This window comes from Dermacentor variabilis, unplaced genomic scaffold, assembly GCF_050947875.1.
Source record: "Dermacentor variabilis isolate Ectoservices unplaced genomic scaffold, ASM5094787v1 scaffold_17, whole genome shotgun sequence".
NCBI classification, from domain to species: domain Eukaryota; kingdom Metazoa; phylum Arthropoda; class Arachnida; order Ixodida; family Ixodidae; genus Dermacentor; species Dermacentor variabilis.
In genome coordinates this window covers 8,928,498-9,072,676 of record NW_027460335.1, presented here as the reverse complement: position 1 = coordinate 9,072,676, position 144,179 = coordinate 8,928,498, and the positions used below count along the sequence as shown (strand labels likewise).

The 144,179-nt window shown below is 45.9% G+C and overlaps 1 protein-coding gene and 2 pseudogenes across 2 annotated transcripts; 2 read left to right on the top strand and 1 right to left on the bottom strand.

Moving 5' to 3' along the window:
- Positions 1-27,210: 27,210 nt before the first annotated feature.
- LOC142568150 (RNA polymerase II subunit A C-terminal domain phosphatase-like) lies at positions 27,211-118,509 on the bottom strand. Of its 2 annotated transcripts, XM_075678227.1 has the most exons (11): positions 118,236-118,509; positions 117,626-117,709; positions 117,293-117,377; positions 111,474-111,599; positions 98,198-98,442; positions 93,806-93,977; positions 89,030-90,046; positions 70,873-70,986; positions 66,082-66,255; positions 53,543-53,727; positions 27,211-27,825 (listed from the first exon to the last, which is right to left on the bottom strand). In XM_075678227.1, exons 1-11 carry the CDS (start codon positions 118,469-118,471, stop codon positions 27,330-27,332), a joined length of 2,934 nt encoding a protein of 977 aa, XP_075534342.1. In that variant the 5' UTR covers positions 118,472-118,509; the 3' UTR covers positions 27,211-27,329. The 2 variants fall into 2 exon arrangements, with proteins under 2 accessions (XP_075534342.1, XP_075534343.1); XM_075678228.1 differs by lacking the exon at positions 111,474-111,599.
- On the top strand, positions 46,295-52,571 carry LOC142568163 (uncharacterized; annotated as a pseudogene).
- Positions 52,654-53,164, top strand: LOC142568152 (uncharacterized; annotated as a pseudogene).
- Positions 118,510-144,179: the final 25,670 nt, after the last annotated feature.

The following is a 144,179-nucleotide window of genomic DNA, read 5'->3' as shown; positions in this document are numbered from 1 at the left end:
GGATAACGGCTCTGGCTTTTGGCTCAAGGTCTCTTGAAGGTCGCCGACAACGGGAGCTAAAAGCATTTCATTCTTTATAAAAAAAGAGGCTGCGCGGAGGTTGCAGCATACCCGCATGATCTGCAACCAAATTAATTCGGCTAAGAGGTTGACCTCACGCGACATGTACTGCAAGGAGCAACGACGGGGATAAGACTCCTGCAGGCATGTGCGCACTAGGCCGGTAAACATACAGAGGACGAACACAACGACAAACACTAATGTAGAACCACCCTATATAGCGGGCTGCAGCGTTCGAAAACGGGTAACCCAGTAAGGGGCGGCGGGACACCGCGCAGCAACTCCCAGGCGTTTATTCACCCCGCACACTACCGGGAGTCGGGTCGGGGAACACCTGTACCCACCAATTATGTTCCAGCGGGTGTCGGACGGTGGGCTTCGAACCAGCCACCTCCCGTAGCCGTGGTGAACGACCGAACCATTCGGCCACGGCTGCGGTGGCATAGCTTGCTTTGGACGCATTAATCAGCAACGCTAGACCACACTCGCCCTCTCGGCGGCGCTTTTCGCTTATGGGAAACTGTTTACGTTCATTCTATCTCAGCTGTGCGCAGGCTAAGCCAATTTTATCTCTTCTATGCCGCGCAGATGAAATTGGGAGATGACAATATCAGGTAAATTCACAAATACATCAGATCGATGTTTGCGACCGACGCGAAATGGAGACGGGTGTGGCAAAGAAAGCCATGTTTTAATATTTTACTGAACATGTTTGTGCGTTGCCTTTTATTTTAGGGCTATTTGAATTCATGGTCAAGTGCCATCCCTCGACGTTGCAGTAAAGCAAAGCATATGGTGATAAGGTGGATGCTTGGGCGAGTTGGTGATCCAATATCGGCAAGTTTGCACAGCGCAAAAGACGAGGACTGAAGGAAGAACACAACACAGGCGCTGACTTCAACTGATCATTATTTGCGAAATCGCCTAGATTTTTACCTGAACTGCAGCATCACTGACAAAATGTTTCCCTGCTAGAAGCTATTTCAATTTGGGGGAGGCCCAGCAGGGCGAAGTTTTGTCAGTAATGTCGTGTTTCATGCAGAGGTGTTCTTGTATAGGTCAATGGGCATGATATCAATGGGCAGAACATTGGCATGATATAAGCATACAATACTGATCTTGTTTTATATGCCAAATAATTCTGACAGGCGGCATTCAATTGACTGGTGTAAGTAAAAAGCACTAATTGACCAATGCGGTTGTACTACACTATTCCCATGGTTCACATCTGGAAAAACTACCTGTGCATCACTCTATCCGACAATATAAACTTTTTTTTTCTGATGTCCGTGCTTCATTTAAAATACATTGTAACTGTGGGCAAACCTCGTGTTACTGTAGCAGCTGCCGCAAAAATTTGAGAGTATGCCTAAACGAAGTCTTCAGCTGTTCTTGTCAAGCTGTCCATTAGCCAACATTTAGCGTAAAGTTAGCAGGGCTTACTGAAGTATTTCTAGACGTCCATGGCTACAAAATATCTAGATCAAGACAGCTAATAGCCTTTTGAATTAGCCGTTCAAGACATATTTTAGACATCAAATAGCTGCTTGCGTGTTTCGTGGGTGGGTGAGCTTGGCAAGCGAGTGTCATAGCATAGCGTGACCATATCAGAGCATGTGGCATATAGCCGAAGTATCAGAAGCCTAATAATTACCACTAGATGTTTCACATAAACGAGACTCCAGTAATATTGTCTGTCGCAGCGTAGCTCGATGCTATTCACATTATCATCGACAGTTATAGTGAGATGAATTCTCAGGTATTTTATTCTTTCTTCCATCGCATTAGTCCTATACTTTTTATGCCCCCCTTCCCCTCATGGTATAGATCAGTGATGCGCACTCCCCTAAGACGCAGCGTCACGCACCAGATCACCTATTCCAGAGACCGACAGGTAAACAACTGCGTTGTCACTTTGTGCGATCGCAAAGTCAACCTTCGAGGTTGATCAGCCTTTGAGGATAAAGCGCTCGTCCTGTTGTGTTTGTTTTCGATTACTGTCCTCGTCTTCTTCGCGTTGCTTCTTGTTTTAATCAAGTTAAAACCAAGTTCAAGAGCGTCGCTGTCACGCAGACAACACGCGCTGGCGCGCGTTCACTTCAAATCCTTGATCGAGTATTGCGGAGCGAGTTTTAACGCTGAAGGGGACAGCTAAAAAATTACGGGAGAACTCATCTCGTAATGACTGTCGACGCTTATGCGAATAGCATTCGAGCAATATGTAGCGACGCACCGTATTCATGAAATGACGTTTCTTTAAAACATGTAGTGGTCATTGTGCGACTTTAATTGCTTCGTCTCTATGCGCCATACTCCGATATCATCCCACTTTGAAGTGACACTCGCTTTTCTAGGTCACCCATGAGCATGGCGGCATGGCGACGGCTGTATGACGCCAACGCAGTGGCCATGGAATGATGAACAAATGATATTACGGGTCGACAAATGCGTTATAACGACAACGGTGTGACGACAATAAGACAGCGATTCCTAAATTATGACAACGGTGTAAAGACAACAGCGTGATGACGGCGACATGAGGACAATGAGATGACGACGACTGTATGACGACGACTTCGAGACAACACAGGTAGGACGACAAACGGATGGCAAAATTGGAATGACGATTGTGCCGCTATCGCGATGGCATGACGACGACAGTATGACAAAGGATGCATAATAGTGACGGTCTGAAGACGATGCATTGACCACGACGGCATGGCAACGGCGGCATAATCACGACTGAATGACGACGGCGTGATCGCAATAGAATGACGAACAAGGAATGACGCCGATGGATCGACGAATGTTGTATGACGAAGACGGGATGAGGACAATGGAATAGCGTCACTCGCGACGATGGCATGATGACAGCGGTATGACGACGACTGTGTGAGGAAGATGGCTCGTGATGACGGCATGACGAGAGTCGGGAGTGGAAATAACAATAACGACGATGTGATGACTGCGACGGCACCACGACGAAGGCATGACAACGAATGTATGACGACGACTGTATGATGGCGTTGACGCGAAAGCGGCGTGAGGACAATGTTATGACGACGTATGTATGATGGCAGTTGTGCAATGATGACTGTGTCATGAAAGCTGCACGACGACGTTGGTATGAATACGACGGCATGACGAGAGCCGAATGACGACGCTGGTGGGGCGACAATGGCACGACCATGACCACATGACGATGGCAGTCCAACAACGGATGCAGGATAGCAACTGTCTGACGATAACGGCATGACAACGGTGGCATAATCACGGTTTAACGACCATAGTATGATTAAACAGAATGAAGAAAGATTGACGTCGATGGAACGATGGTATGACAACGACGGCATGACGACAATGGGGTCAATTTACTGAAGTGATGACAAGGATAAAACGAAGGCTTGACGACGACAGCATAAATAAGACTGTGTGACGACGATGGCGTGATCATGACATGACGAAAACCCGATGACAAAGCTGGAATGACGACGACAGCATCGCGACCATGAACACATGAACACATATCTGGTGGTTGAAGCAATTAGACATTTTAGACCACTAGCTTGGAGTAGAAGATACGACGAGAGTCAGATCACGAAGACTGAAAGACCACGATGACATCACCATGGAGGTGTGACAAGGAATGCGTGACGAAACTGTACGGCGACGACGGCGTGACGAGAATCGGATGACAAAGCTAGAAGGACCACGACGCAACGACCGCGACGGCATCAGGACCCCAAGGTCATAATGGTGGCCCGAGCTATTAGGCAACTAATCGGGCCACAGTGTGGGGGTAGAAGGCGTGATGGCGACGTCATGCCGAAAGTGAGGTAACCAAGCTGAAATGACGTTGGAATGACCTCGACGGCATCACAGCTAGGCACGTTAGATAGATAGATAGATAGATAGATAGATAGATAGATAGATAGATAGATAGATAGATAGATAGATAGATAGATAGATAGATAGATAGATAGATAGATAGATAGATAGATAGATAGATAGATAGATAGATAGATAGATAGATAGATAGATAGATAGATAGATAGATAGATAGATAGATAGATAGATAGATAGAAAACAGCTGCGAGTGTCAGAGGTAATCAAGCAATATCAACGCTATATTGATCAAAAATGCAAAAGAAAACGACTTCTCAAATTTTATGTAAGAAACCAAAAGATAAACTCAGCTAGAAATGGCGCCGTTTGGGTAGGCTGCGAAATGGCTTCGCCAAGACGGCTTGTAGAACTTGCAAGCATTCACAGCTTTTACGCCAGCATCAGTATATACAAGCTGCCTCATATAGCTAGCGGCCAGCTATATAATCCAGCTATATAAAAACAGGAGTCGAACCAGCGACTAGAGGCACGACCGCCGATTGCTCCTCTTCTAAAAATAAATATACGCCTAATGTTATCAATGTAGTTATCATTACCTACCTTAATGCAAGAAACATTCGAGCCTCTCTCAGTCAACGAACCATCATTTAGTTACGGTTTAGCAGGAGAGAAAAAGATATCCTGATTATGAAAATTTATCCTACATTATCATCGAACCTACGAGACGTTTTGTGACCCTTCCGTGCATCTGGAAAACAAAAATAAAAGAGGCTACGCTGAGGTTGCAGCGTACCCGCATGATCTGCAACCAAATTAATTTGGAGAAGAGGTTGACCGCACGCGGCATGTTCTGCAAGGAGCAACGACGGGGATAAGACCATCATGGTCCTCAGGCATTTCAGGCATAGTGCACATGGAATTGTGGTGAACACAAATTACAATAAAAACACTCATTCCAACGGGAGGTGTCATGACGTATGGGAACCGCAGGTGCAGGCCGGTACAGAAATGGGTGTCAATCGGTTGTGGCTGGGATGCATGCGCCATCAAATCTGCCTGATTAATCCGCTGCAATATTTGCAGCAAGGCAGAGCAGTCGTCCGGGTTTGCCATAAGGAGTTGCACCTGCACGAGCCACCCACAGGAAATAACATGACCGTTTTCGAAGGAATTAACTCCTCTTCCCAAAGGAAGAACAACTCCTCTGACAGAAATGACAGTAGCTCAGAGTAGAACATACCGAGAAGTGGAAACGTAGCGGAGCGACCATATCCCGCGGCAGCTGCCTCGCACCAGTTACGTCTTAAACAGAAGGCCCCCGCAGCATCTAAAAGTAGCGCGAAGCGGCCATGCGAGTAGGGCCCAGATGCAGTAAAGCGGTTAGCTCCAAGGCAGTTGAAACCAGCATGCACGGCCACCCAAAATACATTAGCAGTGACGCATATTGCAGCAGCACATGCTTGTTTGATTCTTGAAGGTGGCAAATGGGACACAGCGAAGATAGGACTTTGCCCCACCGCTCTAGCCTCTCAGGCATTGGGAGCGCTTGCCACCCTGAACACCACATGAAGTCGCGTAGACGGCCAGGCAGAAACGACGCCGTTATCGCACTCGACGACACACTATTGGAACCTACGCGGCGCGCTGAGGGAACTATAGGAAACAGTAATGCTGCCATTGGTATCCACAACACGGTTTTTGAGAAAGTATAGATCAAGACATACCAATTGTACGTAGCGATAAACTGCCACGGCCGTAGCGTCAAATACAGGTGTGTTTAACTGGTTATGTGGTTCGACTTCGAAAAAAAAAAGAGCGCCAGAAACGCGCCAGGAACCGTGTAGCCAGTATAGACGCCGATTGGATTAAACTGCAATGAATGCTTCCAAGAGTGACCTCTTTTACTGCCCATATAACTATCAAGGCTTCAAACGTTGTTTTCTACAGAAATGCACTATGATAAATCATATCATACCTAAATGTCCTCATTGCTGCAAATACATGTCTTGAAGCACTCAATTCGTTAATGAAGCAAAACTTCCTCACTTTCTATTCCTACTTTCTAACTATTTGGTAGTCAAATACAGCAAGGTATTGCCATCGGGAATGACAGAAAATTCGCGTGATGATCTATCTATCTATCTATCTATCTATCTATCTATCTATCTATCTATCTATCTATCTATCTATCTATCTATCTATCTATCTATCTATCTATCTATCTATCTATCAATCTATCTATCTATCTATCTATCTATCTATCTACCTATCTATCTATCAGGTCAACGCAGTGCCCAAGATGTCTAATATTTTGAGCCACTAGGTATGGGCTCCTATTCGTGATGCCATTATGGTCATTGCTTCATCGTCATTAAAGCCTTGCCATCCAACTCTTGTCATGCCATCGTCGTCACTCCTTGATCCATGAGTCCAAATTGTCTAATAGCTATGGTCACTGGATGTGTATGTGGTCGTGATACCGTTCTAATCTTTGCACTGTCATCATTTCATGCAGCTTTGTGATCCGGTTCTCATCATGCCGTCGTCATCACGCCATCATCGCCGCGATGTCACTTTGTCAGTGTCATCACTTACGAAACGTCATCCCATTGTCGTCATTCCATCGTCGTCATACCGCCTTAGTCTTTCTGTCAACACCAATCCTTCTTAGTAATTTATTGCAATCATATTTTGGTCATTCAGTATTGATTATGCATCCCTTGTCATGCCATCCATGTCACACAGTCGCTGTTATGCAGTAGTGGCAGTGTCTTCGCCGTCACACCAGCTTTGTGAGACTGTCATCATGCCGTTGTCGCACGCCATCGCCGACATACAGGTTTCGTGACACAATCACCGTTACGCGATTGTCATCATGCATTTGTCACCCGTTTGTCCTTGTGCCGTTGTCACGCCATTGTCGTCATTGCGTGGTCATCATACAGTCGTCGTCACGCACTCGTTTTCATGACGTCGTCGAGATGCTGTCGAGGTCGTTGCATCCTCTTCATTGTGACTTCGACATCTAATTTCCATCATGCCGTCGTCGTGAGCCATCATCACACAGTCGTCGACATAACGTTGTTATCATGCCATCGTCATCACGGCGTTGCTTCACCATGTGCATAACTGTAGTAACTTCATCCTATTGTCGGCCTCCCATTGTCGTTATACCGCGGTCGTCGACTCATCGAAGTAATTCCTTGTCATTCTATCGTAATCATGCTTTCCTCATTCAATCGTCATCATGCCACCATAGTCATGCCATCATCATCATTACGTCGTCCGACAGACGCTGTCATGTAGCCGTTGTCACATCGTAATCATCGCGCCATCTTGGTCGCGTAATCGTCGTAATTCCAGCATCTTCACGCTGTTTTCTTGCCTTCGTCCTTACCCCTTTGCCGTTTACAGTCATCGTCATCTGATTGTGCTCACGTCGCCGTCGTCATGCTGTTGTCGTTACGCCATCATCATAATTTAAGAATCAACCTCTCACCGTTATGTATTGGTCTTTGTACCACTTTTGTAGTTCTATAGATATAATTCCTTCTTCATTCCATATTCACTGCGTCAGCGTAACGCAGTAGTCGCTATGATGCCATATGTTCATGGGTTAGCTTGGCAAGCAACTTTCATAGCATAGCGTGACCATATCAGAGCATGTGGCATATAGCCGAAGTAACAGAAGCCTAAGAATTACCACTAGATGTTCTAGAAACACGAGATTCCAGTAATATTGCCAGTCGCTATGTTGCTCGAATGCTATTCACATTATATCGTCGACAGTCATAGTGAGATGAATTCTCACATATTTTATTCTTTAATTTTGCATAGCATTAGTCGTATACTTTTTATGGCCCCCACCCTCATGGTATAGATCAGTGATGCGCACTCCCATAACAACTAGCATCACGCGCGTGACCCCCTATTCCGGAGGCCGACAGGTAAACAAATGCCTTGTCACTTTTTGCGATCGCCAAGTCAGCCTTTGAGGATACACTGCTCGTCCTGTTGTGTTTGTTTTCGATTACTGTCTTCGTCTGCTTCGTGCTGCTCCAAGTTTTCCTGCAGTTGAAACCAAGTTCGAGAGCGTCGCTGTCGCGCAGACAAGGCGCATGGAAGCGCGTTCACTACAAATCTTTCGAGTATTGCAGAACAAGTTTTTAACGCTGAAGAGATAGCTAAAGAATAACAGAACTCACCTCGTAATGACTGTCGACTTTAATGCGAATAGCATTGAAGCAATATGTAACGACACCCTATTCTTGAAGTCACGTTTATTTAAAACATGTAGTGGTCATTCTGAAACTTTCGTTACTTCGACTATATGCGCCATACTCCGATATCATCCCACTTTGAAGTGACACTCGCTTTTCGAGGTCACCGATGAGCACGACGGCTTGGCGATGGCTGCATGATGCCGACGCAGTGGCGATGGAATGACGAACAAATGATATGATGGGTCGAAAAATGCGCTATAACGACGACCGCGTGACGACAATAAGACAGCGATTCCTAAATTATTACAAAGGCATAACGACAACAGCGTGGCGACAGCGACATGAGAACAATGAGATGACGACTGTACGACGAATGACATGACAGCATGGGTATGACGACAAACGCATGGCGAAATAGTATTGATGATTGTGCCGCTATCACGATGGTATGACGACGACGGTATGATAAAGAATGCATCGTAGCGACGGTCTGAAGACGGCGCATTCACCACGGTGGCATGGCAATGGCGGCATAATCACGATTCAATGACGACGGCGTGATCGCAGTAGAATGACGAACAATGAATGACGTCGGTGGATCGACGAATGTTGTGTGACGACGACGGGATGAGGACAATGGAATGACCTCACTGAAGTGATGACGATGGTATGATCATGTATGATGACAGAGGTATGACGACGACTGTGTGAGGAAGATGGCTCATGACGACAGCATATGACATCACTGAGGGTGAAATGTTAATGTTTATTTACCTGTACGTGCTCACACTTGTTAATTTAATGACTAAGCGAATGCTTCCAAATTTATAGGGCCGACAAAACTACCGTCCTTACTTCGTATAGTTGTGTAAGTACTAATTTGATATCGCAATCGATATGCTTCGCCTTTCGGGTGAAACTGCTACTTTTTGCTTGCGAAGACTGTTTTATTTGTGGGAGGAAACCTCGTGCAGTAAACTATGTATCCGCATATTGTATTAACAGATAACAATTTTAACGCCTGTCAAAGTGAACAGCGCTCTTTACTCCGTAGCAGAACAGCACCCACACTGCTGGCATCGTCATAGGTTTCGGGACAACTAATTGGTGCCAGATCACAGCTTAGAACTTGAGTGAGAATGCTGCAGTAATGTCATAGTAGTGAAACAAATTTTCAGGAGCACAAAACTGATCTCCGAAACTAATTGTAGGCAAACAAACAAACACGCGCACATCGCGCTGGGTGATCCGTACACCTCATCACCGCAGAAACTACGGCCATGTTGACGTGAATGGATGCAGTACGTTGCACAGAACTGTTTCCCACGGAGAATATGCCTATTCATACTAATAGACCGTGCGACCCGAAAATAACCACCAGAAACTGCCGCTGAGCGTACGCCTGACATACAATAAGGAGTGCTCGCCCAAGCCAGCATGCAGACTGCCCATAGACGGTGCCACTGCATACGCAATACGGTACCCAATCGCGTCTTTGGGGCTACAACAAATATATGGTGGTGCGTGTAATCTGCAAAGGAGTAATGGCGCCAGCACTGACGTTCGCAAATGCCGTTGTGTGCTTAAAATCGGATATCTTGTTGGGGCTCGAAGCTAACCAAAGATCGGCAGGCCGGTTGGCTTTGGGCGCCCATGGCCAAGCCACAAATGAGGCAGTGCAGGATGACATGGGTTGGGCCTCGTTTGAAGTCGCAGAAACGCTGAGCAAAATTAGTATTCAAGAAAGACTCGAGAACATTGATCAAGCTAAACGGGCGCCTAAAGTGCACCAGCATCTGTACCTGAAAAGCGTGGATGCAAAATGGAGGAAGAGGTCAAGAAAGTTGGCAAACAAATACATGGTTATTGAAAGTGTAAACAGACAACCAGTAGTCATCAGGAAGAAAGTGAGTGAAATAGAGACAGTGAATTGGATGCAAAAAAATGGAAACAAAAAAGACAAGAAAGATTTACAAGAGTATGAAGAAAGAAATTAGACGGGAAAATTTACGATAAAACGAAGCAAAGGGCGTTAATATTTTAGGCTCAAGCTAGTTGCATAAGGGCAAACACATACCGGAGCAAATATTCGCAAAAAGATCGGGCATGCGTATGTTGCAATGAAAATCCAGAGAACACTTAGCACATTCTAATGGAATGTGAAGGGTTTCACCGAGCGAGACCCGTAGATAACACTACCCAGAAGTGCTTGGATTTAAAGTGGACGGTAGCATCGACTGGCCTACAGATAAGATAAACAAGATACGTTATGAATATTGGTGGGAAAAAAGGCAGGGAAAAGATTGATTTAACCGGGTCCATTACAGGCATATAGGTAGTGGTTCAAGGTAGACAGAGAAGTTTCATTCGAGGAAGGGGAGGAGGAATAAGCTTTATTTGAAAGAATGAGCTGATGGTGGAGTCGTCCAAGGTGGGCGGCATCACTAGTCCAGGATGCCGTGGGCCTGAGCCAACAGCTTGGCCCTAATCACCGGACAAATGCTGGTCTTCAGGGCTCGGGCTTGTCAGCTGGGCCTCCCACTGCTCGACGGTTGGTCGTTATGCGTGGTGTCGACGGGTTGTGTCCACACTCCCATACCATGTGGTAGAGGGTATTGGACGCAGGGCAGAATAGAAAGAAAGATTAAAGAGATGTATACATAAATGCTAGAATGAAAAGCATGTATAGCATACCTCAGTAACTCAAGCAGACTAGGTGACTATTTGACACCGCACCACTTCAAAGGGGCTGCCAATAATTGATCATCATCATCATCACATGGCGGCACCCATGACAAAAACGGTCTAAATGCCGAAGTATTTGTACAAGCGAAATTGTGGCGGGGCTAGCAAACTTCGTTTTAATGCTTTACTGAACATGATTGTGCATTGGTTTTGATTTATCAATACAGGAATTCATTCTCAGGTGCCATCTTTGGATGTTGTTTCGAAGCACCGTCAGTCATTTTAGACACGGCACGTCGAAACAAGTTGCCAGATAGCCAGCACAGGCAGAGCGGCTACTTTCGCCTCTATTCAGATGTCTCCTCATACATCTGTTTGCAGCCACTCGAGAATCAGAAGACACGTGTAATCGCATGACAAAAGCTAAAACTTCATTAAGCATCTGCGCAAATTTAATGAAAGGCCCTGACTGGAGCAATTTCACAAACACAGGACATCAAGCGCAACTCACCCCAACTCGCGCACAGTCACCTCTGCCTATTAGCAAGCCCGTCCGGTCTTCTAGGTATCTTTTTTCCGCATAAACTGTAGTATGTTTCCCCAGCTCGTCCACTGTCGAATTTTTCTTTGCTAAGACTGTTCAGCAATGAGGCACAACAAAATGAGGCAATAAATTTAAATGCACAGGCTAAAATCTTGGCATTGGTACTTCCTGTACCCTGTAAAAAAGCACGCAAGAATTTAGCCTTGCGTATCGTTCATCCGAAGCGCAGAAGTTTTGGATGGGAATGTCGGCGTAGGTTTCCGTTCTAAATCAGAGGACATTTGTGACTGCCGTCAGGACCGTACGGACCAATATGCCGATATCTAGCTGCGGCCACAAAATGTGTGATGTCGCTGATTAGTGAAGTACGCGTTGGAGTAATCGCTGGACGATGAAGGCCGTAGCCCCATTTTATAAATCTAAGACTTTCAACCTACAAAAGCTTCTCAATTTCGCCATTAGTAAGACGGCCGTTACCAACATTGTCCGAGCTCTATGCATGCCCAACATGTCCTATTGCAGTTACATTGTCTGTACACGTACGCTTCTATTTCTTGGAAGCTTTATTTTTTTAGGTTTCTAAGGTCCATGGTTGGTGTCTACGTGTCTTTATTTTTTCTATAGTTTCAACTTCAGTGGACAAAATTGCGTCATAATTAATATTCTTAGCATGGCCACGCTGTCTGCTTGAAATGTTGCCAGAAGTAAGCATCCTCGTCGGGATTTGTACCTGCACCTCTTAGTGCACTCTCCTATTGTGTTGAAAAAAAAACTAAGTTATTCACTTCATGAAATCAATCGATCAGTCAGTGGGGGTCGATCAATCTATGAATCAACTGATCAATAATTCAATGCATCAGAACGTTTTTGGTAAACAGTTAATTTGACCATCGTTATCCTTATAGGACACTAAATCAAGAAAAAATTCAACATTTGTTATACAAGACAGTCGTTCCCAAAACCCGTGCTATTAACTGCACATAATGCAATATTCAACTGTGAATATATATTTCCGAATTCATAAGTTATTTTTATTTGATGTAACAATTTGCGCGTAGTGGAGCAAAGGTGTGTGGTGATGCCCCACGCCTAAAAAGCCTCCCTTGTAGACTGGAATAACATTTCTTGCTTTCCATTTGGATTATAAACAACCGTTGGCGAGGAATTGTTTTTTAATATGTAAAGCTAAATCGACAGTGGCGTTCGTGCTTTCGTGAATGGTATTTTCCCCGATTCTATGAAAATTGCCAAAGTGATTGTATTGCATAAGGGAGGCTCTGTCGCTGATTTAAATAATTATAGACCGATATCCATACTACCTCTTTTCTCAAAAGTGTTGGAACGACTCGTAAAGTGCAGACTAACTAAATTTCTAGATAAAAACCACGCCCTTGTGGACCAACAGTTTGGCTTCCGTGAACACAGATCTACTGAAATGACACTTGTTAAGATCAAAGAAAAACTCCTTAGTAACATCGAGAACAAACTATATACGGTTGGTCTTTTCCTGGATATTAGAAAAGCTTTCGACTCCATTGAACACACTATCCTATTTAATAAACTGTCATACTACGGAGTTCGCGGAGTGGCCCTGAAACTGATTCAAGATTACTTCACTACCAGACAACAATACACGTGTTATAATGGGTTTTGTTCACACAAGAAAGAAATTGCACTCGGTGTCCCTCAAGGGTCAATTTTGGGTCCCCTGTTCTTTATTCTATACGTAAATGATATTGTAAACATACTGCTTACTCCAGACATAGTCTTGTATGCTGACGACACAAGTTTGTTTTTCTCAGGTGACAGTCTACGAGTGCTAGAAATTACAGCTAATAATTGGTTAGATCAACTTTTAGTTTGGTTATCAGCAAACCACCTGCAGTTAAACGTCAATAAAACAAAATATGTGGTTTTTAAGCCTAGAAATAGGCCTGATGACTGTGCTTTTTGTGTAAAGTTCAATAGTTGTGTAATCGAGCGGACTTCAGCTTTTAAATTTTTAGGTGTGCTTTTTGATGAGAACCTGAGTTTTACACCTCATGTAACGAAGATTCATTCTAGCATTTGTAGGTCAATAGGCATATTGTGTAAAATTCCTACTTGGTTGAAACGCTGTCTGTATTATGCTTTAATTCAGTCTCATCTTAGTTATTGCCTGTTGGTATGGGGGACTACATTCCAATAAAACTTGGATCGATTGATATGTCTCCAAAAACAAGCAGTTCGCTGTGTTGAGAACCTTGGACCCCGCAATCACACGGCACCTTTTTTCACAAAGCATGCACTTTTAAAAATTAATCAACTGTATGAACTTAAGCTCGCTATATACATACGAGGCGAACTCGTGAAAAATTCACTCATTCTTTATCAAAACCACCTCTCAAGCTACACCCAATACAATTTCAGGCATGACCATATTAGAGTTCCATTTTGCAGGACGAACTACGGTAGAAAACAACTAGCATACTTAGTCCCATCCTTCATAAATGCACATCCTAACACGATCACTATAGTGCAGAACTTCAGATCATTAAACTGCTTTAAAAGTGCCATGAAAAAATATTTGCTTTCCCTTTCTGATTGACATTGTGCTAATTGGTTTTTGTGTGTTTTACGTACAATTATTTTAAGTGCGTTTCATTTTGTGCTTGTAAATATATAAAGTTTTTTTCGTGTTCATATTACTCTGTTGATCCTAAACTATCTCTACTTGGAAAGTTGTATAGTGATTGTTGAATTTAATGCACGTATGTTTGCAATGTATGCTATGTATGTCTAATCCACGCTATTGATATGTGTGTATACTATCTGTATGTTATATGCTACCGCACTGTTGAGCAATGTATGGGTGACAGGGCCTTAGTCAGGCAGACAATGTACTGCCTTTAGCCTTGCCATCCAAGACCTTCACTGTGTCTAAATCAATGCTGAATAAAAATAAAAACAATGCTACACCTGAGAAGGAGATGTGTCTGGACCAACAGTTCCTGAATTTTGTACTTCCCCTGTAAAATTTTCCTCTCATTCCTGCCGTATTAATCTCTGATGGCCGCATGGCGGTACGCTGCTAACAGCACACCAGATTAGCAGCTATGCGTGAGCAGAAATTGTGCCCAGGTTGTGTAAAATTGCTACAGTAATTCCCCAATTTAAGCCAGGACTTTTTGCGCGCCATTAGTCTGACTGGCTGCACATAAAGAACTCATAGGCATGGGTTACATATCGTTGCAATGCCCGCAAGCTCGATCAGACGATCGCTGCGTGATGGTGATGATCATAATTTTCATACTATGGCAGATACTGTGGGGTCTCTCACAGCCGTACTCTTGGGACAAAGGAACGACAACACAGTAGTGCAAACAATCACAAGGGCATTTATTGCACCTTTTATAAATCAATGCCTGCTAGCCGAGTTGCTATCCACAAAACATGCCGATGGGCGCGCGACAAATCTAGAAGTCTGACTCACCGCGACCGGAAGCGAGCGAATATGTTCGCCCCATGCTGGATCCCAAGGCCTGGTCGTTCGCGTGTATGGTCACGCGAATCGTGGCGCGTTCGAGGGCGGCCACGCGAGGCGGTCTCGCAGAAGCATGGGTCGGCGCGCACGCGGGATACGTCCCCGCCGCGCGCCGACCCGCCGGGCAAGAGGGTCGCTGCACGTGCGGCACGGCCGTCCCGCTTCCTGTCTCGAACCCAACAGCCCGAGCGCCTTGTCTCCCGACGCCCGAGTAACCCCGCAACTCCGCAGCGGCGCGACGCTCGCGCCATCTCTCGCACCGCGCTTGTACCACTCCAACCGCCGCGGGCGCCAGGCCACGCGGCGGGCGAAGCCGCCCTGCAGGAGACGAGCAATGCGGGAAAACTAGATCTCAGGGGAGGCGTGAGAGTCACGCATCCCCACAATACCCACGACAGGAGTCCACCAAGAAGCGTGTCCGAGTGCTGATTATAATCATTAGTCTCGCACTATGGCACATGCTTCTAATGGGCGATTGATCAAGTGGCTGGTGCATTTAAAATTAAATAAAAAATATGGAAATACAAGCCTATATAACATTTGTCACATTTTATATCACAGGTACACGAGAATACATGCAAGCTCCAGTTTACTTTATGCTCAGGATGTAGGAATGAAGTGAACTACAACAAATGCGTTGGATTTGAATTTGTTTTCGGACATCAAATCCAACATCTCGATTTTTTCCCTTTATTTAGGACACTCACGTTGTTATTGCTTCATTACTCCTCACACACGAACATCAAAACGTCAAAAAGGCCTTTTGCCTAAGAGCCACCTTCTGCACACCTACCGAAAAATAACGAATACTTGCAAATTTTTTAAGTTCTAATGTCGACTTTCGCATCGCCTTCGAAAACATCATATCCAAATGACTATCTTGATATAGTCTTTATCAGTATCTTTTCGGCGCTACAAAGTTGTGCCGCAATATGCGAACAGGGATGCAAAATCAGCACGTGTCTAGAGTTGTGTGAAACCACATTCGAGAGCGCTGTTGTCGCACATCAAGTGCGCTACAGCAGCGCTCTCGAACAGCATTTCGAATGACTGTATTAAATGGCTGGCTTTCACATCGCAAGAAAGTTACATGGTGGTGGTTCACCTGTTAGCTTCTGCAATAGGCAACGTGGCGTGTGACACTGTGTGTTACAGGAGCGCACGCTACTGATATTAACTATTTGGTGACCATAAGGAATATGACTGAAGTGCTACGAAAAAAAAAGATACAATATTATCGGTTGTAATAGGTGCAGCGCTGCCATGTTACTTTCACGTGGTCATCTAGTAGGGTAGGGTTATTTCGCTGAAACCCACTTGTTGCTTTTGTCCCCTTCAACTTATGGCACGTTCTCACGAGGAGGGCTATTGACCATGGTTCGCAACGGTCAATGGTACTACGACAAAGGTACTAGTGGACAAAACTCGCCACAGCCGTGAAACATCGCATATGGACTTGCCTCGATTGCTAGCGGCGCAAGTTGCCCCGGCAAAACCGGCAGCCCTACTACTCGCCTGACAGACACCATTTGACTAGATCAAAATGGACCTTTTGGGCCCACTTCCTGGATCTAGTGCAGGAAACCGCTGGGTTATTGTCAAGACTGATTATCTGACTCGCTACGCCAAAACAAAGGCTCTCCAACAAGACGCAGCGGCAGAGGTGCCGAGGATTTTCACAGAGAATGTTGGGCTTGAGACATGGTGCACCAACCATCGTAATTAAAGATAGAGGAACCTCATTCACGGCAGTGCGTTTGGATAATGTGATGATGCTCAGTGGAACGACTCACCGCAAGACAATAGCGTATACCATTCAAAATTAACGCACACACAGAGCACCTAAACAAAACACTTGAAGACATGATTTCATGTATGTGGGTGTAGAACGCAATAGTTGGGACGAGATCCTGCCTTATATAACTTTTTGCTTAGAACACCACTAAGCAAGAAACAACACGGATGACTCCGTTCAGCCCTGTTGATGGACTGTTGATGGATGAGAAGCAAGGATGATGTTCAATGCAATGGTCCCACACGAATGCGATGGCGCTGACAAGGATGCAGATGCGTTTACACAACGCGCCGAAGAAGCTAGACAGCTCGCATCCGTGAGGATCTGCCAACAGCAATACTATGACACAGGTTGCCACAATGCTCGCCATAGACTAGTAACCTAAGAAACCGGTGACACAGCGTGGTTTTGGGCACCCCTCCGAAGACCTCTGATTTGAGAAGCTGTTAAGGCAATACTTCGGGCCGGACCAAGTACTATGACGTCACCTACATGGTCGTACCAGATAGCCCCTATTACAAGATGCGCTGCCAGCACCGGCCTGAAGTTGTGCACCTAGCATGCATGAAACTGTATGTCAGCGACTGAGTGTGCGAGAAGCCGTCCACCAGTGATCTCTAGCATCAGGGCGACAAACACAACGATGGGAGCTTTAGTAGGCTTCATCTCCTGCGTCAGCCTAGCGGAGATTGGAAGACGGAGAAAACGTCTTTACGCTAAACTACTAAAACATGTTCAATACCTTATTTTTGTTGATTTCATTTATGTGTACGTCCTCTCAAAATCTGTGTTATCAGTTAGTTGCCAAATGCTTCATTATGAATGTTCGCCTTTACCCCTTTTGCTATGTTGTTGGATGTATGTTTCAATCTATCCAGTGTGGCCAATCCCCATTGTGGGTACAAGCCATGTTTTGAGGCAAGAACTATATGATGTATTTTTCGTTACCGTCCATCAATAAAAAAGGTGAGCGTGGACCTATCCCGGACATGTTGCTATAAAGGGCCGACCCGCAGCAGAGGTGAAGCAAGCTTCAAGCCCTTCGCCCCTAATAATGATACTAATAAATAACAATAAATAAAATAATAAATCTCGAAGCATTGTTTCAAGTCGATGGGTATGCTTGAATAGTTTGTGAACAGCACGTGGACTCACGAGCAGGAAGCATTACCCTATATGCAAAGGGAAAAATGTATGCACAATCATATATTACATCTTTGACTCACAAGAGGACAATGCCACTGATTGTGGCGGTCTGTGCTGTACAAACGAAAGACAGAATTGTGATATCCCCTTTGTATATATCTCCAGGCACAGGCAAATGTGATATAGAGAAGTTCATCATCATGCAGTCTGCATGGGTTAGGCGTGATGACACTACCCCTGTGATAATTGTTGCAGACTTCAATGTGGACATTTCAAAGCCAGACAAGAACTAGCTCACTCAGTTTGTTCTAGAATAGCTTAAAGTGCCCCACCAATCCAAGTCACTCAATTGCTCAGCAACGGTTGTGCACAGAGTTAACTTTGTCCAAGATTTGGTCTAAGGTTGTAACTGAACCAATCAGTGTATATCACAATAACCGCAAAGCTCTCGTCACTACCATTACCAAGTGATGAAAATAGATGTACCCTTGTCAGGCCCTGTGTGATGCGCTACAGCCTCGCCAGTCATCCACCTTCACAGAATGGAAAGGCTACTGAATTTTTTTTATTGCGGGTCCTCGTCTCCCATTTTCATTGCACCGTGACAATATATACATATGAATATATATATCTACCAACTTACCGGCTTCGAACATGGAGTTTTTTTTTCCGTTTTGACATTCCTAATGGTAGTACATTAAAAGTGAGCGCGTGCATATTCTTCGATGATGAAAATAGAAGATACAGGACGCGTTTATCACCTAAATTCGCTCCGCATCTCTGATCCTACTGTGGCCTTGTGGGGCGTTTCTACGAGGTGAAGCACGTCGTGTCTCATGATTAAACACATTTTAATCTTAAAGGTAGTAGCTTCCTCTGCAAGGTCCACCATGGTGGCTAAGGGACACATTCATTACTGAAATATGCAGCGCGTCAGTCAGTATAAGGTATGCGAAGATGTTGAGCGATCTAATTTCTGTGAGTGCTGGCAAGCTTACGACGATCTTTTGCGCTGCTTATGAGCTCATTACCGCCAGGCATGCGCCACATGTTTAAGAGGAGCATTACCAGTCGTATATGATCCTAAACAAAGGGCGCGGGTTGGTTTCAGGAACTGAGGACACGAGTGGCATGTCCGCTTGCGAAGAAAGGTGCCTTGGTGTGCTGCGCTACTGTGAGTCAGCCTTTAACGTATATGCTGACGGCATATGCACCTGGACGTCGGCCCTTACGCAAGTGCACGCACCGTTCCAAAAAGCAGTGATCCTGACATCGACGTACCTCAGTGCTAAGGCCTCAGCATTTTGACCGAGAAGTGCGCATTGGTAGCTTTTACCCCCAAGCCCATGACATGGAACCCCATTTCTATTGACCGCCAAACGATTTCATATACAAAGACTCACCGATTCCTAGGCGTTATTATTGAGAGAGACCTTTCATGGATCTTCCACATCTTACATTTGAAGGCGACGTTAATCTCTATGCTCAATGGCCCACTGCACATACGATGATTTCTCGCTGGTAAAAGGTGGGTCACATTCGTGATATCTATGGTTCAACTTTACAGGACGCCCTTCCTAGGATACTCAATTGGGATACAACAAATCAGAGTTGTCCATTGCTGGCAAAACTAACATCCGTGTCCTACAGTGCATTCAAGGCCCAGTCCTTCAAACATGTCTGGGGGTGCCTTTGCTGTGCTTCAGTCGTAGCAACAATTTTCAGCGCGAGAGACCTCCCTCGAACAGTTCATATACGTATCAATACACGCTGGGCACATATTCGCCATATATCCAGAGTTCCTGACCACCATCCTCCCTTGCTTTCCAGAGAAAAGACCCAATGAGTCATTTCCCAGATGAATTAGGTGTAACTACAGCACTCTGTGTCATTGAAATACTCGCCGATAAAGGGAACCCTACCTCCTATGTAGTGCCTGAGAAAGCCTCCTGTTTACTTTGGTGCTCCAGGAATTGCGAATAAGGCTAGCCTGTCCTCCGTGGCTCTCAAGAAGATCACAAGGAAGCTTTTACATAGTTAATACGCTAACCGAATCCATGTTTACATGGACGGTTCGGTCTCGGAAAGTTCGACAGTTGCCACTGTTATACCATTCCGATCGATCGTCATCAAGTAAGACTTCACGCGTAACGACATCTACAGTTCCCAACTCATGTGGCTAAGTAATACATCAAAAATATCCACCTTGCAAATGGACAATATTTGTGACTCAAAAGCAGCCCTTCAAGGCACGCGAAGTTTACGACGAGGAAATTACAACCAACTGGTGTTCCAAATCAACGGAATTTGTCATTGCGTTTTTACAGTGGCTGCATGAACATAGTGACAACGTTGGTAACCACCTCACCGATGACGCTGCCCAACGTGCCTAAGCTATAGCACCAACACTTCTTATGCCTTAATCAACAGCAGACGCGACAAGAGCGCTTCGCTATTTCACACGTACCATCAAGTCGAGTCACTGAAATAGTCTGCAGAAATCTAACCATGGATTATACAGCCTAGACCGATCACTAAATCTGCAGTAACAAACAAATCTTTCACAAATTGACGCAGCATTGCCGAGTCAGCTGTGGCTAGTAGTAACCTTCACTAACTCATATAATTATGGCATTGGAATGGCTGACTTACCCAAGTACGCTAAGTGCAGGTGTGAAGAGACAGACCATTGATCACCTCCAGTGCCACTGTTCACGCTTCGATAAGCGCCAGACTCTCCAGTGTGCCTTCAACAGACTGGACAATCGACCATTCGCTGAAGCAATAGTCTTACAAGCCTGGCCTCATAGCTCATGAGCCCAGAAAACCACTCAAGCTCTTCTACAATACCTGAAGGCAACAGGCTTGAGCGCTCGACTATAAATACGCTGCACCTGGCTTAGTGCATACGAAGGCGTCACCAAGACTAGTCTCTCTCTTTCTTTCCCTCCCTGATTCCAACCCTACACATAGGGTAGCAAACAAGACGGTCTAGTTAACCTCCAGACCTTTCATCCCTTCTCTCTCTGCGTTTCTAGTGAACTAGAAAACGTTCTAGAGCTCTAGCTGCAAAGTACAAGGGTAGCCGAAAATATGCCTCGCTTGTACCAAATACGTTTCTAGTTCAATGAGAGAGAGTGTGAAAAGGAAGAGGTACTATTCACAATCACTCTCTCACTACCATTTAGCTCGAAACTGGAAACAGGCTTTACTCTTCTCCTTCTACTCATTCTCTCTTTATTAAGGCAAAAGTCTTATGTCTCATGAGTCAGTCGATCTTCAAAGTCCTCGAGCAAAAAGGCTTCGACGACACGATAGGTACAAAAAGACTACGAATCTTCAACCTATGGTGGAAGTCGAACCCATGACCCTTGGCGTTGGCTAAGGCAACGAACCCTCGATATTTGGTCCGCGACCATTTATGGAACCATTTATGGGAGTCGAGCCCACGGCCTTTGGTCTTAATGAAGGCGAAGTTAATTCAGGCACAGTTAATCAAGATAGAATTCAGGAACCCGAACCCACAAACTTTGGTCGGAGTCGATTCCATCCCCTTTGGTGGTAACTAAGGTGAAGTTAATTAAGACACAGGTAATTAAGATGGAATTAAGCAATCGAACCCACCACCTCTGGTGGGAGTCGAACCCACCACCTTTACCTTTGGTGGGAATTAAAGCGAAGTTAATGAAGGCCAAATTATTTAAGATAGAGTTAAGGCACTCGAACCCACAACCTATGGTATTAATGAAGCTGAATTAGACCACAGTTAAAATAGGTAATTGAGGGAGTCGATCCCTCTACCTTAGGAATAAATAGGGATGGCTAAGTGAAGTACACTAAGCAAATTAAGGGGGACGACTAAGCAAATGAAGAAGATGAATAAGGTTAGTGGCAGAGGATGAGTGGCAGGTTAGCGCATATCTCTTCTGCTCCATCTGCGGCAGCTGATCGCGGCTGCATGCGTCCTATCTTTGAGGCAATCTGCGGTGGGTTCGAAGGCTCGCCGGCTAGCCGGCTTCGCGTGCTCTTTGTTCTCGAGCGACTAGTTTGCGTTGAAGTGACAGGCAGAAAGGGGAATTCGCGCGCTGCTGCCACCGTTACTAATCCCGCCAGCATTCTGACAGCGTGTTTGCGGTCACAGAGCGAAATGTCTTCCTGTTTGCCTTCGCGCACAAGATAACATGCTTGTTAATTTACTTCGTGGGCAAATGTTTACAGGAGTTCATGGAACTAATAAAACGACTAGCCTTACTTCGTGTTGCTGCCTAATAATTTGCAATCGCAACCAATGCTTCGCCTTTGCGGCAAAACTGTTACTTTCTCATTCCCTTCCCCAAACACCGCAATTCAGGTGTCCACCATTTTCTAAGACAGTCACCGAAATTTTGCTCTTTTTACAGCCACATCTCTCTCTCTTTTTCCAGGAGGCGGGAGTAAAGAGAAGAGGAGGTAATTGCAGCCACGTACTGCCACGAGGTACGCCTAGGAGTGGCAGATGCCTTGTTGAGTCTCCCGGCTGCTGCTGTCACTTCTTTATGAGCCTTTGACACCTGACGGGAACGCGTGTTCGCGGAATTGGGCAACAGGCTCCACAACCACCAGTGGTTTCAGTGCCATCGTTTGGCGTTGGCGCGCTTTTGAGGAAAGCCTAGGGACAATGCAAACGTTCATAAATGTGAGGGATTTCTCTGATTAGTCAAAGTAAAAGCCAAACGCGAGGCTCACCAAGGTCACGCGGACCCCCATGGACCACTCGCTCGCTACTACAGGCAGCGAGCGAGCGGCGCACACACTGCGTACTTACTTGCGTGCGCACCACAAATAGGCATGGCTCGGTTGCACTAGGTGTGCTATGTTGCACGTAGGCCTCTACTCGTAGATCGATACAACAACGGGCCCACAAGTGTATCAAGTGGAAGAGGAGCGTAAAAGTGCAAAGGCTACGGAGAGACATAATATCGAGAGATGCGTACCGTAGTGGCGAGGCAATAGCAGAAGCGTTGGGACTACGAGCAACGAGAGAGGAAGCGCTTAGCCGAGGAGCAGCGCCTCGCCATGCAGCACAAACAAGAGTAGCAACGTGTAGCCTAAATACAGTCAAGCGGACGACCGTTGAATAGGCCACCAAGACCAAATGGCGCTGAATGAAGGACCTTGCGGAGCGCACATGTGAACGTTCAAAAGCACTTCGCCGAAGAGGAATCTTGTGGGGCGTGTCGAGTCTGCGACCGCTGCCTCTTGTTCGTATCATATGTCGTCAGGGTGTCGCAGCCCGTCTATGTGGACATCCTGTGAGGGACATCCACTGGACGTATTAGACATCCCTACAATATCCATGTTCCGATAGTGGGTATCCATAGAATGTCACTGTTGTCACTGGGTGTGCCTGGGCCCATCTGTGGCAGGTGTTACACATAAGTGTTTCGTGTCGGGGTCGTAGTTTAGCTTACACTATGTGAAACCTGGATTTTTACACGGTCCGAAATTTCACTGCAATCTTTGACTCACCACTGGTTTAATTTTTTTTTATTGAATGAAAAACGAGCCTTCGAAACCTCTCAACGAACATTGGCGGCAGGCATCAGAGTGCCATAAATACTCTAAAATAATACCTTTTGCAAATCTGTTTAGATACCGTGTAGATGAATGCGTCATGACCTCAGGATACGCTGGCTTGCTCTATTGCTGCTACGGCTGCGACTACCCCAAACGAGTGCCACCAAATGAAACAAACTGCAATTTTTTTTTTTTTTTACGAAGAACATTACCAAATCTCTTCTCACTCATTGCACAGCTAGTCTCGATCTTGGCAACTTTTACATCATGAGGTAGGTAGCATAAGAGGGCTTATAGGCCACTTACCTGTAAAGTTCACATACTACGTGGCGCCTGCCGTTAAAGAGATGTTGCACACAAAGGTCGGCAGAATAAGAGGATAGTCACTCACCAATACTTTTGCAGGATATGTAATCATTCACGTGCACACATTGTCCGTACTCTCATGAGTTCATAGTCGCTTCCATTCACACTTACTGGCACCCACTCGAGATCACGCTCAAGACCGCTCTCACTCACACGCATACTCACATACGCTCACACTTGCCGACAGTCATGTCCATACTATCACTACTCAAACTCACCATTACCGACGTTCAATCATACTTACGTAACCGGCAATCACTTCCTTTCATAACACACCCACTCACGCCTTGTCGCTCAATAATGCTCCATCTGGTCAAGCCTGTGAAATGAGCATGGAGCAATTGTACGTGCTAATATGCCAACATATGGTTCCACATCCTCTACCAATGGCCGTGAATGGCATTGGCTAAGACTCCCAGGGCTAATCATGCACAGACGCGGCCACTGCTAGCAGTTACACAGCACCGTATGGCGGTGCTCCGTGGAACGCAAAAGGTAATGAAGTGGTGGCAATTTACCAAGGACTGAAGCAAGGATGTCCTTTGACTCCATTGTTGTTCACGCTTTATGCTAAGGGTGTAGAAAGACTGGAAAACAGCAAATCAAGGTTTCGTTTATGCTACATGCGTAAAGGACAAATGGTGCAACACAAGCTTCCTAGACTGATGTATACGGACGACATAGTGCTAAAAGCGGACAATAAAAGAGATTTACAGACACTTGTGAACATATGTGGCGGTGCAGCAACAAATCTAAACCTCAAGTTTAGTACAGACAAATCGGGAATTATGATCTTTAATGAAGATACGAGCAATTACGTGGTGTCAATTCAACTGCATGTCATACCCATAGTCAAGCAATATAAATAACTCGGCGTATACATAAACGAAGACTTGCTCAAACGCCCACTAAGACCTGAAAATGAAGGGGAAGTGGAATGCTGCAATAATCAAACAAAGAGCATTGTGGGGCCAAATTAAGTATAAGGTGGTGCGTGGAATCTGGAAAAGTGTAATGGTGCCAGCGCTAGCGTTCGCAAATGCCATACTATGGTTAAAATCAGATATCACGTCTGGATCGGAAGTTGATCAACGATCGGTAGGCCGGTTGGCTTTGGGAGCACAAAGTAAAACCCCAAATGGGGCAGGGCAGGGTGACATGGATTGGGCCTTTTTTTTTTTGAAGTCAGAGGGGCACAGAGCAAAATTAGTTTTGAAGATTCAAGAACATATCTGAAAACAAATGGGCAGCTAAAGTGCACAAGTATCTGCACTTAAAAAGCGTGGACAAACAATGGAGAAAGAGGTCAAGAAAGTTGGCAACCAAGTACAAGGTAACTGAAACTCTAAGTAGACAGCCAGGAGTCATCGGAAAGTGAGAGCGACAGAGACAGTTGAATGGATGCAAGGAATGGAAACAAAAAGGACTATGGAGATTTTCAAGAATGAGAAGAAAGAACTGAGAAGGGAAAGTCTGTACGATAACGCAAAGGGTGGTGCCTTGCTATTTGAGGCTCGAGCCGGTTCCCTAAAGACAAAAACATACCGGAGCAAATATTCTTAAATAGATGAGGCATGTGTATGCTGCAGCAAAAATCCAGAGACCACTCAGCCCATCCTAATGGAATGCTACGAGACTCACCCAGTGAGACCTGTAGGTAAGGTACACCTTCCAGAAGCACTTGGGATTAAAAGTGGATGGAAGCGTCAACCGGTCAGCAGTTGAGATAAGCAAGAGACGTTTAGAGCATTGGTGAAAAAAAAGGAGGGAAGGGATTGATACGACCGAATTTCTTACAGTCATGGCTAGCGGTACAAGGTAGATATTTAAGGGGAAAGAAAGATTAAGGAGATCTATACAAAAATGCTAGGTAAAAGACGTGTTGCACACCTGATTAAGTGAAACAGGCTTGGCGACTATTTTTCCCGTCCCGTTTCGAAGGGGATGCAATTATATTATCATCACCACCACCACCATGGCATTTCATGAAGTCCTGCGGTGTAAGCACAATCAAAGCGGTAGGCGGAGCACCGGCACGTCGTCTGCTACGGTTCCTTCCAAATATTGTGTGCCTGCACGCAACAGTGATAACTCAAAGGTGCGAGTATAAGCAATCGAGATACCAATGTGCGAGGCAGAGGGGAGGAACCATAGGAGATGATGCACCAGGCGCTTTCTCCATCGCTTTGCTTACGTCCACTGACCTCCACGAAAATTGTTCTAGTGGGGATCAGTGATTGCGCATGCCCCACAAGGCTTCGAGAGGCGTCAGTGGTGGCGCTTCATGGAGCGATGCCATGGGCTCTTGTGTTCCCTCTAGCAGTGGCACCGAGCCTGTACTCATACACAAATACCCAAGAAAGTCTATGGGAAGGTGGCCACTGCGGTAGCCTAACGTAAAGCACCGCAAACATAGGTACGTAGTATGTAACATGTGGGTTCAGCTTCAACCTGCAGCAACTTGCCTTTTATATTTTGCATTGAGTGATTATTTCTTCAATTTTATGAAAGAAGCGACAGTTTCATTTGAAAGGCGAAGCACCAAATGCGATAGCAAATTAGTAGACAGCTATATGAAGTAAGGATAGTAGTTTTATCAGCCGTATAAACTTGTAAACATTCGCTTACTAACTACATTAATAAGCATGCATACTCGCACAGGCAATTATGAACACATCTCTCTCGATAACCATGGAAACTCGATTTGAAAACATTGGAGTGAGGAAGCGTGGCAGAAGCAGCGAGCGAGAGGCCACCTCTCGCTTCAACGTGAACTAAGCAGCCAGAACATAGCGTCCACAAAGCTATGAGCTCGTGGCGAATCCAGACTCTGTACTCATCGCAAATCACTTTCAAGATAGCGCCTGCGCAGCCACGCCATACACAGCAGCAACCGGAGTAGAAAGCACCTCAACCCGTCCCTCCCACCGGTGCCTTGCTCGCGACGAAAGATGATGTGCTTCTTCCCCACTTTTCTCCCTTGCGCACACGAGGTTGAACCGCCACCGTCGGGCCGCCGTAGCACGCTTTCACTTGCACACACAGCAAACGGCGCGCGGCGACGATGTTATCACCTTTGGACTTCTTATGGAACATCACAGTGACGACAACGGCAAAAATGCACCTGGACTGTCCATGTATTTGCTATCGCAACAACAGTTATTGCCTTTATGCTTTCCTTGGCCGCCTTGTCTGTTTACTTCATATGTGTAATTACCTTAACTCGGTTAACTCGTTACACGTCATCAAATTCTGGCTCTGTGTTACAATGATCTGCCGTCATCTCCATTTTAGTATCAAATTAAAATATCTTATTTACCAACTTAATTCTTTGCTAAGCATAATCCTTTTGCGTGCTAGGAGCAGGTGTACAGTTTCTAAACATTTTAATATATGGGTCACTAATCATTTAAAGCACAAATCGGATGTAATCATGATTTGCGGTTTTGAAATAGGCGAGCATAACTGCACAACATCTTTTTGTTTATCTTAAAATCTTGTGTTTTTCCAAACTTTTACAAGCTACAGCATCATCGCATCACAAGCAGTCAACAAAGATACACGCAGTTGCTTTTTCACCGGGTCTCAGAGACCCAGAAATTCCCTTTCCACAGCTGCAGCCATCTCTTCATCAACAGACCCAATCGACCCATTCGACCAGTCATCTGTGGACTTTTCACTGTTTGAACGTTCACTGTCCTCCGGCAGTTCACTTCTCGGAAACTTTGGTGGCTGTGATGCCTCATCTTCTGTCAAACATTCGCGCCCTCTTTTCCGGCGCCGTCGCTTGCTCCATCCACGTGGACACTCGCCACCCGAGAGCGACTCGGCAGACGATTCGGTGTCCGAATTATTCCTCGTATCCGCTCCGAGCACGGAAGAGTCTTGGCTCGACTCTTCGTCTTGCACCTTTTCCGCATTTTCCTTGCTCCGTTCTGCGTCGTCATCATCATCATCGTCGTTGCTGCATTCGTCCTCAACTTCGCGATCCATTTCCAGCAGCTGCTCCGACGACATGCTTAGGTACGGGTTCGCCTTCTCATCGAGTTGCGGGTGGTCGTCTTTGCTTGACGATGGTGCGCTGCATTAAAGAGAATAAAGAACACAATTCAGTTAGAGTAGTAGTTCATTACCTCCCCCTCCTCCCGTTTTCCGGGGCTTCCCTGTCTGTCTGCCCTTTGTATGGTCATAAAGAAAATCAAACTTGAACATCTTGATTCCCCTTATTTTCTTCTTGATCATTGCATGGCAACGTTTTGAACCATGGCGGCTTCATGTAAAGGCAGCACACCAGTGTTTATTGACCACTTTCATTACCAAGGTTGAAGGACCTTTCCCAAAATAAGTGTTAAATTAATTCGAAGACAGGGTTGCTTTATTTGACAAGTGCAAACAAGAACTTTCCTAGCACAAGGTCAACTTCATTTGATACAGGACCTTGTCAGTGATCCCCCAGCACAATGCACAGACTATGGAAAACACTCAAACACTATAAAATTATAGCTAGATCTTTTTCTATCTGATTTTCCGGACTTTACCATGAACGCAGTTCCCAAACAGCCCTAACTGAAGCCACGATCGCACCAGTTTTGATTATCTCGCACGTCGTCAATCCGCTTGCAGCCACAGCCACCACCACAACAAAGCTAGGCCTAGCTGCTTCGACATGTGCTACCAAGCTTCCTGCTGTTCCATGCAATATTTTTCACTGAAAGAATTGACCACTGCCAGAAATGGCGCATTTGTCATCCTGCCGATGGCTTCGCAGCGGGAAAAGCATAACAAGAGTCAAGCGCTGCATAATGCCAGTTCCCAAAAGTCAGCTGCGCCGCAATACAGAAGTGTTACTAGGTGAAGAATAGGTGATATATTGCAGTGAAGCATACTAAAATTGGAAGGGGGCCACTGTCATGGGACACATTTTGCATTAATTATACACATGTGTACCCACCGTCTGCTGTGACAGTAAGAGCACTGATACGCCGAATAAGTGTACACTGGCAGAGCTTCAGAGCTATGCTATGTACCTGTGGCGACTTGAGCCCTTGGGGGCAGTAGAAAGCATGCATTTTTTTTCAGAATGCCAGATTTTTCAAACGTTTTCATGGCACCCAGGGAGCCCGTAAAATTGGACGCTGACTATATATCGAACTGATTCCCCACTCCTTTTATTGCGATAGCATTACGTGAACACTCCGAGCGCATTTTTGCCATCGTCGTAGGCTTTGCCGTCACGTCTCGTATAAAGTCCAAGGGCGACAACATCATCACCGCGCGTCGTATGTTGTATGTTCGAGTGAAAGCACGCGAGGGAAGCTGATGATCACGACTCGATCTGGCATGCGTGAACAAAGAAAGCGGAGAGCAAATGCGCTCTGTTCCGTCATGTGAAAGGCCGCGGGAGGCATGGAAGGGAGGGAGAGGCGGCGTTGTGCTTTGGCAGCAACTGCACATTTCGCGACCGGGCGCAAGGGGAACTGACGATTGCGGCTCAATTTCGCCCGCCATATTGACCATTTTCACAGCGATCCCATGGGCGCTGCCATATTTGATCACGTGGTGACGCGCCCATTGCTTGCCTCAACTGCCTCCGTTGTCTCTGTGTTTATAATGGGTTTGCATGATGCCGGGGCGGCTTAGAAAACCTCTGTTTCAGGAGATATCGTAGATGGTGACTGGGTGGACGAAACGAAGCTTTGGCCACAGCTTCAGAGAACAAGCGAGAGTGCTTTTAGAGCTGGTTAAGTATGTCCAAGTGGTGCACGCAGCATATATCGTGCTTGTTCTAAAAATGGGGCCAAGTATGTATTCTAGGCTATCCAAACTTTCCGCTTATGAATTGAATTGGGATTAATGTATTTTGCTCTTCGCTCTTTATTTGGCAAATATTTTGAAGCAGTGATTTCTGACTTCCTCAGTGCGGTCACTATCTGATTATTTTCTTCCTAATCACTCCCGGATGTGCCCACTTCCGATATATTTGTTTTTGCTGCGTGCAAGGCTTGAAACGTAGCCGTTTTAATTGTACCTTGTGATACCTTGTAGCAAAAATGTATTATAACTAGTAGGTTGCTTACTCTTGAGTGTAGTCCATCATTTATTGTGCATATATGCTGCGTATATATTCAAGTGTGTGCCCATCCACTCATTGACACATTTCAATAGAGCAGGCGTAAATTTCTGTGCTAGTTGGGGTAGATCCGTGCTCACTGTGCGCGAAACTTACTATGAGAAGAAGCAGCGCTACTGCCTTTGTCACTGTTTGAAGAGCAGTATTCACCCTTACTCACTCAGGGCTGAAGCACTTCTTTTTGAAGGTTAGCGATACAATGTTCGCAGATGAGCAAATTTCTGTATCCTCACGGAAAGCCGTACATCTCAAAGTGCCGGTAACATGTATGGACAGTTGCAGCAGCAGTCTGCGAACTTAGCCATACAGATTCATTACATTCCTTAACATGCCAGTTACTATTTTTGCAGCCAACCATTCTGCACACATCTTCAATTCACATGAATCAATCCAGCATGACTGCAACACAGTGCGTTAGCGAAAACTCAGTTGCATTTCTGACAGATGATTGCAGCGAAGCAAGTTGGAAGTGGTAGTGACTTCGTATTTGTGCGCTGTCGCTGAGGCTACGTGCCGCGCGCTGCTAAAAGCGCCATCTCATGTCTCTAGAACTGCTCCGCAAAAAGGGTCAATAAGGAGAAAAGTGTGTACACAGCACGAGAGAGAGGGAGGGGATGGCTTCGACTCCGCCAAGTGCGTAGTTTGGACGGTTGCGCGCACAGTATCGCCGCTCTTGCGTTGAAGCAATAGATCACAAGAACATCACTTGGCTCGCTGCTGCTGCCACGCTTGCTCACACCAGCGTTTTGACAGGGAGTGTCCGTGCTCATCGATCGTGACGTGTTCATGTTTGCTTGTGCACGCTGACCCCACGCTTGTTAATTCAGTTAGCAAGCGAATGTTTCCAAGTGTATACGGCCAATAAATCTACTATCCTTACTTCGTATAGCTGTCTATTAATTCGCTATTGCAATCGATGCTTCGGCTTTCGGGTGAAACTGCGCCTTTTTTATTTTGTTGCAGACTAGTTATATGTGGTTTTGACTATACTGTCAAATGAAGCAGCTGAGTAGCGTGTTTGTTTTATTTCTGCCTCTTCATCAATTCGACCAACCAGATAATTCTAACAATTTAGTCTGTCCCATCAAGGTAGGTGTAAGGCCTGTGGCATACTGGCTCAGCGTCCAGCTAGCTCAGCCCTGACACGGTGAGCTAGTACGCAAACGGGCACACTATGTTAGAAGCTGGATACATAGCACCCTGACACACCTTTGAATGGATTTTATCCCAAGGATTACTACTCGGCTTACTGGCTCACTGTAGCCACCTACTAATCTGTTTGTAGCACAGAAGGCCAGTGGAGAAAAGCATGCTGCACAAGAGGAGACCGGCATGAAGGGCAGAACCCCCGAGCAAGCTAGATGGCATCCCCGGTTTACCTCTTCATCTTATGCCTTGACAAAAAATTTCCTGTAAATAAAACTCGTCTGACCAATGTGAACTACTACTGCATCTTTGTTGGACCCCAGCGCTTCGATAGCATGTGGCGGACCAGCACTCACTACTTTGGCTCAAGAGGGTGAAGGCAAGCTAAAGGAGCTATATTTACTGTCAAGTTAAAAAAAGTCGCATAAAAATAAACTAACAAGCAAAACAACAGAGGCTTTTCACAACAGAAAGCATGCAGATATGTGCATTAGTGAGCCAGCTGTGGCTTTCAGTGACAAATAATTCGCTTGATGTAATAGTTCTGCGGAAGCCCGCAAGGTGGAGGGAAGTAATTAATACTATTTATTAAATAATTAACTTTTCTAAACATGTGACCTTTTGCTCTTGCTGCTGTTTGTTTTATGTTCTTTGAATCATTTTGCACATGCTCACTACAGTTAGCTGGGTACATATTGTAACGGACAGCTAAGGGAGTCCAGATACAACTATTTATTGTGGGCTAACTTGTGCCCTGGGAGTAAATAAAAAGCACTGCCGCATTCTAAACGGGAGATCAGGAAGGCCTTCTTCTTCTCTCTCGAGCGTCGCGTCACCTCGTATTCTTCTTGTAGACGCCGACAACGGCCACCTGCGATGCGAGTGCGTGTGGCGAAAACACGTGCCATTATTTCGTCTTTTCCTCCAATACGCCGGTCCTCTTGAGGGGGGCGCACAAACCTACACGCATTGTTTAGATATGTTTCTGCCTTGTATCATTATCCCCCCTCCAAAACGCATCGTCCCGATGCGTAAAGCGACGAAATTGTTCACAAGCTGTTGTCTATACCAAAGTGGTATATGGCTCAGAATAGATGTTTGGTCAAATATTCACTGCCTGTCATAATATGGCTTCAGTCTGACCACATGTACAGTTTCTGTGCAATGCCGGTATCGTGATAAGCTCACTTGTCCTTCTGGCATAACTTCGTAGTTCAGGGGACTGACGTGGCGAAGTACTCGATAAGGGCCGAAATAATGGCGCAAAAGCTTTTCGGACGAACGCGCGTCCGCACGGGAGTCCACACCCGTACTTTGTCGCCTGGTGCATACTCGACTTCCCTTCGCCGCAGGTTGTATTGGTCTGCATCAATGCGCTGCCTTTGTTGAATGCGATGTCACGCCAGCTGACGTGCTTCTTCGGCCTTCTGTGTAAAGTCATTGATGTCAGGGTTCTGTTCTGTACTGTCGCTGACAGGCAGCATTGCATCCAAGGGTGTGGTAACTGTTCGTCCAAAAACAAGTTGGAATGGCGTTACTTGAGTGGTTTCTTGCAATGCGGTATTGTAGGCGAATGTCGCATAGGGTAGGATATTGTCCTATGTACGGTGCTCTAAGTCTACGTAAATTGACAACATATCAGTCAGCGTCCTGTTCAATCGCTCGGTTAGCCCATTTGTTTGAGGGTGATAGGCAGTTGTTTTCCTGTGGCTGGTATGAGTCAGTTTCATAATGGATTGCGTCAAATCAGCTGTGAACGAAGTTCCTCAGTCCGTGATAATAATTGCAGGGGCACCGTGTCATATACTATCTTGGTGACAAAGAATTCAGCCACTTCAATGGCCGTTGCACTGATTAGAGAGGATGTCTCGGCATATCGGGTTAGGTAATCCGTCGCTACTACAATCCAACGTTTCCCTGATGACGATGTCGGAAAGGGACCAAGCAAGTCCATTCCTACTTGTTCGAATGGGGCTCCTGGGGGTTCTATTGGTTGAAGGAGGCCTGCAGGTTTTAATGGAGGCGTTTTGCGTCTTTGGCAATCCCGACATGTTCGTATATAATGCTGTACTGAATTCAGTAGCTTTGGCCAGCAGTACTTAGCATGAATTCGGGCGAATGTTCTGCTCCCTCCGAGGTGTCCTGCTGATGGGTCATCGTGACAGGCTTCTAAGATTTCGGATTGCAAAGCTGAAGGAACAACGAGTAGAAATTTCTCTGTGCTGTGTACAAAATTTCTTTTGTACAGGATGCCATTTTTCATCACATACGATGCCAATCGCCGGCAGAAAACTCGCGGAACATGGACGGGGTGTCCCTCGAGGTGCCTGATGAGTAGAAGCAACTCGGCGCCAGACTGCTGGTGTTTGGCCATCTCAGATGTGGTTACGGCTCCAAGAAACGGAAATTCATGTCCATCTTTCACAGGAGCAGATTCAACCGGCGCACGTGATAAACAATCAGCGTCACTGTGCTTGCGACCTGACTTGTACACGACCGTTATGTCGTATTCCTGCAGCCTCAGACTCCACCTAGCAAGTTGTCCAGAAGGATCTTTCAAGTTTGCAGCCAGCACGGTCTACCGTATAAGTATGGTCGGAATTTTCCTATGGCCCATATTATTGCGAGGCATTCTTTTTCTGTGGCTGAATAGTTGGTTTCAGCCCTCGAAAGAGTGCGGCTAGCATTTGCAATCACTCTTTCCCCTCCGTTTTGCCATTGAACGAGGACGGCACCGAGTCCTAAGTTGCTGGCATCTGTGTGGATGTCTGTTTCCGCTTCCTCATCAAAGTGCGCAAGGACCGGGTGGTTTTGATGTCGCCGTCGCAGCTCATTGAATGCATCTTCTTGTTCACTGTGCCATATGAAAGGCGCATCTTCTTTCGTTAATCGCGTTAACGGCTCAGCAATCTTCGAAAAATTTTTGACGAAAGGCCTGTAGTAGGCACAAAGTCCTAGGAATCGCCTAACGGCCTTTTTGTCGGTTGGTCTAGGAAACTTTTCTACTGCTGCAGTCTTCTCAGGGTCAGGACGGATGCCTTCGGAGCTAATCACATGGCCGAGGAAAAGGAGCTCATGGAAGCCGAGGTGACATTTTTGTGGCTTTACGTCAGCCTTGCTGAACTAATAGCTTTGACCACAATCCTTAGTCGTTCCACATGCTGAGCAAAGGTGGTAGAAAAAATCACAATATCGTCAAGATAAACCAGACAGGACTGCCACTTTAACCCGGAGAGCACAGTGTCCATCATCCGCTGAAAGGTGGCACGTGCGGAACAGAGGCCAAACGGAAGTACCTTGAATTCGTATAGTCTGTCTGGTGTGACGAATGCTCTCTTCTCACGATCCCGTTCGTCCACTTCTATTTGCCAGTATCCGCTTTTGAGGTCGAGAAAGGAAAAGAATTTCGCATCCTGTAGTCTATCGAGGGTGTCGTTGATCCTCGGAAGTGGATAGACATCCTGCTTTGTGACGACGTTTAGCTTCCGATAATCAATGCAGAAGCGCAAAGTCTGATTCTTTTTCTTTACCAGCACCACAGGCGAAGCCAACGGGCTGGTCAATGGTTGAATTATATTGTCTCTAAGCATTTCTTTGACTTGTTTGCTGATGATCTCTATCTCCTTCGGTGACACTCGGTAAGGATGCTGGCAAATAGGCCTCACAGCTTCGTCGACAATGATACGGTATTTGGCGGTGGATGTTCTCTGGACTTTCGATGTCGTTAAGAAACACGAGGCGAATTCTCATACAAGGTTCTCTATTTGCTGCTTCTGGCTCGGTGATAGTGCTGCTTCGATGTTGACGGATGAAAGTATGGAGTCTACATTGTCAGACTCCAGTAGTGCAGCATCAGAAGGGCTCAAATCCGTAATCTGTTCATAATCGTTAAGGCGGGCAATGACGGTTCCCTTCGCAACATGCTGGACTTCATTTCCAAAATTAGTCAGGACGACATTTGAACACCCGTCATGCAGCCGAACAAGACCCCTTGCCATACAGATCCCTTTTAGGAGTAAGAGCCCAGTGTTACTGTCTGCTATTCCTTCATAGTCACTGAATACGGTGCTTCTTACGGCGACAGCTATGCTGGATCTTGGGGGTATCGTGACGTCGTCGTCTATAATCTGAAGCGCATCGAATTGTTCTTCACACTCGAATGTCGCGATGGTGTGCTTCGTTGAGAATGACACACAGGATTCTTGCAAGTTGATAACTACACCATTCGCCTGCAAAAAGTCCATTCTAATAATTAAATCCCTTCAGCATTCTGATAGGACAATGAAACTGGCGATGTATGTAAAGCCGCGTATTCAGATTCGAGAAGTGCACCTGCCCACCGGGTTGATAAGGTGTCCACCGGTGGTTCGAATTTGCGGTCCTCTCCAAGGAGTCAGCATTTTTTTCAGTCTTCTGGCAAGTATTTTACTCATAACGGAATGGTCTGCGCCTGTGTCTACTAAAGCAGTAATTTCGCAGCCGTCTATAAGCACACATAAATCGGAAGCTATGTCACTCTTTTTGCAACTGCTCTCGTGTCCGACGTTATATTTCAGAATCAGCGCTGGAGGCTTTGTTCTTGCGTCGACAGCGGCCTCACCTCCACAGGTCGCCAGTATTAGTTTTCCCGACGTGGGCTTTGGGGGCGTCGCTTTGGGGAGCTTGAGGATGGATGCGGGCTCGGTGATCGATACCTCAGCGACACTGTTGACCGAGGTTGGTGTTGCTGTGAAGTCTGCGGGCTTTGGCGCGTTGACAAATATTCCTGGATCTCGAAAGGGCGTTCACCATTTCTTGGGCAAGGAGCGTTTACGGAAAACCCCTGAAGTCCCGCTCTGCGGTATTCGCACATCCTGTAGAGATGACCAGCTTCGCCGCAGTGGTCGCACAGCGGGATTCTATCAGGAGTGCGCCATATGTCAGCCTTCCGGAATCTCGTCTCCGGCGGAGACGGCAAGAACCGAGGTTCGGGTGCATGCGCAGTTGCTGCGATGAAAGTACGTCCTGGAGATCCTCTGAGTACCTCGGCGTACAATATCGTCAGCCATGCCGGTGACGACGCTTGCGGCTGTGCTGGCAGGTGCTGTTGGTGGACTGCTCGTCTCACTTCTTCGCGAACCACTTCTGCTAACGAAGAGACCGCTGTGGGGCTGTTGTTCAGCTGTTGCCTCTGGAGCTCTTCTCGAACCACAGATCTTACGAGTTCTCGTAAGACCTCGATGCTGTTCCTGAACATTGCCGACAGTGCATCCATAGAGGCGACGTTCATATCGCGGTTGTAGAGTCTCGCACGCTGTTGAAGAGTCCTTTCCATAGTTGTCGCCTCGGAGCGGAATTTGGCAACGGTGCGTGAAGGGCTGCGAACCAAATCAGCAAAAAGTTCCTGCTTCACACCGTGCATCAGGTGCAGAAGCTTCTTGTCCTCGCTCATGCTCGGGTCGGCCCGGCGGAATAAGCGGGACATATCTTCAAAATATGTTGCCATGCTTTCGTTGTTTCGCTGGCTTCTTGCTTGCCAGCTCTATCCTGGCGGTCTGTGCTCGGATACGTGGCCAACAGCTCTCGGATATGTGGCCAACAGCTCTCGTCGGAAGTCATCCCACGACCGGAGGACAGCTTCGTGGTTTTCAAACCACGTTTGCGCACAGGCTTGCAACACGAAGTAAACATTGCGGAGCTTCCGGTTTTCATCCCATCCACTGTAGTCAGCGACGTGCTCGAAGCCTTCCAACCAGTCCTCGGCGTCTTCGAAGGTGTCGCCGTGAAAAGGCTCGGACGTTCGCGACTGATCAACAATGATGCAGGTTGAGGCTGTCTGTGATATCATTTCAGTATTGTCTACTGCTGCTATTATAGTCTTCTCCGACAAAAGTGGAAACTCAGGCGGCTCACCACGTAGGCGACGGCTCGTGCGCTGGTGGACAGGCATAAGGTCGTTGGGTCTGAGATGGCGTGGTTCCAGGCTGCTTCCTCCAACTCGAATTGGGCTGGAAATCATTACCCCGCACCTCCACCAGAATTCTAACGGACAGTTAAGGAAGTCCAGATACAACTATTTATTGTGGGCTAACTTGTGCCCTGGGGGTAAATAAAAAGCGCTGCCGCGTTCTAAACGGGAGATCAGGAAGGCCTTCTTATCTCTCGAGCATCGCGTCACCTCTTCTTCTTGTAGACGCCGACAACGGCCACCTATGATGCGAGTGCGTGCGGCGAAAACACGTGCCATTATTTCGTCTTTTCCTCTGATACGCCGTTGTCCTCTTGAGGGGGCGCACGAACCTGCGCACATTGTTTAAGTATGTTTCTGCCTTGTATCAATATTTACCGGTTTTTCTAGAACTGCCATATTTTACAGACTATAGAAGATTAATAGTTGAAATTATGCGGTACTGAAAAATTTGTAGGCACAGTGTGAAATTTTTTTAAGCATGCCCTGAACCTTATAAAATAAAATTGTATGTAATCTGCACCTATAGATAGTCTGCATATGTACATGAAAAGTAGACGAATGCATCGGGCATTTCGTGAGAAAGTGTACAAGTGGACTGTTGATTCTTGGCACGCCATCCCATCTCAAGTTATTGTCAACGGTTTAACAAAAGGTAGACGAAAACTCCTCTAACAGAGATGTCAGGTTCTGAATGCGATGAAGACATGGATGAGGCGTTCGATGAATCCGACACGTTTGACTTGTTTCACTCCGACTGCCTTGACGAGAGTCCTTTACTATACGCGGCCTAATAAGGGGCCCAGACTTTTACAAGTTGAAAAAAAAAAAAAGAATCTTTGTTTCTCTACTGTATACTGATTCATACCTGCGGACTATACAGCAGGTGTGGAATATCCAAAGAGAAGTTTTTATTTTAGACCCAAAGGTCCCTTGGACTGACTATACACTGGAAAAATATGGTACACTGCGTTATGAGTTAATGCTTGTTCGTAAATTTCCTGTGTTCTTTGTCCTTTGTGCGTGCTTCACTTTAAGCAAGAATAACTACCAACTCACCCAACTTTCACTCCTTTGTAACAAAATTCAACTGTATACAGTAAAAGCTTGTTACTAAAACCACAGATTAACACTTTTTTAGAATAGTGAAAGTTTAAAATATCCCCAGCCAAAAGGTTATTGTTTTAATAAAAAAATATTTCAGTACTATACTATTAATTCTAAAACACTGAATATTCCAAATAACCAAAATTTTATGTTGTATCTATTACTCGCATATCAAAATATTGAATTTGTACCACGAAATATCCTGCACATTTGCAACTTAAGAAACTGAAAAATTAGGCGTGCCACCATGTTAGCAGGTATTCCTGGATGGCTCTGGTCACAAATCCCCACCAGCTCTATTGTGATTGCCCGCAGTAATGGTTACCCATCAAAATATAAATACACAAATTGGTGCTGTCGGCACAGCATCAAAGTGAATTGCGATGTTCTCTGAAGCCATGGGATCATCATCTAACCCATTTCATTGTTCCAAATCGGGACAATCAAGAAGGATTCAGAACAATCACCGGCGAAAGGAAGGTTTGCTATGAATGCCACCTGGCCCCGAGATCAATCAGCAAGTTGGCAAATAACACAAAGAAAGCATTAAAATTTGTGGATCTTTCCAAGTTTCGGTAACATTTGGTGATGGTGCACAGTGGCACAGTTTGTACAGTAGGATCTTGTTGATACGATCCTGTTTTGTATGATTTCCCAATGCCAACAGCAGTAGATGCCCACCCATGTCGTGAAAATGCCGGAATGCACTCAGACTCCTCTCCTGTCACCAGCCAATCTCCATGCTAGTTGACACTTGTCACATTCATTGCTATTGCCACCAACCCCACTGCGACAAGCACCTTCATCTATCTGCTTTACAGCGTGTGTAGCATAGTGGCGTTCGAAGCATACTGCGTATCCTAGTAGGTGATCAGTGAAATGCGCAGCTGTTCCCTGTTGTAGGCAACTTGAAGAGAGCGTGACGTTGTGCGCTGGCAGCAACGTATACAGCCGTTGCCCACCAACTCGATTTTGTTTCAGCTTCCCGTCACCACCTTAACACACTACACAACAGCAAAACAACAAAGTGTGACTAAGGCTGCTTGGGCCCCGCCGACTCAATGCACGCAGGTGCAACGATTTTCGTCGAGTGGGCACGTCAAAACTTTCCGCCAAAACGTGCCAATCAATGACGCTGCCGATGTAGGCTCAATTCGAACAGCGAAAGTGTAAGCTTGTAGAAGCCACAAAAACAACATGCGTCTTTTTGGAACAGCCCACGTCAGCGTCTCGTGCTGCAATAATGACTACCTACAATGCTTTGCGTTACGTAGATATCAACTACACTTGAGTCTGACAATTTCTTAGTGACTTCGAATAATGTGTTTTCCCAGTTGCAGTCAATCCCAGATATATCAAACTCAGATACACAGAATTATTGTCTATATCAAACAGTTGTAAAATCCCCTTGAACAACTGATGCAAAAGAACAGTCATGTACCAGGCGTACATTTAATTCCTGTTCCCCACCACACTCAATATATCAAACGCTGCGCCACATCACACCCCTGCAAGTGCACTTCTCCTTAGACGTGTGATCCTTTCTCTTTAGAACTGAGGTTAACAGCGCGAATAAAACAAGGACACAAGGAAACAAATACTACAGACAAGCGCTGACTGCCAACCGGAAGTTTATTTGAAATTCACCAGTCATTTATACTTTAATCAGCATAGGCACGCGCACACCCAATCCTTTCTCGCGTTGTCGGAAATATTTAATGCTGATGAATTCGAAATGGCACTGTTTTGGCAGACACTGTCAAACAAGAGATTCAATCTGAAGGACAGTACATGCTATGAAGGAAAAATGGGCAGAGTGCTCTTAATTTTGCTCACTGTGAATACGGATGGCTTCTGCAAACTGCAGTCATTCGTTTTTGGGAAGAGCAGATAGTCACTCTGCTTCAAGAACACAAAAGGCTTTGTGGTACAATACTCATTCTACATGAAAGCGTGGATGACACTTGATCTTAGTTTCACTGAGTGGCACCTGGCATGGGATGCCGAACTGGAGACGCTGTGTCGCCAGAATTGTCTTGTAGACAAGGGCTTTCCTGGAACGGCATTTTAGGATTCCGCAAGTGGCCAAAATAGATTTCATCCCAACCTACACCTAGATGGATCTTTACATTACACTTTCGATTTAGCAAAATCACCGTACGACACATCTGCACTTTGAGGAAATACCATTGCGGCAGTGGCGCGCAACACCCATTGCTGTGCAATTTGCGGGTCTGTGCTGAATGCATTTCATTTGTGCTCATACGGTTAGTAAATGTTCTGGAAGCTGGAAGCCACTTTAGAAACTAACAGTATGTGTGTAGTGTCGGCAGTCACCGACACAGGGGCCAGAGGGGAAAGGCTGAGAATGAAGGGATGTACCAGCCATCAGAGCACTGAGCGGCATGCAAGAAGAGAGGCATGACCCTTTAGGGTGGCCGAGAACCAAGCACATTTAGCTCTAACATCAAGTCGGTTCGGAAACCGGGCACAACAGTCTGCCTGGCTCATTGCCCATGTATGACGATCAGCTGCTTAAATGGAGTAGTGTTTGTAACGGACATGCAGCCAGACATGTTCATGCATGATTCGTAGTGCAAGTACGCTGATGTTGGCAAGGCACATATCCATGCAAGCTAGCATGCTTCCATGGTGGATCAATTTGTACCTTATCTTGAATCAAAAAACGAGCAACAACTACATCGACATGGGCAATGAGCACTGCAGGCTCATGTCTGGGTCATTTGGGCTTTTAAGGTTAGCATTGCGATCATCCTCTCAAAGGCCATTTTGCACCACAAGAAAACTGCAACACTCGTGAGCAATAAGTAAATCATTTTAAGTCACTTCTGTACGTACAAGGCACTCATTTTTTTTTTTTTTTAATTTTGGATTTTGTGTGCAAGAACCACGATTTCTTTATGAGGCACGCCATAGTGGGAGACTCCAGGTTAATTTTGACTACCTAGGTTTCTTTAATATGTACACAATGCACAGTACATGGGTGTTTTTGCATTTTAAAATATAAGACTAGGCCTTGAAGGAACAAATTGGCAAGTTCTGGCTTTTCACAATCTCAGGAAAGTGTCTAAGACGTGTGAAGATCTCAGATAAGCTTCACACACACACATTTTATATTTAGAATTCTCGATATAGCGAACTATTTCATGCTTTCAATAGCATTCGAATTCATATCCTTCGCATTCAATATATCCGAGTTTGACATTCCTACAGCTTACACCACTTATAATGTGCCCACCTACATAGTGCAGAGTCAGCTCCACACGCGGCTTTTTCTGACTCCCATTTACTTTCCCTGAAATCTATATATACGTATAGCGCTTACAGTGCAAACAAGCGAGACAAACTACTGGCTATCATGTGGATTCAGCAGGAAACTCCCACATATAAGCATGGTCGTGAGCACGCTTCTCAACTACGTGAGCCTGGGAGGGGAGAACGATGAAAGCGACGTGGAGAGGCAAGCATGGAATTAACGGACAAGAAATAAAAATTATGAGGATCCCACGCACTGTGGGAATCGAAGAAAGCTAAGCTTTCGGTGCTGCTTGCTTTGATTGACGACAACCAACGGTGATGCTGACGGCTAATGTCTAATTTCTTCAGTGTTTAGCACATTATGAAAGTGGTGAGCTGATGGTAAATGTTACCTTGCGTGCATCACTGCTTTTTGTCTGAGTAGTACACAGAACACACAGCGAGATATGTTTATTTGAGGCGTTGTGCACCACTGTTCATAACGACCAAGAAGGTTAATACTGTCATTCACTCACACAGCACATCGCATCCTGGCAGAAGGTTCTTTAACGAGCACCTAAATCTAAGCACACAAGCGTTTTTGTATTTCGCCTCTATCGAAATGTGGCTGCCGTGGTCGGGATCGAATCCACGACCTCGTGCAATTCCATTGCCACAAAGTTACCGTGAGGGGCACAGAAGTGTTGACCTGGTGTGCGGTCACTTTCCTAATGTCATCAGGCACTACGGTGCTTTAATGCGGCTTTATGTCTGCATCCAGTGTGTGAGTTCTCCACTTGACAAATTTTCATGGTGTTTTTCAGAAATAGCAGGAACGTACCATACCTTGAATTTATAAAGTTATCCAGTTTGTGCACTACCGCTTTTGTGTCTAGTAGGAGCATTTCCTTACCTTCTCACATTACATTCCCCTCTCCCGCCCTCCCCCCCATATGTATGCGAGTTGTGAACGAAGAGTGCCAAGGGTGTTATTCACTCGTTTCATGGCTGCATCAGTTCTACCCCTCCCCCCATTCTCTGCTTACTCTCTCCTACACCCTCTCAACCATTCTATCCGCTTCCCCTCTGGACAGTTGCATGTTGTAGAAAAGCAACTGCTGCAGTTTCTGCTATGCTTTTTGGGGGGTCATGGATAATTACAGCCATGAAGAGGGTATCGTGGCCTAGGCAGCTCCAGAGGGATTGTGCACATGCAACTAGGTGAAAAAAATGTCCAAATGAGCTTCTCGCATCGCCTTTCCTCTCTGCCACGCTCCTGCCATGCATACACATGCTCTGAACCACCCCCCCAACGCCGTGTGCCAGGCAGCAGCAGCAGCAGCAGCAGTGGGAAAGTCGAAAGAAGAGGCAGAGAAAGCTTCACTTTAGAAAGTGGCGGCATTTGATGCCGGCACACAGGGGTTTCATAGGTGACGGAGAAGCGTGTGCATTGTTGCTCTTTAGCTCTTCAGTTTGTGCGTGCCGTTGCTCGTAAAGAGCAGATATTGCATGTGCAACCTTGACTGCCGTCAGCTTAAGTGATGATCTGCACATTTAGTTCGGTGCTTTTAGGCTTTATGTATACATGCAAGCTTCTGCAGTTACTAACAGCATGCATTACTTTGCCTGCTACGTGCAGAGACCGTCGAACCGAAGCTGAGAGCCCACGTCGGCTTTATGTGGCGAGCCCTGCCTCCTTTCTTTTTCCACTTCTATTTTGCTAAGCAGCCCATTTACGGTGGTGACGTTGTGCTTCCACACTAGACAATCTACAAAAGTGATGTGTCATGGTGAGTGACATTGCCAGCTAGGACTGCAGTGTACGTGGTACTGTTTGTGTGCGTCACCTCAACTCTGGCTGGGAGCACTGCTTCCCGAGAGGGAGGATGCACAGTGTGGTTAAAAATTTCAGCTGTTATTGCAGCATGCAACACTCTCATACTCTGCAGACACAATCATCTGAGCGTGGTATATACATCTGTGATTTACGTCCAAATGTGACACGTACATGTGTCATGTATGTACATACATACTGTAGAACCTTGTTGATATGATCCGTCACGTACAATTTCCTGGTGCCAACGTTCGTAATCGAGAATGTAAACAAGGACCCAATTGAGTTATGCTTAATAAAGAAAAGCTTTCTTTGCCTCTTCTGTTGACTTTCCGGGTGCTGTGGCAGCCTTGCTACGCGTGCCGCTGGACTTTTTACAACACCACCAGATGGCGTACGCTTCTGCGCGCATCCTGGCCAGCGCCGCCACACACCGGGATGCTTAGTTAGTGCGTATGGCACATGCTGCACTTGCTTTCCTATGCAAAAAAATGCTGGGCTGTGGAGGTTGCGTGCAGGTCTGTGATAGCGTAAACATTACAATCATCCATAGCCTGATGAGAGCGCTTGGAGCTGGTGTCTCAACAGGGTGCTGGTCACGTATGCATAAGGAACACGTAACTATGCACCAGAAAAATGGCTCCAAAGCGTGCAGTCAGCGTCGAGGACACCCAGGCCCCAAAGAAACGTCGTCCGGAAAAGGACCGTCTTCCCTATGCAGCGAAACGCGGTGCAGACTGTGAATGTATGTATACAATGTATACATACAATGTATAATAATTAGTTGAATTATGTATCCCCCCAAAATTTAATAAAATTTGACACTTCTGCTACAAAGCAATTGTCATTTGAGGCAATGATAATGCCCAACTCTCAGAGATTATGAAAAATGATGCACAACGCCTCAAGCAAGCATGTCTGCCTGTGTGTTCTATGGACTACACAGACAAACAGCAGTGGTGCATGCAAGGTAACATTTACCATCAACTCACCAGCCTTGTATTGGACAAAATACTGAAGAAATTACACATTAGCCACCAACATCACTGCAAATTATCATCAATCAAAGCAATCAGCATACAAAGCTTCACTTACATCGATTCCTGCAGTGCGTGCGATCCCCAAATTTTTTCGTACCAGTTCGTACGTTCCTAAAACGGAATATTTCGGCACCAATGTTCAGTATATCGCCAAACTGCATATCATACGATACGTTTTCCACCTGCAGGTCATATATAAGGCAGCTGCCCGCCACGACCACTTCAATGCTATGCTCACCTGCCAGTGTCACGTGAAAACGATGGCAAATAGGAAACTCGGTTTGCTATTTTGGTACCAGGAAATCTCCTCCCAAGTCACCACACACCTCCAACCCTATTGCAATAGGCATCTTCACCTATTTGTTTTACAGCGCATGGCATACCTGCCAACCTGGCGAGATCCAAAATTGGGAGACTTTATTTGCGCCGGGGGGGGGGGGGGGGGTTCATTGAAACTTTCAGGCAGTGTTCGGTGAGTCCTTTTGCAGGGACCTTGCAGTAGCAGACTTTGCGCACTTCAAAAATTTGTCGGCGTAGCTTTGCTCAAAACATCGTCCAGACTGACGGCCCTTCACTAGCAGCAGGTGTTGGAGGGTTGTGTTGCACATTGATGAGCAGAACTTAGTCCTATTTTTTCGCGCCGTGCTAAAAATCCTCTCACACTCTGCATTGCTATGCGATATCACAAGTAAGTCCAGCATCACCTCAGCAACTTGGTGAAACATGTTTTCCATCAGTGTTTTTCATTTTTCCAACCATAGACCACTGCACGTCCCACTTTTCTTCATTCAGACTGTCCTCTGGAAGACTGTGTGCCCGTAGTGTGGCAAACTCAGCTTTGAGAGCATCTAAAGCGTCTTCAGCAGATTCATTGGAATGTCGGGGCAGCAGCTGAGGAAAACTCTGATTAAGAAACGAAAACTCGAGAGCAATGCCTGCGATATAATTTTCAGGTTTGCCGCCTCCGCACTCTTCAGAGTTGCATCCACATCTATAGTGCTTCGCCTCGTCGCATTTCGGAAATATTTTCCATAGAAGAGGCTCAACGTAGCGCTGACACTAAGGGGTTAAGGGGTAGGTTGTGTTCGACAAGAAATCCCGTAAACAGGCGCTCCACACGTATAACACTGTAACACAAGGCTCAGTGGTGCGCCGCCGCCACCCGATTCAAAGGGTTGAGCCTCATTCATCCATCCATCCATACTGTCGTCGCACTTGTTCCGAAGAAAGTTCACTATGTTGCCTTGCTGCTCAATGGTGTGAACACGGCTTTGATGCTTCGCCGTGGAAATGTGCCGTTTCAAGTCGCCTTTGACACCGTGAGACACGCTGACGTCGCATCCCCACGTTGTACAAAATGCAAAATGTTCTCCTTTTCTTGATGTCAAGAAGCACCGAAATTCAGAAGTATAAGATCGCAAATACTTCTGCAAATACCTCTTCTTCGGCTTTGATAATGCCATGGCATCAAGCACACGAGGATTCTAACTTTACACAATGCACCGCACACAGACAACCTAGCCAGTACCACTAATCATACACACAAGCAGCAGCAACAAGATGCACCATGGACAAAGGCATGCATGAAATGCAAGAGCTACACTGCCTCTGGCTTTGGTCGGCTTATTAGGCACTGTAGTCGGCTGCTTAGTCGACGATACTGATGGTGCTAGTGCAGCCGTTGTTGGTGATGCTGACAATTACGATGCAGCTGTAGATTCCACGGTGCCGGTTTCGCAGAAACCATTATCGTGCGAATGGAGACCACTTTTCGGGAGATATAAGACAGTGATCGTACAATCGGAAAGTTCAGTAAAAATCTGGAGTCTCCTGGGCGAATCGGGAGGGTTGGCAGGTAAGGCATGGGCTGCAGTATTGTTGGAGGTGTACAGCATGCTTTTAGTAGGCGATTACCCAAGCACGGCACCATTCCCTCCTGCAGGCGCCCCCCACCCTTATCACGTGCCGCACTCAGGCAACACTGGCTTGTCAGATCCAGTACAAGAATCCAATCCAATCTAATTCAATCCTACTTTGTAGCCTGAACACTGCGCACCATTTGTTGTTTTGTTTTGGCAGTGTCAAGTCATGCATTCCTACACGGTAGCAAAGAAAATTGAGGTCATCCAATGGCATCGAGAAAACGCAAAAATGTGACCAAACATCCCGACAATTCAAGCTCGACCAGAAACGGATACGAGAATGGGAGAAGAATTTCGACAATTTGCTGCAGCAGAACTACAGGAAAGCCAAACTTTGACAAAAGCTAACTAATGGCGCACTAGTGTTCAGTGAATACATGGACGATGCACAGTTCGAGCTCTCTGAGCATGAAAGAAGTGCAGGACGTGCCACTGGCCACCGGCTGCTTTCTGAAGAGGCTGTCAAAATAGCCAACAACATGCAGTTGCGAAACTTCAGAGCTTCCAGCTAGTATATAAATAGGTGGAAGCAGCGATTCGGCGTTGCGATGCACTGAGCCACGAACAAGAGCCAAAAGACGCTCGAGAAATTTTCAGAGGCAGCAAGTGCCTTTCAGATTGTTGCGAACTCCCTGCGACAGTGCGATGGCTCCAACACAGAACACCTACATAAACTTGAAGAAAATTAACTGTACCTCCCATAGTGCAATGGAAATAAGAGTAGTGGTGGTGTTGTGAACTAACGTATGTGACCGAGAGATGCAGCTAGCAATATCAAAACTAATATCATCATTATTACATAGTGAGCAATATGGCCGCTATGGTAGCAGCTAGTACGGCTCGTTGTGCTGCACGCTCGCTGGTTTTCAGTGCTATGTTATTGCTTTCAGGGCAGCATTCATGTGTACGACACTCTAACATGACTACAGGTATCTTTATTATGTCGCGAGGTGACCGAGAGGCCTCAAGTGGCAAAGAAACACTTCAAACAAGTAAGCTTACATTGTTTATTGTGAATGGTGAATGAAGCAGTACATGCCCACAATTTTCATACAGGTCAGGTAGAGTTAATGTTGTCAGTCATTGAGTTTACAACATAGAGAAACACAGATAGTCATCTATTTAATGAAATTGAAAGCCGAAATTAAGTTTTCTGATCGTGGAACAGGTGGAACGAAGCTTCAGACAACGATACCTATGCTGGGCTACCCTTGTACTTGTACTATGTATAGTGCTGCTTGACATGTTTCATAGTATGCTGTCTGTATTCAACGATTTCAGGTATATTAAAAAAAAAAAGAGTGCTCGGCAAAGATGTACTGTCAGCAAGATAAACTCTAGCTGTAATGTCCCATCGTTTTCATAACAAGATGGCGAGAGGCATGAAGTGTAGGGGGAAAAAACATTACGCTAAATTCGACACCACACATTGTCTGGCCTTGGTGGTTCTGCTGCACATTTAGTGTTCAGGCACGGCAGTAAAGGCTTCGACACAAGTGGAGTACAGTCGACACTCATAACAACGGACCCTGATAATCCGACAAAAAATGTCTGTTTCATCTGAAGTTCATAATATCTGAAATGCTTACTTCCAAAACTTTTTCATGTTATAGCAAAGAGTGAGTGACGAACGTCAAAAGTAAAGAACAAAAAAAAAAGGTTGCAGTTTCACCCAAGAGGTGAAGCACCGATTGCAATAGCAAATTAGTAGACAGCTATGTGAAGTAAGGATAGTAGTTTTATCGGCCGTATAAAGTTGTAAACATTCGCTGACTAACTAAACTAACAAGCATGGTGTCACGTGCGAACAGGTAAACATTAACACATCTTGCTCAATGAATGCTTAAAGCTGCTGTCAAAACGTTGGAGTGAGGAAGCGTGGTAGCAGCAGCGAGCGAATTGCCCTTTGTGCTGTCTCTCACTTCAACGCGAACTTAACGTCGAAAGCACAGAGCATACAAAGCTAACGGCACTGGACACACTTTATCCACACCATAGAAGCTCTCAAGATGTGGCACCCGTGCAGCTGCACCATAGGCAGAGCCGTAAGCAGCAGCAGCAGCCGCCGAAGTAGAAACCCCTTCTCCCTCGTCCCCCCCTTTCCTCACAAGCAAAAGATGATGGCGCGCTTCCACCTCGCCTCCCTCCCTCACACGTGCTATAGTGAGCAGCGTTCATCAGCTGAACCTCGCAAGTCACTTGCCAGCCCGCGTCGACACGGCAAACGTCCATTTTATACAACTGATTTTGACAAAAATTGCCACTAATTTCATCTGCTGCAGCCGATAGTCTGTAATAGTGTGGTCCATTAAAAGCAAGCCTCGTTGCATTAATAAAATAGGTAGAGCAAACTAAGGCTGAAATATGATCCATTATATCCGAAAGTTTGTTGTATGCAGGTCCGTTGTAATGAGCATAGACTGCACTCGTAGGAAAGTGAGGAATGTTGTGGGGACAACAGTGCTTACAAGGACCTCTGCAAATATTGTGCGAATAAACAGGAACACTAAATAAACACATAAGTAAGGCCAATTAATGCTCATGGATCCTTGGAAAATGCAATTTACAGTTTCATGTTGAAAAGACATATCGGTTTGTGTAAGTCGTGCGGTTAGTCCCGCGGGGCCTGGGCACGCAGGGACGGACCGACATGTACCGCCACTTGCTTAGACGAGAAGGGAATGACCCTCCTTTATTGGGCCCGAACATATAGAGACACACACAGGTCACAGGGGGCGCCACACTCTGGTGGCAGCCTAACGAACAGGGCTGAACTATGGCGACCTCTACATCTCCCCCCTTGAAGCATTGAAGGTTAGACGGGAGGGACTCAGGAAGCCAAGCGCGTCAAAAGTTTCACAAGTTCAAACGGCGTGGTGGAACGACAGGCTGGCCGTAACGTGTTCGTGTCACACAGTCACTGCGGTCCCTGACTGCAGGGTACTGTTGCACAGACTGTCCGAGGGGGACCATTGATTCCACGATGTTGGCAGGCTGATGTTCCTGGCAGTGAACTTGCTGCAGTGGTGGTGGTTCCTCTCCGGAGGTAGTAGGCCCAAAAGGCACTAGGTGATGCCGGTTGCGCTGTAGGGTGCCACCTCACTCCGTTTCGACCACGTAGCTGGATTATGCAACGCCCCTGCCACCTTTGAGCGTATAATGGACTCCTTGCTGCAAGGTTTCATATGGTCCACATGCCTTTGCTGCCTTCACGACCATCGTCATCTTCTCGCCAACGTTCGACACTCACCTTGAGCGTCTTACAACTATACTTGATGTATTTCGGAAGGCGAACCTGCAACTTAACTCGTCTAATTGTCGTTTTGGCCACCAGCAAATTACTCTTCTGGGCCATCTCGTTGACGCTTCCGGAGTACAGCCTGATCCTGACAAAACTCGCGCTGTCAGAGAATTTCCGGTTCCTAAGACAGCCGCAGACGTTCGAAGTATTGTAGGGCTGTGCTCGTACTTTCGTCGTTTTAGATGTTACGACAATTGTTCGACCCCTAACTAATCTTTTGAAGAAAGGCGTACAATTCTCGTGGGGCAATGGAGAGGCCGCCACCTTCTCTCGTCTCGTCCCTCTTCTAACCTCCACCACCCTTTCTCGCCCACTTCGACCCTCTTGCACCTACAGAATTGCGCACAGATGCCAGCGGTCATGGCGTAGGTGCCGTCTTAGCCCAGCATCAGCGTGGCCAAGGTCGCATTATTGCTTATGCGAGCCGCCTCCTAGCACCATCGCAGTGCAACTATTCCATTACGGAACGAGAATGCCTTGCTGTTGTCTGGGCGCTTGCGAAGTTCCGTCCTTACCTCTACGGTCGCCGTTTTTCCGTAGTCACTGACCATCATGCTCTGTGCTGGCTGTCATCGCTAAAAGATCCTACAGGCCGGCTTGGTCGATGGCCTTTGAGGCTACAAGAATTTTCATATTCCGTGGAGTACAAGTCTGGCCGCCTACACCAAGACGCTGACAGCTTGTCGCGTTACCCTGTTGACGACTCTGACACCTCCAATACTGTCAGTGCTTATTGCATATTCTCTGTATCACAGCTGCTTCATTTCGCCGACGAGCAACGCCGTGACGCCTACATCAGAGCACTCATTGACCGTTTTGAGCACTTTCCGGCCGATGCTACTCTACGCCTCTTCGTCCCTCCGCAAGGGTACTCTGTACCATTGTAACCTTCATCCGGACGGCTCTGAGTTCCTACTTGTAATACCTAAACACCTCCGCTCCACCATTCTAGAAGAGCTCCACGACGCACCAACGGCAGGACGTCTCGGCGTATGTTGAACCTATGACCGTGTACATCGCCGTTTTTTCTGGCCAGGTCTTGCCCGTTCCGTATGACGTCATGTCGCCGCTTGTGAACTCTGCCAACGACGCAAGAAGCCTTCCCAGCTCCCCGCTGTTTACCTGCAGCCGCTCGACATCCCTGCCGAGCCCTTCCATCGTGTCGACTTAGACCTTCTCGGCCCATTTCCGGAATCTACATCAGGAAACAAGTGGGTTGCAGTCGCGGCGCACTACGTGACCCGCTACGCTGTAAACCGCGCTCTTCCAACCAGTTGCGCAACTGATGTTGCAGACTTCCTCCTACATATCATTTTGATGCATGGTGCTCCGCGTCAATTGCTAACAGACCGTGGCCGTACGTCTTTGGCCAAAGTCATTGACGACATCATGCGTGCCTGCTCAATCCGGCATAAATTTACCACCTCCTGCCACCCCCAAAGGAACGGCGTCACTGAGCGCTTGAACCGCACCCTCACAGACATGCTATCCAAATATGTTTCGGAAGACCACCGTAACTGGGACCTGGCTCCACCTTACATTACCTTTGCATACAACTCTTCCCGTCTCGAAACTGCTGGCTTTTCCCCGTTTTACATCTTGTATGGCCGCGAACCAACGCTACCAGTGGACACTGTGCTTCCGTCCGCCACAGCTTCAACTAGCGATTATGCCCGTGATGCAATCGCCCATGCTGACCACGCTCGCCAACTTGCGCGCGTTCGTCTACAAGTGTCTAAAGACAAGCAGAAGCAACGCTACGACCTCTATCACCGTGATGTCCATTTTGTGCCTGGCAGCCTCGTGTTGCTTTGGTTACCTTCGCGTAAAGTTGGTCTTTGTGAAAACTGCTTTCATGTTACACAGGCCCATATCGCGTGCTCCGCAAAGTGACCAATGTCACCTATGTAATTGTTCTAGCCACTCCCACTACGTCCTCCTGTGTCAACCAGTGACATTGTCCACGTCGCCTGACTCAAGCCCTACAACTCTCCACGCGCCTTGGATATTTAACAGCACCGTGACGGTGCTTTTGCCACCGGGGGAGTAGTATTACGATATCATCGAGCGATGCTCAAGGAATATGTTGTACCCGTTGCGCATGCAAAGAAATTCAAAGTTGAAAATGCGAAGCAGTGATTTTTTACTCACCGTTGCCCGCACCCAGAGGCTGCAAGGTTAATCCATTTTCGCGGGTAGTGACCAAACAGACTGTGCGCCGTTCCAGCGGCAAATTTTCATGCTAGCTAGCACATTCTTCTTTAAAAGCAACAAGTCATTAGGCGGCAAGACATGGCAGATCACTAATGACGGAAGCCGTCGAGCCATTGTGCCAGTGAAACGCCGCAGCTGATAAAATTCACCGTCTTTAAACACGTTCGCTTGGTGGTGGCTATAGAATGTTGGATACATAAACAGGCTGAGATTTTATTGTTATCTCACTAAAGCGAACCTGCGTGATGCTGCTCAAAGAAAACGACCACCCCGTTCACAAACATTAGTGCCGTATAATTTGAATCGATAAACAGTATGTACTGCAATCAGTAGGAGTGGGCTGCTGCATATCACACGTCAGTGAGGTTTCAAAACCTTTATTCAAGTAATAAAGCACAGACTTAATTAACAGAAGTCCAATAAGAACAACTGTCTACCTATTTTGTAGCAAAATGACATGTTAACCATGTTTGTCGGTTAATATATATACATATATAGATCAAGTATTTAGCCCATTGAGCACCCCTAGCAGAAAAAATATAAATTAAAGTATGTGACCAAATTACAGTAGCTCCTCTTGCGCGCTTCATGCTGGAACGTGCCACGGTTGATTTTTAGCCCTCTGTAGCGATCACTGGAACTTGAGAGTGTGCGGGACCTAACTACACTCTGTACAACACTGCCAATATGAATCAGACGATGGTCTGCGTCGACAACCCAGCCAACAGCACAAACAATGTGGCCGACGAAAGCAGCGTACGCATCGCAAACACTAAATGTGCCTCGCGAGGTTTCATGGTTGCCCTAGCTGCACGCACCACCAGCCACAAGCTCCCAGCCTTCTATCTTCAAAGAACCAAGTGGAAAAATTACAGCCAGGGCCTTTGCGTGCCTTCACATACCTGATGAGAATAATTTTATTTTTTGATGGGGGCGAGGAGTCACTATATTGCCGAGTTTGTTCTATCACAATGCTGACTTTTTATTTTTTTTACTCGTAGCTAATGTTTATGACTTCAGAAAAGATGTAAGAGTGGCTATTAAGAGTTCGGGGCCCTAACGATGATGACATGAGGCAGTTACTGGTACTGGACTAAGCACCCATTCATAAAATGCAAGCTGCAAAGAATGCTTTCGAGGAACAGGATACCGACGTGCTCTACATGCCTGCGAGGTGCGTGAGCATCCCGCAGCTGGCTGACATATATTGGAACAAGCCATTTAAATCCACTCTATGGCGTTTGTGGGAGGAATATATGCACGAGGAGGAGAGGACACCAAAAGAAAACTTGAAGCTGTCGCGGCAGCAGGTCCTTGATTTTGTTGCTGAGGCATGGGCCGCTGTACTGGAGTGCAGCATTACAAACGCACTCGATGGTTCAGAGGACAGAGACTGCATAGCGTACTGGCAGATGTTGGAGCCACGGCGCCAGAAGACCGGGGCGGACTTCAAGAGGAATGCTGCGAGCTTTCTTTGCTACTGACTCTGAGGAGTTTTTCGATGGTTTCGAAAGTGACTAACAGGAGTAACATTTTTGGCCTAACAAAGTTCATCTTCCGAATAAAATTTTAAAGCCATGCAAACTGTGTGTGTTTTTTTTTTTGCATGAGAAAATTTTGGTGTTGCCATCTTGAATTTTTGTGCCATTCCGGGTTGCGCACCCCTTCCCCTCCCCCGCTTTGGGGGGGGGAGGGCTTGCTCAAAATTTTACAGTAGTTATTGGTTCCCCTCCTAGCTGCATGCGCATTTTCACAGAGAAAGAGAAAATCTGCACACACTAGGGGACCGACAGCCCATCTGTCCCACCTGGGCATTCACAAGTGCGAAATCGTAAGCAAATTCACACCATGTGAAATGGACTACACTCAGCTGTTGAGTTCGAGGAACATTAGACTCACCAGGACCACTCTTCTGAGGCCGCAAGTGTTGGCGCACTCCCGGCAGTTGCTGCCTGGGGCCCAGAGCCGGCAGCACGCTCCCCGCTCCGCCATATCCTCTTCCCAGTCACCGCATCGTACACGGGGGCTTCCACCAGCTGCTCAAGCTGTTTTTCATGCAGAAGGGCCACTTCAGCCACAGGCTCCTAAGCAATCAAAGAAAGAAAAAACACTTAGCTGTTTCACGCCAAAGCAGGTTAGTCGGTTTGATGCGCTTTCAGTAAAAACATCTCTTTCCTATCAGTCTCGTCTTATTTTTCCATCAGCTCGCCGCCTTGACCCGTTGAGAGTCAAAGACACAAATACATGGCACTGAGAAGAAGTCCCAAATGGCCAATGCTGTATAGAGTTAAAGCTAGATATAACGAACTTGAATGTAAGAAAATTCTAGATATAACGAAGTACCTAACTTTTCACAACCTCTTGTCATAGAACACCATGTATTAAGGACCTCAATATAATGAAGTGTGTTTGTATTCGATTTCAGTATAATGAAATTTCGCTTCTGCCACAAAGAAATGTCGAGAAAATAAATAAAATCTTTAGCAAATGCTGAAAAAGAAAATTGAAAAGAAAAGCGAAATGACTGAATTACACGCAGCTGCTTGCAAATGCACCTCTCAGCCGTGGCTGCACATGGCTGAGCACATATGCAGCCGTGTACCCTGCTTTAGAGATAATCTACAGCATGTGCAAAGAGTGAGAGTGTGGAGACTGCGTGGCATCACATAAGCTGTCTTCCCGCGCGTTCAGTATTGGGGGTTGCGTAATCTCAAGCTTCGGTGACCCGTTGGAGCAAGAGGCAGACGAAGCATTTGCTCCTCGCTGCCGGCGCTTCTCATGATAGCGTCGTTCTAGTGCACGCGAAAGCATGGCTGGCTTCGCTTAATTCGTACCGCCGATGTGAATATATCGTCAGTGTGGCGTGAAACCATATCATTCGTCGCCGACTCCCAAATTTATCAAAATGAATTGTTTTCCTCTTCAAATTTACTTTATTCGATTGCCCGATAATTAGGAAAATTCTGCGGCCCCTTTCTGTGTAAGAAAAATCTATCGGCAACTGTACTTGTTTACACAAAAGGTCGAATTTCAATACAATGAATTTTTTATATAACAATGCAAACTGATGATTTTACCTACTTTGTTATATCGAGCTTTAACTGTATTTACGACGATGTCATCCCTATGCTTGAAAAACACGCTAGTTCTGCAAGTCTGCTGCCCAAGAAGTGCTGCCACATTGTGTGAATACAAGAAATTTTTTTGTTACTCCATAGTCTCTTGGTTTTAGTTCCATGGCTTGCTTACGCCAGTGTGCCAACGACTTGTTTGTTTATTGCTTACAGGAGTGCGATTACATCTGTTGACAAGTGAGTGCTAGTATATACAAGCAATACCGCTGTATGCGAACGATGCTGCCATGCCTGTGTGTCTTTTCTTGAGACTCTTGAAAACTGATTGCCCCTCGTTGGCAATGGTACAAGGAATTACTGCAAGTTTCTGACTCATTAGGTTCTTCTCATGTGTGCACAACCATTGAGTTTGGTGGCCTGCACGCCATCTTGTGGCGTGCAGGTGGGACGCGCTGCGCAGTTAATGGCAGCAGATACGAACGCACGTAGGCAAAAGTATCGGCCCGTTTCGGCATCATTCGTTTAAGGGGAATATAGGAATGCGAATTTCATGATTATTCCGCATTAAAAACGCTGTCCAGGAGGCAATATTTTGATCGTTATATCCGATACATGGTGAATAACGTATCATTATATATGTGTTTTTTCTCATAGCCCTAATGTATAAGTTGACACTCTTAAGTCAGCTCATTGTTATAACCGATATATTGTTATATGTGGTATCACTATAAGTGGACTGCACTGTAAACAGTGCATGTTTACCTACGGAAAATATTTTTTGTCACTTTATGGCCACTCTAAAAATATTATCATAAATTTTTTTGGAATAGGTCACTCTGATAATTTTAAATCTGCAATAAAAAAATCGACCTTGGAGGGTTGAATTAGGCAAAGAAAAATTGACTCTCAAAGGGTTAAAGGGACCAGTAAACCGAAACACTGAATAAGCTTACGTCGATAAAGTATTTTTGAAGAACTCTACTTTTCCTGATTTCGAGGTGGCAGGTTGATTATTAAAAAAGCAAATTACAGTCGAAGTTCTCATTTTCGTTCCATGCCAAAACCTCAGGGCTGGTACGTCATTGCGACGCCACAGATTGCAAAGTATCTTTTCACATTCACACTATTCCCAGATAGCCCAGATGCCCACTGGCACCCTTGGTGCCTTCGGCACTTGCTCGGCATCGAGCCGACAGCAGCAGGTGGCAGTGAGCCATTTGCGTGGTGATCCCAAAAACTTTCCATAGGGGAGTGGCGCAGCACGAAGCTGCAGAAGGCTTCTCGCTAGTGTGTTCATTCCTTGAGAAAAAATGAATCTTCAAACACATGTGCAAGTGGCCAGAAATATTTGCGCGCTTGCGTTGCTGCAGTGAGGTATGTTGTACATGCAACGTCTAGACAAAGTATGCACAAAATCTTTCCCACTGTAGCCCATATTTCATTACAACCAGGCCCGATAAGAGCAGAATTTATTGCAGGAATAATATAGGCAAACCAAACTAAGCGAGGAGAACGGTCTGTTATATCCGAAAGTATGTTGTATGTGGATCCACTGTAACATGCATGGGCCTATTTTTGGAAGAGTAATTAACTAACACAGCTTAAATAATGTTCCCTTTTTGGGGCTCCTTCTACATTTCCTCATCATTTTCCCACTTGTTTCTCAGTGTACTGACTGATTGATTGATTGATTGATTGATTGATTGATTGATTGATTGATTGATTGATTGATTGATTGATTGATTGATTGATTCATTCATTCATTCATTCATTCATTCATTCACAGGTGTTAACCTCCCAAAGCAACACAAGTGCAATGCGGAAACCTTAGTGGAGAACTCTGGATTAACTATGACAGCTTAGAGTTCTTTAGTGCACTTATATATAAAGTATGTGAGCATTTTTGCATTTTGCACCCACCAATAATGTCGCTGTCATGGCCAGGAGAACCAGTGACTTCATGTTTAGCAGCAGAATGCCCAAACCACTCTGCTATTGAAGCAGATGTTTACTGGCTACAATGGGACAATAAGGCAAATACTACTTCATCAAAATTAAAGTGACACGCATTCTTCAAATAAGAGGCAGAACCGATGGGCCCAATTTTCGTCTATCACTACCATATGAAGCCACACCATATGAAGCCAAGAGATAACAAAACAAAGGAAAGCATAGGCAAAGCTATCGTATTTACTTGAATCTAGGCCGGCCCCGATTCTAAGCCAACCCCCAAATGTCCAAAGCCAGGAAAAATTAAAATATTTACCTCGAATGCAGGCCGAACAAAAAAGCGAAGACAGCGTTCACAAAATGGAAACAGCATTTACTTAATGTAAACATGCCGAGCTCACTCTACATTATCATCGCTGCTAGCCTCATCGATAAGCCTAGACCACACGTACACTTGCAGACGCGCACAGGCTCGCGTCCGCGCGCCCATGCATGCGCAGACAGTGTGGCATCGCACGCGTCGAAACGCGGTGCGATCTCGGTGAAAAGCGCCTCTTTGTTATTGTTATGGTAATCATTGTTATCTTCTTTATTGCTGTCATCTCTTCGTTGCAGCACCGTAAAAGCTTCTCCCATTGCCTCTTCCAACGATGGAAGTTTTTCTCATCGATGATGAAGTCTCGCCTGGCTTACTACGCCTCTGCAGCTAGCACAACTTTTTGTTTGAAAGCGGCACTATAGTGTGCCATTACGATAACACCACGCCGCACGCCGATACTAAAGAATCAGCTCCGATACGACACAGATCAAAGTGACGACATTGCTCGTGTACTTCAGTTGGCTACTGGCCCGGCTAGTAACAGCTGCGATACTGACTTTTCTAGATGGTGCTAGCTATGGACCATATTTATTATTTTCAGTTACAAACAGGCATGTTTTTTTAAATCCTAAAATCTAAGACAGCCCTAAAGTTTTGTATATGATTATTTGGAAAAACCTATCTGCCTAGATTCAAATAAATACAGTATTTTTAGTTTATATTTGAAGCGCACAAACGATGACTACAGCAGGACCTCGATATGGTCCCATTTTACAGAATTTCCAGATGCCAACATTCGCGATCAAGAATACATAAAATGACAAAATGTAGTCACTTCTTTCGTACCAGTTGATAAGTTCCTGGAAAACACATTATTTCTACACCAACATCCATTATATCACCAAACTGCAGTCGTTTTCTGAGCGCTAGATCCCACATAAACCATAAAAGGTGCGAGACAGGTGCAATCGAGGACAGTGGGTACCACAACGGCAGCTTCCCCACAGCACTCGTCAGCCCATACCACGCGAAAAAGTCTACACCAACTCAGTTTTCATTCCCGCACTAGCCAATCTCCTCACGGATCATCACAGCATCACCATTCACAGCAACAGCCTCCAACCCACTGCGATGTCTTCACCAATCTGCTTCGCAGTACTACACGCACTGTGATAACCCAAATGCGCCACCATTCTTTGCTGCAGGCAGTGCGAAATGAGCGTCAAGTTTCACTCTGGTGGCATCGTGGCATTGTAGTTCGACATTGCCCACCAGCTCAACTTCATTTCGGTTTCTCATTGCTGTCTTAAAATAACAACCCGTGTCTGGACTCCACAAGCTTGGCATGCATTGGCGCCTTGTGCCGCAACAATTCTCCTCATCGAGTGGGCACTTCGAACGTTCCTACCGAAATGCATGTCAGAAAAAGCTGCCGAGCTAAGGCTAATTCAAGAAGCCCGAACATAGGCTTGCCAAAGATATAAAACAGCCATAAGCATCTCTGGCCACTAAGGTCACAGCAGTGTGTTGGCGACGCATGTTGCAACACTTTACACAATACTTCACATTACGTGGATGTCAACTACATTTGAGTCTGGCAAAGATTTTCACCCCTTCAGATTATATGTTTTCCCGATTAGTACGCTTTTCTTTGTTTTGTCTTTTTCCGAAACATGTTGAACAGAATCGAATTCTGGGGTTTTATGCGCCTGAGCCACAAGGTGATTGTGCGTCACGCCATAGTGGGGGCCTCCGGTTTAATACTGACCACCAGGGGATGTTTAACATGCCTCCAATGCACGGGACAGGGGTGCTTTTGCATTTCGTACCCATCGAAATGCGGTCGCAGTGGCCGCGATTCGATCTCGCGACCTCGTGCTTAACAGCACAACACCACAGCTGCTAAGCCACTGCGTGTTTTTCCAAAATGTGTGAACAAGGTTCTACTTAAATGGAAATGAAAATGGATGGACAAATAACTGGCATAGGTGATATATGAACCCACGCCCTTGCGTTAAGTGAGCACTGCACTACCAATTGTGCTACAGCGGTGGTTGTTTCCCCACTCCCATTCTTGAGCATTTATGAATGTGTACAAGATCTGACCTGGGGAGTGTTGGCCAGCACCATTCCTGGCAATGGTGGCAGATGTGGAACATCCTTTTGGCAGATGGCGTCCCATATTATGTGTTACAAGGTTCGACAGCATTACTTGGAGGTGGGTAGACTTGTTCAAGAGAATAAAGAAAAGTTTCAGAGACGATTTAGCGGTAAATGCTAGAGATATGCATTAGGCTTTACATGGCACCCTTCTGAGATCCCCAGATCCATGCTTTAAACTGCATTCACCACATTACAAATTGTTCAGGAGTTCACTTGACATGTCTTGCTTTTTCAATTAGCGAAATGCAACTGATGGTGGTCCGGAGCAGACTACCGTCAGTTACACTATATACAACAAGAACTTGTTAATTCAGATTTTACAGGACCAAGAAAAATGTCCGTATTAACCAAATGTCGAATTAAGGTATCAAGAAAACCACAAACAAATGCTTAACGTGTCAACACGCTTTTATTTACTGAATGAATGAGCCAATCCTGTTCCCATTTTGAACAAAAGCAGTGCAGAAGCTACAATTCTCATTTCGTGGCTGATCAGTGCTTGCAGCTGTGAAGGCCTCGCGACTTCCTTCACAGCGTGCATCTTCATCTGAAACACACCTTTTCGCCAGTGAGCTCATCGGCCTCCATCGTGATGTATCTGGTACTCTTCATCCTCAACAGCTTATGAAACCAAACTAGGTACCGTTTGCTGCCACCGCTGCAGACGAAATCGTGGCCACTGTCGACGCGATCATGGATGGCGACTTTGTGCTTCTGCAATATGCAACACATCCCGCTAATTCAGACTGAAATCCGCACTACCATCGATAATTAGAACTCCGCACCATTGTGGATGGGGAGGGCCGCTGCACGGGCTGTGAAGCTTTGCTTTTATCATCTAAGGCCCTTTGTTTAAGCCTGACTGGAGAGAGACATGTTGCGCATGGCCAGCCACGGTCAACGCCTCTGTTGCAGGTCGCTTCTCTCCTGTGAGGTTCCATATAAAGCTCAAGGGCGATAAAATCGTCGCCGTGTGCCGTATGATGTATGTGCGAGCAAAAGCGTGCAAGGGTGAGCCAGCAAACGTGGCTCAATTTCACGTGTGGTGTTGTGCCCGGCGGCCCTCCAGATCGGGGGAGGTGCCGCACCTGTGACATGCAGTGTCACGCCTCCACTCGTCACACCTGTCAGCAGCATGTGTGCCCGGCGGCCCTCCAGATCGGGGAGATGCTACATCTGCAACATGCAGTTGTCAGGCCTCCATTTGTCATACCTGTCAGCAGCCTAAATTGGCCTGTCCATGCCAGAGTGAAGGTCAGTGCAAGGCTACAACTCTGTATGCCTGTCAGCAGCCCAAATTAGCATGACCACACCGGGGATTGGAGTCAGCGTGCATTCCTCCTACTTTCCTTCTTGGTGCCCAGGGAGGGGGATGCATTTCGACCAGGCGCACCAACTTTCCCTCTTGGTGCCCAGGGAGGGGCCGCATGTTTCCGACTCGGCGTACCGATAAGGGCCCCAGCTCATCGATACCATCAGCGCACCGAAGGGGCAACCAGCTCACCGAAGCCGGGATTGGTCTCCTGACACCATCTGTCTCCTGACGCCGGATTGGTGGAAACCAGGAACAATTACGACGCCGGCATAAAAAGCGGATATGGATGGCTGAGAAGGGGCGCTCGGAAACAGTGCGACTCGGACATGCTAAGACGCTACCATAGTGTGCTCCGATAGTTGGAGCCCTTTTGTAATCTCAACTATGTACCTTTTTGATATATTCGTTTTTCTTCATTCTCTTGAAATGTTGCTCGGAACCCTTTCTCCCAGCACCTGGCACGGCACCACCAATGGAAACTTCATTGACCGCACGAACCCCCGACTTCGCAAGAGTGGTAGTCAGTGGTGAGATACAATAAAATTGTAAGTGAAAAGGTCGAGGCAAGTCAAAAGAAACCTGATATGATGTGGGCGAACGCGAAAAGTGGGTTGTTCGATTCGTTGTTCGCTGCTGCGCCGACGACCTGGATGGTGCGCGTGCATAAAAAGCGGATATGGATGGCTGAGAAGGGGCGCTCGGAAACAGTGCGACTCAGACATGCTAAGACGCTACCATAGTGTGCTCCGATAGTTGGAGCCCTTTTGTAATCTCAACTATGTACCTTTTTGATATATTCGTTTTTCTTCATTCTCTTGAAATGTTGCTCGGAACCCTTTCTCCCAGCACCTGGCACGGCACCATCAATGGAAACTTCATTGACCGCACGAACCCCCGACTTCGCAAGAGTGGTAGTCAGTGGTGAGATTGACCTCATTGAACTTGAGATGTGCTGACAATCGCAACAGCATGAGTGAGGAAGGTGGGGCGGATGCGCGCCCTTTCCCGTCGCAAGCAAGGCACGGGAGTGAGGGATGTTCTTCTACGGCGGCTGCTGCTTACGGTACGGCCATATGGGCGCTGTATCTTGGAAACGAGCTGCAATGTGGCTAAAGTGCACACCCGCATGGGCATAGGCATGGGCCTCATCTTCAAAGCGATCTGCGATGTTTGCAGAGTGCGCATAGTGCTGGTAGCTTGGTAGCTTCGTATGCATGTGGTTTCAGTGCTTCTTTCGCGTTGAAGCAAGAGCTGTACGAACATCAATTCGCTTGCTACTACTGCCACGATTCCTCACTCCAGCGTTTTTCACCGAGTTTCTGCGGTCATCGAGGGAGATGTGTTTATGGTTACCTGTGTGCGCATGACACCGTACTTGTTAATTTACTTACTAAGTGAATCTTTATAAGTTTATATGGCCGATAAATCCACTATCCTTACTTTGTATAGCTATCTACTAATTTCCTATCGTAATCGATGCTTCTATTTTCAGGTGAAACTGCGAGATATTGTTTTTCTCCGTGCCAGTCGGCGCAAAGAATGCGCGGATGGAGCAAGAGCCATCTCGACAACGGGTACGTTAGACCGTGTTGGCTGTATCCAGTTACAGTGGTTGCACCAGTGCTGCGAAGTATAGTTGTTGTTCACGCCAACATGACATAGCATGTGTGCACACATGCTCATGCCATGTCGGACTATATAAGCGCCTTAACTCAGTGATTTTTTTTTTTCTCTGACTTTCATCAGTTTGAAGTTTGTATAATTTGAATTTTCGTAGTATTCCCGCAGAATTCAAATGAACAAGCTTTTACTGTACACAGTTATGAAAGTACGCGGCCGAAGTATGCAATGAATCGAAATGAATCTACCATTTGCTGCAACTATAGATGAAACCATGGCGGCGATTGACGCCGATCATGGCCAGCAAGTACGCAGTTATGAAAATACCCGACCGAAGTACGCACTGAGTCGAAACGAAACTACCGTTTACTGCAACTGTGGACAAAACTGCGGCCGCTAAAGACGAGATCACGGCCGGTGAGTACGCAGTTATGAAAGTGCGTGGCCGACGCATGCACTTAGTCAAACCGAAGCTACCGTCAGTTGCAACTGTGGATGAAACCACGGCTGCTATCGACGCAATCATGGATGGTGACTTTGCAGGAACAGGGCCAGTATTCTGTAACACTTCAGTTTTCGAAGAATTCAGTTTGGGGGTGGCGTCACGTTTGGGCAGTCTGATGACATAATAAAAACGAGAGGAAGGAGAGAAGCCAATCGACGCGCAGGTTTTTTCTGTATGTGAACATCACAAAGCAAGGGAAAATATAGGAAATTACGAACGTTTCTCGGGAAATAAAAATCATTTGTTCATGTTATTGTTGAGGTTTCTGTTTTTCATTATGAAACGTGTGTGACATACTCGTGGTGAGTGATTTAGCATATTTTGTTTACTGCAGCTCACTCATTTATGCCGCTAGGTGGGATGCCGTATGCTGGCTTGCCGCTTTCGAGGAACCGTTGCCTGATCACCGCCGTTTCATATGTCGTCTTCGGAAATTTCACCCAACCTTTTTCTTTGCCAATGGTTGTTATAGCTTCAGAAAAAAAAGAAAAAAAATGCGGCTGACTGACGGTGGGGACAGGGCGAAGGTTTGCAATGCGCATAGCACTTTGGGCACAGTATCAATGCTGCTAGTGCATTGGGGTCTCAAAACAACCTCAAGCTCCTCGCATAGGTGGTGCACTGTCCCTTTGGAGAGCCTCAACTGCCTCCTGAATTCTTCATCTCCCACCTCAAATGTGCCTTGTTGATGTCATCACTGTCTCTCACGAACGCTCACTAAAAGCACTAACACAGGTGCCATGGAGATCACCATCGACGTCGTTTTGCTCAGAACGCCAATCTCACCCATGCACACAGCCCGCATAAGCTCTGCACATGGCGTACAACACTTCAGATCACATCGAAGCACCTCGTGCCACTTCGCTTTGCAGCAGACGACAAATTCAGTTTCTGCATGATTGACATGCGTGTGACTGCACCATAACATGTGTGCACGCCCCGAGATGACAGCGTCACCCAGGCGTTGACCAATCACTGCTCGCAAAGCGAATTCATCGAAAACTGAAGCGTCACAGAATATGGGCCCAGTGGCAAAGGAGTTTATCAATGGTCTCTTCAATTCTGCGCTTAGTGCACATGGGTGAGTCAGCCATTCCATTTCAATAGCTGTCAATTAATGAAGGCTACTCCGACGGACAGCCGACAAGTAGTGTTGCGCCACATCATGAAAGATATGTTGGTAACTGCACTTGTAATGTTGGATCCAGGCTGTATAAGTGCAGGATAGAGTTCTGCGGAGTATTCCAATGACTCAAAATTTAGTTACGCGCAATATGGCAAAGCTCTCTCGCAGTGTTTTATACCTTAAAGGTACAAGGAGAGTCAGTGCTCCTGCATGGGCACATCGTGCGTGTCTAAAACAGTTTCTCACAATATTACCTGGACGGAAATTTGGCGCTACCATCCACAGTGAAACCTCATTACTATAAACACGGCATCAACAAATTTTTCAGATTATCGAAGATTTCATAAATCCTATGCTGATTGCTTATAGTTTTAGTGTAAAAGTATTTCCATATTACAAACCTGACAATACTGAATGTTTCAGAATAATGGTCATTATTCAGTTTCCGTATCATGCTGAGAATGCCTCAGTACTATGAATGTAATTCCAAAATCCAGGAATTCTTCGATTTCAGTGTATCCTTCATGGCAGCTGGAGCTCTATATGGAACATCAATGCGACACCGACGGCAGAAATGTACCTGGAGTTCAGATCATGAACAGCAGGTTGCCATTATCCCTCAAGAGAAAAGTGTATAATAACTGTGTCTTACCAGTACTCACCTACGGGGCAGAAACCTGGAGGCTTACGAAAAGGGTTCTACTTAAATTGAGGACGACGCAACGAGCTATGGAAAGAAGAATGATGAGTGTAACGTTAAGGGATAAGAAAAGAGCAGATTGGGTGAGGGAACAAATGCGAGTTAATGACATCTTAGTTGAAATCAAGAAAAAGAAATGGGGCATGGGCAGGACATGCAATGCGGAGGGAAGATAACCGATGTTCATTAAGGGTTACGGACTGGATTCCAAGGGAAGGGAAGCGTAGGTCCATACAGTTTAATCTCATTGATATGATCCCATTATGTACAATTTCCCGGTGCCAACGATCGTGATTGAGAACAACAAAAAAAAAATGACGCAATAGAGTTACGCTTATTTTTTACTGGCTCGTACATTCCCGGAAAAACACGATTTTTCGGCACAACATTCAATACATCGGCAAACTGCGATCGCATGATACATTTTTAGGCCACTAGATCCTATGCAAACAAGAAACTGCATGAAGCACGTGCGATCAAAAACAGTATATAGCCACCCGCTGCAGCAGCTTCACCGCAATACTCGCCCACAAGTCTCATGCGAAAACGACGGGACACACACAGTTACTTATTCCAGTACCAGCAAATCACTTTCAGGGTCGTCGCACGCAGCATTCACAGCTGTGGTCGCCAACCCTATTGGAATAAACATCTATGCCTAACTGCTTTAAAGTGCATGGGGCGCGGTGGCATTGGTAGCGTATTGCATGCTTTTAGTGGGCGATAATACAAACGCGCCGCCATTCACTGCTGCATGCAGCACTTAGGCAACATACAGCGTCGCCCACCACCTCAATTTCGTTGTGGCTTCACGTTGCCGTCTTTAAACACAGCGCAAAGGAGAATAACAAATGTGTCTCAGGCTGAGAAAGCCCCACCAGCTCAACGTGCATCGGCATCGCGTGCCTTGTGTACAATGAGTCGCATTACGTACATAACAAATACAGTTGAGGCTGTCAAATTTTTTGGCTACTTCGGATCTTAAGTTTTCACGGTTAGCATGCTTTTTTCTCGCATTCTTTTCCAGAATGTATGAATGATGCTCTACTGTAATTGCTATCGCAATACAAACAGTTCTCTATGTACTATTCTAGCAGATAATGAACCGTTCGTTCCGACAGATGGAATGACGCTAGCCAGATGCACCTTCAAGTGTGCTGGCTCTGCGACAATGCCGATCCGAAGCCCTATCCAACGCCTATCCAAGCATTCCCATGCATACAACAGCAGCCCAGCACCAGTTTTCCCTCTAGGTAATACAGTGAGAAACTCTATAGACTAAGAAAAAGGCATGACTAAGTTTTCTGGGGTGATGAACACACTGCTGCTACAATGCGGTTAAAAGGGTCTACAGTGGTCTGTTGACAGCACCTCGTACAGAACACTCATTGCTTGAACAAGAGTCAGTGTCAACCCGCCGTGGTTGCATAGTGGCTTTGGTGTTGTGCTGCTAAGCACGAGGTCGCGGGATCAAATCCTGGCCATGGCAGCCGCATTTCGATGGGGGCAACATGCAAGAACACCTAAGTACTTAGATTTAAAGAACCCAAGGTGGTCAAATTTAATCTGGAGTCTTCCACTACGGCGTACCTCATAATCACATCGTGGTTTGGCACATAAAACCCAATTTTTTTTACCAACGGTCAGTAACAAAAGAACCACACACCCCGAGGTTCGGGCTGATGGAGGCCTGCTGCGGACGTCTCTCGGACGCGCCTTCTCGACTGGACGGCCTGAGTGGGAAGAGGGCTTCAGCGACGTGCTCCCAACGCTCAGCACAGCACCACAGCCACGATGGGTGCACCACATGAACACCAGGCATGCGGCGAGCCTTGTTCACCTGGGCAAAGCCGTGAAGGGGACGGAGCACACAGGTGTGACCAGGCACAGAACACAGTACATGACGGGCCAATAAAGTATAACCTTGGTGCCACCATTAGAGGGGCACTAAAGAGGAACACTTTATTAGTTTAGACTGGTAAAGTATTCGTTAAGAACTATACTTTTGTTAGTTCCCCAGCAAGAGTTCGATCAATGGATGAGAAAATGAAGGGCTAGCTGCCATTTTCTTATCTAATAACTAACCTATTAATATGAAATTAACGAAAGTAGAGATAAGAAAGGATGCTTTATCAGTCTAAACTTATTTAGCCTCTCTCTGTAGTGTCCCCTTAATAGAAAATGCTGTTCACTCACTTGGCCTAAGCAATAACTTATTTACACGGCTCATTGCAGACATGTCGGTTTCATTGTCTTGTTGCGAGATAACCTGTTGGATAGCCTGAAGCCCCAGGATGAGAAGCAGGTGTCACTACTAATCCTGGGAGACACATGGTTAGCTGCGGGTTGAATTTTTATTCTTTTTTTTATTTGGCCTCAAACGTATACCATTTGGTAGAGGTAGCATGACCTTCCAGTTTACAGAGTTTCTTTGTTTCTAGGATAGAAATGGTTGCTCCCATTAAAAATGCTTTGGAGTTTCATAAATCCAGATTCTCAAGTTGGTGACCCTTTGGGATAACTTTACTACTACTACACTGCCTTTACTATTGAACATACAATGCTGCTTTGAGGCAATGGCCTTATCGTCACAATGTAGTGACAGTGAAGAATCAGTGGCAAACTGTGAGTTATGAATGTAACTCTGTATTGGGTGAACCTGTACCCAGCAAAGCAAGTAACACTTTGAACATGACATTAGTGGCAAGCACAATCAACTGTCGTCTAGAACTGATCTATGGATCAAGTGCGTCTGCTATTTATACATGACTCAGTGTACATTCTAGCATAATCATTGGTGCCAGCATACATTCAAGAAAGTACAGTCGAACCTAGTTATACTGAAGCAAAAAAAAAAAATGCCAATCAGTTCGATATAGGGCATAATTCGATATAAGCCTGCTAAAGAATTGAACGTCATAAAAGCCCATACCATCTATAAAAGTACTTTACTGATGAAATTAGCTTATATTCATGTGAAATCGTTCTGTATCTTCTCCCGCTTGGGCAACCTCGCTGCCTGCGACAGCCACAGTTATCCACATTGTCTATCGAGTCGGAGCAGCTGAAGCCGCAATTTTCCACACTCGCGCAGAAGCACCATGCTAGTGTGAGTACAACAATCACCTCAGAGGATGTGGGAAAAGGATCGCCGCTCCTTGCCTCATTGTGCCCACTTTCACTTGTGTTGAGTACGATGTTAGCAGTGTAGTCTCCATTTTCAGGCTCTCCCGTGGTCGCGACACCACCATCCGCACTCACAAACTCGTCGATTGTTGATCCATCAATGGCTTCTGGAAATTGTGACAGCTCGCTCCAAACTTCGGCAACACCAGCATTAGCTTCGTCACATTCATAAGCATTTTCAGAGTCATCACCAGGCACACAGAAGCTGGCATGTCTAAAGCAGTTTCAGATGAACCACTTGTACACGGCCGTCTCAATGCTATGGCCATGCGTACACGTCGGGCACCATGGGCACCGGGTCATTTGTCCACTTTAGCCCTAATCTCCCACTTATTTTTTAAGACCATGCTGGGAGTGCACCTCAGAATCTTGCACGCTGTGGTGACAAATGACTTCTTACCGCAACTATGATCACTTGATTTACGATTTCGAACTTCACGGCGAAAGCAAATCCAGTGCGCTTCATGTTAGCCATCTCGGCAACACTGCGGGAGAAGGCCCACAAGGCGAAACGCAACGAACGATAAAAGCAGCAAGGCAACTCGGACTTCCACCATCTTGCATGATGAGAGCACAAGAGCCTCTGATTGGCTGTCTGAGCAGGCGCTGCGGGCGGGACAGGATGATTTTTTTCAGGGGGTGTCAGCAGAGCGGTCACGGTAGGGAGAGTGGGTAGATGGAGCCGCGCTGCTGGGCTAAACCACTTTTGGTATGCGCCAGCAGGTTTTCTTGCCATCGCGAGCAAAAGCTAACTTCTAGGGGCACTTTTGCGCTGCTTCACGTTCAATATATCGGGAGTCGCTGCTATTATTGTTCGATGTAAGCGTAACTTTTGCTATATATTCTCATAGTAACTATACCGTATACCATGTTCAGCAGTTGTTGGATATACAGGATAATTCAATGTAAACATGTTTGATATAGCCGGGTTCGAATGTACAACACTATTTACGTCGCACACACATTTTCATCACACAAGATTCTTTAGCTGCAGAATCAGCAACAAAGTTTGAGAAAGTGATAACAATGTAGCAGTTGTTAGCCAGTAAAAAAAAGATCGACATAAAAATATAAACAATGTACAGTGCCAATATTACATGCACCTACACATACTGCAGTTCTTCTTTTGTTCTTGTCTTGCACTGCTTCCAATGTTACTACCAGTATGACGTTTTAATACGACAATCTACACATACAAAAGATGGAAGGCTAGCGCTGGCTATTAGTGATTGTGTGTTTCGTGTCATTTGCGTTCTCACGGCTTAGTCCGCATTGAAGCGAGATGCAGCATAAAGGTCAATTCGCTCGTCGCTGTTGCCGCTCTTCCTTATGCCAGCATTTTGATGAGCGTCCGCAGTGATATGTTCATGTTTCCATGCTAGTAATTAACCGTTTACAAGTTTACATGGCCGATAAAACTACTACCCTTACTTCGTATAGCTGTCTAATAATTTCCTATCGCAATCAATGCTTCACCTTTTGGGCAAAACTGCAAGCTTTTTTCGGTGACTTCGCTCTTGCCAATTTTGGCTGCTTCTGGAACATTTATGCATAAATTTGCTTGAAGCAAGTACTCCCCTAATGTCATTTCACCATCAAGACTTCCAACTGAAAGTTTGGAGACCAACAGGCAAAAGTTTTGGGAACAGTATTTTTGTAAACCTTGATGAAGCATTCGTAAAAGAGTAAAACGAGTCCCAATTTGTCAACATTACAGAACATTCTGGAGAGTTGGCATGTATTTGTATCTCCGTGCACTTATGTCAATTCTTCTCTGCGTCAATATGTGCCCCTCTTTCAACTGCTATGTTTCAGCAATTAGCCAAACAAGAAGTATTTCTAATAGCAATCTGACAAAGACAGTAGATATGTCGGACTAAAGTGAAACCTCGTTAAACCATAGTTGGCCGCAGCTCAGAAGTACGTACTAAATGGTAGTACTGCTTAACCGAAATAGCATGAGATCGCCCACTTACCTGTCAAAAACAGAACTTGGAGAGAGTGCGATGAAAGGGGGAAAAACATGCAGCATTTATTCAGTTTGCGCGACAAGTGTTATTTTCGTTTGATGCCGCCACGGCTTAGCAGCGACGACAGTGGCCTGTCGTCGACTCCGTCATAATTGGCTCATTTGCGCAAGATGCGCGAGGCAGCCAATCGCAGTCGAGAATTCCGATCTGTATCAGGCTTGATCTTGATTAAAAGTGTTCACTGGCATTACTGAAGCTGCGAGCCAGCTTTTCAGTCAGCCCCCTCTTCTCGCCAAGCACTCGCATGGCAGAGTCCTCGTCCGCGTTACATGTTCTCCGTGCACGCAGGCGGTAGCGCTGCAGAAGTCGTGGGGCGCCTTTTTCATTGCAGGGTGCTGTTCTCGTCTTGGCAATTGCATTCATGAGGCTGACGTAATGCGCAGCTTCTGCCACTGTCGGGCCTGAATCGTCCGTGCTGTCGCTTTCCGTATCGCCTTCGTCACTGTCACTGGTGGACACTTCGGCAAGAACAGCGGCAATGATTGCGAAAAGTCGAACCTCGTAGCCGACACCTCTTCGCGGTTGCAGCAGCGCTGCCGAGCAACTTCTTCGCATCCTAAATGAGACACACAGTAGCCAACAATAGATCCTTGTCGCGTGCCAGCACCGACTTCTTCATGTCACATTCGATAGCACAAGCAATGTCACATTTTTCTTCTATGCTGAGCACTCGGTGTCTTTTTTATCAGAGCTTCGGCATGACGCAACTCCTTTTTTGCACGATGCTACAACGGTCTCTAGCAAGGCGCCGAAATGATGTTGATGTGGCTTCACACGCGAACGCACAGGGCGCTTGGAGACTGTTCTGATCTCTGAGGCTTGTTGTTCTGCCGGGCCGCCCGCTGGAGACAACGCACCGCCGTGTTTGCGTGACGAAAAGTGGAAACACTACATGTTAACCGATATGTACGCAATAAGCTGGTATGGTTTATGTGGATACAAAACACATTATTTTCAATGGCCACTGAGTCGGCGATTTGACTTTACTACTTTTAAAACCAAACTACAGTTTAAGCAGGTACAGTTTAACAAGGCTTTACTATAGTTACTCTGTCATACTGGAAAAACAAGCTGCTCAAAATTATCATACTTAAAAAGTATAAAAACAAACAAAAGTAACTTCGAAGTTGCAAGCCAGCACCATGCATTAAACTGCCACCATTCTTTTGCACTGTACTCTGTTTTACCAGACTAACTCTTCCTCCAGCCAAGCTTGCCTAGCCACAGCGACACAGTATTACCTTTGCTGTGCCAAGCCTTGCTGCTACGAGATGGGTCACACCAGGGCTGAGGTCACGAGACACAGTGGCGCCTAAAGATTTCGCAACTTGCCATGCACGGCTCTTTTCAGCAGGCTGTATAGAAAAGAAAGAAAAGCGGAGACCCGACTCAGATGCCGGCCATGACAACACTGTGAAGGTCACTGATTTTGGGGGAGAGGGGGGAGGGAGTCTAATGTGACAGAGAAACACAAGGGCTATGAGAGATGCAATCCACAAAAAACAAATAGGTGTAAGCGACCGCTTGTCCAGCTGCCTTTTCTTTTTTTGAATTAATCTCTTTTTGATGCCCTTTCCTTTCTTCCTTTCATAAAGATGCTATACTGCAGACGAAGTGATAATAACCCTTTAAGTGATTTCACATTCGCAGAAAAAAATGATCTTATGTTGCATCTTTTTTTAACTAAAATATTTTCGAACTTCCCTGTTAATAGAACACTTCCCATGTGTTTTCAAGTAACTTACAACTTACTTCATATTCTATGTGTGCAAAAACCTTATTTGAGCTCCTCACTAAGTGATATATAGGCATTTGCCTTCGCTACAAATGGTACCATTGGAAATGAGGAAAATGCTTTTTTATTCAGTGCTTCAAAATTTAAACTAATCTGTAAGGCAAAATAAAATGGCAGCTTTCTTTTGGACGTGCGACCCACGTGCAAGCTGCCAATGGCAGACGCCACAGCAAGTGCTACAAGATGACGAATGACCGATGACAATCGGCTTGGGCATGCATAAGGACTCTTTCCCACATGCATTTGCCACTGAATTCGATACCTGTCCCTGACTAAGAACAGATGTATGTGGGTGGCAGAAAAGTCAACATAAAAGCTATCCACGTTTACAGTGAATTAGCACAAGCTTTCTTGCATGACAGCCACAAGACGATGAGAACTAGTTAATGTGTAGAGCTGGTACAGCTATGACCACAGCTCCACTTACACCACCAATACATGATAATAAGAGCAGAGCATGCACGGGAGACACAATATTGTTCCTCTTCAACCTCAACATGGCGCATTGGCTGGAAAAAAGAATAAGGGGAATTGAGAGGCTTTGTTTTTTGTTAGTTACGACCATACATGTGAAGCAGACAGACAAAAAGTCCGGCCTCTCAGTTCAGCTCATTCACTTTCGTCGGATAGCAAGGGTCTCGACTCTGGCAACTGTGTTGCCTTCAGGTAGAATAAAATAGTTTATTCCTCCAGTTGCCAGCTCCTAAGTTCACGCACTATGTGATGCTTGTGGTTGAAAAGGACATTCCACATCCGCAGCCATGGCTTTCATAGGAGCTGGCCAACACTCCCAGGGCTAATTTTGCAGACACACATGTGGCAAAATGATGCGGTGCCGCTTCTGCGTCTGTGCGCCATGTCGGCACTTCTCAAAATGTGTGCCGGTGAGGATAAGAACACTCTCACTAACAGAAGCTAGATAAATCATGCGTACACCTCGAAGGGGATCAGTTGCTGTAATCTGTCTCGCCTGGAAGCATTAAAGCCATGCTTTCCCACATCTGGTGACCTGGAAACCGAACCTACCGCACCGCCATGGCCGACCAGGAAGCCCTTGCCACTTTTCGCTAACAAGTGCAACAACTTCAACACCAACTGCAGGCCCAGCAACAGGTGATCCAAAACCAAAAGCAGCAGCTTCAGGAACAGCAGCAGTGCACCCAAAACGATTCTGCACAGCCCCGCTCGGGCCACGCCCACCAAAGCTCCACTCCAGTGATCGCCGTCAACACAGGCGCTGCTACTACTGTGGCCATCGCTGACCCGGACGGCTGTCACATCGCCGTAAGACTTCCACCGTTTTGGGCAGACTCACCGGAAGTGTAGTTCGCACAAGTAGAGGCGCAGTTTTCTGTGGAACGTATTACCCAGGATCGGATGCGCTACGACTACGTCATCGCCCATCTGGACTCTCAATACGTGACTGAGCTTCGCGATATACTCGCAAGTCCTCTGGCTGACGAGTGCTACTTGCACCTGAAGACAACTGATCTCATGGCTTTCACCTTCAGAAGGGCAGAAAGTGCGCCAACTACTTCAGCCTAAAGAGCTCGGTGACCGCAAGCCATCGCAGTTCCTGCGCCATATGCGTGCCCTCGCGGGCAACATGCGGATTGACGACTCCCTCCTCCAAACCATCTGGCTTGAGCGCCTACCATCACATGCACAGGCGATCCTCAAAATTCAGCCGAATCTACCGCTGGACCAGCTTGCCCAGACCACGGACCGAGTTGTCGAGGTCTCTCTATCATTGGCACCACCCACCGCCCATGCCGTCGACGCCCCACAGTCCACCCCTGAGCTCGCGCGCCGTATCGACGACATCATCCATTGCTGAACTTGATTCAAAGGCATCTGGATCAACGCCCACAGTCACGTCCCTGCAACTGCTCTCAAAGCAATGACCGCAACAACTGATCGCATCGTAACGATAACGGCCGCTGCAACAATCATCGTTGCTTCAGCGACAGGGCCCAGAAATGTCAACCACTCTGTTCAGTCGGACATCAGGGAAGCTTCAACAGCAGCCCGTAGGGACGGCCGCGAGCTGCCAACTTGGAGGCCGTCGCATTTTTGTCACCGACCAAGTCACTAAGAGGCGGTTCCTCATTGACTGCGGTTCCTACATCTGCTGCTTTACACAAGCCTTCCTGCACGTTAAAAGCCCTTGCACATCCTTTGAGCTAAGTGCAGCGAATCAATCGAGCATGAAGACCTACGGCTCACTCCGCCTTTACATCCACCTCAAAAACGTATGCCGTGAATTCCCATGGAATTTCATCATCGCCAACATTGCAGAGCCAATAATCAGCTCCGACTTCTTGGCGTATCACAATTTCCTACTAGACTGCCAACACGACCAACTTATTGACGCTACAACAGGTCTCTCCTCGCCGGGCCAGCGTACGACCATCCAACAGCCCAGCATTAAGGTGCTTGCCATCCAAAATCAATCGCCGTACCATGCCCTCCTCGCAGAATTTCCCGACTTGACTCAACGTAACGGGTGTCCGGGAGAGCTGCGCCATACAACCATCCACTAGATCCATAGTATTCCTGGCACGCTGGTCTCCTGCTGTGCCCGTCACCTAGCTCCGGACCACCTCCAAATCGCCCAAGCTGAATTTGAAGCCATGCTCCGCGAAGGAATTGCCCACCGCTCCTGGGGACCTTATGCGTCACCGCTCCATCTGGTGCCAAAGAAGACCAATGGCAGGCGGCCCTGTGGAGATTTGAACACCGGCACCGTCCCTGACAGGTACCTCATCTGTATACAGGATTTTGCCCACCGCTTACACGGCAGCACCATATTCTCGGTTGTTGACCTCGTAAAGACCTAAACACAAATTCCTGTCAACCCAGATGACATCCCAAAGATAGCAATCATCACACCTTTTGGCTTATTTGAATTCCCTTTCATGAGTTTCAGCCTTCGCAATGCGGGACAAACCTTTTAACGCTTCATTGACAAGGACGTCTGCTGCTTACACTTCTGCTTTGTCTACCTAGACGACATTCTGGTCTTCTTTCCCAATGAAGAGGACCACCGCCAGCACATTCACCAACCTTTCCAGCATCTCGACGACCACGGCTTACTCATCAACGTCCAGAAGAGCATGCCCGGCGCCCCCGTGGTCACCTTCCATAGCCATTAAATCTCTTCAGAAGGGACTAGACCCTTGCCTGATCACATTCTCGCCTTTAAATACTACGCTCAGCCTACCACAGCAAAAGACCTCCGCCGTTTCCTTGGAGCCGCGTCGGCTCATCACAAAATGAACACCGGTGAAGATAAGAACACTCTTGCCAACAGAAGCTAGATAAACCATGCGTGCACTACAAAGGGTATAAGTTAGTGTAATGTGTCTCGACCTGAAGCATTAAAGCCATGCTTTTCCACACACACAAACATCCGATAATTGGATGATGGCTGTTGCAGCAGTTCTACAGAGCAAAGCATGTAGAATGCCAAAGACATGGATTTGGCTCTAACTGACAGCAAATTGCCTTTTTGTCCACTTTAATTTCCAGTTTTCTTACCATCTTTTACATTTCAATGAAACATAACAGTTAGCTTTTCCTGTGCTTTCTCTGATTTCATTATCGGTTTGCTTTATAGAGATCTGTGGGCTGATTCGCATTTGCCCAGCCATTCATAACTATAAAGAAAACCCGCAGGCATATATTTGTGCAAGACGGTGCATTCTCATGCCTAAAAGTGCTCCCTGACCTTTTGCACAGGCAAAGATTGGGATAGGGCTCTTAGAAGCTATCTTTAAAGCCTAGCAATCTGCTGCTGTCTCTGGCAATGAAATGACAATGCTGGAGCTTGGTTAAATGTATGAGTGCATGCCATATTGTCTTTGTAGTAATTACCTGCATTCTACAAAGATATACTGTTGGTGCAAAGTTAGCACCTCTTTCTGGACATTTTTTTTTTTCAGCATCTTTGCTATAGTTAACTACAAACTAGTATAGTACTTACTCTTCTCCATTCTCTACTGAGTAAACTTTTCAGAAATTGACAGTCTCGGTTTAGGCCAAAGCCAAGCATACAGAAAGGAAATGTTTTTCCTCTTGGGGTATTATTTTTATTCTTTCCAACATTTTGCTAACATATAAATTAAAAAATGGGGTTTAACGTGCCAAAACCACTTTCTGATTATGAGGCACATCGTAGTGGAGGACTCCGGAAATTTCGACCACCTGGGGTTCTTTAACGTGCACCTAAACCTAAGTACATGGGTGTTTTCGCATTTCGCCCCCATCGAAATGCGGCCGCTGCAGCCGGAATTCAATCCCACGACCTCGTGCTCAGCAGCCCAACACCATAGCCACTGAGCAACCATGGCGGGTTTGCTAACATTTCTTATGTAGTAAACTGCACACAAAACAAAACAGGCAGCAGGCCAACAACCAGATTCAAACCCTGCAACCAGGAGTTGACCTGTGCAGATCTCTAGCAGCTGAGTAGTGGTGGCGGCTCCCCAGTCCTCTATTTTCCTGGGTATTTATGTGCCGTCATGGACCAACGAAATGCAAGTGGGAGTGTGTGTAGTATCGGCGCTACTGTGAGTAATAGCACGAGAGTGCGATTTCGCATCACTATGTGTCTTTTCAGCAAAGATGGCACAGGCATCTAACTAAATGTATAAACGAAAATCATGCTGATATTACAAGACCTGGAGAAAAAAGAAATGAAAGAAGGCATGGACCACCGAAATGCAAGTGGGAGTGTGTGTAGTATCGGCGCTACTGTGAGTAATAGCACGAGAGCACGATTTCGCATCACTATGTGTCCTTTCAGCAAAGATGGCACAGGCATCTAACTAAATGTACAAACCAAAATCATGCTGATATTACAAGACCTGGAGAAAAAAGAAATGAAAGAAGGTGCTCTAGTCAGCCCCAAGTCGTACATCCCTCATTTGTCCATGACGTTTGAGTAACCTTGTCTTGAAATTAGACAGAACTGCTCACAGCCATCATGGTGTTTGTGGAACACCTTTCGAAAACTTCCGCACAAAGTTAATGTGGAACTAAACTCACAGGCAACTTTTGGTGGCACTGCAAGAAAAGCTACAGAGCCAAAGCGTGCTTAAGAGTTAAGAGCTCCCCTAAAGAAAGTCCCCCTTCCTTATCTGCATTAGCTTAACCTGGGGAAGAGAAAACACACGCCTCTACAATAGCAAAACAAACAACAAAATACATCACGGATTGCTAGATTTCACTTATTTGTCAGTTTCTCTCTTCTGCATTTGGTCAAGTGTGGGACTTCTGCAAGTGGAAGCCATGGTGATTCAGCATCTCTTGCAAGAAATCGTAAGCACCATCTAACTCCGCCAGAATACTTGGTACGGAAACACACATGCAGAAGCTTCGGCCCTGTAGCATTCCCTTGATTGCCACAGAAAGGTGCCCACAAGTATAGAAGCGAGAATTTAAACAGCCAACGTACACTATGACACTACGCAAGGCATGAAGGCCGGAAAGAACTTGCAGTCTATTGATTGATAGACTGAGGGGAAAAAGCACGTGGTTTATGAGAGATGCTGCAATCGAGGGCTGTGGATTAATATTGATGATCGCGAGTTCCTTTATGCGCACCCAAAGAAAAGTAAATCAGCCTTTTTACATCCCACCACCGTAGGAACATTCACGTAACAGACAACATTGGAATGCGACCTCATGTTCAACAGTACTGTACTTTAGTCACTTACTCCCTAAGGTTGGTACAGTGGTTTATATCTAATTCCAAGGGGGCGAGGAAATTATTCTAATAAAATACAGTTTGAACAAAAGAGGTTGCCTTTGAATATTGGGTTTGATAATGTGTGCATAGAGCACACAATAAGGACTTTGACCAATATTTCGGGAACAGCTGGAGACAGCCAAAAAGTCTGAATAAACCAAGTTAAATATATTAAATTTGCTAGAAAATAAGTCTTTATTCCAAAAAAAAATGGAATGGTGTCCGGCCAGATAGCGCAGCAAAACATGGACATAAGAAGAAATGAACGGATGAAGACAAGCGCTAACTTTCAATAACAAAATTATATTTCTGGGATCGATCATACTTATACAAAAAAAAGAAATGTGCACAGCGATATTAACCTTATTTCCAAGTACCATTCCATGATGACGAACCAACAAGCCCACATCGCCATCCTCATCATTTTTATACAAGTGGCCACAACAGCTGGTCAACGCGTCGCTGCACACATACAAATATGCTTGCATGCAACCTGTCTGTAAACCACTGTCAGTTAAACCACTGTCATGGCCATTGCTACAGGCAGACAAAAGAACAGTTAAACCTCTATATAACAAACTTCAACACAGCAAAACTCTCGACATAATCAAGTATTTACCTTTTCATAACTTCTTGTACACAGAACACCATGTATTTAGAACCTCAATATAACGACGTGTGCTTATACATGATTTCAACATAACGAAATTTCACTCCAGCTGCGAAGGAATACCGAGGAAATAAATGTGAACTTCCGTGGTGTTAGGTGGTCAAATGGTGGAATTATAAGTGGCTGCTTGTGAACGCACACCTCAAATCGTGCACCACTGGGCGATCAAGAGCGACTGCTGAAGCAGAGCAGCATCCAGGGTGTCTACCAAGTTGACATTTCCAAATTCCCCGAGTTTTCCAGGTTTTGCCTGAGTGCCTTTGCAAATTTCCCTGAGTGATGGAGAACTATGTTTGATGTCAAGATGAGCTAAAACCATATCGCCCGATGCTGTCACTCTCCAGTAGGCATATGAAAAAAATTGAGAAAAAAAAGAACAGCTTAATCCAATTTGAATACTAAGGAATAGTGTTCATGTTATTCAAAAAGAGAATAGAAGGGAAGGGTTAGTAAAATGCACAGCAAATAAAACGTCTTCGAAAGAAATTGCGAATCGAGTCAGACATTCTCATATACGAATAAAAAAGGAGATGCATACAAAAGCAAATATTTTCTAATATGATCTATTTCTGTCAACTGATAGCAAGCTCAGTGGTATGAGGCCCCAACTTTGTCACAATTGAGATTCTCTCTCAACAGCTCGTCAGTCAACATCAACTGTCCTGACATACTTTCAGCCCGCGCACGACACCTCAGTGTTGTGTTTCACTGCTTTAAAGAGTTTATTTTGGTTTGGATGAGGGACACTTGCATTCCGACGTCAGCCAACACTTTGTTTTTTGAGCTCAAGCCCCTTGAAAAAAGTGGCGGCAGGCTTCCTTTCCCGTTCATTCTTCAATGCGTAAGTCCTTTCTGTTCTCGTCCTCCTTCCACCACACGTTCGTCCCACGGACCATTTGAAGCATCTTCTTGGTCAGTTGCACAGTCCACGTCTGAGTTTTCGAACTCCTTAGGATCCGCGAACACATCCGAAAAATCGGCCAGTTGGAAAAAAATAAATGCGTGTCATTTATTGCCCTTAAGGGCTCAAACCGCCACAGGCACATTCGAAAACATTCTGAAGGACTGCCGGTATACGTATCGGTGCTCGTACTGTGGCAGGAAATACCGGGTGCACGAGTGTATAATTAAGGAATACATACTGAGTCCCGTGGCAGTAGCCCCTTCCCAAGCTTGTTATGCTTCACTGTAATACTTTTGCGTATGCTTCACCAAGTAATGTTTCTGTACGGAGGCGAAGCTGACTTTCGGGAACCGGCATTATGCAACGCACCGTGCTTTCCAAGCTTCTAAGCCAATCGCGAGGACCGCAAAGGCGGAGTCTGGGCCATTGCTGAGAGCAGCGAATTCTTTCAATAAAAAACATGACACCCAACGGCAAGAAGCTTCACAGCGAACGTTGAAGTAGCTAGGCCTAGAGTTGCCGCAGCGGTGGCTACGGCTGCCAGCGGATCTGCATGCGAGAGTGCCGGTTTCAGGCGGCGAGGTAATCAAAATGGCAGCAGTGGTGGCTTTGATTAATGCCGTTTCGGACCTGCGGTCACGGCGAAACGTCCGAAAAATCGGACGGCGAAGAGTTCTTGCGTCTGAAATTTCAGGTGTTCTGACACATTGACTCTATCGGGTACGTAATGGTGCCGTGAAGCCGTCCAAATTATCGGGAATCCGGAAAGTCAGTCGTTGACTGTACACTGGCAACTCCTCCAGCCGACGACAGGACATCAAAGACGATTCATTACAATTCCTGTCTGTTACTCGAGCCAGCATTACCACGACTTTTGACCCTTTCAATAAGATTACAGCTAACTTTCCCTGAAGGCACAAATTCCTTGAGTTTTTCCAGACTACTCAAAATCCCTGAGAATTCCCGGTTTTCCCGGTTGGTAGACACCCTGAGCATCATGTTCCATATAAAGTCCAAGTGCGCGCAACCCGAGCGCTGTATACTTTGCGTGCGAGTGAAAGCATGCAAGAATGAGCCGAGGAGGATGGCAGCTTGATGAGGCTGTTGTGCGTCTTCCGACACGAGCAAGGGGAAAGGAGCAGAGGGGAGCGAGCTCGCGATAAGGGGATCAAGTGCAAGCGAGGGGAGGTGGGATGGAGGAAGTGGGGAGTAGGTTGGCATGCATCTCTTTTTCCAGCGTAGCTGAGCACATACACAGCCCGCACGCCCTGCTTTAGAAGGAATCAGCCACACGTATAAAAAGTGGTCAAGCCGAGGTAGCGTAGCATCATGTGCACCGTCTTCCTGCGCATTTAGTACTGGAGGTTGCATAATCTCAAGTTTTGGAAACATGTCGAAGCGAGGGGCAAACTAAACATTCACTAAGCTTCTAAGCTTCTCACGATAGCGTTGTCCCACTGCAAGCAACACTATCAGCCCCGGGGGCAGAGCGAACGCAAGAACGTGGCTGGCTTCATTTCGTACCACCGATGCGAAGATATAGTCGACAAGGCACGAAACCATACCTTTCATCGCTGACTCTCAAATTTAACAAAACAAATTTTTTCCTCATTCAAGTTTACTTTTTCCAATAGCTCGATAATTCGGAAAATGTTGCTGCCCCTTCCAGGTAAAAAATATATCAGTGCATAGAAGGTTAAATTTCAATGTAATGAAACATTGATATAGCGAAAAAAATGCTGATTTTAATGACTTCGTTATATCAAGGTTTAACTGTGGTTTCTAAATGCACCAAACCTCGATGCCCTGCAACATAAACCGAGGCTGACCATGCTGTATGATCGTGGGTTTCTTCACAACAGTCACTGTCTAGCAACGAGGATGAGGTTGGCGCCATTTGAAGCTGCTTGACGATTGTGAACTACAAAAATTTGTAATGGCAGTCAAAGAAGTCTCATAAGACCATGTCACAAATTTAAAAATATAAAGCAACAGACTCAGATGCAGGAACTCATGCAACAAGCAAGACATGCAGTTCGTCACAACTTAGCGGCTTGGCTTGGGCAGTGGTTTGAGGAGTTGGCTATGACTGGATCGGTTAGGTGACTAGGTCGAATGTTACTTTCGGTTTCGGGGTAGCGCCGGCTACATATCTAAATGTCACTTTACTGCTTTTGACTAGGTCAACTAGGTGGCCAAATTGGCACATGGTCACATAGGCAGAGAGGGACGGAGTTTGAATTCTCAAGCAGAGCGCTCGCTGTATGGCGCCCAAGATTTCCTCGAAGCTGTCTAAATTAATAGTTGATGACTGTACCATATAAAGAAGGCCTAGTGTCTTACAATTTATTTTTTGAAAGCACTGTCTAAGAAATTATGGAACACTGATCAAGTGTGGCTAAGCTGAGCATGGAATGCAAAGAGAAGGATAATCACACTGGTGTGCCCTGTAGAGTACATGCCTATTGGATAATGCCAGGGCATTTAGTGCTGGTCATTCGTTGCCAATGCAAAACATCTTAAAAGCCAAATTCCTTATTGCATCAATACAGTAGAATCCCTTTGATATGTTTTTCAAGGGACCATGGGAAAAATCGTAATAGCCAGAAAAATGTAAAGGTGAGGAAGGGCGCAAATCGCATCAGAAACAGGTCTAAATGGCTGTCAGTACAGTTATCAGACATCTTGGCACTCATACAGTGACTGAAGATGGGGCGTGTATAATTAAGGAACATGCACAATCTTCTGTGACAGTGGCTCCTTTCCAATCTTGATGTGCTTCCCTGCAATATTTTACATATACTGCGATGCACAACATGGCGCTACTGCGGCAAAGGTGACTAAAGGACTTATTCGAATAAGAATCGAATACAAATAGCAAGTATCGAATATCGAATCAAATATTGAATACTCAAATTAAGGTGCATACATTTACAGTGGAATTATATTTTCTTTCAATATACTTAGGTACCATGCTACACCGACTAGTGCAAGACGGCTAAACTATCATGACAAATGATCTGTTTTAAACACAAGTCCACTAACTTTTATTAGTCTCTTAACCACTTTATATCCTGGTTGCAAACAACGTTTCCAAGTAAGAATGGCTGCGGTATGACCAGCTTACTAAAAAAGCTAAATAAATGGTTCAGGGTGCCTACCAAACTGACATTTCCAAATTTCCTGAGTTTTCCGGGTTTCCCCCAAGTGCCTTTGCAAAATTCCCTAAGTGACACAGAACTCTGTTTTATGCCAAGACTGGCTGACACCATGTCGCCTGATGCCGTCACTCTCTAGTAAGCATGCTAAAATATAAACAAAATGACTTAATCCAGTCTGAATAGTGAGGAGTAGTGTTTATTTTATTCAAAAAAAGGAATAGAAGGGAGGTGTTAGTAAAATGCAAAGTAAACAAAATATCTTCGAAAGAATTGTAAAGCCTATTGCAAATCAAGTAGAAAATTCTCAAATACGAATAATAAGAGATGCATACAGAAGCAAATATTTTCGAATATGAGCTATTTTTATCAACTGATAGCAAGCTCATTGGAATGAGGCCCGAATTTTATCAAAAGTGAGATCCTCTCTCAGCAGCTGGAAAGCCAACCTCAATTATCCTGACATCCTCTCAGTCCGTGCACAATGCCTCAGTGTTTGATTTAAAGAGTATATTTTGGTTTGGATGAGGGGCACCTGCATCTCGGCTTTAGCCAACACTTCTTTCTTTTTTGAGCTCAAGCTACTTCAAAGAAGCGGCGGCACACTTCCTTTTCTGTTCATTCCTCAATCCGTAAGTCCTTTCTGTTCTCGTCGTCCTTCCGCCATGTGTTTGCCCTTGGACCATTTGAAGCATTCTTTTGGTCAGTTGTACCATCAAGATCTGATTTATCGGACTCCCTAAGAGCCACGAAGACGTCCAAAAATCGGGAAGTCCAAAAAAATGAATGCATGTATTTTACTGCCCTTAAAAAACAGAGACAAAGAATTCACAGTCACAACGACACCAAGGTGGCGCGGGCAGGCCGCATGAGCCGGGAATGGCGCACACGTAAAGTTTGACTTCATTTCGGCATTTGCGTGTGTTTTGTGGGCCGCGGTGAACTCAAAAGTAGTGCTTTTGTTTTGGTACTTAGCGGTTGAATTAGATGCTGATAATTACAGGTAGTTTATATGAGACATACACCCCAAAAAATATTGTTTTTCGAAAATCGACTTTTTCGAAATTTTTCGGTTTTCGGGGGCCTCGTCACCCCTTAAGGACTCAAATCGCAACAGGCATGTTCGAAAAAGCTCTGAAGGCCTGCCAGTACACTTATTAGGCATATCGATGTTCGTACTGTGACAGGAGACGGCGGGTGCACACATGTATACTGTATTTTCCGATTTATAAGTCGCACCTTTGTATAAGTAGCACCCCACTCAAAACGGCAGTTTTTCCGAATAAAAGTGTCTATCACCGGTGTATAAGACACGCCTATCCATTCGGTACGTGATTAAAAAAAATACAGTGACGTTTCACTTTGTGAACGTGGGTCATGCGCAAGCAATGATATGGACACTCCAGGCGCATTTGTGCCATCATGGTCACCGCGATGTATTGTATGAAGTCCAAGAGTGATAACATCGTCCCTGCGCACCATATAAAGTGCATGTGCGACTGAAAACGTGCGAAGGTAAGCCAAATTGCACACAATGGCGGAAAGTGAGAAGGCAGCGCGGAAGGGAGGGGGGGGGGGGTTATTCTAGTAGCAACTGCGTAGTTCGCACAGCAGCACGCACCATATCTTGAAAGCAATCTGCAGATGTGACAACTTCAGAGTCGGTTGACTTGCGGCCTGCTGCCACTTGCGTTGCTGCTCTGTCCTTCTCACATTGCACTCCGCAACTCGATCATGAGAGGAACCCAGTACCTCCATAGCACGCATACAGCACTGTCCTGCTTTGGAACCAGATAGACAGGTGAAGACCAATTGCTGAAAAATGGATGAATAACACAGAGCTGAAGCACGCCACAAGATGGCGCTAGCTGCTTCATGCGCGTCGGCCACAGTCGCTCCCAAAGAGAGAGAGAAAACTTTAAAAAAAAAAGCGACAAGCAAAGCGGCGCAGTGGCGCACGTCCCGCGTCTCGCGATAGCAGGCTGACGCCACCGAAGCAGCGTGCAACCAACGGTTAAACCCAGTTCGAAGATGGCGCCGACAAAGCGTGAAGCTGTGTCACTTGACACGAAGATGGATATTTTGCAGGGCTCTCGATGTGGCTTCAGGTGAGCGCCCTTGTGAAGAAGTATGAGCTCGCCCAGTTAACGATATCAACCATCTTGAAAACTAGGAGCACCGCAACTGTGAAGGCAAGAGCTATCAGCGGCCATGCCGATCAGCGGAAAAGGGGTTAGAGACCCTTTGTACACCAATGTTGAACAGGCGCTTTACCAGTGGTTCATCACCAATTGCTTCAAGAAGGCAGGCTTTGTGCGTAAGAACGAACTTCCCCAACCCACTGAGACCAACACGGTGGAAGCCGCTGATATAATCGAGCTCTGGGAGCTCGTTCCTACTGGTGACACAGGTGGTGCGTCGAAGGAGGAGTTTTTGACTGCAGACAGTGCTGCCTCGTTCTGCGATGAGGACACCGACAAGGCGTTCGCCGAAGATGTGGTGTCTCGACAGACGGCAAAGTTGTGCGACGGTGGCTTTTTGACCCCGACCTCGATGTCCACGCAAAGTGCACTGTCGTCGGTTGACTCCGTAATTGATTTTATGCATGCTAAAGGATTGCCGCCAGTGTTCGCGCGGCAGCTGGAATCCATGCACACCGCAAAAGCAAGTGCGAATTCGGACTATTTCGGCGCGCCTAAGCCTTGACACAGTCATTGGCGCCAGAAATAAAGTTTGTTTTTCACGGCCTACTTTCTACGTCATCTATTCTTTAGAGCAAGTAGCGAATTCGAACCTGCAAATGCATGTTCCGCGTTTTTTTTTTTTTTTAATAACTGCAGTCTAGATATAGCAATCATCGGTCATAATGGTCATATTTTTCGTCTTTCTCGATATCGTTATGGGTGGACTGCACTGTACTATTATGGATGAGATAGTTCAAGTGGCTGAGGAGTTCTATAGAGATTTATACAGTACCAGTGGGACCAACGACGATAATGGAAGAGACAATAGTCTAGAGGAATTCGAAATCCCACAGGTAACGCCGGAAGAAGTAAAGAAAGCCTTGGGAGCTATGCAATGGGGGAAGGCAGCTGGGGAGGATCAGGTAACAGCAGATTTGTTGAAGGATGGTGGGCAGATTGTTCTAGAGAAACTGCCCACCCTGTATACGCAATGTCTCATGACCTCGAGCGTACCGGAATATTGGAAGAATGCTAACATAATCCTAATACATAAGAAACGGGACACCAAAGATTTGAAAAATTATAGAGCGATCAGCTTACTGTCAGTTGCCTATAAACTATCTAAGGTAATCGCAAATAGAATCAGGAACACCTTAGACTTCTGCCAATCAAAGGACCAGGCAGGATTCCGTAAAGGCTACTCAACAATAGACCATATTCACACTATCAATCAGGTGATAAAGAAATGTGCGGAATGTAACCAACCCTTATATATAGCTTTCATTGATTACGAGAAAGTGTTTGATTCTATCGATCCTCAGCAGTCATGGAGGCATTAAAGGGAAGCTGAAACACTTTTCGAAAAAAATGAGTTCTCTGCGGCATTCTACAGTTTTGTGTCCCCTGAACACGAATATCTGGTTCAATAAGGGCGGAAACAAACGCAAGCGGCTGTTTTTCCAAGAAAACGCGCACCAGCGCCTCAGGGCATCGCGCGAACGCCGCTGTTGCCCGTGATTGGTCGGGGCCGCTGTGACGTCGTTGGCGGTAGTCACCGGTCGGCGCCGCCGCATGTCTCCGTTTCAATGCGTAGCACCATTCCTTTCTCTCTGGTAGCACGCGGTTCTGCTGTTCTGGCTTCATAGCTGAGTTGCAAGATGGAACGTTCTCGCTGTCTCCGACAGCTTGTATTGTCCCGTACACGTTTGAACCCACAGCCGATACGGAAAACGATGGCGGCAACAGAGTCAACGACGATATTGAGTGTGCCAACAGCGAGAGCGATGTGTGCACCTTCTCGCGCGCTGGAAATCTTAGCTCGTACGTATGTTTTTTTTTTTCATGTAGCTGCACGTTGCAATGATGGGAAAAAAATGCGCTAAAGTGTAACTGGGAACATGCTGCTGGAAGAATGCCGAAGCACTAACTCCTCATTAGATTTACACGGGCGCAATTCCGCGATGTCAAGCACCTTGCCGCTGCTTGTCTAAAGTCCCATGGTTTTTTCAGCGTTGATACACGATCGCAAACATAAGTGCCGCGTTTCAAAGCGCGCACATGCAGTGCTGTGAGGTACAGTCATGGAAGTTGCTTCTCATACACATCCAGAGATGAGCAGAGGTATTATATGTTCAATATTCATACTATGGTTCGACGACTTTGCGAGTGTGGCTCGATCAAGAATCGGTATGCGTGCTCCATGCTAGTGTTGACATAAAGATATTAGGCAGTCTTAGCACCACCGTGTGGTAAACACGATAACTGAACCGTACGTCGAATGTCACTAGGCAAACCTACACTCCATTTGATACCTCAGGTGCATCGCTGTGGAAGCTACGCTCGAAGTCCGGTCACCAAAATTTATTACTGCGCGCGTTTCCGTCTATGCTTCGCAGCGTGCCAGCGGAGTTTGCTCGCGCGAGCATGCACGTGAAGCTGCCGCGACGGGCTGCAATTAAAAAATACCGAAAAGAAAATTTTTTTAAAAGAACGTGTTAGCAGCCGTATAACTACACGGATGGTTTCTATGGGTAAATTCTTTTTTTATTTTCATTCCGAACTGAGCTTATATATGGAAAGCTTCCTGAAAAATCGGGTCAAGAAACACCGAACTTTTTCTAAGTGCGAACGCAGCCACTGCAAGAAGTATCTCAAGCCTCCACAGCGTTGCACTTGATGTATGAAACGGAGTATAGCAACGCTAGCAACAACGCGTTTTCGCATTTGTCGTAAGGGTATCCGGCTATGCTAAAACTGTGTTACCAGACGTTAATGGCTGCAAATGTTCGTATTTCTCCAGTGCATCAATGTGGGCCTAATCACGCTTTCATTAAACTAGGTGCACCTGCATGTGCTGCGTATTGATGGAAGATGAAGAGAACTGCTTCTGCTGCCAGGAGGTGCAAGAGATTAGGAAAAAACAGAAGCGCACGCAGTGCGTAACAAGTTCAAGACAATTCAGGACTGTGTGCCTCAGCAGGGCAGTACTGGAAGTGGCACTTGCCCAGAAAGGAGTCGAACCGGCTGGACAAGGCAAGAAGTTTACACACAGGTGTGAAAATGATATAGCCAATGGAAAAAGAGTGATGCGGAACAGCGCGGAACAACGCCGGGCTTCAGTCGCGCCGATTTAATTGGAATACCGATTGCCCGCATCGTTGTCAAGCTCCGATGATAGTCACTGTCGCGGAAATGGTCCGAGCACAGCACAGTTGATTTCGTCGGCACGAACTTATCTCTCCTCACCGCACGTACCCACTGCGCTGAAAGCTTCTTTTCCTTCGGGAATTTGTGAAACACCACATCGTCTCACCCGCCTGTGTTCGCGCAGCCGAATGCTGCACAGAACGAGGGCATGTTGGGCGCCCTTGGCTGTAGGCACTCACGCAGCACAGAAAGAAAGAACAGTTTACGAAAATCGCAAAACAAACGTGAGCGGCGGCGGCAGATCTCTCGTAGTGTCGTTCAGTAAAGCGCAGGACGGAAAGAGGCATGCCAGCACATGTCAGCACGCCGGTCCGCAGCTCGGTTGGCTCGGTCTCCGCCCATGACGTCACTCTCGCCGGTTCTCTCCTCTGCCAACGTCCTCACCCGGCGCTCCGGGAAGCGACGGGGGCGTGTCCGCGCGGGTGATTTAGAAAGCGATTTCCGCCCGTTATATTAACAAAACGAAAAAAAAATTTCGGAACCGTAAATTATTAGGTCTGTTCTTCCCAATCCCAGCAATTCATAGAAATTGAAAACCGTTTCAGCTTCCCTTTAAGGAATCAGGGTGTAGAAGAGCCGCATGTAAAAATACTGAAAGATATCTATAACGGCTCCACAGCCACCGTAGTCCTCCATAAAGAAAGCAACAAAATCCCAATAAAGAAAGGCGTCAGGCAGGGAGATACGATCTCTCCAATGCTATTCACAGCGTGTTTACAGGAGGTATTCAGAGACCTGGATTGGGAAGAATTGGGGATAAAAGTTAATGGAGAATACCTTAGTAACTTGCGATTCGCTGATGATATGGCCTTGCTTAGTAACTCAGGGGACCAATTGCAATGCATGCTCACTGACCTGGAGAGGCAAAGCGGAAGAGTGGGTCTAAAAATTAATCTGCAGAAAACTAAAGTAATGTTGAACAGTCTCGGAAGAGAACAGCAATTTACAATAGATAGTGAGGCACTGGAAGTGGTAAGGGAATACATCTACTTAGGGCAGGTAGTTCCGGATCCGGATCATGAGGTAGATCTGGATCATGAGACGGAAATAATCAGAAGAATAAGAATGGGCTGGGGTGCGTTTGGCAGGCATTCTCAGATCATGAACAGCATTATCCCTAAAGAGAAAAGTATATGATAGCTGTGTCTTACCAGTACCCACCTACGGGGCAGGAACCTGGAGGCTTACGAAAAGGGTTCTACTTAAATTGAGGATGACGCAACAAGCTATGGAGAGAAGAATGATGGGTGTAACGTTAAGGGGGATAAGAAGAGATCAGATTGAGTGAGGGAACAAACGCAAGTTAATGACATCTTGGTTGAAATCAAGAAAAAGAAATCGGCATGGGCAGGACATGTAATGAGGAGGGAAGATAACCGATGGTCATTAAGGGTTACGGACTGGATTCCAAGGGAAGGGAAGCTTAGCAGAGAGCGGCAGAAAGTTAGGTGGGCGGATGAGATTAAGAAGTTTGCAGGGACGACATGGCCTCAATTAGTACATGACCGGGGTTGTTGGAGAAGCATGGGAGAGGCCTTTGCCCTGCAGTGGGCGTAACCATGCTGATGATGATGAACAACACAAAGGTTCCTATGAAATATGCAGCACTTCAATAGGCGCAATAATGGTAATGCTGTGGTAACTAAGTGCTTTGTTTCACTGAGTGTAAACGTAGTGAACAGCAACCATACAAACTTGCTGATACACACCTGACCATACAAGAACTCACCTGATTCATGGGAACCACTCCCGAGAACACAATGTGGACTCCCTTGAGAACCTTGCGCCGCACGTAGGGAACAACATGCTTGAGGTCGGGAATGCGACCCCCTTCCTCAGTGGTCATCTGGTCATAGATGGCATAGTAGGCACAATGGATAGTTCGCAGTATCTCTTCCAGATACAGGAGGTAGTCATCCTCGTCCTCGTCCTCGTCACGCTGCTTTTCTGGACTCTTGTCTCCTAAACTTTCGTCAGGGCTACCAGGTCGCTCCGGAGTTGTAGCAGCTGGAGAATCGGACCCCGTGTTGGGGCTACCACTTGACTTTGCTGTTGCGTCATCCTTGTCTGCAGAGTCATCTGCAGAGTCGTCTGCCGTTGTGTTTTCCTTGGCAGCTAAGTCATCAGCCGCAGTGGCAGACGACTCTGTGGCACAAGTGGCATCATCTGTCGCGACTAGTTTCTCCTGGTTGTTCCTATCCAGCTCTTCAGTGGATGGCACGGATGAAAGAACAGGCCCTGCACCACCAGGGCTGCTTTGTATGTTTGCCACATTGTCCTCAACCTTGCCATTGTCTGTGGTTTCTTTGCTGCCATGAGCTTCACTATCCATGGCCTCTTCTGCACTGTCTGACTTCTGGTCAGTGCCATCGGGTGGTTCTCCAGATGCAATGGACGGAGGATTGGACTCTGTGCCATTACTCTCCTTTGGCTTTTCCGCATCTTCCTGCTGGATGATGTCATTCGCTGTGGCTTCCTTACACTCTTTGGCTGGTGCGTCTGCACCTTCTGTGACGTCTGGCTCCTGGTCTTGACCACTGGATGGCTCCGTGAGCATTTCAGTGGGGGAGCCGGAACTAACGTCAGGGTTGTCACCTTGGCTCGGAGAGTCTTTTTCGTTAGCCGAGTCTACAACCGCGCCTTCATCTCTTGAAGAAAGAGTATCCCCTCCTGCTGCCTCAGACTTCTCGATTGTGCCATTACTTTCCTTTGACTTTTCTCTTCTGGGAGCCCCTGCAATGTCTTCCTGAAAAGGACAGAACAGATACTGGCTGTTACAAAGCACCATCAGGTCTCATCATCTTGTGACTCATTAACGTTAGTAGCGGTGAAGGCCTCGAAATTTCCTTCGCAGTGCAGCCGGGGCACGTCTTCATCCGACACACATATTTAACTTCCGGGCACACATCCCAATTATTTTTTCGCCAGGTAGCTCGTCGACCATGGCACGAAAATCCTTTTAAGCAATAAAACGTTCTCTCTCTGCCCATCGCGATGTAGTCAATGCTCTTCATCGTCGACAGCTTCTGCCATGTTCGTGACACTGCAAGCACAGTCATTGCACCAAGTCAAAACAAAAATATTGTTTAATGCAACCGCTGTGGACAAAACTGTGGTCACTATTGCCGACTCATCAACGGCAACTATGCAGTGCTGAAGGCATATGGCCGATATACTCACTGAGTCAGAATGAAACTGCGATTTGCTGCAAACACTCTGGACAAAACCATGGTCGCTATTGACACAATCATGAATGGAAACTATGCAATTAAGAAGGCACATGATCAATGCGGAGTTATTATGCGTGGCAGTAGGCGCTAGAATAAAGAATATAAAGGCACAAACAAGCACGAAACGTTCCTGGTACGATTTCCACTGATGACCACGGCAATGCAGACTCCACCACTTTGTTTTGGTTGGACACTAGCGCTGCATTTGCTCTCTTGTGTCACACATTTGTGGCACTCCAATTAATTTGAGCTCCAAGAGTTGCCCAAATCAACCAGTGTGCAGCATGTACGTCCGAATTAACAAGCTTGATTTCATGAAATATTGCATATGCCCGGTGGAACCAGAGGAAGAGTCCAAATTATCCCATTTAACAAGGCTCAAATTAACAAGGCTCTACTGTACTTCCAGTCTCACGCTCGAACCGGTCCCACAACTTTGGTTATTGCCGATTAAAAGCACGCAGCACTACATTCTAACAGCACTATATCACATGTGCTGTCAAGTTGACAGGTGAAGATGCTTAGCATAATCGGGTTGGCGGCGTGGTAGCTATGGGTGCGACGAACCATGAGGGGATTCGACCGAATCCAAAGAGAAAACTGAGAGCGCAATGACAACATTCCTGGAGGAGACAGGTCTGGCGTCTCACGTAACAACACTTCATGGATGAATGATACAGTTTCAAAAGTATGGACAGCTGGTCAAGTTGGTACAGTTTCATTCTTGAAAAACTGAGCAGCTAAAGACAGGACAAGCGTAAGCAATTTGACAAGGCTTGGCCCAGTTAGCAGGCAGGCGAAGGTACTTAATGCGATACGGCTGGCGGTGAGAGTTACGTGTTCCACATGCGCCCATCCTTGTCGAATTTCTTATGGTTTGTCCCGTCTTTAACTGTTCAGTTTTCAAGAATGAAACAGTTGCTGTTGCACATATATTTCTGTTTATTTTGGCAATTCCCTTTGCTTTATATTTATAATCACCATGTATAGCTACATCCCCTCCTCACTTTTTCTTATATTATATGTGTCTTATTTTACGGTAATGCTCCTCATCTCAACCTTCTCTCTTAGCCTCTATTTTTCTCACGCTTGCAGGTCAGTTCAGGTGCCTGCAGGAAAGTGAGACAGTAATGATGCCCAAAGCCTATCATTTCCTTCCTCCCTTCTTTTCTTTTTGATACAGCGAACTACTGCTGCTGCTGCTACTACTACTACTAGTTGGGCGATGCACTGAACGTTGGTGCCAAAAGTTTTCCGGGAATGTATTAGCCGGTAAAAAATATGCACAACTGTATAGAGCCAATTCTTTAGTTTTCAATCTCAAAAGTTGGTGCCAGGAAATTGTACTAAATGGGGCATACCAATGAGGTCCCACTGTATATGCAAGTGCATTCAAGAAATGAAATATACATCTATACACCTGAAACAATATACCTATTGCACCTTGGCTACCTTTGTCTATTGGCTACCTTTGTGGTCACAAAGTTAGTCCCTCAAAGTAAGTCACGCAAATGAGAACACTCATGTTTAAAAAAATTCTTTTGACGACATTTGTGATCAAGACCTGTACTACTAGATTTGCCACAGAAACCAACATATTTTGGATCTCATTTTATGAAGCAAGAATGTCCTATACAGTAGACTTCTATTAATTCGACTCCGGTTAATTCGATCCTGACCTAAGGTCCCGGCAGGCACCCATATATTTCTATGGGTTCATACTTCTGTTATGTTGATTTTAAAATTGGCTTTCCCCTTTGAACTCCACTCATCAGCTTCGACAAACACAGCCGTGATATGCAGCAAAGCATGCCAAAAATTAAAAAAAAGGAAAAACTGAATTATGGGGTTTTACATGCCAAAGCCACGATATGGTTATGATGCACGCTGTAGTGGGGGACTCCAGAAATTTGGACCACCTGGGGATTAGTGGGCCTTCCTATTTGGTTGCACCTGGACTAGTACAGCCTCGGCTGTACATTAGTTCTCAACACTTTTTTTTTTTGCCGGTGTCACACGCCACTCCAAGCCTGTAGCATGAGTTTATGGAGGTCTTTAACATGCACCTAAATCTAAGTTCTTCAATTATACAGGCATGGATGCACCATCTCTGGTCACAGTACGAGCACCTAGGCACTTAATAAGCATACGGGCATTCATTCAGAGCTGTTTCTGAAGTTGCTGTGACAACATGAGCCCTCGATTCACCCGCCATGCGTGTCTCATATATAAGACCATTAACGGGGCCTAGTATGCATTCTTTCATTATACGCTTGCGTATGCACCGTGCACCATGAAGTGGAGAAAAACTATCTCTGCTTTGGGAAAGCTGGCGAAAAGGAAGGCAGTAAGATTATAAAACTCCGAAAGTCAAGGAAACGTTTAAAGTCAACAAAAGAGAGGAGTCTATTTAAAACTCTGCAGGCCTGCCAGCAAACTTAGTAGCTCTCTCAGTGTTCATACAGTGACCGGAACTGTGCCTGTACATGCATAAATTATGGAACACATGCTATGTCCCGCAACAGTAGCACCTTTGCAAGTTTAGTATGCTTCACCGCATAACACGCCTGCAAAGCGGCAAGGCTAACTTTAGAGGCAAATACTGCCAAGTGAATTAAAGACGTGCTTCGCCGATTTTTCTGCTTTTTTTAATTCGACCTGCCGGATCATTCGACCAGTTTCGTCGGTTCCACCACAATAAAATTAAAGGAAGTCGGCTGTAAATGATACAACGAGCTGCTCTTGTTTTTTCCTAGTGCATACTAAAGATTAACTCATTTAGCACCTTGGTTGGCTTTGGCCTTCGACCAAGGCCAACCAAGCGATCACAGCATGCCAGTGAGGAGCAGGGAGCCGCAACACGTTGGCTGCCCACTGCTGAGCGACGTAAGCAAAATGTCGCCTCAGGGGGCGCAGCAACATGTGTGCTGCAGCCTGCCAGTTTTGGTTTTTGCACTCAGATAGCCAAACTTCATTGTGCCCCGATTCGGTGCGTAATCACGTTTTTCCAGAACCGGAAGTTCATGTGGCTCGTAGGAGCGCTTGCTTACAATGTGTAAAAGTTACTTAATTCAATACATAACAAATCAATTAATGATAATTACAACATTTTGAAGTTGATTAGAGTTTTTATTGACTAGCAACTAATTACTTTGTGCCACTTGTCACCACTTACGGCGTGTATCTGACGGAACCATCCTTTCGTTTCAAAATGGCTATTTTCAAATATTGCTTCATGCTTTCGTAGAAACACTCGGTGCATAAACTGTCCTTACCGCTGTAGGGAAGTAAGTCGACTCAGGCTGGGCGCATGGCGGGGCATTTATGTCGCCCGTCTTGTCGAAGAACAGGTACGGCTTCACCGGCACCAGGTTGGGCGCAAAGTTCCACACATCCTCGCGGTCATCTATGATGCACACCATGGAGTCTCCACAAGGAAACAGCGCTCTGAAAGAAAAAAAAATAGGAAATGCATCCAGAAATGCCAAGAGCGCGTCATTTTACTTTCTGCTTCTGAGTGCTTTGACAGAATTATCATTGTTATCACATTATCACTCTTGTACGAGAAGTGCTTCCTGTCTCGAAAACTTAGTGAACGTTGCTAACAATTAAACAGCAACACAGGCCGGTGTAATCACATTGTATGTATGGTGCCGATAGTCAACTACGCCAATTGTTGAGGAAAATGTAATGATGCATAATAGACAAGGTGCAAGGTTGAAGATCAGTATGCAAAAGACAAAGGTGTGGGAACACTCGAATATCGCCGAATCAAATAGTGCTAGTTCAAATAATTCCAGTTGCGAATCAAACATTTGCTACTTGACTTTTCAAATATTCGGTATATTCGATGTAGAGACCCGCGCAGCGCCACGTAGCACATCCTGCACGTTGCACGCTCAATGCCGCGCAAACGAGCTGCTCACTTCGTCGGCCCAAAAGGAGAGCCGAGCGCACCGAGTAAGAACCGATCCGGCTGATGCGGTGGCGGATTTCACTTCTGCGAGCACTTCTGGCCTACTACCGCATGCACTTCCCGACGTCGGCCAGAACCACCTCTGTCAGCCCAAGGTTTGTTCAGATCAACAGGACCGACCGAAATGATAATGCGAGGCAGGCAGAGGGAATGGCTACAATTTACGACTTTAACAAAATACTTGCACCCTAGTGACCGCGCCGAAAACCAGCCGATTTAGGTTCAGCCTCAGGTTCACACATTCCATCGTGCGCTGCAACATTGCCTCGTAGCTCTCAAATCACCATTATGAGACTGTGCACATGCCTGATAAAGGAAAAAAAAAAAAAAAGACAGATGTCAAAAGAATTTTGCTGCGTACTGTTATGCATGTCATCACGGTGGAAAGACAGCAGTGTAGGAATTCATTTTTTCCAGACGGTGCGTATCGGAGACTGACATGGATAAGAATCTTGCACATTGAAAAAAGGTGATCAATGATACTACGCTAGTTTATAGGAAACACTTCACTCGGGACGACTTGCTTAGTCCCGGCGAGTAGATCCTTGCTTTCTTCTTATATATATTAAATATGTTGCTCGCGTTGCAAATCTCAGTGTACTTAGTTTAGGCAGGTACTATAATAAATTAGTGACGTACCCTTAAGCTTCATTTAGTTTCCTTAGTTTAGTTTACTGACCCTGCGTTATTGTTACTAATGCCTTAAGTAGCACGAATACTCTCGCTAATGTACTTATGTCTGTAGGCACCTGTAGCAGAAACCATAACTGTAGTTCGGAAAGGCTGTAGTTGATCATGACACATGTTATGCCGCGATGCAGTACAGTTAAACCTCAATATAACGAAGTCGGTAAAATCTGCAATCTAAATTTCGTTCTGTTGAAATTCAACCTTTTATGCAAATAACTAGAGTCGCCAATTGGTTTTTCTTACACGGGAAGGGGCTGCAGAATTTTCCGAATTATCGGGCAATCGAAGAAAGCAAATTTGAATGAGAAAACAATTCATTTTGATAAATTTGGCAGTCAGCGATGAATAATGCGATTTCATGCCATGTGCGTCGACAATATCTTCCCGGCAGCACGAATTGTGCAAAGCCAGCCACACCTTCCCGTGCACTCCACCCCCATGGCTGATATGTAGCATCAAGGCTGCCACATTCGAGACCTCAACTATGGTGGCTCACACTGGCCTCAACTTATCCTTTTGCCCCCGTTCATATTCCCTCTTCATCATTATTTCTTACACGTCAATTTCAATCACAGCTAATTACCCCTATGCTTTCCTTGGCCTCATTACCTGCTGCGTTTACACATGCCCCTTGGCAGTGAACTTGCCTCTTGGTAGGATGGTAACAGGACAGCTAATTTCTTCTACCTCCTCCAGCAAAGATTTATTTTGAAAAATAATTTCAGTAAAACACACCTTAGATGGCATTTTACAGTTTCCATTGTATAACCAAACTTTGCAATGGGGCCTGGTGAGGGGCCCTTTAACGGGTCAATGGAGTCCATAATGTGAACAGAAACTCAGCATGCCTACATTACCCTTAAAAACATCATTAAATCGGCGGAGGCATTGTATTCACTGCATTGTTGAGAGGTTGTTAACGAGTGTTAAAAACGTGAAAGCACTTTGCAAAATGAAAAATTTTGTAGAATCAGGTTTCAAATCAAGCTTGCATTTGTGTGATTTCGTGTTCATCCATGTGTCAACTAGTGCGTTGCCTTTTGCACAGCACTGTATATACACCTGTAATAAGCTCAATTTCTTTCAGAAAAAAAAAAAACTAAACCAAAGTTGGTGTTTGCACTTATTGCGCCAGTTAGAAGCCAAGGTAAGAAAAGAGTTCGGTATTTCCTGGCAGACAATATTGTACTTCCGCAAAACTAAGCTGAAAATCTGAGAAGTCAGCCAGGAAATCTAACAGGGCTCAAAAAGAAAGCATGCAAGTCAGGATGTCTACTCTAAGCTCGAAAAAGCTCTGAATGAGCATGTGATTAAATGTCATGATTGCCAAGCAAGTCCTAGTCTCGGTTTGCATATTGAAACTAAAGTGCAAGGCTCTCGCACTTCGAATGAATGTTGAGAAGTGGCTAAGAAGTTTAAAGAACCGAAATGATCTCAGGTTTAAGATGTTTGGTGAAAGCGGCACTGTCAACAATTCAGCTGTCATACAGTATCGCAACGGAAAGTCTCTTTTGCGGCAGCTCGTGTCTGAGAACATTATCAACTGTGACGAAACCGGGTTGTTTTACAGGATGCTTCCAGAAAAAAAGCTTGCCTTTGCTGGTGACCTCTGCCTGGTACCAAACACAGAAAAGAACGGCTGACCATCTTCAATGGCAGCACCATGCCGGGCAGCAAGAAGCTTCCTATGCTCGTCATAGGGAAGTCAAAGAATTCAGGGTGTTTTAAGGGGACAACCCTACCAGTTCTGTACGAAGTGAACAAGAAGGCTTGGAGAATGCAGAAGTTATTCAAAGAATACAAGAGTTATTCAAAGAATACATTTACAGGTTGACCAGAATGTTTGAAATGCAGAATCAGAAAGTGCTGCTATTTGTAGATAACTGTGATGTACAGATGGAATTCCTGCCACTGAACATAACCGTAATGCTTCAGCTGATGGACCAAAGTATGGTTGTCACTCTCAAGCTCCTGTACAGGTGACACATGGTGTGCCACATGGCGCTGTGCTCGGACAGCGGTAAAAGTTAGAATGTTGATCTCATGTCTGCTGCAAGCACGCTTTCGGACACAAAGGAAGTGGTAAGACAAGGCACACTTCACAACTGTTTTTGCCACATGGGCTTGTACTGAGACGGCGATCTGATCTGAAAATAACGACGTGCCCAATCAGTCCCCTTTCATGAACCTTGAGACACACAAGCTGTGCGCTGCTGGCGTTTCGATTCCCACCAAGACAACACTTGAACAATTCGCTGATGCTGACGAGCTCGAGCTCTGTGTAGAATTAACCAATGATAAAAATCATCCGACCAGTGACGTCCGTCAAGCGGATTCAGCCAACTCGGACATGGAAACGAAGAGCAAGCGTACCTGCACTGCCAACAAGCTGCAAATTGACGCAGCACTGATGACACCATCATCAGTGTACATTGATGACACTGCCCAGCCAAAATTGTAGCAAACATTATTGCGTGCAATGAGAACACCATACGAGAGTGAACTGATCAATTTGTGAAGCCACTAGAGCAACGTAAGGCAGCATTCTGACTTGCTTTGAGAACCCCAATTGAAAACGGCGCCAGCTCATTTGATGACACCACCCTCGATCGACATCTCTTTGTTCTTATTTGTGTAATTATCTTGTTATCGCCTGTTTTTAGGACCCCCTCAATGATTCATTAGCAAAGTTGCATAATTATGCTACTCCATCCTTAACCTTTTCCATCCAGGAAACACATGTAAAATGGAGTTTTATGCACGCATGACTTTTTTTGTACAGACTGCCTGCCGTTTCGCATGCTTTAATCGTGCTCAGGGAGTTCGAAAAATTGGACGTTGGCTGTATAATGAAGTACAGCACTTCACTTGCTGATATCAGCAGGCAATGTATATATGCTTATGACAAATAACAAAAATAAGGTGTTTTCCTGTCCAGATCGGTCTCTGTTCTAATAAAGTTCAACTGCAAATAAAGAGATAAAGACAAAGTGCACCATACCTTAGATTGCCAGTCTTGGATGTGGGATTGAAGCACTCGTCCCGCGAGAGGATCCTGTGCGAGAAGTAGCGTCCATCGGGGTCCAGCAGGGCAGCAATGGCGTGCGCATAAGGCCTTGCCCCGAAAGTGCAGATGTGCAGTTCATACAGCTGGGACACCTGCTCAAGGAAGTGCTGGGTCCTTGGCCGCACCCGTGTGTGGTACCAGGGCGACTGGGGCCCACACAACTGGAAGTGGTGTACACCCTGGACACCCACAGAGCATCACACAAGTTTGTCACTTTTATGATTACCAAATTAATTCTGCGTTATAGTGTCACTTCTACCACCTCCAGTAATTTCTTGTTATACTGAAACTGCTTCATTTGCAGTATCACTTAATTTAAAAATATTTAATGCATTAGCATTCTTAAGGTACTTCACACACTTTCTGGGGGCTACACACGTATGTATGTACCATGTATGTATGTGACCGCTTTACAACCTACCTGGGTCACTGGGTAGTCCATGGTTGCATGGTTAGTGCATTAGGCTGCTGTGATGAGGGAACAGTGTTTGAAGCAAACCGTCGGACAAACTTGGGTCACTGAGTAGTATGTGGCAATGTTTATATACGCGCCACTCTTCAACAAACCTCTTTCACGCCGACATGTGTCTCTGTGGATGCGATACTGGGTAGCACTGCTGTTCAATGAAACTCTTTGATGCTGACTTGGATCACTGGGTATGTCCCACTGGGTTTGTGCTGGTGTTCAATGAACCCTTCTGATGCTAACTCAGGTCAGAGGGTATGTGCCAGTGGGTGCGCGTTGCTCTTCGATGAACTCCTTTGACGCCAACTTAGGTAACAAGGTACGTGCCACTAGGAATGTGCGGCTCCACAATGTGAAAAAGGTAAAATATCCCTTCAATTTCTCCGACAGTGAGTGGAAACAAGCCCATGCTACAAGGGGTTCTCAAGGACGGTAAACTATGTGCCACTGAGTGTGCAGCCACGCGAGGTAACGATTCTCAGTGTTCGCAGGCACTGGCGTGCCACGCCTCTCATCTCGGAGGCCACACGCGGGCTTCTCTGCGGTGCCACCAGATGGCACAGCATGTCCAGAAAGAAAAACACGAGAGAGGTGCCCGGCTGCCGTATGACACGTTTCACAGCGTTTGCATGGACTGGTGTGCCGTACATTTCGAAGGCTATGCGCAGGCTTCGTGGCAGCAGCTCTAGGTGACAACGGGTGTTCTTGGGGAGGCATGAAAGAGGAGTCAGGCTGCAGTACTCACCACATACAAAACTCCTTTTGAAGGTGGCAATATGTCATGTCGCTATAATGATTCAATGCTAACGCATTGCCGTCAACAGCATCGTGAGATGGGTTCTGCTACAATTTCTTTGTGATCCCTACCACAGTGCATGCCTTTTAGATTGGATTACTAAAGTGCAGTAGCACTTAGGACGCAGTGTGAATAGAGAGGTCCACATGGGACCACTACAGCACACGATGACCCATAGTGCTTCCTAGTGCCAACCTGCCAAGACAAAAGGGCACCGCAAGTGTAACTCCTCCACATGGCAGTAGCATCTTTCTTGGAACTGTGTTCAGGCAGCTGTTCGTGGGCATTAAAAAAATGTCATAACTGTCATACCACCACTCTCCAGTACAGCTTTGCTTCAATATACATCTTACAGGTGTGCACCCAATTGGGGTGCATACCCTACAATCATCATCATCAGCCTGGCTATGCCCACTGCAGGGCAAAGGCCTCTCCCATACTTCTCCAGCTACCCCGGTCATGTGCTAATTGTGGCCATGTTGTCCCTGCAAACTTCTTAATCTGATCCGTCCACCTAACTTTCTGCCGCCCCCTGCTGTGCTTCCATTCTCTTGGAATCCAGTCCGTAACCTTTAATGACCAGCGGTTATCTTCCCTCCTCATTACATGCCCTGCCCATGCCCAATTCTTTTTCTTGATTTCAACCAAGATGTCATTAACTTGCGTTTGTTCCCTCACTCAACCTGATCTCTTCTTATCCCCTTAACATTACACCCATCATTCTTCTTTCCATAGCTCGTTGAGTCGTCCTCAATTTAAGCAGAACCCTTTTCGTAAGCCTCCAGGTTTCTGCTCCGTAGGTGAGTACTGGTAAGACACAGCTGTTATACACGTTTTTACTTAGGCATAATGGCAACCTGCTGTTCATGATCTGAGAATGCCTGCCAAACACACCCCAGCCCATTCTTATTCTTCTGATTGTTTCAGTCTCATGATCCGGATCCGCGGTCACTACCTCCCCTAAGTAGATGTATTCCCTTACCACTTCCAGTGCCTCGCTACCTATCGTAAACTGCTGTTCTCTTCCAAGACTGTTAAACATTACTTTAGTTTTATGCAGATTCATTTTTAGACCCACCCTACTGCTTTGCCTGTCAAGGTCAGTGTGCATTTGCAATTGGTCCTTTGAGTTACTAATTAAGGCTATATCATCAGCGAATTGCTAGTTACTAAGGTATTCTCCATTAACTCGTATCCCCAATTCTTCCCAATCCAGGTCTCGGAATACCTCCTGTAAACATGCTGTGAATAGCATTGGAGAGATCGTATTTCCCTGCTTTATGCCTTTCTTTATTGGGATTTTGTTGCTTTCTTTATGGAGGACTACGGTGGCTACGGAGGCGCTATAGATATCTTTCAGTATTTTTACATACGACTCGTCTACACCCTGATTCCGCAATGTCTGCACGAGTGCTGAGGTTTCGACTGAATCAAACACTTTCTCGTAATCAATGAGAAGCCATATATAAGGGTTGGTTATAGTCCGCACATTTTTCTATCACCTGATTGATAGTGTGAATATGGTCTATTGTTGAGTAGCCTTTACAGAATCCTGCCTGGTCCTTTGGTTGATAGAAGTGTAAGGTGTTACTGATTCTATTTGTGATTACCTTAGTAAATACTTTGTGGACAACGGATAGTAAGCTGATTGGTCTATAATTTTTCAAGTCTTTTGCGTCCCCTTTCTTATGGATTAGGATTATGTTGGCATTCTTCCAAGATTCTGGTATGCTCAAGGTCATGAGGCATTGCATATACAGGGTGACCAGTCTTTCTAGAACAATCTGCCCACCATCCTTCAAGAAATCTGCTGTAACCTGATCCTCCCCAGCTGCCTTCCCCTTTTGCATAGCTCCCCAAGGCTTTCTTTACTTCTTCCAGCGTTACTTGTGGGATATCAAATTTCTCTAGACTATTCCCTCTTCCATTATCTTCATGGGTGCCATTGGTACTGTATAAATCTATATAGAGCTCCTCTACCACCCACCTCACATTATTATGATTCTAATTTAGTGCCTTTGGTTTAAATAAAACACATTACCACTTAAAACAAAATTGGTGACTTAGTTATAATGAGTGTTTCTATAACCTACAATGTTCAGGAAACAATATCCAGTAAGCAACCAAATCAAAACACAAGACTGAGATATTTTAATCACACGGAGTAAATTTAATGATTGCCATTTGTCAACAGCTACCCAATAAAGCAAGAGCAATAAAAAAGTAGGGACAAGGAAGGTATGACAAAGTTTTTTTGTTGCGGAAGTCCTTTGAAGGCCAGATGCAACAAAATTTCAGACCATGCAAGAAAGCCTAGTTTAAAAAAATACAGATACAGAGGAGCCGCTGTGCAAAACTTGTTTGAAATACGAGCGGAAGTGTAACGAAAAGCTAATAAAAATAGCTGCTTTTGGTATTGAAACTGAAAAAAGAGATGCTGTCACTGCTCGCCAGAAGTGGCGCATAACCTAATGAGCCGCTCTTTGGCATGACCTTCGAGAATCTCTAAGGCCATGCTGCTGTGTAGCTTAGACACTGTGGACTTCGCGGGGTGCTGCTACAACCCCTCTCACTGTCGAGACACTCAGAACTACCACATCCTCTAAGTGGTCCCTGATTCTCCAGGTTGATGGCAATTCAAGTTATCCCAAACACACGGCACCCACAGCACGCTGAAAATGGCTGAAAATCTCGGACACAATGTGCTGAGATTTATGTCACAGTGGCACCACCAGGGTACACACATCGTCTGGTTAAGTGCTGTTAAAAGGCTGCTTACACACACACAAGAAGACTACAATCGCCAGCTTTGCAGCTTCACTGCACCTTAACTTAAACATTTCTAGCAAAAGTTAAATTTTGTTGCAGTTGGCCTTGAGGCATGAAATGCCTCACATCCCAGTGTGGTTTCAAATGGTTAAATCCACATTGAAGCAAAACAGTGAATCCAGTGGAATTCAAAGTGAGCGCAAAGAATCCAGCACAAGTAATGCCCGCACACTGCTATGGGACCGAACTTTCAATCATTTTCATCTTGAATTTAACTTTTGCTGGATAATTTGAACTTGGTCGTAACACATGCACCCAACCCTAATGGTGATCACAGTTGGTGACGCCACTAGCCGCAGCGTTCATCATGGCAGCACTTAACGTACAGTGAATGCCTCAAACATGCGTTATCTCCCATCCTAAACACCTATGTTCAGCTTTCCCCAGAAAGATTTGAAAGTGAGAACAGTAGCTCACAATGAATTATTCCAGTATTTAACTAATTCTATTGCATGCCTTTCTTCCAGGAAAGTGTTTGAAAATTGCTTAGGCGGTGCAGTCTGATAGGAAACTTAAAAACTAAAACCGCATTCGCGGCGTTCAATTGTCAAAGCCAGCCTACAGTGCCATGGATGGCAAGAGAGTGAGTTTTCTCACATAGTACAACAATGACGCCGTGCCGCTTTCAGTCTAATTATGGAAGCACATTCAAACAATAAGTTATTTTACACATTACGTTAGCGGCAACAGGTCACGTCACAGGTTCTTGCTGTTACTGAAAATTGTATGTCGCAGGATAAACTAGTGGTTACCGTATTTACTCGCATAACGATCGCACTTTCTTGTAAAAAAAAATTTACTGAAATTCAAGGGTGCAATCATTACGCGGGTTAAATTCTTGCGGGAAATTTAACCCGCGTTGACTTTTCATCCCGCTGCTGCGGGATGACAAGTCAACAGACAGGCGGCTACCACTGTAACAGAGCAGGACACCAAAACAAGAATGGCGGCCAGTGGAGCAAGCTGAACGCGCTGAAAGTGATTTTTGGTCATCTCGTGAGTACATTACGCGCATTGGAAGAGTTTCTTTCGTATCAGTAATGAATAATATTATTAATATCAGCAAGTTTGCGACAATAACGTAGCCATGTCGACTTTGAGAGGACAGAAACAAAGATGGGCGTGCATAGCTGCCAGTGACATCGAAACACATGTCGGGCGTGCTGCGGAAACTGCGGCATTTGTCTTCACTACTATCCTAACAAGGCATGTTTCCGTTAAGGGTGGGCGAATATCTTAGCTGTGTTACAAGCATCAGCATTTGAATAGGGTACACTTCTAACCTATTTGTGTAAACATGGCCACCATAGTTGCCGCTCGCGATTTGTTGCATGCCCACGAGTGCAGACGAGAAGAATCGAAAGGCGCCTTTTTGTTGTTGTTGGCCAAAACCATTATGAAGCCTACAAGTAATAAAGCCAAGGCATGTTTGGATGTAGCTTTCTTTTTTTTCATGGAAGTGAGGAAAGTGATGAAAGGAATGAAATGGGGCATCTGCTTAAGAATGTTTGCTGCGTGCAGACCGCTTGGTATGTCTTCAAGAGTCGTTTGCGCAGCATTTGGCAGTTTTCGACAGACGGTAAGCGCAATCCTCATTAGCTAGACTTGGCACACGACATATCGCTGCGACAAGTTCGGGGTGCGATCATTACACGGGAAAGGAAAAAGATAGAATTTTGACGACAAAATTCAGGGGTGCGATCATTACGCGGGTGCAATAATTACGCGAGTGCGATCAATATGCAAGTGCGATCAATAGAGAGCTTTAGCAGTGCCGTATTACGATACAGTAAGTGCGGTATACGGTACGGTATTACCGTTCCGTACTAACATACCGCGATGACCGAAGACGTTTTAGCTGCGTTTGTCGCTCGATGCGTACGGTAATGTGATAATGATGATAGCGGCTAACATTGGGGCTTTGCAGAATGCAATAATTATGCGCTGAGCGCGAAATATTTATTTTGACGAATACTTTTAGAAAGCTTTAGCTTGTCCATACACGCATTATTTTTTACAGAAGCGCCCAGCTACGGCAAACTTAAGACGCCAGTCACAAGGCCGGTAGCGACATCTTGTGACACTTCGTCCTGCAACATGTGAAACCTTTTGTTACATAGGTGTTCTTATCTGATCAATACATAAAAAAGGGTTTGTTTCTTGTAAATTGCACTGCTGCTGACACTTTACACCAGCAGATAAGTAGAATCTAGTTAGTAACTGCAATCAAATCTCTGCGTCCCCTCTAAGTAAACTCTGCATCACTAGATGGCGCCACCTACCTGATTTTTTTTTTTATGCCACTGTTTACTTGTCACTTCGTCGCTCCGCAGAAGGTGATTTAAAGTAACCTCTTGCCTTGGTATTATCATGGTAAAAAAAGCACGCGAGACGTGGACTCTGTGGCCGACATCAGCTTCTCACTGTTTTGGCTTGGTGCAGCTCAGCTCGCGACCCACGGTGCCAGCCGAGCCTTACCGACTCCTTACCGTCTAGTATGCCGCACAGAAAGTCACTCCATACGGTAAAGTTCATGCATGCACAGTCCTCGACCGGTACGGTATTACGTACTTACCGTACCGTATACCATACTTTCCGTAGCACCGCTATAAGTCCCTATTATGCAAGTAAATACGGTAGTCTAGGCATGGTCACAATCCTGTTTGCGATTGTTGCAGAGTCATTTGATAAATGCACACTGTCGAACGTGCTGTGGACCGTACGAAGGATGACATGTCTGAGTCTTCATCTTTGGTGTTACTTTGGTGTTACTGATCTCAATCCAATGGAGCAGCTCGATCTTATCGATAAACAAAAATGGTTTTCTTCCTGTGTTGCAGTTAAAGACGTGAGCTGTTTACATATGAATGTACAATCTGCTTGTAACAAACTTGGTGAACTAGAAACCTTTTTCGATGACATAAATGACCTCTGTGATGTCATTATGTTATGTGAAACCTGGTACTCAAATGATGTTAATATTCTTCGACTACCGCAAAAGAAAACATTTTGCTTGAACAGAACAACTCGACGTGGCGGTGGTGTCTCTCTGCTGGTGAAAAATTCCATACCCTGTGACATATTGGAAGACTTTACAACAATAACGCATAACTTCGAGTCATTGTGCATTCAAGCTGATGGTGTTATATTTGGTGTGTGCTATCGTCCACCAGAGGGTATCGTGCAGGAGTTCCTCACTTTTGTAGATAATCTGTTGGCGTATGCATGCGAAAACAAGCAAAAAGTGGTCCTTGGCGGTGATTATAACATTGACATGAGTGCATGTAGTGCTAGACAGCATGACTTATTAAATATAATCTTGTCGAACGGTTGTATAAATGTTATAGAATCGAGTACTAGAATCACAATGTCCTCGGAGACCACGTTAGATCTATTTATTATAAATTATGAGCCTTCATATGTGAAAAACGCTGTTTTAAGCTGCCCAATTGGTGATCATAATCCAATACGCATTTTTATCGAACGCCAGTTAAAAAAGGTAAACAAAAATATAACTAGGATATTTCAGAACGTCAATGAGCGTACAATGGCAGCGTTTCAAACAGAATTACAACGAGTAAGTTGGGAGGACGTACTTGAGGAACATAATGCTGAAAGAGCCTACAATATCTTCATTGAAAAATTCTTAGTTGTCTATAAGAAACACTTCACCGTTAAACAATATAAGCCCAAGTCGTGCCGTAAACCATGGATAACAAGAGAGCTACTAAAGAAAATAAAAAAATGTGATAAGTTGTACGCCAGATTCATTAAAACTCGTGAAATTGCTGATCTTAAAGAATTTAAAGTTTACAGGAACAGTCTAAACAAGGAAATAAGGAAAACCATAGATAACTATTATCTACAGTCCTTTTTATTGTGTGATGGAAACTCAGAAAAACTGTGGAGGAACCTTGATAATATATTGGAGCGGAAACAACGCACAGAACCTATTGAAAAAATTAGCCTAGAAGGTCGTTTACTGTCCGAAACAGACATGGTGAATGCCTTTAACGAATATTTCCTGAACAGAGAAACACAAGCGCATACGCGCCCGAAAGCCACTCTCTCCCTACCCGGAAACTCAAACACAGTCTTTTTCCATCCAACTAATGTTGGCGAGGTCTGCTCTGTATTTATGGCAATAAAAAACTCTAAAAGTTGTGATTCAGACGACCTGCAGATAAAACCCATAAAATACGTCATACACGATATAGCCCCCATTCTAGTTCATATCCATAATACCTCTATTGCTGAAGGCATCTTCCCATCAAAAATGAAGGTAGCTAAAGTCATTCCAATACATAAGAAGGCTGACAGGCTCAATATTCAAAATTATCGCCCCATATCAATTTTACCGCACTTTTCTAAGGGACTTGAAAAAATAATATTGATCCAGTTAACATCCTTTTGTGAAAAATATCGCGTTGTCACGAAAGCTCAGTACGGCTTTCAAAAAAACAAATCAACACAGTTAGCACTACTACACCAGAAAGACCATATACTGCAAAATTTTGAAAGGAAGCAACTGACAATAGGTATATTTATAGACTTTACTCAGGCATTCGATTATATTAACCATAACCTATTATTAACAAAGCTTGATACGTATGGTATCAGGGGCCTCCCACTGCAGTTAATTAAGTCATATTTAGAAAAAAGACAGCAATATGTGCACATAAATACATTAAATCGTTTTCTGGAGAAATAAAAACAGGAGTCCCACAAAGAAGCATTCTTGGACCGCTACTTTTTAACTTATATATAAACGATATCGTTCTGATCTATCCCAAGGCAAAATTTATCATATATGCAGACGACACTAGTGTGTTTATTTCATCGGCATCTTATACTAGTTTAATAAACAGCGCAAACGAGTTTCTCCATAACATATCCTCATGGTCTATAGAAAATTATCTAAAATTAAATTCAAATAAGACAAAAGCCGTAATCTTTCATGCGAAAGGCACAAAGATTCCACAAAGCCACACTTTAGAGATGAACAAAGGGAGCATAGAAATAGTAAATGAAATTAAAGTATTAGGTACATACTTCTCTAGTACTCTAAACTGGGATCGACAAGTAGATTCTGTAGTACAAAAGCTTAGTCGTATAACAGGAATGCTGAACAAGAGCAGATATCGCCTACCAACATCCGTAAAAATATTAATTTACCACTCACTATTTGCATCACACATTAATTATATGCACCTTGTGTGGGGCACAACAACTGAAACTAACCTCAGGAAAATACACTTACTACAGAAAAAGATCGTACGTATCATTGCAAATGTGCCATATCACAGTCACAGTGAACACCTCTTTAAACAATACAACATACCTACAATCTACTCTCTATACAACCGCTCTCTCCTTCGTATATGGCACTCAAACTCAAACTCTGAAAACAGCGTATTTAATGAAATTGCTTGTCTGCAAAGAAATACAGCTACCTATATTACCCGTCACGGAGAATATTGGTCTATACCCCCTTCAAGAACTAACTACGGTTTGCAAATGACGAAAAATAAATTACCCAGACTGCTTAATACATTACATGACGCTGGCATTGACATCATTAACATAACACGGTCAGAACTGTCGTTACTTATCAGAACCTTCTCCTAAATAATGAATCAAGCGTAATTTCTTTTTCACCTGTATTCACATGTGTGTCTTGTTAAATGTTTGTAATGACATAATTTTTGCTCGTCCTTTTCTGTCTCTTAATTATTCCAATATTAATCGACCATCGTATCTTTTCACTTTTAATTATGCATCGTCAAGTGTACGCGATTTTCACTTTTATTTACGTATTGCCAAGTGTATGTAATGGGGTGGTGCGTAATATCTGCATTACTTTTATTTGTCCTTATCCCATTTCTTTGTTTCTTTTTTGTTTGTTCCGTTATAGAAAATTCTCTTGAATTGATTGATGATTGTAATTATTATTTATATGTAATGTTCTTTGCGTACGGCTGATTGCGCTACTCACTGCCACCATGTAACACGGGGGCTAAGGGCACCTCAAGCTGCCTCATTGCAGCTTTTATCTTAGCCCCCGTCATTGTATTTTAGCAATGGAAACAAATAAAGAAAAGAAAAGAAAGTGCTGTCCGAGAGTGATGATGACAACATAAGGTAAATAAATTTCCATTTTGTGAAAGTAAAGCTTGCTGGTTTCACCTTTCAATTATTGCCTGGATTGAAGGAAAGGTGAGTCCTTCTTGCTAAAATATTGACATGTGTTCTTGTTTATCTTTCTCCGGTGACCGCTTTTCACCGGCTAACAAATGTCAAATGTTATGGCTCGGCACACGATGCATCGGAAGTTTCTCGAATGATATCGATGGTTCTGTCCGTTCTCTATTGTCACCAAACCTTATGCAATCTGATTGTATACGCGACACAAAATAATTGTGTGGTATTTTCTGGAAGGCACACAGGCACCAGCGCTTATGCTGGTAGCTTCAACAAGTTACGTGTAAAAGTCAACGCACTTTACCTGCACATCAAATTTTCGCCAATCGCCGACTTTGCTAGCAGGTATCATTGTGCATTTGTGTTTTGCTGGGCACAAGTTAGCCCAATAAATAGTTAAATGAGTAACTCACAGTTTTGACACTACATCGTTCTTCACCATCACTACAATGTGGCATCTGGTGAAAGTGCTTCATTGTTTATGTTCTGGACACCCCTGTAGATCCGTGAAGTAAGCACCATCCAGGAAGACAACACCAATGTCACTGTGGAACATCAGCCAGCCGCAGGCTATAAAACCTGCCCTAAGAGTGTGGACTTCAATCCGAGCAGACCAGATCGACCAATACCAAGTCAGTAGGCACAATGACCAGCTCTAGCATCACTTGTCCTGTGCCAACAGCCTCGGGAGCCACCAACTTTCTATGGGTCATCGGCTGATGACCCAGAAATCTGGCTTCAGACCTACAAAATATTCACAACATTAACTGGAACTGTGAGGACAAGCTGCGCCATGTCTATTTCTCTTTGGGTGACTCTGACATGGTTTGAGAATCAAGAGCCAACGTTAACGTCATGGGACCTGTTTCGGAGTAGCTTTCTTCAGGCCTTTACAACTGTTGTATGGAGAGAAAGGGCTGACTGAAGTCCTTCAAGAACAATGAACGCAGCTAGACCCGCCTGTTCCGCCATGCCAACCCGAATATGTCAGAGGCAAAGAAAGTTTGTTTCCTAATGCGGGGAGTGAAGCAAGACTTGTTCGGTGGTCTAATTTGCAACCCACTGAAGACCCGTCACAGAATTTCCCTCGGAAGTTACTGCCATCGACAAGACGCTGGAAATGTGCACCAGACAACCCGATCATCAAATGGCTGCGCCAACGTAGGAGGTCCAAGCAGTTGGCACCAACTTGCGTGAGACCATCTGAGCAACTGTGTGCGAGAAGCTACACAGGACGTTCCCTAGGTTGCAGCCTCGGGTGGCCTCAATCGCTGACATGCGAGAAAAAATACAACGGTCAAGTGCAGCCAGAATCAACACAGCCCCAGCCTGAAGCAGTGACCTACATTGCCGTCGCCTGTCATCAGCTTCCTTTACCACACCCGTGCCAGAGCCCGGTAACGTTGCAGTTCCACCGCCAGCAACTGCTATTACCAGCCCATCTGCCTGTCAGCCTGCACAATGCCCCGAGGAAGACAGACATGTGGCAAGCTCCCAACCACCACCTGCTTTGCTATCACTGCAGAGAAGCAAGCCACGCCTACCGCCGATGACAACACCCGGAGAAGGTACTATGAGGCTTCACCATCAACACGCCACGTCCACAGCTTGGTGAACAACCATGTGACATCGCCAGCTACCTCACTGCAATGCCCCGACGACTGTCCTGTTCGCCGTCACTAGGGCGCTACCTACCACTGCTGTGCAGACTATACAGTGGCCCAGCCCTGGGCCGGATTAAACCTCGAAGCCAAGAAAACACTATTTAAAAAAGAGCTGATGACCCGACATAACATCGCTGAGACAACCCAATGCAGCCGTGACCCAACACTGCGTCAACACTGCAACGCAAGACAAAGAACCTCTGTCCTCGACATGCTTCTCAACGGCCACAAAGTCACCACTCTAGTGGACACAGGAGCCGATTACTCTGTCAGAAGCAGATAATTCGCAGCCCAATTCAAGAAAGTCAAGACTGCATGGGACAGCCCTCACATTCGGACAGCTGGAGGACACCTGATAATTCTGAGTGGAGTCTGCACAGCAAGGATTTGAGTTCATGACCACACCTACCCTGCGATGTTCATTGTACTTCAACAGTGCTTGCGAGATGTAATTCTGAGCACGGGCTTCCTGAGCCAACACAGTGCAAATTATCAATATGAAGTGCAAGTCGATAATGCTATCCCACGACCACATGATACCACCGGAGAGCTCTCATAGTTACCATGCTTTGAGTGTGCTCAAAGATCAAGTCAGCATCGTGTCTCGTTCCAGCATTGTTATTTCCGTCGGCAGCGAAACACCCACTGATGTAGAAAGCATCATCGAGGGCGACCAACGTCCACTGCTCAATCATGAAGATTGCGTAGCAAGTGCTCAAGTGCACAAAGGGAATGCAAAAGTAATGCAGGAGTTCAAGCACATCAACAAGGGCACGATGCTCGCGTACATTGAGGAAATTGTGGAAACCAGCAACGCGTTTGTCCTCTCGGATTCTGCCACATCTACCCCAACGACCATAGTTCTTGAGGCAGACTTCGACCTAAATCCGAGTCTTCTCATGAGTAAGCAGCAACAGCTAAGAAGTCTTCTCGAATGATACAAAGACTGCTTTTTGATGTCATCGAGGATTCAACAAACACCAGTTGCTAAGCAATGCATAATAACTGAAGAATTAGCTCAGCCCCTCCGTCAGAGAGCCCACACCGAGGCAAATACTAGAAGATCAATCAGCTGTGTGTTTTCGTGTTTTTTCTGCCTCTTGTTTAATTCAACAAAGGCAGATAATTTGACCAACTTCGAAGGTCCAGTCAGGGTCGAGTTAATGTAAGTTGACTGTAAGGAGGTCCAAATGCAATACGATAAAAGCCCAGCTTGATGCAATTAAGTTTTCACACTGCCAAAGGACAAGGTACCTTCACATCTGGTGGCACATAATTGCTTGTGGTGTGGATGAGCGTCTGGTCGAGATCCACCAGAAGGACGAGCTTGCGTAAGCTGCGCAGCCGCTCTTCATCGGCTTTGCCCAGCTGGCGAGCTTGCTGAAAAAGTTTAAAGCACTTTAGCGAATAAAGGTCTTGCACAAGTGTATGAGCACGTAATTCGGCATTAAAGGGCCCCTGAACAACCCCTAACATTTTTTTACAAATTTCAAATAGACATGTGCATGTTGTACAGAACGCTCTGATGACCATCCGTGGCTACTGCGGCAGCAATAAGCGACGTGGGGACGCTACAAATACAAAAAGCAGCTCCTCTCCTGGCCTTTTTGGCATCTCTTTTGGTACTCCTTCGCGCATTGTGATGTCACCAGGGTGAAAAACTGTTGACTGGTTGGTTGATGAGGAACAACAGAGCCAGCATGAAAACAGCCAGCTGAGTGTTCTGAGAATGGAGGGAGGCTCGCCCATCGTGCAGCCCTGAACCTTTCATGAAGCTTCCATTTGGTCGGCGTCGCGTGGAGGCTGATAAGGGGCAGACAATGGAGGAGTCTTTCTTCTGGTCTGCTGAAACGACCTGCAGCTTTCACTGTGTCACATAATGTTGGTGAGAGTATGCGACGAGGAGGAGCAAGAGCTTAGTGGGGAGAACAGCGAGGGTGAAACAAACTGTGGTGGCCACGTAGACGTTCAACAAATGGCTGCAACTTTGCTATCACTGCATCATTCTAAAGAAATTATTTAAGCTATATGTGTTCCTTCTAGACTCGGACACATCAGCCACTATGTAATTTTCGAGCTGTGGGTTGTTTAGAAGCCCTTTAAAACACAACCACAATGACAGGTACACTGATACCCATCACAGGCACTTCTGCAAGGTACGCTCGCTTATGGTGAGCTTTTCTTGGAGTAAAACAAGTTTTTTTAATGTCGCCTGTGGCGGCCTTAATGTCCTATTCCTTGAGCTGGATTGCTGAAAAAGATGGGCACTGCTTGCACAAGAAATCAGAACGCATAAATAAATAATTAACAACACTTTAATTCTAGGCTTTTATGTGCTAAAACCACAATCTGATTATGAGGCACACCGCAGTGGAGCACTCCGTATTAACTTCGACCACCAGGGGATCTTTAACGTACTCAAAATGCACAGGACCATGGGTGCTTTTGCATTTCGCCCCCATCGAAATACCTTCGTCGCGGCCAGGATTTGATCCCGCGACCTCATGCTTAGCAGTGCAACACCATAGCCACTAAGCCACAACGACAAGTAATTAATAACCCGTCACAATGTAAATTTTTAACTACTTACTTACAGCCCATATTGCCATTTATGAACTGCAGCTGGCGAGCTTGCACTCGATGGCACTGCGTATAATGAGGGTGCAGCTTGTGGCATCAACAATACAGATTTAGTAGCCGAGCTTATGGTAGGTTATGGTGTCTCATCTTCAAAATTTTCCGTTCTTAGAAAAAGATATGGGTCGACCTTTACTTCAATTATATATTTCTATTCCTCCGAGAGTTCAATATACAGGCATCAACCTATACCCCTCTTCGACCTAATTTCGATCAGATACGGTAACCATACAAATTGCAAAGTGGAGGGGAGAGCCAAAGAAAGCTATTGCTTCAGAAAGCAAACTGAAGTTTTGCCTGAAACTGCACAGATCTGTCACGGAGACACTGACATAATTGGACAAGACCAAAAAGACGGGAGCACAAAAGGCAGGTGACGCTGCCTGCCTGAAGTTCCCTCACCAACTCACTGTGATGTCACAGATCATGACAGTGTCTGCTCAGGTCCAGTTAATTGTTTATATGTTAATAAGAGATACACTGCGTTCTATGCATCGTAACGGGATCAAACACTCTGTCATAATTACGGATGGGTGCAGAACTATGTTGAAATCTATGATGGCACATTGATGTATAGTGCTCAGCGATTCGAGTGCGATAATTAGCCCAAATGGCAGTGCGCACTTTTTGTGCCACAGGTGGGTGGGTGTCAGAGACACCAAGCTGTGGCATGCGACAAAGGCAAGAGCCTTTGTGTGATGCATTGTGACTGAATTTGGTCCTCCCAGCAATTGCCCAGCAATCGTCAGTTTTTTTTTATTTTTATTTTTTATTTGGGAATACTGTCAATCCCTTCTTGGGATTTTTACAGGAGAGGGCAAAACATACAAATACAGATTCAGTGCTAATATATATATATATATATATATATATATATATATATATATATACATAAATATATTTAAGGGTAAAAAAAATAAAGGCAAAAACATGCAATACACATGACAATAATAAATAAACTGATGATGGCACTTGAATACAATAATTACACTGAGAGGAACACTGTAATATAAGATTATGAACAAGGTTATGCTTTGAGGAATGCAAGCACAGAGCTCTCAGCGAGGGTAATAAATTTGTCTATGGTGCGCTGGGCCATGACTGATGGATGCAAGCGATACCAATCTCGGACAACTTGTGGAAAAAAAGAATATCGGAAAGTATTATTGTGACAGAAATATTCTTCAAGGGCGAGTGCATGTTGTGACGTGTTAGTCTTGTAGTGTTTATACGAACAAAATCTGTGGGAGACATCTTTAATGCATTATTAAGCAGTAAGTACAAAAACTTTAGACTGTGTAATTTAGCACAGCTGGACCACGTGTGAAGCCCAGCCGTGGGTAAAAGATCTGTGGGTGAATGCACGCATCCATAGCAGTTGAAGATAAAGCGCACAGCTTTCCTTTGAACCATTTCGAGTGTTTTAACATTGTTTTTAGTGTGGAGGAACCAAGCTATGTTAGCGTATTCTAAGACCGAACGGATAAAGGTGACGTAAGCTACAAGTTTTGTATCAGATGTAGAATGACGAAGGGCCCTTTTAAGAAAAAATAACTTGTTCATTGCTTTGGTAGCTACGCTTTGAACATGTGTAGTCCAGTTTAAGTCAGAAGTGATGACTACACCCAAGTACCGATATTCAGTCACACTACTGATATTCATGTTATTACAAGAGTATACATATTCTAATTTACACTTTTTCCTTGTAATGGACATAGAGACCGTTATTTCGAAATTAATTACCATCTGCCATTTATTACACCACTTTGCAATTTTTTCTTAGAGCGTTGTTAAGTTTTTCCTGGTCATTAGTCTTTTATTTCTTGGTATAGCACACAGTCATCAGCGAATAGTCGCATTTTTACATCAGTTTCATTTGATATGTCGTTAATAAAAAGTAGAGTTCAAGAAGTTCAAGTAGTGGTGGCCGTAATGTGGGCCGATTATAACGTTTGAATGGTTGAGCGCTGTACCAGTGCCGAGGCTTTGGCGTGAAATTCAACATTACACATTACAAGGCCTGTCCTATGCCATTTCCTCTTCTTAAGCAGACCAACAATTTCCAAGAATGTGTCACAAGATTTTGATGGAAATGAAAAGGCCACGATTTATAGTGATAGAATCGAGCATGCTGTCCAAGGTTCAAGTAGAGTCTGTAGGTATAACCATAACACCAGATCTCACTTGGTCGTCCCACATAACAAACATTTCTAACGAAGCAAATGAAGTTATTGGCTACCTCAGACGAAACCTATGACTCGCTCCTCCTTCTGTGAAACTTTTAGCATATTTAACGCTACTTCATCCGAAACTTTAATATGCTTGCGTTGCCTGGGACCCACACCAATCTAATCTGTCTAAAACGCTAGAATCTGTCCAGAATAGGGCAGTTAGGTTTATATATTCAGATTACTCACGTCACTCCAGTGTCACTAACCTAAAGAACAAAGCCCATCTTGTAAACCTAGAATTGCGACACAAAGTCGCTCGACTAATTCTCTTTCACAAATCCTTCCATTCTTTGTCTGACGCATCTGTTATCATGCCCGCACATCGCACATCTTCCCGTACTAACCAACAAAACACTGTTTATCCTGCGCATGCCCGCACAACTGCACATCTGTGCTCATTTTTTGTTCAAACAGCCAAGGACTGGAACGACCTTCCGCCCCATGTCGTGCACCACTCCAGCCCCACTCTGTTCAAAGCGCACATTGAACAAACCCTGTACGAATGCCCACCCCTTATGTAACACCCCTGCACTGGTGTATTTCAGGTATAATAATAAATAAATAAATATATAAATAAATAAATAATTTTCAATAAGCATAGAAGGTAAGAAAAACGGCATGTTTCACCACGCTGCGGTGAAACCTTTGTATAGATATGGTTGCTGACCATGTAATCATAGACTATTGTACGAAAGTTAGCTGTTATTAAGAGGACTACAAGTACAGCTTAACATTCCAGTCTTTGCATTATATAGGCATTTTACGCTTTATTCTATGCATATTACGACCTCAAAAGGTTTACGCAAACAAGTGGTACTGCCTTCGTAGCAACAAGTAGAACAACAGAACCTAGGTGAGCCGTGGCATCACCTAGTGCATGGCAGCACACATCAGTGCTTTTGTACGTGCGAGTTTGTGAGTGAGTAGCCCGAGTTCTGTGGCCTCCTTGTGAGATACAAAAAGCCATCAACTACTTGTGCCATAAATGGGCGCCAGCTCTGCCTCAATACATAGCATATACAAGCATATCTTACCACTTCTCACTAATGCCAGCTTAGGACTGCTATCCCACTCGCCTACAGGGTGTCTACAAAGTCGACATTTCCAAATTCCCAGAGTTTTCCAGGTTTTGCCTGAGTGCCTTTGCAAATTTCCCTGAGTGATGCAGAACTATGTTTTATGTCAAGATGAGCTGTAACCATATCGCCCGATGCTGTCACTCTCTAGTAGGCATATGAAAAAAATTGAAGAAAGAAAATGACTTAATCCAATTTGAATACTAAGGAGTAGTGTTCATGTTATTCAAAAAGAGAATAGAAGGGAGGGGTTAGTAAGATGCACAGCAAATAAAATGTCTTTGAAAGAAATTGCGAATCGAGACAGACATTCTCATATACGAATAAAAAAGGAGATGCATACAAACGCAAATATTTTCTAATATGATCTATTTCTGTCAACTGATAGCAAGCTCAGTGGTATGAGGCCTGAACTTTGTCACAATTGAGAATCTCTCTCAACAGCTTGTAAGTCAACCTCGACTGTCCTGGCATACTCTCAGCCCGCGCACGACGCCTCAGTGTAGTGTTTCACTGCTTTAAAGATTGCAAATATTGGCAAGTCTGAGAGCAACAAAGTGCATTTTGAGTGGCACCTAATTTTTATTGGTTTCCGAGAAGCCGGTGATGTTGGTGCAACAAACAAGAAGGTCATAGCACTGGCCCCCCATTGCAGGGTGCCTATAGTACTGCGTGTAAGCCAACATTGCGTATAGTATTTCAACATATCTTTTTACAAGCATTCTCCTGAAAGAAACACTTTCAGCAATATATTTTGGACCTTTTCTTTATGTATATATATTTGTTAGTATTAATAAAAACGATCGCTGTATTTAGGTAGCTTTTGCAAAAGTACATGGTAGTAAATGGACTAATGTTAAAAGGTGTTGCAGCTTTCAAGTTGCACCACTTTTGTTTATCCTCTCCAGCACAAAAGAAGGTCGGTGCCTCTGCATGTCATATGAGTACCTACATCTTTTGGTGCCTTCACCTTCACTTGTGTCTTTCTCTTCAATTATAACTGGTTTTATTACTTCCTCCTGCATGTGTATCAGGGCTATGCTTGCATGCTTCGCTCAGAAGAACTGTGTGTAGCATCGCTAGTTTATGATCAGACCCCGGTCAATAGGAAGGATGGCATCATACTCACCTCCTGAGTGACACGAAGTTCAGGTACATTGTGAATCATACTGACGGAGGCCACGTCGGCCGCGGTCGGCACTGCTTCCCCCAGCCTGAACGCAAAAAACAACGATCGCTATAACGTAACGTTGCTTGTTCTCGAGTTAACTAATTCGCACTGCAGTAAAGAAAATCAACAATGGCGAATTCGAATACAAGCACCGCAATTTGCCATGTTGATCGAGCGTCACTTTCTTCCAGTTTCACTTTCTTCTACCACGGTCCGCGTATTCGAATGAGCACTTGTTCATATTCATCAGAACGTTCATCGCAGCTGGCGAACACAAGACGACGCACTTACTCTCTCAGGTCGGCCCCGCATTCGGCACAGAGGTCCTTCATGACGACGGGATGCGTACACAGGGCCAGCTTCAACAACACATCCCTGCAACACGATACAGCTAATCAATATCCACTCGACAACTGCGCTTTCGAGGCGCGCTCAACGCAGCGTACCCGCGTTATTTCTATTTATCCGCATACGCACAAGGATGAAGGAATAGGACGCGATCGGCAAATAAGCCACACACAGGCAATGAGTAGGAGTCAAACGGAACAACACGAGTGCAAATTTAATCTGTCGCTCGAGTAACTGCCCGCTACGAATGCGCTGCAAACAGAAAAACGCCGAAGGCACGCGCATGTCGGTGTAGCAAGGCTAAGTGCGAGCACAAAACTCCGTTGCTCCGATAATCGTAAGCACTGCATTCTTTTCGCAGCTAATGCGGCGAACTCGGCAATGCGACTACGCTGTTCAAACGAAAGCGCGCGCGCGCGCGCGCATCGCATAATTTGAAACGGTGTCGTTCAGTTCGGCAAACCCCGCGAAAGAAAGAATCGAACGTTACTCGCGAAAAGCAGCCAGGTGCAAATAGAACTAGCTGAACGAACAAAACCGCAATCGTTCGTACCCTGGTTTTAGGACGTCTCCTTCTTGGGCCACCAATGTGTCGACGGTGCCATCACATTCGGATTTGAGCTTGTACAACTGCGCGTCTGCGTCGGAACTTTCGCCGGATTTCTCGTACAACAAGATACCAGTGCCGTGCGAAATCCGGCTGCCCGCTTGGATCTTCCATTTGGCGATCTTGATCGGCGTACGGCCCGTATGCCGAAGCACGGAGGCAGAACTGTTTACGTTTTCCATGTGCCGGAGATCAATAAACAGGACTCCCGAAGGGAGGCAGCCATTACAATAAAGGTAGCTCCGCAGCACAATAATAATGTTCGAAATGTTATGTTGATATATTTTTTTAACTTTTAATAAGTGAGTTTTTTGTTTTCTTTTTGAAAAATAGGCTCATTTAAAGTTTTTTCAGTTAATTTTTACTTTTGCTCAGTGCGAGGCCGTCGTCGTTACTATGACCACTATGACATTTTTGTCAGCGATCACCAACCAACGCACCAACGATCGTTGATTGATCCACTGTGTGCTGCCAAGGGGGGTTTGAGTAACTTTATTAGATACTATACTACAGCACAGCTCCTTTCCTCAGGGGCGCTTTATAAGCCGCGTAACAGTTCAAGCGTTATCATAGGAAGGTGTCAGAGCGTACAAACTCGTGCAGCATTATAAGCGGGAAATTCAAAACTAACGACCAACGTAATTGTAGTGATTCGGTTGAGCCGGTTGTGTATGATCGGGTGGGGGTGGTGCGAAAGGCAGGGACAGGAAAGAAGACACAGACGCACATAAGCCTGTGTGTCGCAGTGGTTCTCCTTTTTTGTAGTTTTTATCAGTCACGCTGCCAGCGCATCCCGTGTGCATGCCGTGTTGTTCGTCTACAGAGGTCACTCTACCCAGGTGTTTCCTTGTATGCGGAACACTTCCTTTTAAAAGCAAATGTTGTGCCTATACCTATGCCGTCCTCGTAGGAAAAAGTTTATTAATATCTATTCACGGCCATTGCCAGGGGTAGGGTTAGAGGGTTCTCTTTCGAAGATATTGCCACAGTACATTCCTCTGCGTTGGGGAGTATGCATCGGGGTACATGCGGTTGTAAAGCACGGGGTTCGGAAAAGTTCGTGTCTGAAGGAGTCGCCAAGTGGTGGATTAAGACTTATTCAATGTTTTGTGTGCTGGGGGGTAGCGTAACCGCGCTCTGCGGTAGTGCAGGAGAATTTCTCTCAACTTAATCATTCGGACCGGCGCGTGACCGCGATGCAGAACAGAGGGCTGGTCGGGATCGGAAGACGCCGGTGAAGGTTGATGCGCCCGGTGTGCGAGAGCTCGGGCGGCATCGTGGGCTGCTTCGTTTCCAGCCAGACCCGAGTCAGGGGCCCAGATGATCTGCACGCGGCGTTGCCTTGGGGGAGGAGTGCCAGAGAGAATCTTCTGCGCTTGGGGTGCTATCAGTCCTCTTGCGTAGTTACGAATGGCCGTTTTTGAATCGCTGATGATGCAGTGTAAGCGTGCAAGGCCCGCGCTGACCTCGATCATATTATCTGGCAATGCCCCAAAGCCTCACCCACCAACACCTCCCTCACTAACACGCATCATTAGTACGGCCGAGCAGTGGGAGACATTTCTGCTCAGCTTGGACCCAGAGGAGGAGCCCTGGGCCGTCCGGACGGCCGAAGACGCCGCCGGAAAGCAAAGACTGGCCGCCGTCTGAGGAAGAGGGAGGATTGGGGGTTAGTCTCCCGACCCCCGCCACCCCTTAAACCCATCAAGGACATAATAAAGTTTTATCTCTCTCTGCGTTGGGAGCAGGGAAAACGAAAAGAAAGCGCAACCAGACGGTTGACGATGGTGACAGGGAGGAGAGGCAAAACACAAAACGGGCAAGTCTACTCATAGCCTATAGATCGAGTCCGGACCCATATTTTTTCGAAAATCACTTAAGGTCCAGACGGACTAAAACTATTCGCGCCAAAGGCCGGGTGTGGCAACGCTGGGTGCTGCCTGAGCCATGGCCTGAGCCAGCCTCGCTCCGTCCAGAGGGTCCGCAGTGGCCAGGGGGCGCCTTGAGAGTGGCTCCAGACTTGACACCGGCTCAACGGGAGCCGCACAACTGGCAGCGCTTGCCGCCTCCGAGGTAGGCGGTGCTTCGCTGGCAGCGACTCGTGTTGCCGTTGGTCCCCCTGCGGGCTGGAATTCTGAAGTGGCAGCCGAGGGTGCAAGCCAGGTCCCGAGGCGAGGCCTAACATGGTCGGCGTGCCGATGCCACGTGGCCCCGTCTGGCATGCGGAAGAGCAGCGATGAGGCGCTGGCAGAAGACACCACCTATCCGGCGGACCAGGGTGGGCCAGGACGAAAGTTCCTGACGAAAACTGGAACTCCCGACTCCTGCAAAGGCCCGGGACGGCACCCTCGGTTAGCAGCCAGCTTCTGCTTCAGCTGCTTCAGGAGCGCTGTGGATCGGAGGTCCGGATGCAAGACGTCCAAGGGTGTCTTGACCATCCATCCCAGCCGGAGCTCACAGGAGGCATGGCCTGTGACATAGTAGGGCGTGGTACGGTAGTGGAACGGTACCCTAAGCAACCTGCGTCCGGAAATCCCCAGCCTGGCTCTTCTTGAGCTTGTCCTTTATGGTCTGCGCCACGCACTCGGCTGCACCGTTTGAAGCAGGGTGGTACGGCGGAACCATCATTCAGCGGATACCGTTCTTTGTCAGCCAGGCCAGGTACTCTGTGCTGGCGAAAGCGGGACCATTGTCGGACACGATGACGTCCGACAACTCCTGGTTGGCGAAGACCTGCTGCAGCGCTGAAATGGTCACGCCTGCTGATGGAGTGGTGACAGATAGGACCTCCATTCACTTCGAAAAGGCGTCTACCACCACCAGGAAGTAATGGTCCTTCAAGGGCCTCCCAAAATCAACATGCAGGCGGGACCAGGGTCTCTGTGGGAACGGCCAGGAGGCGATTTCCATATGACGTGAGGCCCGCTGATACTCCTGGCAGACTTGGAAGTTCTGCACCATGTGAACGATGTCCTGGTCCATGCCACTAAGCGTGGGACCGGGCCATCATCTTTGTCTTTTCCACGCCAGGAAGACCCGCGTGCAGCAACTGCAGGACCCTGGACCAGAGACTTTGGGCTATCACCAACTTGGAACCCCACAGTATAGCAGCCCTGCTGCAGGCTATCCCCGGTGGCCTTGTGGCTAAAGACCCGCTGAACCAACTCCTCCCCTCGGGACGCCGCCTTGACCACCTGGGAGAGGACTGGGTCCCGGTTGGTGGCCTGTGACACCGCAGATCTAGAGAGTACCTCCGGGTACGCGTTCTCTCGCATGAACACTTCAGCAGGTTCTCTAACAACAGCAGGCACCTCTTGCAGGGGCAGGCAGCTCAGGGTATCAGCAGATCTCTGGTCCTTTCCCGACCGGTAGACCAGCTGGTAGCTGTAGGTTGCCAGCCTCAAGGCCCAGAGTACCACTCGAGGTGATGCCTGCACGGGCAGCGCCTTGTCAGGTCCCAGCAGCCCAACAGTGGCTTGTGGTCTGTGACCGCCGCGAGCTTCCGGCCCCACAGATACTGGTGAAAGCGCTCGACCCCGAGCATAAGGGTGAGGTTTTCCTTTTCCAGCTGGCTTTAACGTTGTTCTGCAGCATGAAGCCGACGAGAAACAAATTGCACAAGGCGTTCCTGGCCATTCTTGTGCCGGTGCGCAAGGACGGCGCCCATGCCGTGTGTCGACGCATCTACGGTCAGGACGACAGGCTCGACAGGCTATGTACATCCATTATGCCTTATCTGGCAGTCTAACAATCATGTAGATAGTACATCCTATAAACAGCCACGCTTTTTCTCATAAAAACGGCACATGCGCGAGACGTGACATGTACGTGACTTCAAGACGTTGACATTTGGATCAATCATAGACGTTGAAGAGACGTTCGTGGTTCCCAGGACATTTGAATGTGTCCTTGTACCTTTCATGTTATAATACTGTGCTTACCGTTTCGAGTATACATATCAGTATATCTCTTTTTTTCTTTCCATTTTGTGTTCTTGTTATTTATGCACTTGAAGAAGTGCATAGTAATTTTGTCACCTTGCGCTTGCCTTAATTGTGAATAACATTCTGAATCAGTCGTTAGACTGGCCTTATAGTTCTACTGCATTTACTTTTTAGAGAATTCAAATGTTCTTTTTTCTTCATTTTTTGCTCAGGTGTTTCTATGAGTGACAGAATAATTTTGTATTTCTTCCCTATTGAATACCCTCAAAGGTGTTTAGGGGACTTAAAGAATTAAGCAAGAAAAGATAATATGCAATGTGGATACGGTCTTAAGTTAGCATCAATCGGTGAACTTGCTCAGTTCAACTACTGCACTTGCCTTTACGCGAAAACAGCAAGAAGCAAGGCTATTGATTCATCCACCCTTCTTGCGTACACTGTAAAATAATTAACACAATGAAAATTTAACACGGGTGTAAATCGGTCTTTAACTTACACTCTTACGCCAAAACAGGATGTCAATGTGTGAGTTATATGCCAATTTACACCATTATTGGCTGTTAAGGGTATAAATTATGTTGCAGTGTACCCCTGACCCCTTCTTTTCGTCGCAGTGACAGGCAAAACGGACGCATATAAGGAAGGAGTAGAGATTTCTTGGGCGGGGCAGGTGACGTTGACCTCGACAGGCTACATCGAAGCGCATGTAGGCTAGCAGGTGCAAGCCTATCGCCGTCTTAGCTTTCTGGCAAATAGGTTTTCATCGATTCTATTTGGCTGAAACCCAAGTCCAGAAAACAAAAGGAGGCACTTTTTGTTTTGGTTTAAACTGACAACGCTGAACACTTGTAGTTTCGATTTTTTCTGGAAGTAATTCCCGTATCTTCGAGTAATTCAAACACAAACCTAATGTTCAATAGCTCGGCAAGGGAAGAAGAGAGAGAGGGAGAAACGAAGAGGGAAAGGTAGGTAGGTTAACCAAGGACGTGCCTGGTTGGCTACCCTACACTTGGGGAGGGGAAGAGAACAAAAATTCAAGATCGCCAGTCAGCCTATGGAGTCTGTAAAGGTGTACATTTATAAAGGCGAGTTACTCACAATAGACCCTGATCACGAGAAGGAAACTTACAAGAATAAAAATGGTTTGTATAAGGCAGGCGTTACCAAATCCTGGATAGGAGCTTATTCTTACCACTGTCATTGAAAAGAAAAGTGCACAATTATCACATTCTACCAGCGCTAACATACAGGGCACGAACATGGAGGTTAACAAAGAAGCTCTAGAACAAGTTGGGTGGAACGACAGGGGACAGGAAGAAAGGGGTGTGTATCAGAGAGCGAGCGGGGATGGCCGATATTCTACTTGACAGTAAGAGAAAAAAATGTAGCTGGGCGGGCCACATAATGCGTAGGATATATAGATAACCGGTGGACCATTAGAGTTACAGATTTGTTGCCAAGGGCAGTGGAGCGCGGTCAAGGACGACAGAAAACTAGGCGGGGTGATGAAATTAGGCAATTTTCAGGGGCAAGTTGGAACCAACTAGTGCAAAACAGAGGTAATTGGCGGTCACCTTCGTCCTGCAGAGGACGTAAAAATAGGCTGTGTGTTAGAGAGAGACAGTGTGATAGTGCGTGTGTGCAAGTGCGTGTGTGTCTGTACGTGTTTCATCAATTCTTACTGCTCATCGACCTGCGTCGGCTTGCGTCCGCGTTTATTTTTTTTTTCCCTTCATGGCACCCTCGCCGTCTGGGTCGGTGACACGCACCTGCATAAACGTACAAAAAAACAATCTCCCTGCACTGGATCTCTTTACAAGCTGCCATTTCACTTTGCATTGTGAATTACTTTAGTGCAGGTACGTATTGAAGTGTCAAAACAAACATGGCTCAACATACAGCTTTCATTTGGCATTTCACGGCGCGGCGTATGATTGTTTATTTGGCACATTTCTGTAGCGTGTACAGCGGCTGAGTGCACAGCGTGCTACCTCAGTGCAGGTGTTGAGAAGGCTTTGCAAACTACGCCGTTGCCGTGTTGTCACGTCGCCGTTCTTGTCACCGACAGAATCTGTGCACTAGTGACAGCTGCATATTTGGTGGCAATCGTAAAAATTCGGAAAAAGTAAAGGTTGGGGAGGAGCGCGTTGTTTCACGAGGTGTCCTTTAACAGCTGACGCTGCCCTTGATCTACCCTCGCTTATAGAGTAGTTGTACAAACTTGCTTGGCATTTCTCGGGTTGCGGAGCAATATCTTCACTCCACTTCCTAGAAACAAAAATCTACTGTGCTGGATTCAATGTGTGAAGTCACAGTGGAAAGATCATTTGTGTTGGTTCCCTTCAAAAGCATATTGTTCGAAGACCTCACAGTCCACGGTGTCAAGTCAATCACTACAACAACTAATTTCTATAAAATTTAGTAAGTTATTAATGGGAAATAATTTAAGGCCAGAATATTAAGCATCTGCCCGTAACACAAATAATAAGAAGGATGAGAGCTTTCAGGAACTATTTGCACGTTCTATGCAACAATGCTCGCGGCGGTTTTAGCAAATATGGCCTTAAAACGCAGCAATTCGGTTCGGACGTCCAGTCTTCTTTCTTTTTTTTTTTTTGACCAACACGCGAAAGCTAGAAATATATAATAACACCTGCAGATGTAGCCGTCTCGATGGAAATTTAGCGAACACACAATGACTGACGACGACTGGACGCCAAGTAACGCCCTTTACTTGCCAAATCTACATCACTTTTGACTAGCTGACGTCTTTCGAAATAACGTCGACGCATTTTGCGAAATGCTTGGGTACGGCTGAGATTACTCTTTCTCTCTCGCTCTTATTTTTCCTATCTCTCTTTTACATCATCATCTTCTTCTTCTTCTTCTTTGCATCTCACTGCCGAAGACTGACCGAACTTACGAGGAAGCTTTAGCTTAGGACGAACTACAATTTTTCTACTAAAATACAATTGAAACGCAGAAATGCTTTCATGAAGCAACCATTGCACCAATTTGACTGAAATTCCAGGCAACTAATTAAGAGTGATATCTGAATTTTTTTTCTTGCTCCACAATCGGTATAGTCTAATATCAATCCTGGTATATACCTGTCTCCCACTTTTTCTAGGCGGACCGGACATGTTCACAATCACGACCTGACACCATGCTTCGCACGCACTAACCTTCTTAAAAAAGTTATGGCGTTTTACGTTCCAAAACATGATTTCATCATGAGGCATGCCGTAATGGAGGACTCCGGAAATTTGGACCCCCTGGGGTTCTTTATAGTGTAGCTAAATCTACGTACATGGGTGATTTCGCATTTCGTCCCCATCGAAATGCAGCCGCCGTGGCCGAGATTCGATCCCGCGATCTCGTGCTTAGCAGCTCAACACCATAGCCACTAAGCAACCACGGTAGGTACACTAACATTCTCAAACACTTGTTTTTTTCCGCGAACCATCAGCGAATGGAACGCACTGCCTTCAAATGCTTTTCAGAACGTGGCCTTCCTGAGTTCGAAAAACACATGTATCATTTCGTGTAAACATCATTGTTGATAACGCCATATCCTTTTCTATATGTTGACAGCTTATAAACTAACTTGTGTTTGCTTTTTCTTTGTGCACATATAAAAGAGATTTTACTCTCACTTTACACACAAGCGGCATTAATCCCTCCTGACGTTATTTGCCTGCAAGAGGTGAGAGCTCGACCGAAAGCGATCACGGGTTACAATAACACAAATCGACCCGACACAACCCAAAGGGACCACGCTCACCCGGAAGGATCTGGCAACGGCCCTTAGGGCAGTTCCCAACGAAGACGCACCCCAGCACATCCTCACGATCTCGCCAGCAAGAAAGGGCGACCGAAACAAGCCCTGTGTAACGTGCACCGTTCTTCAACACCCCCCCCCCCCTCTAACACAGGAAGGCAGATTTCGAGCGAGTCTTCCAGCACTTGCACGGCTTGCTGAAACCGCGTGATCTTTTCATCATAACTGGAGGCTTTAACGCATGGCGCACTACGTGGGGATGCGCAAAAGACAGCACCAAAGGCACCAGACATATAGAAACCATACATAGATAGGACTATGCACTGCTCACAACGCCTGGCACGTCAACCGGAATCGGCAACAGCCACACGAGAGGTACCACACCGAGTCTCACGATAGTAAACAACGCCATGAGAACGAGCTGGAGAGTCCTAAACGGCTCGCTGAGTAGTGACCACTACATTATGGAAATAACCAGCGAAACGTCCAAATTCCGCCGATTCACGGGTAAAACCAGACTCACAAACTGGCCCAAATTCCGGGCGCAACAAAAGCCCAATAGCGAGCCTCAGTGGTGCCCTTCGGAAAGCCAAGGGAACCCAGCTACGCTAGCGGAACGGATTCTGCACATTAGGAATCTTTCCAAGAACAACACCACGACGTATCAAACGACCACGCACTCGCCAGCCATGTACAACCATTTGGTGGACCTATGGGAGGCATGCCGAGGCCTCGCCAAGCAATGGCAACGTTAGAAGTACAACTTCAAGCTCAGACTCCGCATCGCAGAGATCGAAGGGCAAACGCATGCGCACGCGCAACAACTACACAGAAACAATTCGCGCATGTTCGGTGGCTCACTCAAAGGTACGTTCGGCGCCAAGAAAACCTGGAGCATACTGCACAGCATCCTCGACCCTACAACCACAAAGAGGGAAAAAAACGCAACCATGCAAAAACTCATGGGAGAATACCCGGGCACCCACGAAAAACTCATATGAGAACTCAGGCAACCATGAACGGAGAACGGACCGAGAATCCGAAACAATACCCCAGATGCGGGGGATCCCTCAATCAACAACTCCACAAGCCCATCGCGTGCAAAGAAGTGTACGCGGCAGTACAGAGCTTCAAGAAAAACATGGTTCTGGGCCCCGACGGTGTTACCAACGCAATGTTAAGGAACTTACGCAAAGAAACTCTCCAAGGCATCACCCAATAATTCAACGAAGAAATCTGGAAACCAAACGAAAAACTACCTACGGAATGCACCACCGCTCAAATAGTACTCATACCCAAACATGGCAAGCGATGCAGCTTAGATCAATTACGCCCGATCTCGCTGACGTCCTGTTTGGGCAAACACTTTGATAAAGTCGTCCGCACATGAATCGAACACCACATGGAACAACACGAGCCTCACCCCGCCTCCATATATGGCTTCCGGAAAGGAGTGTCGGTACAAGCCGTCTTCTTCTTGCTGAAAGCCGAAGTGCTTAACTCAACCCCGGGCAGCTTCAACAACTTACTCCTGGCCCTCGACGTAGAGAAAGCCTTCGACAACATCGTCCCCGAAACTGTCCTAGGCGGCTTCGCCGATATAGGAAGCGGAGCACGCGCGTACCAATACGCCGCGGACCTTTTGGGCGAACGCAAAGCCCAGATCGGCGCGACAGGCACGAACTGAGACACCGACGACCAACCGCAGAAAGGCACCCTGCAAGGTTCCATCATGTCCCCCTCGCTATTCAACATCGGACTCAAGACACTCGTCCTACAACAAGAAAGCATTTCGACCCTCGGGAGCGTCTTTTACGTCGACGACGTCGCCCTCTGGGCTACCAAGGGCTCGTATGAAGAGCGACAAGACACAGTACAGACGGCCATTGACCACATCGAAACCTGCAAGCAGCGGGCATGACATGTGCCTCTCACAAGTCAGAGTACCTTCACATCCGACCACGGAGAGCCAGAGAGCATCGAGCACCCCCGATCCAGCTCACAATCATTGGTCAACCGATCGAGCCATCCTCGACGGCGTCCACACTCGGCGTGCACATCCACACCAGAACAGCCATCGAAGAAAGCTACACCATCTAAACCACACACACACACACACACACACACACACACACACACACACACACACACACACACACACACACACACACACACATATATATATATATATATATATATATATATATATATATATATATATATATATATATATATATATTGTGACACGTGTGCTTGTTTATCGCGTGACCGTGCTTCGACGTCTAACAAATCTTATCATTCCAAGTGGATCCGCCTTGCGAACTCCATGGCTAGAATTTGCAAATTGGAATATGGGCCATACTGTAATAGTTAAAAAAAGTAATTAGTGAATTTTATTCGTTGGTCGATTTTGCATCTCAATTTCTTCTGCAAGTATTGTCCGCTGCTTGGAGTAGACCAGTTCATGAACTAGAATTGTGATAACTGCCACAGGCAACTCTTAAAGATTTTTGAAAGTGTTCGCTGAAACACCCCATATATATATATATATATATATATATATATATACTCATATGATAAGAAGCCATCATCCATTTTCATTTCCATTAATTTATCGCTTCTTTATTTCATTTGTTAAGCACAGGTAATTTCCCCTATGTAGTCCTAGGCGTCAGTGTTTGTTGGCTTCTTATGATATGACTAATAAAAATCGGGCCCCTGATAGTAAAAGGGGCGTCACTGCATACGGCAGGTGTTACCAAATCCTGACTCGGAGCTTACCACTGTCACTGAAAAGTGTACAATAATTGCATTCTACCGGAACTAACATATGGGGTGGGAACTTGGAGGATAACTTAGAAGCGCGAGAACAAGTTATGTACCGCGCAAAAGCGATAGAACGAAACATGTAAGGCGTAACGTTAAGAGACAGAAAGAGAGCGGGGTCGATCATAAGGCAAACGGGGATAGCCGATATATTCTAGTTGACATTAGGAGGAAAAAAAAAATGGAGCTGGGCAGGCCATGTAATGCGATTTCTTTCTCTACAACAAACGCCACTTATAGTGGGGCCGCCGGCGCGCTCTGCAGACTCCCCTGAGCTGCACTTTGCGCTAGTGCTAACGGCTTCGCTAGCGGCGCACAGGATGAGCGTGCCGATGTAAGCGAGCATTACACTCCCATTGACAGTCCTGCGGCACTACTCCGGGAACCGCTCAATTCATACGCTATTTGTAGCAGAGAAGCGGGTGCGACGGCATGATGACGTCGCAAGCGATGACGGCGTGACGATGTACTCGTAACTTGCAACCGACGACGTCTTCAAAGTCATCTAGAGTGGTAAGGACGTCAGTGTCAACAAAAGCATCTGTCATAAAGCGCCGGCGGCAAATGAACCAAGAATTTGGATGACAAGGGAGGCGACAGCGGGAGAGGACGATGTGGAGCTTTACATCGCGTCGCTCCAACGTTTCGCTTGATGCAGTACGGTCGGTCAACCTTGATGCGATAATGTCGGTTGCGCGGTGGCCCATTCCGCACGACAAAGTGCCTACAAAAAGAAATTACGATGAAAAAGTGTATATGAAATGCGGGAAGCCAGCCACGTGGTAGAGGTAGCGGTAGGTCAGCCGATTGAGCTCCTCAATCACACTTTGCAGTGGGCGAACGCAGTTTGAAGAATCAATCCGGGACTTCGCAGATGTGTGACGTAATGCTAACGCATTTATCTCGCATTTACCGCTACATCGCCGCTGAATTCTGAAAAAACTTATTCTCCCTCCAATTTGTGTTAAAGGCTTTGTGTGGTTGAAAGAGCTTAGCCTGCTCTATTGTGAGCGGTCTGATGTGCTATTTTTACAACGGAGTAACCTGTATACCGAAGGATTTTGGCAGTCCGAAGCACTTCTTTGTAAAGGCGTTTGATTATAATCGTGCGGTTTAAAATTAAAAAGAATTCATTGGGAAGTTAGCGCTTGTCCGTGTTCGCCTTGTCGCTCTTGTTTGCCTTCGCGCTTCAAGGTAACTAGTATCTCTGAAGTTGCTATTGTAAAAACGTACCTGAGGAGATATTGCAGCTCTGCATGTTCTTGTTTTCTTGCTGGCGGTAGAGAAACCTAACGTACTTTTTGTAAAGCACAAAGTTTAGCCATATATCTCTGCTGGAAAAAGGTGCACGTGAAGTAAGTTGCAGGACATTTCATTCGATATAAGGCGTTGCTTGCTTCAAATTATTTGCCGGTTTCATAATTTTATTTTAATAGTAAGTAATTATTAACACCTTTATGTAAAACTATGTAAATAATTATTTAAAAGATGCTTTATTGAGTACATAGCCCAACGTATACTCCAGGCGAAGGCCGCGTGATGAAGCTGTTAAGATCGCCGAGTGTTCTTCAAAAAAAAGAAGAAAGACATTGTTGGCAACACTGGCTGGTGGGATTTCCCATTGTTTTGTATGTTGTATGTCAGTATTCTAAGATTTGTAAAGTTCCAGTTCTGGTGACGATTAAGTGAAATTCGTCGAAAAAGAAAGTTGCAAAAAAGGTAAAGCAAATGCAGGGATGTCAGCCAGTCGAATACCCGGTTTGCTGCACAATGCAGGGCAAATAGTGTTAAAAGGTGGAACAAAGAAAGGCGAGAAGGCATTGGGGGTGTCGGTTCGTTGTGCGATGCATACCGAAACTAGTCACTCACGGAAGTTTGTCGAGTTTGGGAATTGCAGCAATGCACGCATCGCTTTCTGGGCTTGGGAGGTTTTAGAATGGTGCCTATAATAGAAGGTGAACCAGAATACGGTGACATGCGTTTCCACTGTAAGAATATTACAGGGTTTTATGTGTTTACGGCCTGCTTTGTTTCATCTAAAACTGCCATGTCAAAATGTCATTTTCGGTAATTGTTATTTAATAACCAGTTTGCAGGTTTGTTCGACTGGTTTATCTTGAAACAAAAATGCACAATCGTTGTGCAATCAGCCGGTTCATTGGTGGAGCGAGCTGCTGAGGAGGCTTTGACGCCTGTCGGAATACACGGAGACAGCGATTCCAGACGCTTCATTGATGAATGCGAAGCGAAAAATGAAGTGCAGTCTCGTTGCGAGATTTCAGGCAAAGTAATAATGAGTGCAAAATGTTCTCTTATATTTCTTAAACAACAACGAATACAACAACAACGGGGGATAGGCCATGAATAAGGCGATGTCGTCATGCTTTTGTCGTCGCCGTACTCTTGTCGTTCCCGTAACACGCGCTCAGATTACACAAATTATACGAAATTTCGACAGCTTTATGCTACGCAGCTATATCAATTGGCTTAAGACAGTCATCGCTAGATCGTATGCTATAATTTTAAACCGAAGCTTCCTGTGCCGTTCCTCTGATTTTGCGTATGCTGGCTGCTGTGTCCTACGGCAAGCCGATCCCGGAGGCCGTGGAAACCATGGCCGCTCGTATAGACCGTTTTTTCGTAGGCGCAGCCATATTGTGAACGCAGTGGCGCCGCCTATGAGCAGCGCCATAGTGGCTTGGGTGAAAGCGGTCTTTTGCATGGCAGGTATACGCTCGGCGGTAGGTTCTGGCGTTTGTTTTCGCGGTCGTGCGGTCTGTTTAGTATGACGTTCGTCTTCTACGTGGTAAACGGTTCTTTGAGACGTGCTGAAGTGGTTTAAGGCGTCATGGCCGGAATTTCTGCTGGCGTTGAGGTGGACGGAACATGCAGCGCGATGTGTGTGCGCATATTTGAGCCAACAATCAGACTCGGAGATCAACTGTGTATTTCCGAATGTTCCAATCACTAATGTGACCTTATTGCAGTATTATCCTCTATTTCTAAGCTGCGGTTTAGGAGCCATAAAACATACGCGACGATCGTAACGGCGTGGGTACCGTTCTGCTACGATATGAGCTGTGCTGTTATACTTTGACAAGCATTCAAACTATTCGCTGCAGGTTACGTTGCGTGACTACTTGGTTGGATGGATGAGGTTTCCACCCATGAATAAAATAGTTTTGGCTAGTAACAGCAGCATACCTTACAGTCTGAATTAAGCTTGTCCAGCAAAGCGACCGTTCCAAGTAGTAGTAGGTGCTGGATTAGATATATTTGTTCTATTAGCGCATTGTCCAAGTACGGCATCAGCGGTTATATATTTATAAACATTGTGCGGCGTTACCCCGTTTTCTTTTGCTATTTATAGAAAGAGGATGATAACCTAATTTTTTTTTCGCTTGTGTTCGTTCAGTTCTCTACGACGCACTCACACGTATTACGGAAACTTTGCGCTCAAAAAGAGCCACCGCATTCTTTTTATGCGAACACTCTCATATATTATGGCTGCAGTGTATACAGGCCAAAAAGGCAATGCCAAAGCACACAGCTTATATATGTATCGTGCTGGCTCACCAACCGCAGTGATGGCTGTGTTGAGCAGCGCCATGGCCCTCATGCAGCAAGGCTAGCGTAGACATATGGTAATTTCAAGCATACTAGACTTGAAATGCGTGAGAACGATGCCAGTGTATCACAAATATTTGATAGCGCCGGGCGCTTAGATGTTTCGTGGTTACCTTAGGTTGGCCGTGCACGAGCATGCGCTCTTATGTTTTATGTTTCACTCCCTACGCCATTCGATCAGAGAGTGAGCTGATTTACCATTTAATGCTGGTAATACAGAGACGCCGGTTTTCTTTGTTTAATTAACATCGATATAAGCAAAATAGTAAACAACGGATACACGCGCCGCGACTCATTATGCGCGTCACATTTTTGCGCCTCCAAGACATATTTCTGCCTACAGTAGTTACCGATGCACCGAAAGGCTTCCCTAACTACCTTATATGAACGAACATGGCGTAAATTTCACAAAGTAAGATCTGAAACATCTCAATATCGTTCCGCAGCACGCGACAGCAATACTTTCAAGCAGCGCCGCGCCGGATCGCCCAAGCCAGAGAGGAGGAAAGGCTCTCCGCACGCCCTATCCTCCTCGCCCGATGAAACGGTCTATAGACCTTTGCACCGGAAGCCTCGAACCAGAGAGTGGGAAACGGATATCAGGCCCCCGGTAGCGAGAGTAGCTAGCGCCTCATAGTTGCCATCTCTTGCTCGAGTGTCACGCGCGCAGTTCCCGCATTGGCTGCACGACGTTTTCGCGATTTTATGCTTATCCGCACAGGCTATGCGAACGTCCGGGCAGCACTGCGCTGTGTACGGTTGTTCGAACAACCAGAAGAAGCGCAATGCAGCAAGAAAAGTGCAGTGCAGCACGCACAATGTTCTGCTTAAGAGGACTGCGGCTGCATCATGTACCTGTTGTATCGCTTTCCTTGCGACGCGGTACTGAAGCATCGCTGGATTAGCGATGTAAATAGTAGAGGATTCCTCCCTGCCGAGTCGTCGCGCGTCTGCTCGATTCATTTTATCGACGGGGAGCGGACATCTGAGAATCGAGAGCCGATGCTTCAGCTCGGATACGCGAGGTATGTAAGATGCGCTGTGTGTGTCTCCATCGTCAGCCCCTATTGTTTAGATGGGCTATAAATATGCAAATATGAACAAACAGGGTCAATTAAGTTTTGGCCTTGTTGGGTCTCTTTTTTTATTGAAATGAAAATAAAAGAAAGAGACGTAGTCACCTTACAATGGTGAGGGCTACTCCTTTTCTCATAGCAGAAGCAACAATATAAAAATATAGTGTAGAAAAATGAAAAAAAAAATTATGAAAAAATGACTTCATAGGCTGAGAAAGCCACAGCACAGTCCTATACGACTATGAACATCACAGTGTAAAAGTCAATTGCAAGTTGCACCACGATTAGTTCGTAAACAGTCACAAACACACACAAACGGCCATGATGTAGTCTTCGATGAGCATATAAACAGATGAAGAATTACAGTGTTAAAATATTTCATGCACAACAACAAAAAATGTATAACACGTAATATAGAAGCACTAGTAATTACAAATAGAAAAATGTTTTAGTGACATCGTGTGATTATTCAATGCAATGCCTAGTATTTGTTGAGGACGCCTGTGTCTGCATAAAAATTTTCAATTGCGTTCAATGCTTTTCGCTGTGCTATTTTCGATGGCCATGGGCCCAGCAATTTTGCTAGTGAGAAAGGCCGGTGAGGATCGATGAAGTGCAGCTCTTGTTCTAGCTGCTGTCTTTGTATCTCGTATATGGGGCATTCGAGGAGTAGATGGCGAACATCCTCATCGTCGTGGCCACAGGAGCCAGCCGGGGAAGGAGCCCGTTTGATGCGATGTCGGCTCACGGCGACAAGCCGACAGTGGCTGACGTCGACGCCATTCCGCAATCCCACGGACTGATTCGCAGCCACAGGCGCTCAAAACAGGAAAGCATTCGCCGTAATGCGTAAAGCGACACCTCTCAACACTGGTGATACTTGCACTAAAGGTCCAAAACGACGCTGAGGAGACTTAAGACATTGAGAATCATGGGTGAAAGCAGCTGCAGCGCTGAGCTGACGCTTGCCGGCGTCATCTGGCAGTCGCGTGCAGTAGTACGGCCGCCGCCAGCAGGAAAGTTTCCGTCTCGATGCGTAGCCGATGCCTCTCGACACTGGTGAGAATAGCACGAAAGTGGCAAGACGACTCTGTGAAGGCCGAAGATACGGAGATACACAGATGTAGATAGCAACCAACGTTTTTAGATCTGTTCGTTGATAGCAACAGCAGCGCTGAGCCGGCTGAGGCTGAGCAACGACAGTCCAGTATGGCGTCGCCGCCAAGCAGACGCTAGGCGGCGCCAGTAGTCCAAATATGGTGGGGCCCGTGGAAGCCTCAGTGCAAAGGTCTAAAGTTGATGCAAGTGGATACGAAAGCTCAAACATACAGAAAATGTGAGCGAAGCATGTAATTGCAGAGAAAGAGAGTTATTTATAAAGTAACAGCACGGAAGCAATACTTGGACACAATAGGAGGGCTGAAAGGCGGCGCTGACTTCCAACTGGTTTATTTTTTTCGAAACATACACACTTTTACTCGATACAGAGGCTGGGAAGACGCGTCACGCGGAGCCGAAAATTCAATACGCCGACTAGTAAACTTAAGTGGAGGAGCTTCGTGTGGCAGTGATGAGCACTGAAGACAGCTGCAAATATTCCTCAAAGTGGCGGAATGCTCTCTACTGCGCCAGCTTGTGTTGCTTCTTACGAGGTCATTCTGTCCGTGGCGTCTTTAATTCATTCACACCGATGGTCACCGTACTTCTAACAAGCCGTATTGATATTTCATGAACATTTGGGCAAAAAACATCTAAAGAAGCTATTCAGTAGACGTCCTGAATGCGTTAACCAAAGTATTCTGTGGTGACACTAGTAATAGTTTGCTACCGCTTATAAGTTAAATACGAGTGCATTTCAGGGAACCTCGGTTATGTTTGGAGAAAGACATCAATTACTCGTCTTCGCTTGGACGAAGACGTCTATAGCCGTTGGTAGCTGTTTCGAGACGATTTTAAGAAACTGTATTTCGCGCGATTAAACGCGAATCGGAGCAACGTCGATACGCAGCGAATGGCCAGGAACGCGTGAGCGCACTTGCTTTTAGTCGCGAAGCAGGCGCAGCATCATAGGCAGTGAGCAGATAACGGCGGAAGTGCACCGTGGATTTAAGAGCGCATACAAGTGCTTTGAGAAACACTTACCGTAGCACAAGTTCGGTACGGCGCTCAGTGTATGCATGATACTCTATAGTTTCTGTCGTACGTGTCTGCGACGGCGCAGCCCCACCATTTTACCTTGAGCGAACCCTTTCCCGGAGAATACGAGTACGTGTTCAACTTGGTCATGCGCTTTATATCCATGCCAATGGACAACCGCACGCCAAGTTTCATCCTAGACGCCAGCGCTCGTTTCTCCCCTGGCGGAACGATTTCATCTCCAACGGGTGTAGGTTTCCGCCGCCGCTCCTGTTAGCGGTAGCGCCCGCGTTCAGTTCGCGCTGCGCGCGAGACGTCTCTTGTTTGCGACAGCACCTCTTCGGATGACCGGAAATTATCATTGTGTTATTAACTGTCACGACAGCAATGTAAACACGAAAGGGTTGATGCCACCAGTGAAATTCTGCCGATTCACAAGAAAATGGTACGAAAAGAGCAGACGACAGACATCGATTACTGCGGTGCGCCGAGCGAAGTAAACGACAAACGAGGGGAGCTCGTTCATTGATCACTCCTGAGTATGACGGTTTTTATATGTAACCCACATGAATTTAATAATTACTCGGTACATAATCCTTTTATTCATATAAAAACTTCAAGTTGTTCGACGAGCGCTTGTCCTGTCTTCTTTCTCGTGTTTCGTTTGCGTGTGCGCTGCCCAAGAATGGAAACCACTTCTGTTGTATGCGCTAGCAGTGGCCGAAGTTACGCGTGCCGAGAAATTGACTATGTGCACGATGCATTGAACATGACCGGAGTTCATTCCCGCTTCACCACTGCACCGATCGATCGAGTTACTGGACGATACACGCCCGCGTCTTGGTCGCGCCGGCATTGCTGAAGCAGGAATGATTACTAAGACTTCCAACTTCCGTCTCTTGAGCACTGTTAAATAAATGGCCAAGCTGTCTACACTGCTGCCTCTATTCCATATTGTAGGGGACGTACTAGTTAATGTTGATGTCGTACTTGTGCTATGCAGCGATATATTTTGTTTATTTCCGCACAGTGTCGATGGAAGTCCGTTATCGCCATCAGAGACAACACGGATTTGTAGCAAACATATTGTGAGAAACTGAAAAAAAATGATTTTAGCTCGTATGTGCCGCATCGTATGTGCTGACAATTTTTCCGTCGGCACATACGATGTCGTTTCCAATTACCTGCTCAGCGTCACTTACATGGTCAAACAGACGCTGCGCTTTCGCCACATTGCAGCCATAAAAATAATCGTCAAGCGTACCGATCTTCTTAAAGGCAAATAGAAGCGTGTACACACACACTTAGGGGAAAACTCGGAACGTATTGCATCGCAATGCGGCAAGCAATGGAGTCGTGCGGCGGCAGCAGCTCGAGGAAGCGCAGACGCTCGAGGGGCGGAGTAGTGATCTGCGTCGTCTGCAACGGCGGCGCGCGCTGGCCGCATTGTCGGGAAGCGTGCTACTGTCAGGGGCAGTGCATCGATTTCATCGGTACTGCGGGAACTGAGCTGATATTCTTTACTAAACGTTGTGCGTCGCCAAACTCTCAGCCTTCATTGGCGATAATGGAGTTCCAGAAACTTCTTTTGACAGCATGCTTCGTTTGTTCTCTCGAAAGGCCGGGGTACTGAGCGCGTGCTCGTATATTTCTTCACTTTCTTCAAGCAGCGACAAGACGCGCCAAGATGCGCGCGCAACGTGCTCAGTCTTTGTTTGACTCGAAAGGAAAACAAAGCACTCAACAATGATGACTATGGGGGTCGAACACGATGAAACAAACGGATACGATTAAAGGAATGTTTTAGGTTAAGACAATGAGCTGGAAGTGATTTTTCTCGACAATCATTCACTACACCAACAGACCCTGCCCGCCGGCGGGGAATTGGACGCGTCACGCTCGGAACTTCAGTTAGTATCTCGTCATGGCCCCAGTGGCAGCGATGACAGCGCTCATCCTGGAAGGCAGTGAAGTGTAAAATGATTTGATCAGGGATGTGTTCATTCGCAGCACGTCTCAGTCGCTGACGATGGTGGATCGAAGCCTATCCTCGGGCGACCGATAGAGGGGATAGTGCGGCAGCGATACTTTCAACGAGCCCCAGACATCTTAAATGATGTTGGCGCCCGGGGATTGAGGCGACCACTTCAATAGAGTGACTGCGTGCTCTTCAAGCAGTTCTTGCACAACACGAGCAGTGTGGATCGGCGACCTATCGCGTTAGAATATATAGTCGCCTTCCAGAAACGGGCAGTCAAGAATGTATGCAATCAGTACGTCGTCTTTGACTGCCCTGCAGCGATGAACTTACCTTCGAGGCGTATCAGTGGACGTTGCACAACGCTTAGTAAATAATACCGGCTCATTTCACGCAGTAACGATGAGATCGACGCCCTGCAACTGACAGTAGAAGGTTTCCCGACAATGCGGCCAGCGCGCGCCGCCGTAGCAGACGACGCCGTTCAAGACCCCGCCCCTCGAGCACCTGCGCGAGCTGCTGCCGCCGGCTGACTCAAGCGCTCGCCGTATCGCGATGCAATGCGCCCCGAGTTTTCCCCTAAATGTGAAACAGACTGTACATCGCCCTTCGATTGAAATGTCCACGCGCGCACACGTAGGCACACACCGCGCGCGGCACGAAAGGTGCCCAAACACGCGCAGTGCAGGAGGCAATCAAGGCGGTGCGAACGAGAGGTGGGAGAGGAGTACCACCCACTAATAGAATTTTGCTTCGCATGCGGCGCTCTCAACGCCGGCGCAGCAGCGCCGCTCTCGGTGCCGTTCTTGTCCATAGCTACCGAAAAAGTACTATCGGCCAAAAAAGTAAATGGACCACGGCACAGGTGGCCGGAGCGGCTGCGGGGCCACACCGGGGCGCTGCTATCTCGCTCCGCGCGCTGACGGCGAGAGTGCCCCAACTGACGCCAGACGGCCAGACTTTGCCCTCACTCTCGCGCGAGGCCTTGTCACGCTTGATAAATTTCTAGTGCACCGTTCGGTTGCTCTGCTGCTGATGGTCGCGACGAAGGGGACTGTGCATCGCCGGTAGTTTAGCACATGGCGCTGTCGAACAGTAGCGGACGGTCGCGGGGCATAAAACCGCACCACTGAGAAGGAACGAAGACTCGTTCTTAACGTTGTTTTGCTTATATTCACCGCACATCTCATATTAGTGCATTTCGCTGGCGTCCACCGCTGCTCGCTTTTAGGCAACACAAAGCAAGGAGCCGCAACGGCGACTACGGTGAAGGCCGCTCCATGCGCGCTCTTTCACGCCGGCGCGATAACTTACAGGCGCCAAGCTTTGCTGCCGGTGCAGGTTTTCTGTCGATATTACTTTTCCAGCATTGTCTCCAGCAGTGGGTGTAATAACTATAGCAACGACGCCTCTCAAAACTGCTTTAATTCGGTACTACATTACGCAGCCCGTTATGAAACTTTCTTTACAAGAATACCGTCAGAAAGAGACGATTGGAAAGGCGAATCGGAAAAAACTAGTCGCTCGTGAAAGCTTATTCACGGAAGCAGATAAAAGCAGATCAGCTTTGGCATGCCGTGAAGGAAGAGTGGGAAGCCCTACGCGGACGTCTGGAGCTAGTGGCCGCGCTCTATGACTCGATGCCAAGACGAGTAGGCCGAGTCATCGCAGTCGACGGCGAATTTTCATCCCATTGAGGACCTCTTCAACGCATGGAACCCCATTTTTTATCTTCTTCCGTGAATAAACTTTCACGAGCGACTTGTTTTTCCGATTAGTCTTTCCAATCATGTCTTTCTGACGGTACTTTTATAAAGAAAGTTTCATAACGGACTGTGTATTGTAGTAGCGAATTGAAGCAGTGTGGAGAGGTGCACTGCTATAGTTAATAAACCCACTGCTGGAGACAATGCCGGAAAAATAATCTCGACAGAGAACCCGCGCCGGCAGTAAAGCTTGGCACCTGCAAGCGCGCGTCACCGTAGCCGCCGTTGCGGCTCCTTGCGTTCATATCCAGCTTTTCTGGACACGTACCAACTAGCGCCCCAAGCGGCCCCGGCACGAAGCTAGCGCGTTTTCAATGGAACGAGCGGGTTTTTCGCGAATAACAAAAGCTGCAGGTCGATTATCAAAAAACGCAGGTGACAGACGTGTTCTGGAAGACAATCCACACGAGCCAAGTGCAGTGATCACTCTATGGCACGTAAGAATTTTGTTCCCACAGCGGTTAAAGATTTAGCAATGGAAGCCTATGGAAACGACGAAAATTTGTACTCCATTTTCGAGGCAAGAACCGCGGCTGTGATTACACTACGGCTTCTATCGCAATACGCAGTGCAGCGTATGTAGTCCGGAGACTCAGCTTTCGACTGATGCCTAGCTCGACTCTCCACACACGGCGTAACACTGTTCCCAAAAGCGTTTTTTGTAACACTGTCGTGAAAATTTACGTGGTGTCTATAAAAAGACGTTCGTACGCCTGCGCGAACCCTTGAAAGCCGTGGCCGAGCGGTAGAATTGCGCGCACCTTTAGTCACGCTTCGCGGTGGCCGCGGTTCGATTCTCGCTTCGGTCTTCTTTTTTTTCCGCATAGGACCTAGTTTTGTAGTCTCTCACTAGATGGCAGAAACACAAAACCCAACATTTGCTTTCGGTTCTGGTTTTTCAGCGGCGCAGTTTTTTTTTACAGCCGCATAGGACTTAGTTTTATAGTCTCCCACCAGATGGAAGAAACACAAAACTCATGATTTGCTTTCGGTTCTGGTTTTCCAGTCGTTCTCTTGAAATATTACGTTTTCTATTTTTCCTTCCTAAAACACAGCAATGTCGTGTTCATTTGTTAGGTCATCGCATTTATGAAGGTTTTATTCATTGGACATCATAACTAGAAGCTTGCGCAAAGCTTTGTGCTACGCAAAAAAAAAACTTTCGTGCTCTGTAGCGTGGCACCTGGGAGAACAAAATGGCCATTCTTATTGCGTCCTTCTGGAAGGTGCGTTTTCTTCGACTTTCCCATGTCTTTAATACTCCGAGCGAATGAGGTCAACCTGGGCCACAATGCCACCCGGTGGCCAGTGCCATTCCTACGCAACATTCGTGCGGAACAAAGTGTCTGCTAAGCTGAGTCGCTGCCCGAACGTTAATTATTTCTAAAGATTCATCCAATTAAGAAATGCACCAAATAGGAGATGTGCAGCGTGTGGATTAATAGCTACTGGTAATGTGTCCCCTACAGCCAAGTGGTATGAATCCGTAGGTGTGGCCGTAAAAAAATAATTTGAATAAATGTCCCGTGCTGTGTCTGCCCCGGTCGCTCTACAGAGAAGCTAGCTTGGCTAGCCGTCAGTATTTAGGATCAACATATGGCGTCACTCGTTCGGTGCAGTTGCTTTTAATGCGAAGCATTCTTTGGTGAGTGCCCCAGTGATCTGGTAGCAAAATCGTGCGAAATCGTGTCTGTAACGCCAAAAAACTTGACGCATTTCCCATATGAATCATCATCATCATCATTTATTTACCCTTAAAGGCCCTTGGCTTAGGGCATTACATAAGGGGGGGGGAGCAGTCGTTACATATACAATGGTCGGTAACAACAAAAAAGCAACACAAAGTTCAGGATTCATGTTCAACATTAACATCATTAGAAGCATCAACACTAAGATAGACACAGCGGCTCAAGAACAACTTGGAAACAAAACAAAACACGCATACACATTCAAAAACACGGCAAAATAGCTCAGCTCTTGAAATGTGCTGTTAATAAGTGCCTGAATTTATTAGGTTCTATTTCAGTAACTATGGAATCGGGTAAGTCATTCCACAATGTAATGGAGCTAGGTAAAAAAGATTTATTAAATGAGTTTGTGGAGCCATGTATGCGCTGCAAACTTAAGGAGTTGAAAAGACGGCGTGAGGTGCGAAGCGGCGGGTGTAATACAGAATTTCTTAGCTGCGGGAAGGTATAGTATAATTTGTGAAATAGGCAAAGCTGTGAAATTTTACTACGAAGTGCCAGGGGTTGAAGATAAAGGGATGCCTTGATAAGAGTTATACTGTGTCGTCTGTCATACTGCGATGTGATAAAACGGGCCGCGCGATTTTGGATGGCTTCAAGCTGATCGATTAGATAGTTCTGATGGGGATTCCAGATCGCCGAGGCATATTCGAGTTTCGAACGGATGAATGTTACGTAGGCGAGTTGACGGACAGAACGGGGTGAAAAAGCGAGGGATCGTCTGATAAACCCAAGCAACTTAGAAGCATCTGCACAAAGTTTTGCAATGTGCTCAGACCATGTTAGTTTGTTGTTCACGATGATTCCAAGATACCTGTATGATTCTGTATAATACATAGGTCTTTATAAAAGGGGGTGTGGTGGTCAACTTGAAATTGGAAGTGGCGTCAGCACAAATTTGGCCGTGATACAGGGATTGGTCAAGTTGAATGTGGTAGTGATATGGGAGTGGCCCAACCTAAATTTGGGGTGAAATGGTAGTGAGCCAAGCTGAATTTGAGGCTGATATGGGGGTGGCTCAACCTAAATTTGAGGTGATATAGGGGTGGGTAAGCCTAAGTTTGGGGGAATATGGGGGGTGGGCCATCCTGGATTTGGGGAGGATACGGGGGTGGGAGAACCTAAATTTGGGAGAAATATGGGGGGTGGGCCACCCTAACCATGGGGCTGATATGGGGCTGGGTGAAGCTGAATCGGGGGTGATACGGGGGTGGGCTAAACTAAATGTGGGAGTGATTTGCGGTTGGCCATCCTAAATTTGAGGTGATAGAGGGCTGGGCTAGGCTAAGTTTGGGGCTGATATGGGGGTGGGCGAACCTGGATTTGGGGCTGACATGGGGTCGGGCTAACCTAACCATGGGGGTGATGCGCGGCTGGGCCAAGCTGAATTGGAGGGTAAAATATGGGTGGACTAACCTTAGTTGAGGGGCGATTTGCAGTGGGCCATCCTAAATTTGAGGTGATCGAGGGTTGCGCCAGCGTTAGTTTGGGTCTGATATGGGGATGGGCCAACCTAGATTTTCGGGTGGTATTGGAGTGGGCCAATCTAAATTTGGTGGTGTTGTGGAGGCGGGCCAATCTATATTTGGGGGTGATCCTACCTAAATGTGGGAGCAATCTCGGGGTCGGCGAATCTGAATTTGGGGGCGTTATAAGGGTGGGCCAACCTAAATTTTGGGATGCGTCGGCTCGAAATTTGGAGGACGATTTATGGAAATTCGTCTGTGGACCAACTTGAAAATTAGGGGTGGCCCAATTGAAATTCGGGTTTAAGCCAACTTGAGGTTTAAGGCTGGGCAAAAAGAAAATAGGGCGTGGCCGACTTTAAACTTGAGGGTGGGCCAATTTAAATTTGAGGGTGTGCCAACTTGAAATTTGGGGTTGGGCCTACTTATTGTTTGGGGTGGGCCAATTGAAATTTGGGGGCCTGTTTACGAATAGTTAGACAACACCAGTGGTGTTTCTGCATATTTTTCATCATCGCAAAGTACGTACGTCAATACTTGTTACCTATATCCCTCAAGGTGAGCTACCACTCGAGCCTTCCCAGCCCACTGAGCTAATGATGTCATGGGTGTGCTGTCATCGTGACGACTGCGACGTTCAATGTGGAGATCCACAAAAACAAATCGCAGACCGAGCTGACCATTTTCACACCAATGACATTGCTAACACATCGCTCGTGCTAGACGCAACACAAGCTTACAACGATCATAATTAAACTTTCAATCGCACGCTAGTCGACACGTTCTCAGTGCAGAATTTCGTCAATCATCTGGATAGAAACCATGCTGGATGTTTTACTGTTATGTTGGGCCGTTTTTCACGAAAGCCTTTCCCACAAAGACAATACATTTTTGAGATTGACGAGGCAAGCTAGTACATAACTCATACGAAGCAAACGTATAAAGGGTTATAGTGATTTCTCAAAAAATATGTTAGGTAAATAAGATTTCAGATGGTATTATTTAGACCGGGCATGACAACGATTTCTTCCCGCCTGTCACAGCGCTTTCACCGAAAACCTAATCATTTTGCTCAAACGCGTTGCCCCAATACTACATGTGCTGAATGTAGAAAAGTGCGGTGCGTGGTCACAGCTTCAAAGCCAGTCTATTTTGTGTACTGTTGTTGATATTGTAGAAATGTGGAGTTTTCCTCTTCATAAGAGCAAAAAAAGAAAAAAAATATTACAGATAGTAGCTGAGCGCAAAGTACATTGGAAGATCTGAAACCAGCAATTATTTTTAATTTGCGGGTTGGTCTTCCCTGCTGGTAGATTGCTGTCCGATCACTTCAACGAAGTTTGTTTGTGTGCAACTGCAGCAAAAACAAAGATACTACCATTTCATTGCGAGGACCTTTATGCCATTCACACGCACAATAAGGACACCAGATAATTGACACTGTCAGTTTATAAACTGATTTTGTTTTGCTAATTTCAGTGTAGCGTGGTGTCTGCGAACGGAGTATTTTCTTAGTATCAGTCCAGTGTTAGCAGTGCGAAG

Coding starts and splice junctions, on each gene's coding strand:
- LOC142568150 (XM_075678227.1), bottom strand. CDS start 118,471: ATGGAAAACGTAAACAGTTCTGCCTCCGTGCTTCGGCATACGGGCCGT. Junction 70,987..89,029: donor GAGTGGTTCCCATGAATCAG/GTGAGTTCTTGT, acceptor TTTTCTATACAG/CCTGCTGAAAAGAGCCGTGC. Junction 27,826..53,542: donor GCCTCAGAAGAGTGGTCCTG/GTGAGTCTAATG, acceptor TCTTTAATGCAG/CGCACCATCGTCAAGCAAAG.